Raw genomic sequence first — 144,179 nt, forward strand, 5'->3', positions numbered from 1 at the left:
GCGAGAGCAGGGAAGACGACCCTTCAGAGCACGGGCCAGATTTCCGGCACCCTCCTCCCGTCTCGCCCGCACGGCCAGCAGGGCGCGCGGCGGGGACCTGCTCTCCCTGTCGCCGCGATCCGCAGCGGCGCCCGGGCGCTCGCTCCCCCGCCCGCCTCCTACCCTCCGAGAGCTCCAGCTCCAGCTCCGCCAGCTGCGCCCGCACTTCGGGCGGCAGCGCCGCCACCGCGGCCGGCGCGGGCTCCAGGCCTCGCTCCGCCATCCGGGCTCCGCCAGCCACACTCCGGAAGACACGAGAGGGGGCCGAAAGAGGGACGGACTGACGCGGGCCCACACCCCGGCTACAGGATCCGGCTCCGGCCGCCGAGCGCCGCCGCTGCCGCCGCCGCCGCCGCCATGAGCGAAAGTCACGTGAGCACGGCGGCCCCGCCTCCGGGCCGCGGACGCACCGCCTCCGCGGCCAAGTCAGCCTGAGGACTCGCGAGCTTACGGCGCCCTCTACTGGGCATCTCCTGAGACGACGAGCCCAACCCCGCCGCCCCGAGCTCTCCTAAGCGAAATGAGCTCGAGGTGTTGAGGGCTTGGACACAGGTAGAGTGTACCTCTTACGAGCTCCCGGGAGCGAGGAGTTTTCAGGGGAGCCAAGCCTCACTTTTTCCAGTTCTCTTAGTGTGTTTGCCTTTGTCTTCTCCCCTCCTCCATTTTCCCAGAATTGACATCTATCCATTTATGAGGACCTGAACTCAGGCCCCTTTTTTTTTGACCGATTAATGATTTTTTTTTTTTTTTGTATTATTATATCACAGACCACTTCTTTCACGGGGGCTTCCTAGTCCCACTTGCCAGGAGCTCTTTGTTTCTATTTCAGCTCTAGCATTTAAGGCAACAGACGGAGAATCTCCTTCCTCCTACCTGGAATGCTACTACTTGCAAGTGGGGAACTTAGTCTTCTTTATCTTTTTATCCTCTTCAATGTCTGATTTAATAGATGTTCCAAAAATATTAATATTTTAATTCAATATAATGAGGATCCAAACATTTGTGTATTTTTACCAGGAACTACTGGGGCAGAAGCTTTAAATAGTCGTTCATATTCTATCTTTTTTTTTTTTTTAAGATTTTATTTATTTATTTGACAGAGAGAGACACAGTGAGAGAGGGAACACAAGCAGGAGGAGTGGGAGAGGGAGAAGCAGGCCTCCCGCTGAGCAGGGAGCCCAATGCGGGGCTCGATCCCAGGACCCTGGGATCATGACCTGAGCCAAAGGCAGACGCTCAACGACTGAGCCACCCAGGCGCCCCCTCTTTTTTTTTTTTTTTTTGAATGCCAAAGCTCCCCTTCACAATTTGAGAGATTTCAGTGCTTTCACTTCCCTTCTGTGCTGATCCAAAATTGGTCCTGTAAGAGATAAGGCCTCAATATCTATTCACTAGTAGGAGTTTCTAGACAGTAGTATACCAGTTAGGGGCTGAAAGGAAAATTATTTTTTATTTTTTTAAAAAGATTTTATCTATTCATTTTGACAGAGAGAGACACAGCAAGAGAGGAAACACAAGCAGGGGGAGTGGGAGAGGGAGAAGCAGGCTTCCCGCTGAGCAGGGAGCCCGATGTGGGGCTCGATCCCAGGACCCTGGGATCATGACCTGAGCCGAAAGCAGACACTCAACAACTGAGCCACCCAGGCGCCCCAGGAAAATTATTTTTTAGTTGAGAAAAGAATTTCAGCTTGAAAAAAAGAAATGTGACATCATGGTTGATTGAGGGATAGACTGAAATTTCCTTTTAACTGCAACAATGTAAGGAGAATCTTGGGAATATATGTATGTATGTCCTCCGGTTTACATGAGGACTGTTGAAGGTTTGTTTGTTTGTTTTTAAGGCTGCAAATTTGTTGACATTCCTCCCCTCAAAAAGTGAGGTCCACGACCCCTCCCCTGAATCTGGATGGGCTTCTCATTGCTTTGACCAATAAAATATGGCACAAGTGATGTCCTAGAAGGCCATTCAGCTTCCCTAGTTCTCGGTGTTCTCCTTCTCCAGAGAACCCCTCAGAGGATCCTCCCTCCCAGGGCACTCTGAGAACCCAGCAGCCATACCAGGAGCTGACCACATGGAAGACCACGTAAGGTGCTCTGCCCAACCACCCCAGCTCAGCCCGGCCTTTTAGTCATCCAAGCCCAAGAAGCCTCCAGATGACTCCAGCCCCCAGACATTTGAGTCTTCCCAGCTGAGGTCCCAAACAATGTGGAGCAAAGACAGCCCATCCTTGTGCCCTGTCCAAATTCCTGTGAACATAATAAAATGGCTATCCTTTTGTGCCTCTAATCTTGGGGTGGTCTGTTACACAACAGTAGACTCCCATAAGAAGGATCTTAGCAGGTGTTCTTGTTTACCCTCCCAGTAGCCCTGACTCCCTTTTTTCCTTGTCACTAGACTACACCAACCCTGTTGAGGCTGAATATGCCAAATATACACTTTTCTGACCTCCTTGGCATGTATGTGACCCACTGGGGGAACTACTCTAGAGGGAATATCTGTGGAGGATTTTCCTTTCTGATGAGAGAGATGCACGAGTAGAAAATGCCCCTTCACTTCCTTCCTGTCTTTGGATGTTGTCCAGTTTAGGGCATCAGTAGTCATCCTGCAACCACAGGGGAAAGCTAAGAGAAGTGCAGAGATGTCACCTAGAACTTGACTGAATTGTTCTGCTAAAAGAAATTCCGGAACCACCTATACTTGGGCTTGTCCTTCTTATATGAGAAAATAGGTTTAAACTTATTTTAGTTGAATATTCTGCTATTTACTGCTCACAGCTTCCCATCTGATGCTCAGTTTATTACCAAAAAATGGAGTATTACAAGTGAGCAAAAATGTGAAATGACTGAGTGCAGTTACAAAATGTCTAGTAAACTATTATGACACAGATCACATGTAGACTGGGGCTGTTTTGCTAGGGAAATAATTGGAAAAATTCGAGATTTAAGGAGTAAGTGGACCACTTGGTATGGCTTTCAGTAAATTCACACAAGAGATAAATAGTCTGGAGATGTCTCAACGGAGGACAGGGGGAAAAGTTTGGCTTTACTAAGAAGCTCTTCTGGCTGCAATCCAAATTGACAGGGATGACAGGGTGGAGCTTTGTTGACTTGGGGAAGCCAAGGTCTCCCAGGTTAAAGCGAGGTAAACAGAAGCAAGAGATTTCACAGTGATAAAATTGAAAAGACTGAGGCTCCAGATCTCTGAAGGATCTCAAGACCTTTCATTAAACAGTTTTTGTCAGATGAAGGAGGTCAATTTAGTAATGAATACAATAAGCCTAGCAGGAAAGATTACATTAAGGGTGGTATTCCTCCCCCTGAGGTCATTAATTTCAAACTGTCTTAAGGAACAGACCTTTAAACTAAAGGAGAAGGGGGTATTTGCAGAGTATAGAGATAAGAGCTATGAGGCAGAAATTCTCAGGCTTAATGACTGATCAGCGCTGTCTAATAGAAAACACAACATGAGCCACTTGTGTCATGTTAAATTCTACTACATTAAAAAGTAAAAAGAAACAGCACATCTCAATCCAGACTAGCTATATTTCGAGTGTTCAATAATTACATGTGACTAGTGTGGCTACCGTGTTGCTCAGCGAAGGTCTAGGTCTTTACCTGCTTTATTAGCATATGGAATTACAGGATTAAACAGTCCAGAGCCCCACTAAGTTTTTGCAGCATATGTATTGCCAAAGATATTCCAAACTTGGTTTTAGCTGCAGCTAATTATTCAAGACTAAAAGCAGTCCTTAAACTTCCAACTCCCACCAATAGGAAAATGGCTGCCAAAGTTCTGCCCAGAAGGGCATATACCCAATGCCCATATTAGGTACGCCCGTGAAGGACAATGGATAACTAAGGCACTTCCAGAGATCAGAACCAGAGGCTGCCAGACTAGCTAACACATTCATTCTATTTGCCAGGGTCAGGCATCCTCACTAGTCCTGTCAGGCAGCATGGTAGATTATTTGCAAAAAGGGCTGCACTGTATTCGCTATCCTTAGGTAAATCCCTCCAATATAATGGGTTTGATCATATGACTTGCTTTGGCTAATGAGACAATAGTAAGCATGACCTACAGACTTGGAAAGTGCTTGTGCATTGGGCTTGCCCCCTCTCTTTCTGCTTTTGAGACCACTGCCTTGTGCATGAGCAGGAGCTGGGCTGCTAGATGACAGACATGGCCCAGCTGCCCTTACTGCTCTAGGCAAAACCCAACCTGCCGCGAGGTATATGAGTGAGGCCATAGACTGCCGGTTGATTGCACGTCCTTGCTGAGCCCGGCTCAAGTGGCCAATGCAGGGAGAAAAAAACGGTTGCCATTTTAAGCTACTAAGCTTTGTTGGTTTGTTACACAGCAAAAATTGATAGAAACAGGTATGACATGTGCTCAGGAACAGTGTCTGCTGCCTATTTCCTTTCCTGAGCGAAGGTACTATTGTACTTAACAATTCCTTGTCTGGCATTGTTTGTTGCAATCGTTCTCAAACTTTAGCATACCTCAGAATCACGGGGATGGCTTATAAAACACCAGTTGTGCCGTCCAACCCAGAGTTTCTGATTTCATAGGTTGGGGATGTGGCCCAATGACGGACATTTCTACCACCTTCTATGATGACACCGCTGCTTGCGTGAGCACCACACTTGGAGAACCAGCGGTCTCTTGGATGTGTCGGAGACAGTTATGACTCCAGCTGCTGGTCCATGAGGAGTCGTCTCCAGGAATGAAGGAGATGACGTAGTCCCAGAGGTCTGGACTTGGAGCTGGAAGAGGTAGCTGCATGACACTGAGATTGTCTGCCTTAGAGGAAGGGAATGAAGTTTCACATGAACGAATTATATACATTTTTCGTCTAATGTGTCATCCAAAGACACCGTTTCCTTACTGATTTTCTGCCTGGATGAGATCTCCATTAACGTAAGTGAGGTATTCGAGTCCCCTACTATTATTGTATTATCATCAGTTTCTCTCTTTATGTCAATTAATACTTGCGCTATGTACTTAGATGCTCCAATGTTGGGTGCATATTTACAATTGTTCTATTCTTTTGTTAGATTGAACTACACCCATTTTTAATTGTGTATAATGGAATAAAAGTGCCATAAGTGAGTGGGCTCTGGCAGAGGCTGTGAGCCGATTACCCAAAGTTCATTTCCCCTCCTTTCTACTTTGTCTGGAGAGCCCACCTACCACCATAGGTGCTGAAAATGCCAGATACTCAAGCTTCCTTAGTGCTAGGTTATTAACAAATCACCCTATCCTGGCCAAGGGACCTGGAGGGAAGTCAGCTAGGGGTCAGGGGACAGAATTCTGGGAAAGATATCCCTCCCTGGTAAGGGAGACATCTGAGAGAATCCTGACTGAGAACTCTGCTAGGTTCTTGGATAATTATACCCTCAGAAGAGAGTGGCAGTGGCAAGGCTGGCAAACAAAAGCTTGGAACAGAGGGACAGCCACCGAGTCCTGAAGGTGGTGGCAGAAAGCAGCAACCTGGAATGACTTGTGATCTACCTCCTGGGAATACCCAAAGGTCCCTGAGTTGGGCAAAGAACCAGAAAAGGATCCTGTCAGGGAGTCTCTCACCTGTAGGCAGAAGCAACAAAATTTTTGCGTTCATGTTAATAAGCTCTCCCTTGTACCCCTAAACTGAATACTGGGAACATTTAGGTGACATAAAACCTACCTATAATTGAAACTACAAAATAAAGCCCTGCCTGCAGAAACTGGAAGGCATTCCATGAAGGAACAGGTTCTGTGAGATGAACCAACATCTCATGATTAACATGGAGATTTTTATGTTCTTAAGTCCGTATGAAACCACTGGAAAAACAGCAGAAACATACAGTAGACCGTCTTCAACTTAGGAGGGTTTAGAAAAATATTAGGAAAAAGATTCTCTTCCTGTGTTGTGACATGTCACTGGGGAAGACTGACGTAGCATCTTGGGGCACCTGTCAGTCAGTTAAGCGTCTACTCAGGTCATGATCCCAGGGTCCTGGGATTGGGTCCTGAACTCCCTGCTCAGCGGGGAGTCTGCTTCTCCCTTTTTCTCTGCCCCTCCCCCTGCTTCTCTCTCTCTCTCTCTCTCATTCTCTCAAATAAATAAATAAAATCTTAAAAAAAAAAAGAAAGAAAGAAAGAAAAGGCATCTTTCCTCACTATGATCTTAAGTGAAATCCTGGCAGGCAGAGGAAACATGGAATAAACTAGCTGAGCCCTTTATTAAACTCTGCTAGTGAATTACTTTGCATGACCCATCCCCATTACACCATAGCTGCTGCAACTACAGCTGTAGACTCTGAGAGAAAGGACTAGAATACTGTCCTAGATGAGGCCAGGTCATTTACACTTGCTATTTCTAGCTTTATCCAGCATGCAATGAGTGCATAACAAGGGGTAAAACCAACAACAACAAAAAGTCTATTTGGATGAATATACCCTGTAGGAAATAACATAATGGCAAACAGTAACCTATACAAAATTATATAGAAATGTATTAATTTAATTCCATCTCATTCAACTCCTCCCTTCTATGAGGTAGAGCTTAACTCCTCCCCACTTGAGTATGGGCCATATCTGGTGACTTGATTCCAAAGCGTAGAGTATGGAAAGAGGAAACAAAAAATAACTTTCCAGTGGAAAAACCTGGTAAGCACAACCTCAGCCAGGTGATCCAAGTTAGCATCATCAGTGATAAGTCATGTTTTAAGTATGGACTCTTGATATGATGGGATAAAAACGGCATGTCACTTCTGTGGTCTTGCCCTCAAAACTCATAACTCTAGTCTAATAATGAGAAAACCCAAATTGAGAGACAATCTACAGAGTCTCTGACCAACAGTCCTTAGCACTGTCAAGGTCATCAAAAACAAAACAAAACAAAAAGTCTGAGAAACTGTCACTGCCCAGAAGAGCATAAGAAGACATGACAACTACAAAGAATGTGGCGTCTGGATGGGATCCTAGAACAGAAAAGGGATATTAGAGAAAAACTAATGAAATCTAAATAAACTGTGGAGTTAAATTAATATAGTACGTACCAATGCTGGTTCCTTAGTAGTGACAAATATACCATAGTAATGTAAGATGTTAGCAAGAGTGGAAACCAGATGCGAGGTACATAAGAATATTCTGTACTATCCTTGCAACTCTTCAGTAAATTTCAAACTATTCTAAAAATGTTTATTATTTAAAATAAGGAAGGAAGGACCAGCAGGAAAATTACAAAATATTCCCAACATACAATTAAGTGTAAAGAGTAATATAACAAACATATGGCTACCTATTAATACTGCTTTAAGAAATATTAGTATTTACCATGTCTTATTTTTTACAAGAATGTATTATGAAGAGTTTGAGTCCTTGTGAACCCTTACATCCCCTGCAAGATTTTATACTTTGACTACATGTGCATGTTGTAAATAATGTAGTTATACAAGTGTACATTATCTTCTGCATATTTATGAGCATATTTATGTACACTTCCTTGTGCAGCTACATGTAGCTCCATATGATTCATTTTAACTGCTGACTGATATTCCATTGTAAGAATATGGTATAATTTATCCTTGTTAGACATTTAAGATTTGGGGTTTTGTTTTGTTTTGTTTTTGTCGTTTGCTATTTGAAGTTGCAAGAATATTCTTTTTTTTTTATTATGTTATGTTAGTCACCATACAGTACGTCACCCATTTAGCCCATCCCCACCCATCTCCCTCCATCAACCCTCAGTTTGTTCTCTATTGCTAAGAGTCTCTTATGGTTTGCTTCCCTCTTTCTTTTTTCCCCTCTTCCTATATATTTGTCTGTTTTTTCCCCTAAATTCCACATGTGAGTGTGAAATCATGTATTTATCTTTCTCTGACTGACTTACTTCACTTAGCATAATAACTCTAGCTCTATCCACGTCATTGTAAATGACAAAATTTCATTCTTTTTGATGGCTGAGTAATATTCCATTGTATATATACCAATCTTTATCCATTCATCAGTCATTGGACGCTTGGGCTCTTTCCATAGTTTGGCTATTGTTGATAATGCTGCAATAAACATTGGGATGCATGTACCCCTTTGAATCACTATTTTTGTATCCTTTGGATAAATACCCAGTAGTGCAATTGCTGGGTCGTAGGGTGGCTCTATTTTCAACTTCTTGAGGAACCTCCATACTGTTTTCCACAGTGGCTACACCAATATACATTCCCACCACCAGTGCAAGACAGTTCATTTTCTCCACATCCCCACCAATACCTGTTGTTTCTTGAGTTGTTGATATTAGCCATTCTGACAAGTGTGAGGTGCTATCTCATTGTAGGTTTCTCTTTTTTGTATTTTTTTTTTAATTGTAGTTTTGATTTGCATTTCCCTGGTGGTAAGTGATGATGAACATCTTCTCGTGTGTCTCTTGGCCATCTGGTTGTCTTCTTTGGAGAAATGTCTGTTTATGTCTTCTGCTCATTTTTTTTTTTAAATTTTTTTTTAAAGATTTTATTTTATTTTATTTTGACAGAGAGAGACACAGCGAGAGAGGGAACACAAGCAGGGGGAGTGGGAGAGGCTGAAGCAGGCTTCCCACGGAGCAGGGAGCCCAATACGGGGCTCCATCCCAGGACCCTGGGATCATGACCTGAGCCAAAGGCAGACACTTAATGACTGAGCCACCCAGGCGCCCCAACTTATGTTTGTTTTGCTTAGATCTCTGGCTGTGGTAGTGTCCTGTTCTTTCATTTGGGACAAATTCCTCTGTCTTCTCATTTTGTCTAAGTCTCTGTGCCTGTTTCTGTGCACTTGAAAAGTCAGCTTTGTCTCCTATTCTTGAGGGGAATGGCTTTATGAAGAAGAGGTCTTGTAGTGCTCTGACGTATAGTGTCCCCTGTTCTTGAGAGCCTGGTGCTTCTAGGAGTGGCTGCAATGTGTACTGCGTGCACTCTGATGTTGTGTCTTTGTCACTTTATCCTTTAGTCTAGTTGTCTGCAGAGGCTGTTTTCACCTGTTATGGGCAGTGTTTGGTCTCTGGCCTGAATTTGGCACTTTTTTTTTTAAGATTTTCTTTATTTTATTATTTTAATTAATTTTTTAAGGACTTATTTATTTGAGAGACAGAGAGTGTGGGGGGGGAGGGGCAGAGGGAGAGGGAGAGGAAGAGAATCCCATGTACACGCCCCACTGAGCAGGGAGCCTGGATAAAGGGCTGGATCCCACTACCCAGAGATCATGACCTGAGCAGAAACCAAGAGTTGGATGCTTAACTGACTGAGCCACCCAGGCACCCTTATTTATTTTGAGGGGGGGGAGCATGGCGGGGGAGAGGGAGAGAGAATCTCAAGCAGATTCCATGCTGATCACAGAGCCTGACACAGGGCTCTATCTCACCACCTTATCTTAACCTGAGCTGAAACCAAGATTTGGACACTTAACCCACTGAGCCACCCAGGCATCCCTGAATGTGGAATGTTTTAACTAGGTGTGCTCTGGTCTGCTTATGAAATGAGACCTGTTGCCACAACCAACAGAACTGAGGTCTCACAAGATTCCCGTGTTGGGAGGGGCAGCGTGGACAGGGGTTTGGGCTGGTCTTCTGGGAGAGGGGCCCCACTGCACTGGGACTGAGGCAAGTGTGATTGGGAAGGGACGTTCCACCAGAGCATGAGGCGATGTGGTTTGGTGTAAGTTAGGGAGTGTCAGTGCTGTGCTGATTCTGGCCGGTGGCCCTGTGCTTTTGCTGAGGGGTCAGGGAAGAAAATGGTCCTGGCCAGTTCCTTTGTTCCCGGAGGGGTCTCTCCATGAATGCTGCCTTTCTTTTTTTTTCTTTTTTTCTTTTTTTTAAGATTTTATATATTTATTTGACAGAGACACAGCGAGAGAGGGAACACAACCAGGGGGAGTGGGAGAGGGAGAAGCTGGCTTTGCAGGGAGCCCAATATGGGGCTTGATCCCAGGACCCTGGGATCATGACCTGAGCCGAAGGCAGATGTTTAATGAAGGCACCCGAATGCTGCCTTTCTGAGACACACTCCGAAAGGAGCAACTAACCTCTCCACTGTGTGCCCCAGGCATTCTTCAGATCACTGTCTCCACATTGTATGTCTGTGGGCTGTTTGCCCTGACTTCTCTCCAAGAATAGCCCCAGTGTCCTCTGAACTCTCCCAAAGCCCAGCACGCTGACCTTTACAACTCCAGGCTTTAAGTCCTGTTGGTTGCAAGAACTAATGAAATTTCGGCCCTCTCATTTTCTAAGCCAGTTGCTATGGGGATTCATTTTCCCCGTGTGCTCCCATGTGCTAGTTTGCCTCTCACCCTTCTCCATGACTGGGGATCCCTCCCCACTGTAGTGGCCACAATCCGTTTCTCTCCCACACTTCCTACCTTCTTCAATGTGGCCTCTTCTCTATCTTTAGTTGTGGAGTTTGTCCTGACAGTCTTCAGGTCAATTTCTGGAGTATTTAGATGATTTGATAATTATCTAGTTGTATTCATGGGATGAGGTGAGCTTAGGATCTTCCTACTCCACCACTATCTTCCCCTATAGACTTTTTTTTTCTTTTTAGTATTGAACTCATAGGTCTCAGTATAGAGATATAGGAATAAATACAGATACGTATGTGTGTGCAAGTGCACGAATGTGTGTGTTTGTGGCAATGAGCACACCTGGTGATCAGATCTTGGTTTTTATTTTTAAAGCTTTTTTTTTCTTTTTTAAAAATTTTAATTCCAGTATAATTAACATACAGTGTTATATCAGTTTTAGAGAAGAGATTTTTTAAAACAGAAAAAATTTGAGGACCAGGAAAATTCTAACACTAGATATTAAGGAATGTTTTATATTTTTACATATGGCAATGACATTGTGATCATGTAACTAAAAGACTACTTTTTAAGGGGAAAATATACTCAAATATTTACGGGTGAAATGGTATGCCTGAGAGTTGCTTCATAAAAACCCATTGGAAGGTGGTGTGGGAAGAAAGTAGAGGTATATATGAAATAATATTGGCTAAGATCATAATGGCAGTCGAGTGATGAGAATATGCAGGTTGATTATACTATTCTATTTTTGTATATATTAAAAAATTTCTCATAACCAAACATTTTTAAGCACAGAGAAATACTATTTCTGCATAAGGCCATTGCTTTGTAATTTTATCTTGTTCTATTTTATCTAATATTGATGCACAGGTACGAGAAAGGATACTTCAAAACATGAACCTGCAGAACAGTCTTTACTAATGATTGAACAATCTTTACTAATGATTACAATCTTTACTCATAATTATAATGGCTGAAAAATTAGAAATATTGTCTACCCAGAAGTCCAAGAGAATCAACTAAAATACCATCATTCATTTGTTCATTCATGCATTCAAACATACTGAGTTAATGTCACATGTAGGCACTGTCTAGGTGGTAGGGAATACAGTGTTTGCATAAGGTCTATCCTCTCATAAAGCTTATAGTGTAGTGTTATCAGACTTATTATGACAAATTTTTAAAGTGGCTTAACATTAAGGTCAACATATAAAAATAATAACTTTTCTGTATTAGAGCAACAGTGAATTGAAAAAAAAATCCATTCACAGTTACAGCAAAACATAAATAGGCACAAACCCAACAAGAAATGTACAAGACTTAGATGAAGAAAAAGCTAACTGAATGTTCTAAAAGAAGACCTAAATGGAAAAAAATATATATCAGTGCTCCAAAAACTAATCTATAAAAATCAATGCAATTTTTACCAAAATCCTATTGTAATTTTCTAAATTGTAACTGAGAAGCTAATTCTAAAGTTTCAGTAGAAGATAAAATGCTCAAGGAAAGTCAAGAAAAACTAAAACTAAAATATTTAAGAGGAGGATCAAAGCATACTAAAAAGCTACAAGCCTTAAAACCAAAAAGTCACTTCTCCCAAAATTTCCTGTAAGTGCAATATAATATCCATAGAAACCCCAATAGAATTTTAAAACAAAATTTGTTAGTGAATTCTAAAATTCTAGTTACAGGAAAAAAAAGTCACAAGAATAGCCAGACTTTTAACAAAAACAACCATGGAAGCAATTTGCCCTTTCAAACAACAAAATATACTAAAAAGCTACAGGCCTTAAAATGGGGTGTTATTAATGCAGGAATAGGATAAAAGGAATTTGATAAATTTTGAAGAAACAGATTTATGCATAACTGTTAATTTCCTTTTTGATAAAGGTAGCATCTCAAATAAGGGAGAAAAGATCAAGTATTTAGTAAATAGTTTTTGAACCAATGACTATTCAGAAAAAAGAAGTTAAACACTTCCATAATGCACCAAAATAAACTGAATGTGTTTAAAAGCTAAAATTTAAAAAGCAAAATTATTAAGTATTAGAAGAAAATAGAACAAAAAATATTTAAAACTTCACGATAAGGAAGGCCTTTCTAAGCAAGTCATATGGGGAAAGATTGACAGGTAGGGCTTCAAAGACAATTAAAAATACAAGAGACCATATAGAAGTTAAAATCTTAAATATTACCGGTAAGAATACAATGTATTTAACAATGAAATATCAAGAATGTGAAGAAGAGCCCCACTAGTAAACAAAAAATGACAAACTAATGAAAAAATAAGCAATAAATAATACATGGTTAATAAACATATGAAAAAATTTTAACTCGCCAGAAATCAAGGAAACATAGTTTTAGCAATAACAGATAAGAGATAACTAAATGTGGGATGCCTGGGTGGCTCAGTCCGTTAAGCCTCTGCCTTCGGCTCAGATCATGATCCCAGGGTCCTGGGATCGAGTCCCACATCGGGCTCCTTGCTCAGCAAGGAGCCTGCTTCTCCCTTTGCCTGCCTCTGTCTCTCTCTCTCTCTGATAAATAAATAAAAATCTTTAAAAAAAAAAAAAGATAACTAAATGATACATAGATGCTGGGAGTATCATGTCTCTTGATCTCTGGAGATCTAAGCTATGAGATCATAAAAACCTAGAACTACTGAGGGTGATTTGTCCTGTTGTGTAAAAGATTTGCTATATGGACACTGGGGGAGAGAATTCTTTCTTTATCTGCAAGTTGCAGCAAGGACCATGTAAATATATAACTGCTACTGTTCAACATTTCCTGTCACATGGAGAAAGCCCACTTGAGAAAGAAGCCAACACACAGCTGGTAGACTGGGCATGGGAGAGAAAAGTGAGGGAGAAAAGGAAGAAATGGAGAGATAGGGGCTAGAGTGAGATTATGCACTTGGATCCAGCTCCACCACTGGACATTTAAAATAGGCAACTGGCTTCCCTCTATCTACTTTCCAACCTCTTTTCAACCCTGTATTATCCTGGTTCGCATTCATAGTCTATTAAATTAGTCTGATAATGTTTACCAGTAACTACCCAATTGTCAAAGCCAATGGACTCTTCAGTCATCTCATTTATGTGGCATTTATCTTGAACACTCTACATGTTGACATTTTCTCCTTTAATTTCTTTAACATCCCTTTCTCCTACTTCTCTTGTTGGAATGTTTAATGCTAGTAGCATTTGAAAACTCCTTTTCCTCTATATTTTTAAAAATTGTTTTTATTTGAAAACATTTCTAAGTGTAAAGAATTATTATACCTGTGTACCCATCTCACCACCTACTTCTGCTTCAGAACTTTAAAGACATTATAGATACACCCTATACACCCATCCCTGTTATCCACCTGCCTCCTCCCTCCTTCCCCAAAGCTGGTTATTTAAAAGGTATCACCATCTTGCAGGTGGTATCATTTCCAAGCATATTAGTACACTTTTATAACTTTTATTAGATGTATCATAATATAAACTTAGGACTATAAAAAAGGTATCAAACTCTATATGCCAATCTAACTTGCTCTTTTGACACATAAGAGCTGTTCCAGTTCATTTTATTTTTTAAAAAGATTTTGACAGAGAGAGACACAGTGAGAGAGGGAACACAAGCAGGGAGAGTGGGAGAGGGGGAAGCAGGCCTCCCGCTGAGCAGGGAGCCTGATGTGAGGCTCGATCCCAGGACCCTGGGATCATGACCTGAGCCGAAGGCAGATGCTTAATGACTGAGCCACCCAGGCGCCCCAGTTCATTCATTTTAAATGATGTATAGTATACCATCATAAGACACAGTATAATTGGACATTATATTGATGGACATTATTTTTAGCTTCTCATTGTTTGGAAAAAGAAAAAAAAGCTGCAACATTCTTGCAGTGCCCATGAATAAAGTCCAGTAGTTGTCCCAGGGAATATAATCCAGAAGTGGAATCGTGATTTTGCCAGGTGTGCTTGTCACTTCCTCTAAATACAGCCAAACTGCTCTCCAAAATAGTTTTGTAAATCTATACTCTCATAGCAGTATATAAAAACTTGAGTATTGATTATAAATATACACACACACGTTTGTTGTGTGTGCCAATTTTAACATTTTTCAGGATTCTGTAACCTATTTCTAAACTTAGTCACTCATGACATATCAGGTTATTTAACAGGCATCCTAAAATTTTCCCCATTCTCACATCCAACCAGATACCAAATCCTGTTCATTCTATTTCCTTAAAATCGTGGATATCCGTCTCTTTCTCTCCATTTGATTAGTTTCCTATTGCTGCCATAACAAATTACCATCAATTTAGTGGTTTAGAACAACACATTTATTCTCATACAGTTCTGGAGGTCAGAAATCTGACTTTTATGAGGGCAAAAATCAAGGTGTTGCCTGGGCTAGTTCCTTCTGGAGGATCCAGGAGAGAATCTTTTCCTTGCACCTCTTCCAACTTCTGGAGGCTGCTGGTGTTTCTTGGCTCATGGGTGCATCACTTTACTCTTCTTCCATCATATCTATTAGCTGATCTGTCTCCCTCTTATGAATATTTCTGGATTATATTGTGCTCACCTGGATAATCCAGGATAATCACCCCATTTCAAGATCCTTAATCACAGCTGCAAAATCCCTTTTGTTATATAAAGTAACTTCCATAGGTTCTGGGGATTAGGATGTGGACATCTATGTGGGAGAGAATTATTCATCCTATCACATTATTCTAATTGCTGATCTCTTAATCCCAAACATCCTGCTCACCTGGACAATCCCAAACAATTTACATAGCCACCAGAATTCTCAATTTCAAACCTACCCATAATTCTCTGCTTAAAGACTTTTAGTGATTCTCTATTCCCTGCAGAATCAGTGAAAACTCATTTTCTTAGCATAGGATTGGTCATGATTTAACTACAGATGAAATTCTTCAGCTTTTCTCTTGCTATATTCTATTGAAATCTACGCTCCACCCATTCCAAACTATTATGCTGAATTTGCCTTTTTCACTTGAACCCTTTGCTGGTATGCTGCCCATCCCCTTGCCTACCTAGCCAACTCCTACTGATCACGAGTCAATTTGAAATTTAATGCCTTCCCCTACCAGGAGGGCTGACCATAATATTCGTAATACTATGAAAGCATTTTAAACACTTTATAGCAATATGTTGGCTTATGATGCTTGACTCACGTTATGAGGGTAAGAATTTTGTAATTTTAGCATCCTATGCACATCGTATCTTGTCTTATAGTAGATATAGAATATCAAAGTGTTCGTAAGTAGAATAATTAAGGTCATAGAGAGTTTGTGGGTGTTTTCTGAAGGTTTAAATACTGATGAAAAATGGCATGCTACACAAATAGCCATACATCCACAGGAAAATAAGATAGTGGTTAAGACAACACATTTTTAGGAAAATTTTAATAAGTTTACATTTGGAAACTTTGAAGAGTATTTACTATTACTCCACAATTTAACAGATGAGTAAACAAGCAGAGAAAATTCAATCATTTGCCTAAATACACCAAGATTTAGTAGCACAGATGGCTATACAGCTATGAGAAGCCTTTAAGAAAGGGGGAAAGTTTGATAGGTATTTAAATTCTACAACCTTCAAGCCATGTTTATGGCTATTACATGATTTCTAGGGCACAACTGGTTTTGCTGAAGCAGATATGAATTATGTCTTTTAGGAATCTACACATAGAGGAATGGTACATTGATTGTGAGGAAAATGTTTAGCGGTAAAGTTATGACAAGCTTAATGCTTTTTATTCCTCTCCAATACATGACAGACCTTATTGGTGAGGAGAGAGAACATTAAGTCTTGAATGAAATCATATATTAAGTAGTTAGCACGATAGTTGGTAGCCTGGAAACTGTCCAGGTGGGACAAGGGATGATTGGGATTAAGGTACCAATAATTAAGACCAAACATTTTTTATTTAGCCTTGTCCCTAATGGTCACATTTTATGATAGCTGAAAGAGGAGTGGAGGTGGGGCAGGTTGCCCGGGGAAAAAAATTAGCTGAAAGAAAATATAATCTAATGAAAACCACTTTATGCTGGAGACGAACTATTGTCTTTTGGACTTAAAAGGGATTTTAGTTTAGTATTATTTTTGTTCCCCCATCTCTCCATTGTTAAGATTATCAGAAATCCTGCAAAATGAACAAGCCTAACTATTTCAAAACTGTACTCATATTTCCCTCTCCACAAAATGTTCTTTGCCAACGTATCCCTCCAATCATGGTGAATGGCACAAACTTCCATCCAGTTCCAAAGCGACAAATTCATGAGTCATTTTTGATGCCTTCTTCACCCTTCCTCCCTCCATTTATCTCATCAAGTCCTGTTCCCAGAAGTTCCTCAAATCTTTCACTTTGTTCCAACCTATCACCATGAGGTATAATCTAACCAGTCTCCCATCTATTCTCCATAGTGCACAAATTTCAAATCCCAGGAGTCTGGCTCTTCCCTTCTTCAGCCTCAGCTTGAAAGATGAAATAATGTCGCCCCTGCTGTACGTGCAGGACCCTATAATTCTTCAAAGCATGGTAAAGTGCTAAATGCACAAGTTGTTCCTCATCTGAACACCCTCCTGCTCACCTAACTTACTTTTACTCCTTCAGATACGTCCCCTTTCTCAGAGAAAGATCTATCCCCACACCATCCCTCACTCCCAATCACAGATTCTGATTCCTGCTTTCATATTTACTACTGGTCTCATTTTGCAATTACTTAGGACTATTTGATGCTAGGCACAATAAGGGCAGGAATCCTATTTTTGCTGCCTAGCACACTGTCTGGAACATAGCATGCAATAAATACTGGCTGACATAATATATATTAATAAATACTCCACCCAATACCTTTAGTTGTGATAAATCAATGTCAGTTACTTGTACAGGCAGAATTGGGAATGCAAAACTAGAACTTTAGATGCATCATTCAAAACACAAGTGTGTAAGGATAAAAGCAGCATACATATTTAGGAAGGCTGGAGTCCTACTATGGTTCGTTAAGTCTGATACAGTAAACATACAAAAGAAACGGGAAAGAACGCACTTTCAAAGATCTGCAGAGCAGCTACCAAAAACGAATTTTAAAAAATGTTTAGGGGTGCCTGGCTGACTCAGTCAGAAGAGCATGTGACTCTTGATCTCAGTCATGAGTTCGAGTCCCACGTTGGGTGTAGAAAGTAAACAAACATAAAAAAAAAAAGATAATGTTTAGGTAGCTTGTTCCTTTGTTTCCTACAACACCAGAAGAAAATGAAGGTCCGTATGTGGGAGCATTATGAAGAAAGTGAAAACATCCCAGTTCCTTTAAGCCTTCACACAAACTAAGAACACCCTTGATAGTTTTGTCAGACTTTTAAGGAAATTCACCATCCTTTAGCAGTAACTGTTAAACTTTGCAAAAAACTTCCAGGAATATAAAACTGAAAACTTAAACTTGGGAGACATATATTTAATATTTTCTAAAAGGCATAGTTAGAAAATAAAATAAAGGGCATAAATATATGTTACCTCAGTCATAAGACTCTTGACAAATCCATTCATTTTAACTACAACTCAAAGCCTACATAACTAAGTTTACCAAGTTGGTTATTAGTCCACTAAAAAGAATACACAATTACACCGTGTCCTGATATGATAAAAAAGAAATTTAGGTTACACAACCCCCTCTCTTGGCCAAATAAACTTTATTAATACACTGATTTAAGGCCTTAAGCCTTTGTTAATGTACAATTCTGTAAACCTGTTATTACTGGGACCATTTTACTCACTGATATTAACTATCTTCATTAAAATAACTATTATCAAATTAAAGGTTTTAGCTGTTTAAAGGGCAATGCTACTGAGCTAAGTAATTATCAAAGTGAATGTTCACATTCAGTGCTACCTTCATGTATATTTTTTACAAACATACTCCTATCACATAAATTGGTAGAATAGTAAGACATTTCTGAATATTTTTGATTAGCGAATCTAATTTGAAATTAGTCCACCATATTTGAAAGACCTAGATTTCTACTATAAAAAAGTTCACCTTAACTGGGCAACTGAAGAATAAACTGTGGTATAATAACTATGAAACACTTCATTTTCCCCTTTTACCCATTTTTGCCTTAACACAGTTTTAAAAAGAAAAAGATTAAAAGATTCATTTAAATTTCCCAGTAAACTTTCCCTTTAAAAAGCTCCCCAAACCCTTTAGCTTTAGATACAACAGAACAAAGATGTGGTGAACACTAAAAATAACCTAATGGTTTTCTCTTGGAAATAGAAGTTTAAAAGCCTAGAATTTACATACTCAGGTCAGGCCATAATCTGCCCCAGAAAAGCAAAATCCTTAAGTTGCACATTGCCCTATGGTTTTTTTCCCCCCATCACCACTGCTTCCAACACTAAAAGAATTTAAGAAAACCCTGAGACAATAAAGCTGAATCTTCCGGCTCTCTTCCCTCACTTTACAGATGAAATATCACACATCCTGTACCCCACTCCCCCAAACCAAACCAAAAAAAGAGCTGAGACCATAATAATGATAGAACTCAGAGAACAGGCAACATAAAAGATTGTGGAAAAATAAATACAAGTAGTCATTAGACATAAACCACCTGGAGAAAAGGAAACCAGTTCTGCTTTTAAATAATTTTATTTTTTCTAATTTTGTGTTACTTTCATTTCCCATAGCACCTTGGTAATGTTGAAAACAGAAATACAAATACAAGATGTACTCATTTTAACATAATATGCATGAGCATATGTCACACCATCTTTTTTGGGGGGGAGGGGGCAGTTTGGACAACAGGAACAAACCTAAGCAATGGACAAAATAGAAGCTGGGTAACTGGTTCTGATCCCTGACCCCGAACATTTAACAGGGGTCACTCAAAAGACCTGTAAATCAGGCCAAAAAAAAAAAAAATCAACATTGATGTAGATGTTTCTTTATCTATACTAATCAGTGTTTTGTGCTACAAAACTGAAAATAAAGCCATTTTATTTTATACACAGCCTGTTGACATCTGAGTTGTACTTTTAGGAACTGTCTACTCAACAATTCATAAAAAGTTGTTAGTTTTAAAAAATAAACTTAAATTATTTAATAATCAGGTGATTTTGAAAGAGAATTTACTTTCAACTTGAACACAAATTCTCTTTCAACTTCTTAAAATGTCTCATTCAGTTAATAAAAACTGAAATGTCTATGTATCTTCTTGGAAGCTCAGACTAGCTAAGTTAGCATACACCAGAAAAGCCTAAAGTTAAATTAATGGCCACCAAATTGTAAGGAAATATAAAAATTAGGAAAAAACCTCATCATATAGTTAATAATTTATAAAAACCCTCAAAAGGAATACACTGTCCTCTTGCATTTTATCTTTTCTGTAAAAACAAACAAAATGGGTACTTTTAAAATATGGTTAATATACATGCCCAACACAAATATCAAGAGACTTAACCCCAGTGCTGTTCAACTGTGTCAAAGTAAAACCAGTGGACATTTAAGCCAAAAGACTAAATATTAAGGCCATAACTAATAAAGCTAAAGAAAGCGTTCAGTAACTTTTCAATACTATTTTCTGCTCCAGCAGATGCAAATACTCCATCATTAAGCCTTTTGCAAAGCCAACCTGGTTACTTAAAAAGGAATGTAAAACAATATTCAAGCTACCTTAATTTTAGGAACCAAAAATAAATTAAAAATCACATGTAATTTGAGATCACATGGAAATGGAGCACAAAAGATGACAACAATAAATCCTGATTACTGAAAGATCTTCTCTTCTTCCAAAATCCAAGTGAATAAAATTTAGATGGATCACTCTTTTGAATGCCAATGTCTATATCTGTAAAAATGAAATCACTGAGTAGAGACAGGCCCTAGATATTATGAAAACTTCAATTATCAGGACAGAAAATGGAGACAGGTTTTGCAGTATCTCCAAATACCTTCTCTATGAAGTGCTAAGTGATGAACTTGTGTGACTCTTGTTCTCTTCATGCAATAAGAACTATGACAGAAAACCACCATACTATACACTATCACTTGTATCTACTTTGAGCCTCCAATAACCCAAGGAAATGTTAAGTCATAAGGATGAAGAGAAAAATCTGACATTTAAATTCCTCCCTCTACAGAACCAAATAAATAGCTGAACTACAATAAACGCCCAACCTGCATCAGTTACAGAGAACTGCTGGAAGAAAAAACCCACTTTCACACAACTCACAGGCATCATTTAGATACAAACCTTAAATCTGCTGTAATAAAATAAATGCTAAATACATACTGTGAATATATATAATTACACACACACACTCATTCTTCCCTATACATCCCACCAAACTGGGAACTATTAGCTGTAATGAGGCAAATTAAATTAAAAACACTATATATTTTATAAGAAATTTAAAAATGATCACATCTTCAAATTTCTACTTTCAATAACATTTTGGGTAAAGAAGCAAGAACACAGTTGCTTTCTTCAAAAGAACCCTCTTCTTGTGTTTCAATTAGAACATTTAGCTTTTAGAAGTTGGGTGAACTAACAGTAAGTCCCACAAGCATACAACACAATGTGACACACATTGTAAAAAAGTAATGTTTCATTTTAAGTGCAATAATTAAGTTTATAATCCTTACCAAGTGATTTTTATAAAATGTTTATTCTCTTAAATCCAATGCATTCACAGAGTGTTAACACTTTAAATGTTTATCATTTCCACCAACTGCAGCATTATCTAAGTAAACCAAAATAAGCACTTTTATCATAGATGTAGTCAATGATTATTAATACTTTTTTTTAAAGGACCTAAACTTCCCCCAAATTTCAGCACAGGTAGTTTTATTGTATGTTTCATCTAGCAGATTTTTAAAAATAGTGTGTAGAAATGAATAGTTTCAAACTGCTTAAATATATTATACCATGTTATCAATCCACCAAATCAAAAGCAATTGCCAAGCTGAATAATAAGTTACAAAGAAATGATAATCCTGGCTTGTACAGAAATGTGCAGTGTTTAGTTAGCTACTAATACAAATCTCTAAAGCTTAACTTAGAGTTGGAAGATGAGTTTCACAGTAATGTAATTTTAACCTCCATTTACATTCATTTTAATATATTACTAAGATGTTTACTCTATGTCACAATGGTGCTTTCCAGTGTTCACAATTTACAGTTTCAATTTGTACATATGTAATTCACTAACATAAGGGACAGTTATGACTATTACAAACTATCCCTAAAAAGAAAACAAAACCCCACCTTACATGGAACTCTGAAAATGGCATGACTTAACACAGATTAATGCAACATGGTTTTTAATATTTTAGCCATTTTCTAAACACCAGCATGTAAACTTGCCTACTTAATATGACAGCTACAACTTTATTCACTGAGAAAGTATGTATTAATTTTCTTCAACTATCTTTTTCACCTTAAGTAAAAAAATCTCATGACTTGCTGGTTCTGTTTCTGTGAATTCCAAACTGTATTTTTTTGGTGGGGGGGGGCGGGGAGAAAAGGAAGGAAGATGATAAAACACATTGTAAACAAAAAAGTCACCCCCAAATTAAGCCTTTAATTTTTTTTTTTTTTTACTTCTACACTATACACTTTAAGAAATCAGTTACAATGTTTCATCTTTAACACAAATACAAATAAATTACTGTAGGGTCAGTCTGACCTACCATTCTGGGATCTAAAGTTCTAAATACATGAACAGAAGAGTAAACTACTTCAATGTTCAATCGGAGATTTAGAACAGTTATATGATTTGACTAGACTGGTCAAGGCAATTAGAAACATACAATTCCGTAGGATGTTGATTATTTTGCTTTTGGGGGGTGGGTAGTCAAAGAACAGAGAATAACAATGAAGTAACAAAAAAACCTGTCTCCTATTTGGGGGGGGGGGCAGGAAATCACAAAGCAGTTTAAATCTCTGAAGTCCATTTGACCTATCCACTCAGATCTAAGACAAATTTTTGATTTTTTGAATAACCCCCTTTCTTTCCTTGAGTATCAAACTGATTGATAGTCACATCTCTAGGTACAATCAGAGCTTAACAGTTTGTTGAATGAAATATTAAGGTCAAAAAGACAATTTCAAAATGGAAAAAAAAAATCTACTCAAGTATTACATTCAGTTTTCAAATTGTTTTCTAACATGACAACAGATTTGGCTTCAATCACTCTTGCACACACTCACACAACAGGCACCCCAGCCACTGATCTGCTTTGCAACACAAGGCCATATAGGCAGAAATGGCATTCTCCAAGCCAAACTTTAAATAGATTAAAAAAAGTAATTTCTAATTTTACAGAAATGCTTCTTCAAAAAATATTTTCTCTCACTCCCTCATCTCCTGTACTGAAGGATGTGTAATATGTTTTTTTCTCAAGCTAAATCTGAACCCTCAAAATTGATTCTAGGCAGAAAATCTCTGCAAATTAAAATCAAAAACAAAAATAGAAAAATTATATTTTTATATATGTATACATATATATATATATATATTTATACTGATTGGAATCCTCCAGCATTTTAAAATCACTTTAGAGATGAATTTTGGGATTCTACTGCTCACAACTCCAAAATCCATAATGATTTAAGGACATATGCTTTTCTCCTGTTTCCTTCCTGGCTACCCCCTCCCCTCCAGAACAGTTCAATATAGCCACGGCTCAAGTTTAATGGGAAGAGAGAGAAGTTTTTGAATAGTTTGTTTGTTTTACTTTGGTGATCTGGGTGGCACATACTGCTCTTTGCCATTACGTCGAGTCACTCCCTGAGGTATAGCCCTATGGCCAAACTGGCGTCTCTGTTCCCTGATTTTTCCAGCTGCTCCCCTGGGAATGGTATTGCCTCGGAAGCTAGAATACTCCTTACTAGCCCTTGCTTCTGGCTTCTCATGTGATTTCTCAACGGACTTCTCAGGAGCTCCATTCTCTTCATTTTTGGTGGGAGACACTACATTGGAGCGAAGTTCTCGTAGTGGCTGCACAAGAACCGGAGCTGGCTCTTTAGGGGGCTTCTGGCACACTTCAGCATAACTTAGCTTTCGGGGTTCCTTTGAGTGAAGATAAGAAAACACATTTATGGAACATTCTCTAAGTACAAAAAGGATAATGTGACCCACAAGAAAATCAGTAAGCTATCTTCTAGGAGAGGGCAACAGGCATTCTCATATACACTGCTATTAAAGTGTATTGGTACAACCTTAAAAAAAAAATTTTTGTTGAAATAATAAAAAGCCTTGGCAATTTATAAATGATACAATATTTTCACTTGAGGAATTTATGTGAAAGATGTTCATGTCAGCATTGTTTGTAACAGGTGATGAAAAAAATTGGAAATAACCTAAATGTCTAACAAAGAAGGACAGATTAAGTTAATAATGTACTTTCAGGTTAAGTTAATAATGTACATCCGTATGATGAATGTACATCTGTTCTCTCTTCCAAGGCTACAAAGAACCCTGAGATGGATTCCACAAGAATCTCAACAGAGCAGCTGGGAACCAAGAATATATTAATAGAAGACTAATTAAAGGTCTTAATTACCTCATCTGGAAAAAAAGGAAACAGGGATGTTATGAGAATGGGATAAAGCATGTGAGAAGTATTTAGCACTGGTCTTAGCATATAGCAGGCATTCAGTAATCGGTAGCTGCCATTGTACTATTATTAAATAACAAAATAAAATGTCCTTAACCTAGAAGGAACTATACCAAAATGCAACTAGTTATATTAATGAATGAAAAGATTATTAAATTCTGTGTTTTTGCTCTGCTTTTCTGTATTTCCCTAATTATAAAAATGATTTCTGGAAACTGAATAAAAATGGAAGTGGCCCTCCTAAGACTTGTTAAACATTCCCCCCCCCCAAAAAAAAGAATTTCAAGGGGGCTCAAAGCCTCTTTAGCCCCAAAATACATTCATCATAACTTGAATAAGAAAGAAGTGTCATTTAACTAGAAGGCGATCAGGAAAAAAGCCATTAAAAAACAAAAAACAAACAAACAAAAAATCCAAAACCCAGAATGGGGGCAACCTGGGTGGCTCAGCTGGTTGAGCATCTGCCTCTGGCTCAGGTCTTGATCCCAGAGTCCTGGGATCAAGCCCCGTATGGGCTCTCCCTCTCCCCTATTCATGCTCTCTTGCTCAAATAAATCTTAAAAAACAAAAACAAAAACAAAAAAACCCAACAAAAACCAAAACTTCTCAGAATGAATAATTATTCTTCACTATCTCAACATGGCTAAAATTTCCCATTTCTTTGCAGTGACTTTAAACTCCTTGAGCTTCATTTGAGGCAGGTAGCCTCAGTTTGGGCTATTTCCAAATGACTCTGCTCTAGCAAAGACTTATGTGGAAAAAAAAATCTCATTATTTAACCTATTATTTTTTTTGTCCCCACATACTAAATTCATCAAGTTACCTGTAGGGCCACAGCTACAGCTGCATTTATGTTATTATTACATGGTGAAGCACTATTTGCCCTTGATGGCTTTGCAGTACTTGGGGAAGAAACTGGTATAGCTGTCTGGTTGAGAACATCCTTCTGAACAGAGGAATCCTCTACTAGATCCTTTTCTTGCTGAGTTGTGCTAAGGAAAAGAGAGCTTGACATTAGACTTAGTACAGCACATAGAAACAGCTGAGCAAATGATCAGAAGAGAAAGTAATCTTAATGTGGAAGACCTTCTATACTGAAACTGTACCTTAATGCAGGAAGCTCAGCTGTACATGGAGGACTGGTACTCATATTGAGTTGCTGGGCAGAGGTGCAGTCTGTCTGTTCATCCTCTGCAGGTACTGGGCAACTAACTCTTAACTCTTCATTATCCTTAAAGTAAAAATATATTTCAAAATTAACTCATATAGACACTTCTCCAAAGAAGATATCCAAATTGCCAATAAGCACTTGTAAAGAGGCTCAATCATTATCTGTCAATTAGGGAAATGCAAATCAAAACCACAATGAGAAATCACTTTGCACTCACCAGGGTGGCTATAATCAGTAAGTAACAAATGTTTGTGATGATAATGGAGACACTGGAACTCTCATACACTGAGTGGTAATGCAAAATGGTGCATTTTGGAAAATAGTCTGGCAGTTCCACAAAAAGTTAAACACAGTCACCATAAGACCCAGCAGAATATACCCAAGAGAAAATATGTCTACACACAAATTTCTATGAATAATTTGCATTATTCATAGTAGCCAAAAAACTGTGAACAACCTAAATATTCATCAACTGGTGAATGTATAAACAAAATGTGGTATATATCCATATAATGTAATATTACTGGGCAATAAAAGGAATGAAGTACTGGTACACACTACCACAATGGATGAACCTTGAGAAAATCATGCTAAGTGAAATAAGCCAGTCACAAAAAGGCAAATATTATATGATTCCATTTACACGAGATACCCAGAGTACTCACATTTATATAGATAAAGTAGAATGGTGGCTGCCAGGGGCTGAGGGAAGGGGGAATGGGTAATGGGAGTCACTGCGTAATGGGTATAGCATTTTATTATTACTTTTAAAAGATTTTGTGTTTTAAGGAATCTCTATACCCAACGTGGGGCTTGAACTCACAACCCAGAGACCAAGAGTTGCATGCTCTACCAAATGAGCCAGCCAGGTGTCCCCTACAACATTTTATATTTACAAGATTGAGAGTTCTGGAGATTAGATGCACAACAATGTGAATGTACTTAACACAACTGAACTGCATACACTGAACAATGCTTAAGATGGTAAATTTTCTAAGGATTTTTTTTTTTTAAAGGTATTATTTATTTATTTATTTGACAGAGAGATAGCACAAGTAGGCAGAGTGGCAGGCAGAGGGAGAGGGAGAAGCAGGCTCTCCGCTAAGCAGGGAGCCCGATGCGGGGCTCGATCCCAGGACCCTGGGATCATGACCTGAGCCGAAGGCAGCTGCTTAACCAACTAAGCCACCCAGGTGCCCCGATGGTAGATTTTTTAGAGGGGGAGAGGGAGAGAATCTCAAGCAGACACCACGCTGAGCATGGAGCCTATGTGGGGTTTGATTTCACCACCCTGAGATCAGGACCAAAGCTGAAATCAAGAGTCGGATGCTTAATTGACTAAACCACTCAGGCACCCCTTAAGATGGTAAAATTTATATTATGTGCAATTTACCGCAATTTTTTTTTTTTTAGAGATTTTTATTTATTTATTTGAGATAGAGTGAGAGAGAGAGCATAAGGGTGGGAGAGCAGCAGAGGGGAGAGGGAGAAGCAGGCTCATCACTGAGCAGGGAGTCCAATGTGGGGCTTGATCCCAGGACCCCAGGATCATAACCTGAGTTGAAAACAGATGCTTAACTGCCTGAGCCACCCAGGCGCCCCTTACCACAATTTTAAAAAGTAAAATAAAAACAATAGCAAGGGACGCCTGGGTGGCTCAGTCGGTTAAACATCTGCCTTCGGATTGGGTCATGATCCCAGGGTCCTGGGATTGAGTCCCGCATTGGGATCCTTGCTCAGTGGAAGCCTGTTTCTCCCTCTGCCCCTCCCCCTGCTCGTGCTCTCTAAAATAAATAAATCTTAAAAACAAACAAACAAACAAAAAAACCCCACAAAAAAATCTAATAGCGAGCCCTGGATATTAAATCGATTGATAAAGTACAAATTTCAGTAGGTTTATTTTTTTAAAGATTTTATTTATTTATTTGTGAGAAAGCGAGCATGAGTTGGGGGGGCTGCGCGGAAGGGCAGTAGGAGAGGGAGCAGCAGATGCCCCACTGAGCAGGGAGCCTGGTGGGGCTTGATCCCAAGACCCCGGGATCATGACCTGGGCCAAAGGCAGATGCTTAACCAACAAGCCACCAGGCACCCCCAAATTTCAGTCGGTTCAGAGGTAACATTTAGAAAAACTTTGTAGAAAATATAGACAAGTACAAAAATAAAAATTAGGAAAGCCGAAACAAAATCTGACGTTCCACCTACAAGGTGCAATATCAAATGAAGAGTTAAAGAAAGAGAAGAAAAGAGAAGTGAAGAATTTATCAAAGAGATAATACAGGAAAATTTTCTAGCATGTAAGGACAAGTTTACAGACTGAAAAGGTCTACCAAGTATCCGGTGCAATGAATTAAAAAGGAGCCATAGGAAGATACACCTTCATAACTTCACAGAACACCAGAGATAAATAAAAGATCCTAAAGGCCTCCAGAGGGGAGGAAAAGGTCACAGGAGGATCAGAACGATAGGTTTCTGAAAAGGATCTCGGGAAGCCAGATCATTTCCTAAGCAAGATATAAAAAAGAACAAACCATAAAAGAATGACTGATAAATATGACCATACTAAAATAAGAACCTGTTTTCATTCACAAATACTAAACTCTGAAAACAAACCATAATTAGTAATATCCATTACTGACAAAGGATTAGTATCCAAAATAAATTTAAAAATTCCATGAATCTGGGGCGCCTGGGTGGCTCAGTCGGTTAAGCGACTGCTTTCAGCTCAGGTCATGATCCTGGAGTCCCGGGATCGAGTCCCGCATTGGGCTCCCTGCTCGGCAGGGAGTCTGCTTCTCCCTCTGACCCTCCTCCCTCTCATTCTCTCTGTCTCAAATAAATAAATAAAATCTTAAAAAAAAAAAAAAATTCCATGAATCTGTAAGATAAAGAGATAACCCAATAGAAAAAAAAAGTGCCAAATACTTGGCACTTTATAAAGAGAAACTCAAATGGCCAATAAAAACATGAAAAAGTAACTTAACCTCAACAGTAAATTTTAAAAGATGCCCTATCACTCAGCAATTCCACTATGTATATACCCTAAAAACAGGGTGTGTAGTTCGAACATTCACAGCAGAATTGCTTATAATGTCAAACAGACAAAAAAACAGCTCAAGTGTCTATCAACAGTTGAATAATATTCTTACAAAATACAACAGTGCAAAATGAACTAGTTGTTTCAACACCAATGAATTTTACACAATATAGAATGAAAGAAATTGTTAACAGAAGATTACACATTCCATTTATGTTGTGTTCAAAAACAGGCACACTGAACGTATACTCTCTAGGTTAGGGGTTGACAAACCAAGGCCTGCTGGCCAAATCCAGCCTCTGAGTTTGGCTGGTATGGCCTATGAGCTAAAAGTGGTTTTTACGTTTTTAGCATGTGGCCCACAAGCCTAAAATATTTACTTTCTGGCCCTATTCTACAGAAAAAGTTTCCCAACCTGGAATGGTAAAATTATAAAAAAAGCAACGAAATTGTTATTGCAGTCAGGATGTTTCCTCTGACGGGGAGGAATAGGAGGAATCTTAAAAAGGGAGGGGAGACACATGGCATTGCTAAGATGTTGGTGATGTTCACTGTCCACAACTGTGGGTTGGGATTACAAGGGGAAATACACTTTATTATTCTTCTTTAAAAACGTATGTTATGTGTGAATCACACCTCACCAAATGGGAGAAGCCATCAACTGTAAAATGCACCATTATATTATGTATTACTAAGAAAAACACTACTACTTAACCTACGGTAATGTTTAATTACAGCTTTTCAAAGGTGGAAAAAATGTCTATCTTAAGGCTGATGAAATAACTATAATATTGCACAATTTTTTAAACAAGGGAAGACAAATACCTTCAAAATTCCATGGGAACATGATTTCTAAAACAGAACTCTACAGAAATAAGCTACTGATCCTATGTAAAAACAAAAACATTTTTGGAACACAAGATCTCAAGAAATTTATACTAAAAACCACTAATTCAGGAAGCTCAGGAAGATGTGACCCACCATAATAAAGAAAAGTAAAGTAAGAGTGAGGATCCAACAAAAGAAAGTAAGGAAAATTCTCAGGATGATGGTAAAGTCAAGTCCCAGCTACACAATTGTGCAGTAGGCCACTGAGAGTATTAAGAAAGGAGAAATAATAGCAGTATACTATGAGGTTCAGTTATGGAAAAAAATGGTAATATCAAGATGTGACTTACAAATGATGGCATATCCTAATCTAACTGGCAGTGCTTTTTACTTTCTTTTTTTTTAAGACTTTATTTATTTGAGAGAGAGAGTACAAGCAAGGGGGAGGGACAGAGGGACAAGTAGACTCCCTGTTAAGCAGGGAGCCTGACATGGGGGAGGGGCGTGTGGCTGATCTCAGGATTCTGAGATCATGACCTGAGCTGAAGGCTTAACCAAACTGAGCCATCCAGCTGCCCCTGCTTTTTACCTTTTTAGTGATACTAAATTAATAGGGCATCTTATAATTGATGGTATCCTAGATATGATGCAGTACAATATACAGGGAGGATAAGAAAAGTATGTTGGCTTAAGAGAGCTAAATCCTTAGGTTCTAAATGGAAAGTTAATAGACAACATCAAAAATTGGAAAGTCAAGAAATAAAGTATATTGGGAGCACGCAACTCTTGATCTTGGGGTCCTGAGTTCAACCCCACATTGGGTGTAGAGATGAAAAAAAAAGAAAAGAGAAAAGAAAAGTAGTAGCATAACCATGTTAGTTAGAAATACAGGGGGAAAACAGGAGAAAAAACTAGTTGAAATGGTTGCACAGGAATACTATTTTTCACTATAAGCCTAGATGTATACTACGTGTATGTACTATAAAAATAAAAACTAACTTAAGAAAAAAAGGGAAGAAAATGAGAAAAATATGCGGGTGTAAAGATTTAGCACAGGAAGAGGTCTACACTCAAAAATATTTTAGGAGGGGCACCTGGGTGGCTCAGTTGCTAAGTGTCTGCCTTCAGCTCAGGTCATGATCCCAGGGTCCTGGGATCGAGCCCCGCATCGGGCTCCCTGCTCCACGGGAAGCCTGCTTCTCCCTCTCCCACTCCCTCTGCTTGTGTTCCCTCTCTCGCTGTGTCTCTGTCAAATAAATAAATAAAATCTTAAAAAAAAAAAAATTTTAGGATGGGGTACCTATCCTAAAGGTTGATGTCCTAACTCTTTGATATCAAGTCTCCATTATTTGAAAGCCTGAATTTACCAAACTTAGAATTCATTTATATCATTGACTAATTACAGGCACTTAAGTGGAAACAACACTTTCCACCAGCTTGCATTAATTGGTTCTACCAAACTGAGTTGGCTGACACCAAAGACATGCAAAAATGAAGAAACATTTTATTTTTTTAATTGGTTTAATTTTTATTTTATTTATTTCTTTTTAATTAACATATAATGTATTATTTGTTTCAAGGGTACAGGTCTGTGATTCATTAGTCTTACACAACACCCAGCACTTTATTGGCCTGTGTAGCTTTATCATAAATCTTTTTATAATACTCAAAGCAAGTTGACAATCCCATGAGTAAAAACTATGATAGAAATACATATTAAGTGCAAATAAAATTTCAAATTATAACTCTGCAAACAAAGGCTATGGTCCCATAAGTAAAAGATTGATGCCTCAGTGTTTACCTTTTCTTTGTAGACACCTTTAACAACATCAGACATCCTACTCTCCAAAACAAGTTCACCTGGAGTTCTTGATGAACTTCCAGGTAAAGGAGGAAAATTTGAGGCTAGTAAGTCAAACTTTGGTGTTGGAGCCTTTGCTTCAGCTGATGAAGACTGCAGTCTCTAAAAGACACAAATCATAAAACAGGTCACATGCCAATCTCATTCCCTAATCCTGTACCACAGAAGCTGAAAGCTGTAAGGAAACAAACAAAACTCTACACTAATGCAAGAATTGTTTGTTCTTCTATAAATTCCTGGCTTCTCATCTCAGTTGAGCTCTCATTTTTTTATCAATCCTACTTACCTTTTGTCAACTTCCTCACCTGTTTCTTTTGCAAACTTTGCCACACTCCTTAAGCCTGCTAACCAAATCTCCACTATTTGCTAAATTTGTAATACTCCCTTCCAGAACAAAAATAAAAACCCCTATGTGACCTAAATTTGCCATGAGCTTTTCTCCTTTCATATAGTCTCAAGAGAACAGTATCTTTCCTTGAAAAATCTCCTGATCTGCCTTTCTGCCCACCACCCTCTACAAGCCTCACCTCTGTATTCATCACCACTAAAATTGCTTTGACAAGTCACCAGTGCCTTCCACAATGCAAAATCTGACAGACTTTTTTTCCTAACCTCGTATAGCACCTGGCATGGTAAACATTCTTTCCTTTTGAGAGCACATTCCTCCCTTAGCTTCTGTGATACCTCTTTCTCTTGATTTTCAGATCTCACAATCAGGTGCTTGTGTCTCTACCTATTCCCTTTGACAGTTTTATAGTTTCTATGTGTTTCTATAGTTTCTACTCTTTTCACTTCCATACTCTCCCTGTGTGATAGTCACTATTCATGGCTTCAACTACTACCTATACGCAAACAACCTTTACAACAATCTTTTTCACTTTTGGTGACTGGCTACACACCACTGGAAATTTACCAAAACTCACTGAATTGTACACTTTCAATATTCTCAGCCCAGACCTTTACCTGAAACCTAGACATCCATTTGTCTGTCAGCCTTCTCTGCTCAGATTTTGCTTGGATACTTCAAACAATATAATAAGTAATCTCATTCTTTAGCCCAAAGCTACTATGTTGCCAAAGTTCCATTCTTGACCACTCTAAATCACTTACTCTACAGAGTCCCCTGAATGATTTCATCTACTTTTATGATTTCAATTACTTTGTGTAAGCTCACAAATCCTAAATTTTATCTCTAGCTAACATCTTCTTCCTGCACAAAGGCACTTCCATTCTGCCTTTCCTACTGGAAAGCATGTTTGTCTCCTTTTTCTTCACCCCTTCAGTCCTCAATCCTCAAAATATTTTCAACATATTAAATGGACTTCAAAACTAATCTCTTCTCTCCTCAGTTGTTCAGGGCCACTTGAGGATTCATATGGACTGTTGCAATGGTATCATTCTAAAAAACCTGTTGCTATGTCATGGCTGCCCATGGTACAGAAAGCTATAAATAAAAAAACAATACTATTTTAAAAGGTTCACAGTTTGCCCTAAGGACCATTCTGTGTGTTATAATGCAATATGTTTTCTTCTTTGGAAATGCTTATCTTTTCACTACTTATATATGTAATATTTGTATATATATTATATGTAGCCTACATGCTGTATGTATAGTACACTTATATGTGTATACAATTCACTACTTATACACATAAAGTAAGTATTATACTATAATTTATGATTTATCTGTTAATTCTAGGCAGGGCTTTCTTGAGACCTCTGTGGGTTCCTACATCATTCTGATTTCTCAACTCCTTTTGCTCTCAGTTAAGACAGGGCAAACATTCACCATGAACAAACCACAAAAAAATAAAAACATGATTAATTTGAAGCTAAATAAGTCAAAATTCAAATAAAAACATGTCTAGAACTATAAAACTTTAATTTATAAGCAGTTTTGTAAGATTAGTGGATAGAAGAATAAGTAGTAGCTAGAAAACTGCCCGCCCCCTCAAGTAATGAGTTTCCAACACCATCCAGAGAGCTTTGTAAGTGAATGATAAACTTTATCAAGTTGGCAAAAAGTCATATATTTATTGGGCTATTGATAAATAGGAACTTTTGTTCAATGTCTGTCAGAGTGTAAATTGGCACAACCCCTACAGAAAGATGCAAGCTGGCAGCAACTTACTGAATTGTGACCTAGAAATCCCATTTCTAAGAATTCTCCTTCAGGTGTTATTACACACATAGGAAAGAAGTTACCATAGCTACAAGACTGAAAGATTGAAACTACTTAAATGTCCATTAACAACATAATAAACTTTTCATTGAATATTTTCATTTTTTGATTTTTAAACTATGTGAATATATTAGGTATTCAAGTAATTTTTAAAAAACACAAGCAACACAGATCAAATCCCTAACTATACATATGCTTTAAGGGTGGGGCATAGTGGTAGCATTAGATATTTTAGGGTCAAAGCACAGGTTCTATTTACCTTTGTCTAATACTATAATCAGTAAGACAAAAACCTGGAAAGACCGACCACAAGCCAATGCCATACTAAATCACAAAAGAAAAAAATAAATAAATAGATGTAATAAAACTATGTAAAAAAACTTACCTGGACTCTCTCATCTTCTCGTCGTCTTCGACCTCTGAAAAGAGTTCTCCTTTTAACAACGATAAAAAAGGTGGGGATGATGGGAGGGACAACTCATAAGTTTCTTCAAATATATAATACACTCTATCAAAGATGGGTGAATTTCTAGTTTAACTAACTATATTTTCTATATCTCCACTATTAAGAGATGAATATATATTCTTCTGAAGGGATCCTAAACTAATCTACCAAAAACTTCATCTACAACACCACCACCACCACTAAATAAGTTGGGCCATTTTTATTAAGCAGTGTTCCTTCCACACCAGAAGTATATCAGGGTTTTTTGTTTCATTCGAGCAGAGGAGGCAATAAGGTATAACCCCATTTCCATAGTTAAGAAGTTGTAAGAAATTAAACTAGAATGCAGATAGGATCTTATCTTTCTAAGCTATTCTTTCCTCAGTGAACCATAAAGAACTTCAGAGTAACTTTATGAACCTCTGACTCAGAGCTATATTCTATATGGGCACTATAAATTTCTAAATAATTATGACAACTATTAACCCATATTATGTGAACACTGTATTCAATTAGTAAAACCAAACACCAATAGTTAAAACAAAAAATAATCACTAGGTCTTCAAATATTCACATTACGAGCAAAGAATTTTCATATACCTTATCCATATTTATTACCCTATTTCCTTACCTGCCCCTACCATAGTCCCCATTCTGTTCCATCTGTATAGTAGGAGTTTCTTTTGGAAGGTAGCTTTGCTCCTGATGCCCTGTTACTGTAGGATTATGCCGTTCAGTTGGAAAGGTCCTTGAACCAGATCTGTTTAATGGTCCATCCCCCAATGACACAGAGCCCTCTGTCGAGTGTTCTGAACCACTCGATGACCTAAAATGAGGCTTCACACTATAAGAAATATAAGATCACATACATGAGAGGATAAATCAAGACAGACAAAATCTTTCCCCTTAATGGTAAAAACTCTATTTAATGGGACAAGTTAAAAATTGCCTTCTACTGTATTCTGATTTTCCACAAATTAAGTTACACATAAAAGTGTCACATTATAAAAATGTAAACTCTTTTATGTCTCAGATTTTTACATTTAAAAAAGTTGTTTGGGGGCGCCTGGGTGGCTCAGCTGTTAAGCGTCTGCCTTCAGCTCAGGTCATGGTCCCAGGGTCCTGGGATCGAGCCCCGCATCGGGCTCCCTGCTCTGCAGGAAGCCTGCTTCTCCCTCTCCCACTCCCCCTGCTTGTGTTCCCTCTCTCGCTGTGTCCCTGTCAAGTAAATAAATAAAATCTTTAAAAAAATAAAAAAGTTGTTTGGAGAGATTTGGGGTAAAATCCAAAGTTCTTCAAGATAAAGCTACTTCTATTTCAATACTCAAAATACAACTAGGATTTTAGCTAATTTAACACCAGTTGCAGTCTTGACACGCCTGAATCAGCCAGGCTTTAAGCTTATTAATGAATTTATGCCATACATTCTCAATGGGGCAACATCACCCCCAGTGGGAGTAAAAAAGGTTCAAGGCAGGGGTGGGGTGGGGTGGGGCCAAGAAGGAACAAAAAAAATCCCAATCTTAGAGCACAGATATACATACATTACATAAATACATATACAATATCTCCAGTACTAAATTTTCATAGGGAAAAATTGGCGGGGGATGTCTAAAAAGGCTCTCTAGGGGAGTGACAATGAAAACCAGAGAAACAGTGCAATATATTAAAATCCCAGCTTCTTTTTAAATTAATTGTTCAAAGATCCTATGTGAAAAAAAGCTAGGAAAATATAATGCAACTAATAGCCTGGCATGGCTTCATGAATTAGGTATAGAATCTAGTAAAAACAAACAAAAAACCCCAGGAAGTACGAACAAGGGTAGCTTTTATCTTGGATGATGGGTATAAGCACCCAACTCTCTAACAATGTATAAGCAGATGAAGCTAGGGTAGGGGTAAAGGAGAGGCTACAGTTTAATCAACAGTGAAAACAAAGTAAGCCCAACCAACTAAGGATCTTGGTTCTATAACAGATTATACAAGTATGAGATTTATATTTGGCCCCTTATTTGTAGTTTAAAAATTCCATTTTTACAGCCTGTTTTCATGGTTACAAATTTATATCAATAAACACATTGCCAATTCCTGGTTCTCTGAATTTGGATTTAAAACTTCAAAATAATTATAAAGCCCAACAATTTAACATTAATTCCAACATCTCCGGCTACCCTATTCTTTATAGAAAACAAAAAAATGAGGTTACTGCCATTAAAACTTAAATATAAAAACCAGGTGACAAAGTTGTGTTGAGTTTCATTAAGATTATATGAAATAATTACTTTACGTCACAAAGTAGATTTTTTATTTTATTTTTTTGCTTGTTTGTTTTAAGATTTTTATTTATTTGACAGAAAGAGCCAGAGAGCTCAAGCGGGGGAGGGGGGAATGGCAGAGGGAGAGGGAGAAGCAGGCTCCCCCATGAGCAGGGAGCCTAACGTGAGGCTTGATCCCAGGATCCCGGGCTCACGACCTGAGCTGAAGGCAGACACTTAATCAACTGAGCCACCCAGGCACCCCACAAAATAGATTTTTAATAGCAATGAAAATTATAGAATGTCAACACAAAGCATTTTCAAAATATTTTTATTAGCCATCATATCTGAAAATGACCTCATGAGGTAGATACGCTGTTTATCTGTTCAGAAATTATCATTCGCCTAAATTTTCTCATTGCATTTCAATATACCTAACAGGTAAGTTACTAGGTTTAAACAGCCCTCAGATCTCATAATCTTACCCTTCAATGAGAGGGACTTACGATCTCAGTCCAGGCAAAAGAGAAAAAAAAAAAAAAAGCTAAGAGAGATAAGTGATAAAAGATGGAAAGGAAGAAGTAAAGTGACAGAAAGAGAAAGTATGAAAGGTAGAAAAATGCCCAGATTTCTGAAAGTTAGTCCTAGTCTCTCTAAGTAGGTCTAGTGATCATCACTGGGCTGTTACAAGGTTCATATAATAAACTACAAAAGTACTTCCTAAAAGTTACTTTCTCCTTGACTAATAACTTCAAATAAATAAATAAATAAAAATAAAGGTCTGGAAGTGGTCACTTTTTAGAAGAAAAGAAACAAGGATTAGGGTCTGTCAAAAAGCTCCCAGTTTCATCTGTAATATTTGCATTTTATAAGAAGAAAAAACTCATGTATAATTTTTGTAACTAAAATTAAAAACTTGCACTGGTCAAACATATGAAAAAGGATTGTACATGAATGGTTTTGAATAACAAGCAAAATTATACTAAACCTGCCTTGTACCTTCAAAAGCATAGGCACACCTCCTTATAAGTAAGGATGACTGGACTGTCATTCTTGGCTTTCTTATTGTGATTTCAACCTTTTCACCAAGAAAGCACAGCAAACAAAAACAAGTGACAATAAAGGAACACCATGAACCCATTTAATACATTTTTTAGTCAAGAATCTGCAAACCACCAATACTTTTACTTACTAAAAACTGCTTTTAGTCTACCTTATAAGAAAGATGTATATTCTACTTAACTGTTTAAAGCAAAATTCACTCTTTAAAAAAAAAAAAAAAAAGGTGAAATCAATACGTATTATATATATTTCTACAAAGCTACTATTTCTAATCAGGGAAATCTGTATTTTCTAACAAGGGAAGTTGCAAGCTGTCATTTACTCTAATTAAATTGTTTTTAAGAGAAAACTTCACCAGCTATGGTAGAGGAAAGGAAACGTTCTAATCTCAGGTCTGCTGATAATAACTAGCCATGTAACCCTAGCAAGACTTTTGTCCTCTTTGGCTTTCACTTTCTTCAGCTGTAAAATGAGTTAAAACTACACCATAATAAAGGTCTTTCCAGATTTAAACACCATTCTATGTGCTCATGGAAATTAATCTTTTTGAACAACAGGACTGGGATTAAAGGACAATGTGTGAGGCTCCCTGTAACTTCTACTCATATGTCCTAGCAATACCTGAATTGTGCAGTTGCTACTTTATTACCAAACTAAGAATCATCTACAAGAGCAAAATAATCCTTTCATTTATGAAGAATCCTTCATCCTTGTAATATGAAGAGATCACATTTGAAACTTCATAAAGCAGTAAGAATGTATATGTAGTAAAATGTTTGTAACACTTAAAAATGATCTTCAAATGTTTTAACCAATTTTGTCAGTTAAATAAGTACAAAAAATTGTGACAACAGAGGATGGTACACATGAATGCTTCCAGAATCCACTGAGAAGAATATTTAATACCATGAGGCTTCTTTCTCCAGTGAAGCATGTTTCAGGTAAACCTTACAAAAAAGAATTAAGTTCCTAGAAGTCATTTTAGAAGAACATACCCCATGTGGTCTTCTTGCCAAAAAGAACCAACTGGGAGAATGAACTATGGCAAGGGAAAATCACTGAAGAAATCATTTAAAAAGCCAAAAACCCAAACCTAGGAGACTCACAAAATAAGCAAACAAAAAACAATAAATGTGAAACTCTTAAATAAATCTAAGCCACTATATAAGCCCTTTTTTCTTTGGATACTCATACTTTCAAAAGCCATAATATATGCCAAATTATTGAGATTATCAATTGATGTTTACATAAAAAGAGTTAACACTTAAGAGACTTACCTTTTTATATGATAGCAAATAGTTTCCAGAGTTCTCAATAATTTATTTAGAACACCGTTTTTTAAGTATAGGCTTTGAGTCAAACTGGGCTCAGATTTTGGCTCTCCCAGTTACTAGCTACATGCTCTTAGACACGATATTTAACCTTTTATGTTTCAATTTCCTCATCTTAAATAGATATAACTATCTTATAGGGTTATGAAAACTGATAAAATATGTAAAGCCCTTAAAACAAAGCTTTGGACATTAATGTTCAATAAATGGTAGCTATTGTCTAAACACTATAGTTCACGGAAATCATTTCAAAAGTCAATTTTCAAAAATCCTAAGCAACTCATTTCTCCAGCATTCAATACTCAAATCAGCTAACCTATCTATCCTCAAAAAAACTCTCATTCTCTAAAATGTTACCTATTTAACACACTAAATGGTATTTAAACACCAGATCTTATGTTACTATCATAAAATATTTTTCTATTATCTTTATTATTAAAAAGTCAGTATGTACAATCTTAGTTCTAAATCTTTTTTATACAAATTATCCACTATAGGTCAAAGTGTGCTTATTAATTCTAGAGTAAATGACTTAAGCTTTTTACTAAGATTTATAAATAAGCATTGTGACTACCACAGTAATTCTTCAAGAACTACTAGGAATTGTGTACAATAAATTCCACTGTTTTGTTTTTTGTTTTTGTTTTTATGTAGGCTCCATGCTGGGCATGGAGCACAATGCCTGGGCTTGAATTCATGACCCGAGGATCAAGACCTGAGCCGAAATCAAGAGGTGGATGCTTAACTGACTGAGCCATCCTGGCACCCCTATTCCACTATGATTGTTATCTTACCGATTTTTTTGGAATGGTCGAGGCATATTCACAGCAGCAGCATTTGTTTTATAAGATCCTGGTGCATTAAAGCCATTCACAAAACTACCATTGGGAAAGGGAGCCTACAAGAAAATGTGATGTTTAAAAACAATTAGTGAAAAGGGCAAAACCTAGTGTGAAGGCTGTAAGAAACTCCTGATGAACTAACCTAGCATCAAATTTTTTTAAAGATTTTTTATTTTTAAGTAATCTCTACACTCAACATGAGGCTTGAACTCACGACCCCAAGCTCAAGAGTCGCATGCTCCACTCAGGATCCCCCTCAATTTCTTTTATAAGGCAAAAATAATTTTAAGCATTTTACTTACTCACTTTTGTAATACTCACTTCAAATATCACTTCATTTACAGAAGGAATCATTAGGTCATTACTTAATAAAGTACATTTCTCTCTGAAAAAGTTGAACTGAAAACATTTTAAACTAATCAGGACTTACCCACTCTCTTATTTTAATTCATTCAGCAAAATCTAAAGAATAAAATTATAGGAACCAATAGCTCAACTCTTAGTCACATGGGGATTAGGTATCTTTATCACTACTTAAAAGCCCGAAAGAAACCAGTATCAACACAAAACAAAATAAAGAAATAAACTACTCTAGCTGATTTCTTCAAATTTCAGCTTGAGTGAAAAATTTTATAATTCTGTAAGGATCTCACTTACCAGTGGTGTTTCAAAGTAAGGTGCAGGATTTGGTGACCAAGACTGAGGCACAATACTATAGACCGAGTACTGTTGGTGAGGATTATATACAGGCTGCATAAAAACTGGTGAGGCATACTGTGCTTGAGTTTGAATAGGCTGACTATACATACTAGAATCCATTAATCGATAACCATTCTTAGCAAAAAATGTATTGATGGCTTTTATCCTTGCCTAGAAGAAAGAGGAACAAATTATAATGAAGGACTGTGTATCTTCACAAATATATTTAATTTACATTTTAAACATATTTTACATGACTATGTTATTTCTGCCTACTATACAGTCAGTAGAGCAAAAGGAAATGACTGATAGCTTTAAATTATTTTAAAACTTCTGCATGGCTAATACAACAATGAACAAAGTAAAACCACAAAAGTCAAAATAGTAAAACTAACTGCAACTTATCACAGACAAGGGAGCAAATATTCCTAATATACAAATTCTAAAAAAAAAAAGATAAAAAAATGTGTTAGAGAAATGAACAGAGTTCACAGAGAAAAGAAAGGCAAATGGCTCTTAAATGTGAAAAGATGCTAAACCTTGCTTATAGGAGAAATGAGATTAAAAATGGGATTAACATTTCTCACTTACAGGATTGGCAAAAAATCCCAAAATTTGACAACATACTTTGTTGATAAGGTTGTGGCAAAATACACTGATGATGGGAATGTAAAACAGCACAACCCTTATAAACAAAAACTTAGCAATATCTTCCAAAAATCATATATGCATTTATCACATTCTCATCAATCCCACTTCAAGGAATCTTTTCCAAATACACACTGAACAAAAAGAAGTTTTAAAAAAAAGGATGCACGTGGCTGTTCACTGACACTAACTATAATAGGAAGGGGGAAAAAGCTATCCACAACACACACACACACACACACACACACACACTGAACAGTCCATCAATGGTTGAATACACTGTATTACATCCACACAATTGAGTATCATGCAGATGTAAACTGAGGAACTGCTCTAAGTACTACTATGGAGTGATTTCCAGAATACATTATTGTTTAAAAAAAAAAGAGGTAAAGCAAGGAGGGTAAGAATAGGTATAAGTAAGCTACTGTTTAGCTAAGTCAGATAACGATATAAGATATACTTGCATTCACACATATATATGTGTATGTATTTAATATACTGTTGTATTTTTTTTCAAAGATTTTATTTATTTATTTGACAGACAGAGACACAGTGAGTGTGGGAACACAAGCAGGGGGAGTGGGAGAGGGAGAAGCAGGCTTCCTGTGGAGCAGGGAGCCCAACCTGGGGCTAGATCCCAGGACTCTGGGATCACGATCTGATCCGAAGGCAAATGCTTAACCAACTGAGCCACCTAGGCGCCCCTCATATACTGTTTTACTTTTAAACCATACACATATTGAAAATAAAATTTAAAAAATCAATTGTAAAAGTTAAAAGCAAAATTAACCTAAATGTGCATCTGTGTTATATTAGTAATGTAACAGAGAAATCCTAAGTGATTTTGAGCCATAATAAAATCAACTGTTATGAATGTTCCTTAGGAATAAACTACAAGGCAAAGTACAGCAAAAAATTTCTTAGTTTGTTTCCAGAGTTATATTCCTATTGGTATTGTTATTCTGATACTTTTGCATGTGATTATGGGATACAGCAAACCAGTAATTATACTGGGGTCACTGAGATCTGAGATTTTCACATGAGAGAAAGAAGACACAGATGTGAGATCGAAGAAGTGAAAAGCATGTAGCCTGAATTTAAATTGGAAGCCTCAGTATAAACTCATGATATATTTTTGTTAAAAACAAACAAACACACACCTATTTCATAGCTCTGACCAATGAATGGCTTTTAAACAATGACCACACACAAGAACTCCTGTGCCTAGCCAGTGGGCTGCAAAATATCACCTCCCCATAAAAAGCAAAGTGGGAATTCTGGAGACTTGACTGACCCCAGGCCTCTGACACAAAATGTACAAAACACTGGAACATCTTATCACACGAGGGAGCAAGCAAACCACTGAAAATTACTAAGGCTGTGACAAAAGGCCTCATAAGTTAACTCAAAAGAGCCCACAATGCATTAATAAGGACAACAAACACACCAATATGTTTAAATACCCAACAACAAAAAATACTGAAATGGTCATTTTTGCAGGTTCCTAGGGAACCAACACATTATTTTCAAAAACTGGTAATAAAAGCTAGAACCAAGCATTTCTCATGCATTCCATATATGAGCTGTACCTCAGGGTAATAAAGATGATGGCAAGCTTCCCTTTATAGAAGCCCTTCAACTAATAAATGGAAAAAAAGAAAGCCTGAAAATAGCACCTCTTTGCAACCTTTAATTAATAGATTTAGTCAATGATCAGTAGCACCTAGCATAAAAGAGAGACAGACATAAAAACATACAGGCTTTTTGTTCTCTCTCTGCTGCTCCCAAATCAAACCAAATTTTGATCAAGCCTCTAAATCTAGCTACCAATTTGCATGAAGTACAGGAGACAGAGGATCATGCTAAACTACACTAAAAAATATAATTAGCCAATTCAAAACTGGGCAAAGGACTTGAATAGACATTTCTCCAAAGATGATATATAAGGAAGGAAATTCTGCAATATGCTACATGGATAAACCTTGAAGACATTGTTAAGTGACATAAACCAGTCACAAAGAAACAAATACTGTATGATTTCATTTATATGAAGTAATGAGAGTAGTCAAAAATCATAGACTAGGAAGAATAATGGTGGTTGTCAGGGGCTAGAAGGAGGGGAGAATGGGGAGTTATTGTTTAATAGGTACAGAATTTCAGTTTTATAAGATGAAGAAAGTTAACGTGAATGGATGGTGGTGAATGTGTTTAGTACAACTGCATTATATACTTAAAAGATGGTAAGTTTTATATATGTGTATTTTAACACAATAAAAAATATAACTAGAAAATGAGAAACTGTAAAACAAATAACTTAGTTATTTCAACAACATATTTTCAAAAGAAAAAATAAGTAAAGGATGAAACTACAGATATAAACAAAGAAAAAAGACAAAAAAATAAGAATCAGGAAAATGTGATATTACAGCTATGATTTTTAAAAAATCCCTCTTTCAGAGCTACTAAAACTAGTTTATTTACAGATAAAATTAAGTTTCAAATTTGCTTCAAAATAACTGGGGGCATGGAGAAATGGGTGGGAATATGGATGAAGCAAGACCGGCCATGCTCTACAAACTAAACTGGCTGATGGGATTCTCAGTGATGATTATACTATTTTCTCCACTTTCATATATATCTGAAATTTCCTATACTAAGTTTAAAAAAAAAAGGGAAAGAAAGCAATGCTCTAAAACTTAATAAGTCAGACCATTTGTTTACATATTACCTGTGGCTGCTTTTGTACCATAATGGCAAGAGTTGAGTAGTTACAACAGATTTCATGATTGGTAAAATCTACAACGTTAACTTTCTGGTCCTTTAAAGAAAAAGTTTACTGACCTTTGTAAAAGAACTACATAGAAGAGCAGCTCTTTCTGCTCAAGGGTCCTGTCCCTGTGCTATAATAAAACCACCTATTTGCAAACAAACAAAAAACCCTAAAACAGATGTAAGAGGGTTAGATTAGGAATCATCAGCCTCACTAACTTGTTAGGAATATCAAGTGAAATAATGCATTTTAAAGCATAAAAACATGACTTTAACAAATGAATGAAAGGTATATTTTATGGTCCTTATAAGTCAGGAATTCTCCTTCCCTCAAATTGTAACCAATCAAACAATAAGAAATCCATAACGGCCAATCTTGAAAAATCCTTAAAATATCAAATTGACTTTAATATGACCTAAAAAATTTTTAGCTGTTGCTTTTACTAAAGTAATGTCATACGCTGTAGTTTACCTAAATCTTAATATATCCCATAAGAAACTGAAAATGAACATTATTTTTTGAATGTGGTTCATTATCAAGAAAATAGTAGCCCAAAGAAACAGACTCCAAGATAACCCGGTACTGGAAACAGCAGACTAAGATTTTAATCCGGCCATTACGAATATATACAGATTAAGAGGAAACTGTGTTCTTAAGGAGTTGAACAAAAAGGGGAATCTCAGCAGAGGGGAAATATTTTTAAAACTGGAAGTTCCATGGGCACCTGGGTGGCTCAGTTGGTTAAGCAATTGCCTTCGGCTCAGGTCATGATCCTGGAGTCCCGGGATCGAGTCCCGCATCGGGCTCCCTAATCAGCAGGGAGTCTGCTTCTCCCTCTCTCGCTCCCCCCTCTTGTGCTCTCTCTCTCTCAAATAAATAATAAAATCTTTAAAAAACAAAACAAAACAAAAAAACCTGGAAGTTCCAGAATACAACCTGAAGATGAATAGAAATTATCCATAGAAATTATCCAATCCAAAGAAGAAAAAAAGAGATTGAAGAAAAATGAACAAAATCTCTGACACCAAGCAGTCCAATGTATGTGTAATTGTGGAGTCTCAAAAGGAGGGGAGAGAAGTCAGGCAGAAATTCTTTTTGAAGAACTGGTAGTTGAAAATCCCCCCAATCCAGCAGACAAACACCAATGTGCAAAGCCAAGAAGTTCAGCACATACCAAGCAGGATATAAAAAACCCGTACCTTGAAACACAATAGTCAATCTACTGAAAACCAAACATAAAACAAAAAAATATCTTGATAGCAGGCAAAAAAGACCACATTATATAAAGAGAGTAACAATAATGCCTCGCCAGAAACAATAGAGGCCAGGAGACAACAGAGTATCTTTTTTATTTTATTTTATTTTATTTTATTTATTTGACACAGAGAGAGACACAGCGGAAGAGGGAACACAAGCAGGGGGAGTGGGAGAGGGAGAAGCAGGATTCCCGCAGAGCAGGCAGCCCAATGTGGGGCTTGATCCCAGGACCCTGGGATCATGACCTGAGCCGAAGGCAGACGCTTAACGACTGAGCCAGCCAGGCGCCCCGACAACAGAATATCTTAAAAGGAAAGAAAAAATTAGAACTATCAATCTAAAATTCCATATCCATGGAAAATACCCATCAAAAATGAGTATGAAATATAGGACAGTTTTAAGGTAAGTAGAAACTAAGAAAATTCATCACTGGTAGGCACTGTAAGAAACATCAAATGAAATTCTTTAGGCTGAAAGAACTAATACCAGACAGACCTCATCTACAGGAGGAAGAGCAATAAAAAAAGCTTTCCTGCTTAATTACAAGAGAAAAAAGATGATGAAATGGAAGCAGTTTACCTCAGCTCATATAATAAAAGCTCTACGGGACTCTTCCAGAAGCATATCTTTAGGCCAAAGTCTGCAAGGACTCTTGACCTTGGATAGCCATTGCACAAGAGTCTAAATTCTCCCAAATTATCATGGGTAATTTTAGAATCATGGCCATTATAAATAATTTGCCAATTAATTGTGCACAAAGATATTTTAATAAAATATAGCATTATGGTTTCCTTTAATAAGTTTGTAAGTATTAAAATTTTTGCGAAAAATTTAGATAACTGATTCAGAAGAAAACAGTAACACAGCAGATTCCTTATACACAACAGACAAAACCTAAGAGAGAAAAGTTTAAGGTCTAAATAGGAGTTTATTATTTAAAGGCATTTAAAAAAAATCAATTTAATTTCACATATTTTAAAAAAACAACTTTAAAATAAAAGTAACTCTACATTAAAAGATCACTTTTCTTAGGTTAAGAACAGAATTACTAATATTTCCATTTTGTATTTGTATATATTGTACCTATAAAGCAGAAATCAATATATAGTAAATTAATTTACCTCATCAAAGAATAATAAGTAGTAAATAAGTCATGTTAACATGCTGCAAGAAGTGTTTTTTGTTTTTTTGTTTTTTTACTTTTAATACAATATGCTTTATAGATTCAGGAAAAGAATTACAAACAGATCCTGTATTAGATAAGGTGGACTAAATTAATCAACAAATACACAAAAAATTTAAAAGGCCCAAACACACAAAAATGGTATTTCTCTTAATAATAAATCTGACAAAATAGGCAAAGACTTATACACTGAAAACTAGAAGGCAATGCTCAGAAACCAAAGCCTAAATAAATGGCGAGAGATACCACGTTAGAAGATTAAATATTATGAAGGTGGCAATTCTCCCCAACTAGAGTCGATGAAATCCCAATCAAAATCCCAACAAGTGTTTCTGTAAAACTGACACACTCATTTGAAAATTTATATGGAAATGTTAAGGACCTGGAATACCTAATTCTGGAAAGTCAAAACAAATTTGAGAACTTAGACATTACCCAATCTTATAACTTTTTATAAAGCTACAGGAATCAAGACATTAGGGAACTGATTTAAAGATAAACATACAGATCAATGGAACAGAACAGAGTCCACAAATACACCAAAGCATATATGATCAACAAATAGTCAACAAAGTAACCAAGAGTCTTTTCAACAGATAATGTTGGAACAAATGTACATATATTTTAAAAAAGAACCCTGACTCTTCACAACACACAGAAGAAACTTGAAGTAGATCATAAAATCTAAATGTGAGTATAATCTTAATGTTAAAATATAATACTTCCAGAAGAAATCATAAAAGAAAATATTCATGAACCTAGAAGACACTGATTTCAGATAAGACAAAAATAATGAACCCTAAAAGAAAAGTGAGATAAAAACAGCCTTTATTAGGGGCACCTGGGTGGCTCAGTCAGTTAAGCAACTGCCTTTGGCTCAGGTCATGATCTCAGGGTCCTAGGATTGAGCCCCGCATCGAGCCCTGCATCGGGTCCCCTGCTCGTGCTTGCTCTCTAAATAAATAAATAAAATCTTAAAAACAGACTTTATTAAAATTAAAAAACTTCTAAAATTTTTTTAAAACTTCTGCTCTTTGGTCAATTAATTTTTGACAAAGGAGGCAAGAATATACAGTGGGGAAAAGACAGTCTCTTCAATAAACAGTGTTGGGAAAACTAACTACATGCAAAAGCATGAAACTGGACCACTTTTTAATTTTTAATTTTAATTTTTTTAAGATTTTATTTATTTGACAGAGAGAGACACAGCGAGAGAGGGAACACAAGCAGGAAGAGTGGGAGGGGGAGAAGCAGGCTTCCCGTGGAGCAGGGAGCCTGATGTGGGGCTCGATCCCAGGACCCTGGGATCATGACCTGTGCCGAAGGCAGACGCTTAACGACTGAGACACCCAGGGGTCCCTGGACCACTTTTTATACCCTATACAAAAATAAACTCAAAATAGATTAAAGACTCAAATATAAGACCAGAAACCATAAAACTCCTAGAAGAAAACAAAGGCAATTAGCTCTTTAACATCAGTATTAGCAATATTTTTTTGGATGTGTCTCCTCAGGAAACAAAAGCAAAAATAAACAAATGGGACTATTTCAAACTACAAAGCTTTTGCACAGTAAAGGAAACCTTATCAACCAAATGGAAAGGCAACCTACTGAATGGGAGAAGGTATCTGCAAATGATAAAAACAATAAGGGATTAATATCCAAATTATATAAATAACTCACACAACTCAAAACCCAAACAATCCAATTTAAAACATGGGCAGAGGACCTGAAGAGACATTTCTCCAAAGAAGACATACAGATGGCCAAAAGACACATGAAAAGATGCTCAACATCACTAACCATCAGGTAAATGCAAATCAAAATCACAAAGAGGTATCTCCTCACACTTGTCACCAGGCTATATTTTAAAAAAAAGAAAAGAAAAAAGGAAGTAACAAATGTTGGTGAGAATATGGGAAAAAGGGCACCCTCTGTGCACTGCTGGTGGGAATACAAAATGATGCAGCCACTATGGAAAAAATATGAAGGTTTCTTGGGACACCTGGGTGGCTCAGTCAAGTGTCTGCTTTCGGCTCAGGTTATGATCCCAGAGTCCTGGGATTGAGTTCCGCATCAGGCTCCCTGCTCAGTGGAGAGCCTGCTTCTCCCTCTGCCTGCCACTCCCCCTGCTTGTGCTCTCTCTCTGACAAATAAATAAATAAAATCTAAAAAAAGTATGAAAAAAAGTATCAAAAAATTAAAAATACATCTACCATGACCCAGCAATTCCACTTCTGGGTACTTATTCAAAGAAAACAAAAATGCTAACTTGAAAAAACACACACATCTCTATGTCCACTGTAGCCTTACTTACAACAGCCAAGATATGAAAGCAACCTAAGTGTCCATCGATAGACGAATGGATAATGATGTGGTACACACACAAACATACACAAATATCAGCAATAAAAAAGAACGAAATCTTGCCATTTGCCACATCGATATTATGCTAAGTGAAATAAGTCAGACAGGAAAAAACAAATACTGGTTGATTTTACTTACATGTGGAATCTAAAAAACAATACAAATGAAACAGAAACAAACTCATGTAGTCAGAGAAAAATCTGGTGGTTGCCAAGGGGCAGGGGTGACCGGGTGGAAGGATGGACAAAAGGGGAAAATTAAAAGGTTCAAATTTCGTTATAAAATAAGTCGTGGGGATGTAATGTATACATAGAGAATATAGTTAATAATATTGTAACAACTTTGTATGGTGACATATGGTAGCTTGGTTTATGATGGTGATCAATTCCTATGTATATAAATGTTGAATCACTATGTAGGACACCTGAAACTAATATAATATTGTACATCAACTACATTTCCATTAAAACAACAATAACAAAAACCTCTAAAACTTCTGCTCTTCCAATATGCACTGTTGAGAAAACAAGAAGGCAAATCACAGGCTAGGGGAAACAGATTTGAAATACAAACATACCTGACAAAGAACTTACATCCAGAATATATAAAGAACTCTTGTAATTCAATAATAAGACCAACACATTTTTTTAAATAGAAAGAAGATTCAAAAAGTGACTAGATAATCAAACTAAGTACATTTCTACTATTTGGCAATAAAAAAGAATGTACTACCAATACATGCAACAATATGGTTCACTAAAAATAATGGTGAGTGAAAGAAGTCCAGCACAAAAGAGAATATACTGTATGGTTTCATTCATATGAAAACTCCAGAAAAGACAAATCTATAGCTGCAGAAAGCAGATCAGTGATTGCCTAGATTGGTGGTTGGGGATGGTGGGAGAGACTGAGAAAAAACCAATGCACAAGGTTCCCAAAACTAGTAAAAATGTATGCCTTAAAACAAATATACCCTATTGTATGCAAAAGTTGCATAAAAACTAAAGTTTTTATGTTGTGAAGTTGATTAAAAAACTAAAATATTTTTTTCTGAGAGGACCTTAGCTAAACTAGACTCAAAATCCAAAGGCATAAAGAAAAAGATTCATCAATCTTATAATCTTGCTATCAAAAATAAATTTCCACAGAAGTACCACTAACACAATAGTCATATCTGATAAGACTAATCACCTCTAAAAACTTATATAATCACAAATCATTAAGGAAATCTTAATAGAAAAACAGGCAGAAACATAAGTAGAAAAACCAGAGAATCAACCACAAGAAATTTCAAAGAAATCAAAAATACTAATATGAATTTAAGTTAGTTCTATGTATTAAGTAAAGGCATACACTACTCTTCAACACAGCAATTTCATTTCTAGGAATTTACCCTAAAATTATATTTGCATATACAGACCAAAAAAAAGTATAAAAATTGCAGAATAGTGTCTAATACTTAGAATATCTAGTTCTCAACAAAAAATTACAGAACACACAGAGAAATAGAGAACTATGGCCCATTCACAGGAAGAACAGAATTTGATAGAAACCATCCTAAGTAAGCCCAGACATTGGAATTACTGGTCAAAGATGTTAAATCGGGCGCCTGGGTGGCTCAGTTGGTTAAGCAACTGCCTTAGGCTCAGGTCATGATCCTGGAGTCCCCGGATCGAGTCCCGCATCGGGCTCCCTGCTCGGCAGGGAGCCTGCTTCTGCCTCTGACCCTCCCCCTTCTCATGTGCTCTCTCTCTCTCTCGTTCTCTCTGTCTCAAATAAATAAATAAATAAATAAAAAGAAAAAAAAAAAAGATGTTAAATCAACTATCTTAAATATGCTTAATGAGCTAATGGAAAGCATGGACAAACCTAGGAGTAATCAGGAAAAAGACATATGAACAAAACAATGTAAAGGAAATCAGTAGGCCTATCCTAGGAGAAATATTACTGGGAGTTATTCAGGGTGAAATAAAGATAGCAGAGAGTAACTAAAAGCCGTAAGAAGAAATAACACTGATAAAGATAATTACATAAATACAAAAGAAAGTATTATTATACTTTTGGTATACAATTCCTCTTTTTCCTTATCAGATTTAAAAGAGAAGTGAATAAAACAGAGAAGTATAGAAGCAGAGTATTTGTATACTACTGGAACTAAGCTAGTATTATTCACATGAGGTTGTTATAAATTTAATCCTCACCAAGACAACCGTACACACACACACACACACACACACTTTATATATTTAAAAATACATAGAACAGGAAAGAAGGAAATCAAAATTGGAAATCAAAAAGGCAACAATAGAAAAAATTTGAGGTGGGGGGCACTTGGGTGGCACAGTCCTTCAAGCGTCTGCCTTCAGCTCAGGTCATCATCTCAGGTCATGATCCCGGTGTTGTGCTCCCTACTCAGCAGAGTCTGCTTCTCCCTCTCCCTCTGCCTCCCCTCCCCCTCCTCGTGCTCTCTCTCTCTCTCAAATAATCTTAAAGAAAAAAAAAAGAAAAGAAAAATTGAGGGGAAGAAAGAAAACCCATGAAAGACATACAGAAAACAAAAACAAATACCAAAAGTGGAAGAAGTATCTTTCATTATCAGTAATTATTTTAATGTAAATGAATTAAACTCTCCTATTCAAAGGCAGAGACTGGCAGATTGAATTAAAAAGCAGGGTCCATCTATATGCTATTTATAACAGATTCATTTTAAATTCAAAGACACTGAAAGTAACAGGATGGAAAAGGACATTCCAAGCAAATAGTAACCAAAATACATCTAAGACGGCTATACAGTTGACCCTTTCAACACAGGTTTGAACAGCATGTGTCTACTTATATGCAGATGTTTTCAATAAATACAGTATAGTACTGTAAATGTACTTTTCCTTTATTTTTTTTAAAGATTTTTATTTATGTATTTATTTTTTTGAAGATTTTTTTTTTGAAGATTTATTTATATGACAGAGAGAAAGCACAAGCAGGGGGAACAGCAGGCAGAGGGAGAGGGAGAAGCAGACTCCCCACGGAGAATGGAGCACGATGCAGGGCTCAATCCCAGGACCCCAGGATCAGGACCTGAGCCGAAGGCAGATGCTTAACCGATTGAGCCACCCAGGCGCCCCAAGATTTTTGTTTATTTATTTTAGAGAGCGCGAATCCATGCCTGCGTATGAGTTGGGGGAGGGGTAGAGGGAGAAAGAGAGAATCTCAAGTAAACTCCTTGCTGAGCACAGAGCCTGACCTGAGCTGAAATCAAGAGTTGGATGCTTAACCAACTGAGACTCTAAGGCATCTTCCTTTATTTTAATAACACATTCTTTTCTTTAGCTTACTTTATTCTAAGAATGCAGTATACAATACATACAATATATAACATACATCTGTTAATCGACTGTTTATGTTATTGGTAGGGCTTCCCATCAAGAGGAGGCTATTAGTTCTAAATTTTTGGGAGTCAAAAGTTTATGTGGAGGTGCCTGAGTGGCTCAGTTGGTTAAAGTGTCTGCCTTTGGCTTGGGTCATGATCCCGGGGTCCTGGGTTTGAGCCTCACATCGGGCTCCCTGCTCAGCAGAGAGCCTGCTTCTCCTTCTTCCTCTGCTGCTCCCCCGCTTGAGCTCGCTCTCTCTCATACATAAATAAAATCTTAAAAGTTATATGTGGATTTTCAACTGCCTGGGAAAGGACAGGTCAGCACCGCCACGCCTCTTGGTTGTTCAAGGGTCAACTGACTTTTTATTATTAGGCAAAACAGACTTTAAGTTACAAAAGGTTACAAGAAACAAAGGACATTATATACTAATAAAAGGTTCAATCCAGCAAAAAGATAAAATATAAATATATGTATCTGCCATCAGAGCCTGAAGACATATAAAGTAAACACAAGAGCTGGATGCTTAAACTACTGAGCCACCCAGGTGCCCTAGGATTCTATTTTAGATGGTAGCTCTGGTAGCAACTGGAGAATGGAAAAGTGGGGGGAAAGCTGAAGGCATAACAGTTAAAAGGCTACTCTAATTGTTGAAGCCTAAACAATGGCAGTAATAATTGAAACAAGTTTTAAAGGCAGATTCCATGGGATCTGAGAAAAGATAAGACCTATAAAGACAGTGAGCAAGTGTCATCAATGATAATTCCCAGATTCCCAAACAGATGAACATAAATGTGGTGATGCAATTAATTTTGAGATGAGGATGACAGTATTGAGAATGTTTTCCACCTTTGTTACTAAAAAATTATTCCTGCTCATTTTGATTATCTTACAAGTTGTCAATCAGAATCTAACTAAAATTTCATGCTGTCTAAAGGTAGGCCTTTGGAAAGAATTGCTACCCTGTCAACTAATTTTCTAGCACATTATATGAAATTTCTTTAAAATCATTACAGGTTTTATAAAATATTATCCATACATGTTTTAAATTCTCAAACAGACAAGCAACAAAAATTTTCTGGTTCACACTAGCTCACTTACAAACATTTTCTTACCATGATTGGCTTGCCCTGAAATGTTTTAACTTCTTCTCTTAAGTATTTAAAAGCCTGTTAACAAAGCAGAAAGAACTTTTATTAGCATTCAAACATTTCACTAAAGCCATCTTTATTCTATCAAGAGTTGGTATTAGCAACTATCTCCAAACTAAACAATAAAAAATTCTGAAGTCAATTCCATTATGCAGGTGATAAGGAATGAAAAAGTAAAAACACTCCAGCTGAAGTTCACACTTACTATAGATTAATGCAGAAAAAAAAAAATGCACAAAAAACAGACCCCAAATTTCTCTACATATTTACAGTCTTCTAAGATGAAAAATTAAAAAAAAAATCAGTGGGGTGCCTGGCTGGCTCAGTTGGTGGACTATGCAACTCTTGATCTCGGGGTCGTGACTTCGAGCCCCACACTGGGGTAGAGTTTACTTTAAAAATCAATCAATCAATTGGGGCGCCTGGGTGGCTCAGTCATTACGCGTCTGCCTTCGGCTCAAGTCATGATCCCAGGGTCCTGGGATCGAGCCCCACATCGGGCTCCCTGCTCAGTGGGAAGCCTTCTTCTCCCTCTCCCACTCCCCCTGCTTGTGTTCCTGCTCTTGCTATCTCTCTGTCCAATAAATAAATAAAATCTTAAAAAAAAAATCAATCAGCGAGTGGTTTTAAAATGCTATTAGATATATTTTTGTTTTTATGTTTCAATGGATTATTATATTTCTCTTTAAGTTGGACATGACAACAAGAGTAATATCATTAATGTCAAAATTCCAATAATCAGAAAGGAAGTTATATATTTATTGTGGGCCTAGTGTGTATATACTAGAAATACCAACTACTGAGTACATGGTTCCCAATCTTTAAATTAATTTTAAAATTGTGTGTTAATTTTTTTATTGATAGGAAACAAACTTTTTTTTTTTAAAGATTTTATTCATTTGACAGAGAGACACACAGTGAGAGAGGGAACACAAGCAGGGGGAGTGGGAGAGGGAGAAGCAGGCTTCCCGCAGAGCAGGGAGCCCGATGCAGAGCAGGGAGCCCGATGCAGAGCAGGGAGCCCGATGCGGGGCTCGATCCCAGGACCCTGGGACCATGACCTGAGCTGAAGGCAGACGCTTAACAACTGAGCCACCCAGGTGCCCCAGGAAACAAACTTCTTAAATTGAAACTGAAAAAGCTTTAGGAAAATGATCAAAAAGGAAACCAATTAAGAAGCACAACCAAGAAGTTGAATAAGGTGCTCAATAGCTCAACAGTCTTTACAAATATTGCTGTGAGCACATATTTTCTCTGTTAAAATATACCACTACTTCTTTTATCACCAGGACTTCAAATCAGAAGAAAAGTTTTTCTCACCTGTTGTGCATCTGTGTCTGACTGGAAAGTGATATACCAGTTGCTATTGTGTGCAAACTCACAGCTTATCACCTTGGGGCAGTTTTCATTCTTGAACAAAGCTTTAACTTCCTAAAAAAGAAAAACTTTAGTGTAAATTTTGAATATGATTTAGAGATAGAATCTTATTTTAATATCAGCAAAACTGAAGCATTTCACTCTTAGTGGCAAGCTAAATTTTCCTTAACAGTAAAATCTCTCTAGAACTGCCATTATCCAAAAAAAGGAAAAGTATGTCCTCCATTAACATTTTCTAGTGCTTATTTATTTTCATGCATTCTCATTCAATCCAGATGCTCTTGTCTACATCAGTCACAGATACGAACTCTGTGCAAAGACAGTTTTGCTTTTCCATAATTGAAACTGAAATTTCAATAACTGAAACCTAAAACAAATATATGCATTTCAAAAAAGATGATAATCAAAACTCAGAACTGTGTAGAAATTTATAAAAAGAAAAGAAAGAAAACAACTGGAAGTCAACATTAAGTATCTCTAAACGGTTATAGAAAGAAAGGAAACATTTACTGAAATCCCATGCAGGGTAGACACAGATTTAACCTGAAAACAACCCTGTTTTAAAGATTTTATCATATCCATTTTACAGCTGAGTAAATGGTAGCTCAAACTGTTTAACTTACTCACACTATGACAAAGAACTGAAATCCAGATTTGTATGCCTCCAAACTCCATTTTGTCTAATACCTACCTGAGTTCAAGGAGAAATTCAATAATAACCATTAATTCCCAAATATTGAAGAATCTTATCAGGTTAAAGTGCCCACAAAATACCAAAATATCACAAGGTATCCATTTTTAAAAAGGTAATTACTAAGCTGATGGGACAATCAACATGATAACAGTGAAGTCTAACCTGTATTCTAATTCCCTCAAATTTTTGCTACACTGAATTAAAAAAAATTACATCTCTACTTATGATGAAATTTGCTTGGGTCAAATACTACTCGAAATAAATAGTGTGCAACCAGCTGAGTTTTGTGACATTTGTGAAAGTGGTGAAATATCACCAAATTCAGTTAATAAAATTCTCATCCAGTCCAGAATTACATTTCTGTAATCACAGAACTATCTGTGGAACTGTTAGACTGCCACCCACTGATCTCTACCTTCAAAAATCCAGATATTCTCCAAATATTTCTAATTCTCTTAAATGTATAATGAATTGATTCATTTATTTAAATCTTTTCATTTTCAGCCTTTATTATTCTTTAGGAAGAGTTATGCTCATAGATTTACTTTCCCAAGTATAAAAAAAGAAGTCTGGATCTAAAGTAATTTGTTCCACCTGACAGGAACCTTTAAGGTCACCACCCCAAATCCCTTATGTTAATTTGAATTTCAGTGATTACTGCCTAGGCTGACTTTCTCTGGCTATCTTAGTCATCTGCACTTCTTTTACTTTTTTTTAATGAACGGTATGTTGCTGCCTTGTTCCTTTTTATTTATTGCTTTTCGTGTGTGATCTATGTATTCAGAATATAAATTACAATAATTATAAAAATAATAATACTGGCTAATCTTAGATTTGTTTTACATGCCAAGTACTGCTCTAAGTTCTTTATATACTAACTCACTTATGTCTCACAATTTTATGAGTTACTTATTACTATTATCCCATTTAACAGATGGAAAAAAACAAAGCAAAAGAGGTTAAGTAACTTATGCAAGGTCACAGCGTTATCAAGTAAAAAGTTGGAATTTAAATCCAGGCAGCTTGGCTCTAGAGTGCAGGCTCATATATCCTACACTGTTTCTTAATAATGCAAATATTCTTCCCATTCTGCAATTTTCCTTTCAATCTGTTACTTTTGACATATAGTTCATAATTTTTAAAAAGAAGATCTATCTAGTGACAGTTTCTTTTCTAATTTCTCTCACTGTTTCTAAGTTTAGGAAATCTTTATTCTGGAGAGTTAATACTGAATGAATCTGGGCAAAAAGATTAACTACTAATGTGCCACATTTGTTAGGTGGCAAGAATCTAAAAATTCTTTTTTAAATGGCTAACCAATTGCCATATATCAGTTACTAATTAATCCTCCCCATCTTTAACTTATTATCATTAACATGGCAACTTAGTGTGAAGTCCTGTGGTTTACTGGTTAAGAAACATAGGCTTTGGAATCAGAGAGAGCGAGTTCAAATCAGATTCTGTCATTTAAACCGCCCATGTGTCTTTAGGCAAGTTATTTAGCCATACAAAGGCTCAGTTACTTATCTGTAAAACAAGAGATAACAAAACCTTAGGCTTTAAATTACCATAAAGTACACGGCACAATACTTGGTAGAACCTAATTACTAAATAAATGTTATCATACATACATTACTATATAAAAGGGTCTATTCCAGGATTATACTGTTTCATTCAAATACTATTTTATTCCTTTACCTGCACCACACCATCGTTATGACTGCAACTCTGCTTTATATTTGCTAGCTAGTAGAATTAGTCTCGAATCTTATTTTTCTTCTTCATTCCTAAGTTTATTCTTTCAGATTAATCCTCAAGTTCCCAAAAGAGCCTATTTATATTTTAATTGCCAGTCAAATCAATAAATTGAGAACTAGTAACACTGCAATACTCAGTCCACCATTCTAAGAACAGGGAATTATATCTTCCTCCTCCCTCTGTACCATTCTTCCAGTGTTTCAGAATTTACAAAACAAAATTTAACCTAGTCACATAATTGATATGAGGGCACTGACTTATACTTTGTTTACCTTCAATTTAAACAGTTAAAGAACACTTAGCTTAATGAGATACCACCTCACACCCCTCAGAATAGCTAAAAGAGAAAGGGGCACCCTCCTACATTGTTGGTGGGAATGCAAGCTGGTGCAGCCACTCTGGAAAACAGTATGGAGGATCCTCAAATAGAGCTACCATATGACCCAGCAATTGCACTACTGGGTATTTACCCCAAAGATACAAATGTAGGGATCTGAAGGGGTACAAGAACCCCGATGTTTATACCAGCAATGTCCACAATAGCCAAACTATGGAAAGAGCCAAGATGTCCATCAACAGATGAATGGATAAAGAAGATGTGGTATATATATACAATGGAATATTATGCAGCCATCAAAAGGAATGAAATCTTGCCATTTGCAATGACGTGGATGGAACTGGAGGGTATTATACTGAGCGAAATAAGTCAATCAGAGAAAGACATGTATCATATGACCTCACTGATAGGAGGAATTCTTAATCTCAGGAAACAAACTGAGGGTTGCTGGAGTGGTGGGGGGTGGGAGGGATGGGGCAGCTGGGTGATAGACATTGGGGAGGGTATGTGCTATGGTGAGCGTTGTGAATTGTGTAAGACTGTTGAACCACAGACCTGTACCTCTGAAAGAAATAATATATTGTATGTTAAAAAAAAAAAAAAAAAGATAGGAGGAAGGGAAAAACAAAGGGGGGGAAATCGGAGGGGGAGATGATTGGACTATGAGACTGTGGACTCTGAGAAACAAACTGAGGGCTCTAGAGGGGAGGGGGGTGGGGGGATGGGTTAGTCTGGTGATGGGTATTAAAGAGGGCACGTACTGAATGGAGCACTGGGTGTTATAGCCAACAATGAATCATGGAACACTACATCAAAAACTAATGATGTAATGTACGGTGATTAACATAACATAATAACATAAAATAAAAAAAAAACCACTTAGCTTTAACAATGCTTAATAATTTACCTCTATAGGCGTCGTTTCAGGAATCTCTCTAAGAATCACAATACAACGCTTATGACTTGGTCTCACTTTCTCGCCCTTCTCATCAACTTGTACCATAGGAGAAGCTGAAATTTAAAAAAGTTTCATTCAAAAGTGACAAAGAGAGATATTAATATTGCCATTAAAAACTATTAATTTCTATTTCCAAGTGAATAAATTAGCAGAGAAATTAAATTGTAGAACCAAAGATTACAGTTGTAACAAAATATTTTTAGATTAATATACAAGAAACACTGTCAAGTGTTATTCTTTGAACAAATATACAGAGTACCTACTTTGTGTCTTGGCACTGTGTTGGGGTTGAAAAACTTTCAGGAGTATACAATACATATCTAACAAGGTAAAATTACCCTGTGTATAATTACTGAATTCTGGATTTCTGGAGATAATAAAAATCAGTGTACTTGCATTCTACTCTTGTAACTGGATGACAGTATTGCATTCTGACATGCGAAGAAATTCTTAAAATTCAAGTCTAAGAAGCACTTAAACCAAGAATTAAACTCAAATGATTATAACTTTCCCTTGATTTTAACATATTTATTCTTACATACTATTACAGACACTGAGAAGCCATCTTTTAGATGCTGATTTTGAGGAAATATTTAATGAAGATAGTACAATCTAACCAAAACTTTTATTCCTAGTCCCTTCAGAGAGATAATATGCCACACCTCTCTGAACAGGTAAGAAGTGAGAATAAAAGAAAAAGGGAAGAAGAGTTGGGCTTAAGTAAGTACGAGATTCTAGCCCTTAGTGGAGGATTCTGCTGGTGTCTTGGCTGATTTTTTTCTGATTACAAGACTGGGTTGTTTTAAGAAACCACTGCACAAACCAATCAGAGATTTCATAAATGTTTTTAGCCCTCTGAGAATGGAAATTTACTCTCATATAAGCCTATTATTGTACTTGGTATATTTAAATTTAAACATTTTCAACAACACATTTCATATAAAAATGAAGAGTGCCTTTATTCAGTCAAGTAGTTAAAACTTTGGTAAGGTTTTGCTAAGAAAGGTTAGCAAGAAATACTGATATAAGACATAAAGACCATTAAAAATGCTTAGAACCTCAAATTCTTTACCAAACTTTAGAGTTTGGTAAAGTCAAACTACAGACTGCAATTCTTTAACAGGTTGCGAAATCAATTTAGGGGAAAAAAAAGTTAATTCCAAACATTTAGTATTAATCTGAATAATTAACATTTCAGTTGTGTGTGGGTATGTGGTGTATGTACTGGGCTATAGTGTAAAATGTACTTCTTACTTGGGTTCAAAAGTTTGAAACAATGCTTTAGAAGATGTGATAATGATACATGTAACTTTCTAATAGCCTAGAAAACAGATTTAATTGCTTATACTTGGAGTAAGTGGGTGATGAACAAACAAGGTACAGAAGTGATATAGAAGCTATATACCAAGTCAGTAAAAATAAAGATAAATTACTGGAACAGAATAACAAAAAATAGGGAGTTAACAATTCCCTGCCTGAGAAGCATAGCTTAATGTATAGAATTGTGGAATCGGGGCACCTGGGTGGCTCAGTCGTTGGGCGTCTGCCTTCGGCTCAGGTCGTGATCCCAGGGTCCTGGGATCGAACCCCGCATCGGGCTCCCTGCTTGGCGGGAAGCCTACTTCTCCCTCTCCCACTCCCCCTGCCTGTGTTCCCTCTCTCGCTGTGTCTCTCTCAAATAAATAAATAAAATCTTAAAAAAAGAAAAAAGAATTGTGGAATCACTATGTTGTATACTTGAAAAAATACATTATATGTCAACTACAATTTAAAAAAATAAAAATAAAATGGCCAACAAAACCAAAAAATTCCCTGTATGATCAGAAATCAGAAGAATATTTAGCTTTTTGACTTAAAAAAATAGCTAAAAGGTATGATTTACATACATCTCAACACTTCAAGAATTAGATCAGGGTCTGTGGTCAGCTTTTTTATTTCTTCCATGTTGGCAACTGTCCAAATTGGGATGAACTGATCACTGTCCATTTGAGATATCAGGTAAAGATCCTTTGACAAATTTTCTCTGAAAGGAATAAACAAAAGCAAGAGTCCCATAAAACAAAGAATTCTTAAAAAAGCAGCTAAAGAAGTGTCTTATTCACTTGACACTTAAACAAAATTATGCTACCAGAAATAACACAGTGAACTATGAAAATACATAATACACAACAAATATACTCTAACAACTTTCAGAAAGTTTCTGAATCACCAAATACATCATGCCCAAAATTCTGAACAAGGGAACTTTATGGAATTATATTGATATGGAAAGAGGCTTAATAAAGTATTATATACAGTGTAGTTCCATCTTATAAACAGTTTATCACTGATGTTAGAATATGCATATGGGGAAAATTATAGCTTCAACCATGAGTTTAACTGTAAAGGATTTAAAATTTCTAAATGTTTGTGGGGCGCCTGGGTGGCTCAGTCATTAAGCGTCTGCCTTCGGCTCAGGTCATGATCCCGGGGTCCTGGGATCGAGCCCCGCATCAGGCTCCCTGCTCGGCGGGAAGCCTGCTTCTCCCTCTCCCGCTACCCCTGCTTATGTTCCCTCTCTCGCTGTGTCTTTCTCTGTCAAATAAATAAATAAAACCTTTAAAAATAAAAAATAGAAATTTCTCAATGTTTGTATTTTTAAAGTATGTTTGACTTTTTATTTAAATTTAATAAATTTAAAACTAAATTTAAAACATTTAAAAGATTCTTTAAGATACATTTCTTAAAAAGATAGAAACACTTCTATCTTACATATAAAATCTCATGTAACAAATTGAAGTAAAATCATACTCATGTTGTCTTATTCACATCAGATCTTTGAAGCAGTCTAGTTATAAACAGCTGGAAGTCTTTGCTTAAAAGCCCCCTTTTCTCAATGACCCTATTTAAAACTGAAACCACCCAAGCACTCTTGATTCCCCTTCTCTTAATTACAGTGTTCTAAATTTTTTTCCAGTGCTTATCACTTAGCACACTTCTAAGTTTATTATGCTTTTTAAAAAAATTATTTTTGTCTCCTCCAGCCAGAATACAGGTTCCATGAAGAATCTTTGTTGTTCAAAATGTATTTCTTTTTTTTTTTTTTAAAGATTTTATTTATTTATTTGAGAGAGCGAGAATGAGAGAGAGTACATGAGAGGGGGGAGGGTCAGAGAGAGAAGCAGGCTCCCCGCCGAGCAGGGAGCCCGATGCGGGACTCGATCCCGGGACTCCAGGATCATGACCCGAGCCGAAGGCAGTCGCCCAACCAACTGAGCCACCCAGGCGCCCCAAAATGTATTTCAAGGCCCTAGTGCCTGGCAAAGGGTAGGGCCAAAGGCCTCTACATTCAAGTTTTATTAAAATAAAGTAGTAATTACTTTTTTAAAATTACAATTACCAACAGGTTGTTTTGGGGGCAAAAAATAATAGAGAAGATACCAGCAAAGGTTAAACTCACTTTAGCATAAATGGAGGAACATGGTAATAACATCTTCATCAAGATATTCTTTTTTTGCTGTTTATTAGAGAGGGAGGGGTAGAGGGAGAGGAAAAGACAGAATCTTAGGCAGACTCTATGCCCAGAGCAGACCCCAACATGGGCTCAATCTCACAACCCTGAGATCATGACCTGAGCTGAAATCAAGAGTCGGACGCTAAACTGACTAAGCCACCCAGGCGCCCCTGTACATATATTTACACAACTAAAAAGTTGTAGCCTAAATCAACTCTGACTTTCAGCATGTCTGTTCTTATAAAACCTTAGTCAAACTTTTTTTTTTTTAAGATTTTATTTATTTATTTGTCAGAGAGACAGAGAGAGAGCATGCACAAGCAGGGGGAATGGCAGGCAGAGGGAGAAGAGCAGTCTCCCCGCTGAGCCAGGAGCCCGATGTGGGGCTCGATCCCAGGACCCTGGGATCATGACCTGAGCTGAAGGCAGACGTTTAACGACTGAACCACCTAGGCGCCCCAAACCTTTTTTTTAAAGATTTTATTTATTTATTTGAGAGAGAGTGAGAGAGTGTGCATGTGTGTGATCGTGCATGAGGAGGGGTAGGGTCAGAGGGAGAGGGAGCAGCAGACTCCATGCTCAGCATGGAGCCTGACGTGGGGCTCGATCCCATGATTCTGAGGTCATGACCTGAGCTGAAGTCAGATGCTTAACCAACTGACACACCGAGATGCCCCAACCTTGGTTAAATTCTTAAAGAAACCGTATCTCATCAGAAGTCAAAATAATGGGTATAAATCACATCTATTCACATCTATGATTTGACTATTCATGATTAATTCCTGATATGTGCTAATAACAATTTTGCTGAGCCACAAGCGTCAATCATATAGTTTCTTTAAACTGTATCAAAGTTCTGAGTAGGATGTGGTAGATCATGACAAACCAGTGCTCCTATTGCAACAACTAAAAAAGCCTGGCTAAATTACAAAAATCACGTTCTGGAGATGAAGGAAAGAAGCTACAAGAACAAAATGGAATTCCAGAAAGATGGTCTTTTTTTCCTGAGGGGGTCTGCAGATACGGGACCAGGGGGAAACCAGCAGAGTTTTAGGCAGTTGCACAGGACTGGCACTGTGAATTGGAAACTAAAGGAGCTCCTAACATACAGCAGAGATCCCCCCATATAACATTTCCTGAGTTCTAAGGAGGAAGGTGGGAGACTGGGAGCCAGGCTAAAAAGGCAGAGTAACATCTCTGTGGTTTTGTGGAAGTTCCAGTGGAAGGAAGAAACTCTCATCAAACACAAGAGAGGTCTCCCCCACAAAACATTTGCCAGATTTTGAAGCTTACAGGGTAAGAGACTAAAGAGCTAATCTCAACCCTCTCAAGAACAGGACTAAATCTCCCTTGGTGTTTCAGAACTGAAGTAACAGAAAACAGACAACTTCCAAATCAAGACTGAAAAGGTCACGACTAAGGAACAGAGATAAATCAGAGGTAGACTGAGTCTAATTACAGTGGCTGCTCAGTCCTAACCCAGCTCAATTCCTGACTGGACTGACAATCAATCTGCTTCTGCCTACCAGAAGAAAGCTCAAATCTTGTCTAGAGGGAAAGATCTTATCACTTGCAGCTCCTAGCTGCTTTTACATGTAATGTTCAGCATATAATCAAAATTTCTAAGACATTCAAAAAGGCAGGAAATTATGAGAGAACCGAGAGAAAAAACTCAAATATAAGCAGACACACAAATGATCCAGCTAGTAGGCAAAGATTTTTAAATAACTATTACAAATATATTACAGAAAATGAATTGTATTGCAGGAACAAATGACTAAAGACAGACAGAAACTCCCGCTTTTATCATTTTATCCTGTAGTAGACTATAAAGGCAAAGAATAAAAAGGAGGGAAAAAAGGAGGAACTATTTAGGATAAAGAATCAATTAAACCTGAGTCAAGAGCATATTATGTGTAAAGAAATAAAGAAGTCTAGGGGCACCTGGTTGGCTCAGTCGGTAGAACACATGACTCTTGATTTCAGGGTCATGAGTTCAAGTCCTATGCTAGGAATTGACCTTACTTAAAAAGTAAATAAATTAAAAAAAGAGGGGCGCCTGGGTGGCTCAGTCATTAAGTGTCTGCCTTCGGCTCAGGTCACGGTCCCGAGGTCCTGGGATGGAGCCCCGCATCAGGCTTCCTGCTCTGCGGGAAGCCTGCTTCTCCCTCTCCCACCCACCCCGCTTGTGTTCCCTCTCTCACTGTGTATCTCTCTGTCAAATAAATAAATAAAATCTTTTAAAAAAATAAAATAAAATAAAAAAGAAATAAAGAAGTCTGTGATAAAATCCAGGTTTCTAGCTTGAAAAATTGGTTTACCGGTCCTACCTCTCACCACGTATAAGAAAAACAGAAGGCATTACCTTTGCATGCATATCCAAACTTCTCTTTATTTTGGAAGGGGCAGTTTTACAATACTGAAGTTTTATGACATCTAAACTATAAATATAACTACATAATTGTTATCTGTAAATAAGACATCTGGAGGGGCGCCTGGGTGGCTCAGCTAGTTAAGTGTCTGACTCCTGGTTTTAGCTCAGGTCATAATCTCAGAGACGGGAGATTGAGGCCCATGTCAGGCTTGTGCTCAGCAGAGTTGGCTTGAGATTTCCTCCCTCCGCCTCTGTCCCTCCCCTTGCCCCATGCACGCACTCTCCCTAAAATAAATAAATAAATAAAATCTTAAAAAAAAAAAAAAAAAAGGGACGCCTGGGTGGCTCAGTCAGTTAAGCATCTGCCTTCAGCTCAGGTCATGATCCCAGGGTCCTGGGATTCAGTCCCACATCAGGCTCCCTGCTCAGCGGGGAATCCGCTTCTCCCTCTGCCTGCCACTCCCCCTGCTTATGCACGTGCTCTCTCTGACAAATAAATAAAACCTTAAAAAAAAAAAAAAAAGATATCTTGAAACGTTTGCCTGAAAGAACTCCTTATTTAATAGAAGACACTAGTAACATAAATTCTATGCCCATCATAACTCCATGATCAAAGGTTACACAAGCTAGCTACTAAAAAGATATATTGAGATAACCACTGTTTTGAGAACCCTAAACCTGAGTATGTTTCTAGGAAAAGTATCCAATACCCAATCCAAAAGTAATCCAATCCAATATTTCATTATCTTTTCTACTAAGACTAGATCCTTTGCATATCCAATTAGAGACTACATCTTTAAATTTAGTTCACTGAAGGAAATTAAAACCACCATTCTTCCACTCTATTTCACAGGTATTTCACATCTACTAACCAAACAATTCAAAAAATGAGAAATCTCAATAAAAAAATATGAATAACATACCGGGAGAAACAGAATTCCAATTGTTTCTTCAGACATTCTTTTAGGTCTTCTGTAGAAATTGCTGAATTACTTTCCCCTGAAGGTAGAAAACAGAGGAAAAAAGTTAATACCAAATTACCATAGGTAGTAAACACTGCATAAAGTTGTACTCAGAATACATCACAAAGTATGCACAAATTAAAATTCACAACAAAACTATTATTTTTAAGTTCAACTGAATTCTAACAAAGTCTAATTTCAACCTATCTATTCTTTCTTTAGATAGAGTTCAGACCGTTTAAAATTATTTTTTTTAAAGATTTATTTATTCATAAGAGACAGAGAGAGGCAGAGGGAGAAGCAGGCTCCCCACTGAGCAGGGAGCCCAATGCAGGACTCAATCCCAGGACCCTGGGATCATGACCTGAGCCGAAGGCAGACACTTAACCATCTGAGCCACCCAGGTGCCCAGTGTGAAATTATTTTATCAAGTAATGAACAAAGCACCATTAATACTAAAGGTACTTGGCTACCCTACATAAAACACTACCCTAAAATCTTTAAAATTGTGATAACTACTGGGGCGCCTGGGTGGCTCAGTCATTAAGTGTCTGCCTTCGGCTCAGGTCATGATCCCAGGGTTCTGGGATCAAGCCCCATGTGGGGCTCCCTGCTCAGCGGGAAGCCTGCTTCTTCCTCTCCCACTCCCCCTGCTTGTGTTCCCTCTCTCGCTGTGTCTCTGTCAAATAAATAAATAAAATCTTAAAAAAAAAAAATGTGATAACTACTTATTCCTTTAATGAAAGCTCAAAGAACAAAAGTAATAGTAATCTAAATTTGAACGAACTAGCTAAACAAATTGGGATTATATATATCTTTATAACTGGTACTAAATCTGATGTTAGTCATACTTCTTCAACTGTTATCTCTTAATACTGTTTTCTTTTCATTCCTTGATTATAGAGCTCTTTACCTTCCAAGGAATATTTAAAACAAACATCCAAAGGATCAAATCAACTCTTAACAACCTTCTATGCCTTCAATCATTTAAACCCAGAACACGAGACTTTTTTTTTGGAACTCAAGCCTGGAAAACCATCACTCTTTTATTAGAATCTTACACAAAACATTATAGACTCAAAGCATGAAATTTGTCCTCTTCTTAAGAAAAGCATTAGTGATTACGTAGGCTAATTTCCTTTAAATACAAACAATAGAATGCATATAAAGATAAATAAATTTTGTGCATGATTTTAACACTACCTTGTCTTAGTACTCAAGATTCAAAGTGATAGTAAATATTAACTTCATTAAAAATGAATATAAGAAGCATTCTATTTCTATGTATATGCAATCGTTCTAATACAAAATCCAACCACCCAAATGTGCTACCTAAAAATGAGCAATAACTTCATTTAACTTTTCAATGTCATTACAGGAAACTTATTAAAATACCAACTGGTTGCTACATTACTAAAACCAACTCTATGTTTAAAGTACCCAGTGGTGGGGCGCCTGGGTGGCTCAGAGGGTTAAGCCTCTGCCTTCAGCTCATGTCATCATCCCAGGGTCCTGGGATCAAGTCCCACATCAGGCTCCCTGCTCAGCAGAGAGCCTGTTTCTCCCTCTCCCTCTGCACCTCCCCCCTGCTCATGCTCTCTATCTCTCTGTCTCAAATGAATAAATAAAAAATAAAATAAAATAAAAAATAAAGTACCCAGTGGTTAGGTATATTATGACCATAGTAGGGAGAAGAACCTGGCACCTTAAATTATTATATGGAAATATCACCCATGCCACTTCAGAAATCAACTTATAAGCTGACAAAACATAGAAATCTAGTCCAAATATTTATAATAAATAAGGAAACTGAGGACAAAGGTTTATGTATCTTGACTGAAAGTCACAGAACAGAACTAAGCAGCAATAGAAAAGAGTATTCCCTATTACATTTATTTTCCAAAGAGATCCTTTAAATCAGAAAAGTTAAGTTAGGTGGTTGGGGTTGGGGTCTTTGGTCCATTTTTAGTTTCTTTTAAATCTCATCCATTTTAAATTCAAGCCAACTACTAACCCATGCTAATGAAATAAATGTGAAAAAAAATATTTCACAAGTTGAACTGTAGTAGAACCATGTTTTTAATACAGCCATTTTCTCAAAATTAATCCCTGCAACTTCACATTTATAAATGCATTTCACACTAACAAAAATAATGGGAAATTGACAGAACTTGCATTGATCTGCAACTAAAAGACCAAGAAACTTGGGCACTCTGAAAAATTATAATTTACGTCTCTTTTAACTATATTGACTATTTTTTCTTTTTATATTTAATTTCATACTCTCTTTTAAAAGGATCTTTAAACATTCTTTTAAATCACAAGTTTCATGTTTGTCCACTTGAACACAGTATTTATAAAAATTATGTAGCATTTCATTAACATACAGTTCTTTTCAAATAAGAAAACAGATTGATCATTGCCAAAGTTTTATTAGAACAATGATAGAATGTAAGGGGAAAAACATTAGTGTACAATATGCTCGTTTTACCAATAAAAGCATAAAGTTTACCAGAAACATCATATATGTGGTAACTCAGATCTTCTGGCCCTAAAATCATTCCATCGGTTGATTCTTCAATGCCTATAGTATTTCTGGTGGTTTCACAAGATGAATACATTACTTCATATTCCTTACACATATCATCTGAAAGCTCTGTATTACCTGTATTAAAGAAAACATACTGAAAGTAAACAGGAATTCTTTAAATCCTATCTTTAGGAACTCTGGGCACTAGGTCTTCTATAATAAGATTTTAAGGAATTCTACCAGTTGGGATAATGTCCACATGGTTGTAATAAGAGTTCTCTTCCTGAGGCAGGTAAGTTTACCATTATGGACAAGCTAAAATGATTATCAATAGTTTAAACTCATATAGCACTATCTATGTACTACCTATGTGCAGCTTCTTTATTCACTTGATTCTCAGAAAATCCTATGCCAAAAGTAATTATTATTGTTTTACAGATGAAAGAAACAAGCACAGAGAAGTTAGGTCACTTACCCAAAGTCAAACAGTGAGTAAACAGCACTGCCAATGATGCTAGACCCAAAGATACAGCTACTATTTGAAATTAGTGACCATCCATTCATACTAAAAATAAGAACTGTGTACAAACTACATGTTAAACATTTATAAATATATTTAATCAAATAATCAAAAGATATACCCCAAAGTTCTATAAACTAATTTGGCCATATGTTTAACCAAAATATGATTTGTACTGATGAAGTATTTAGGACATACCCTCAGGATGAGACCCTGATGTGGCTGCTGTTTCATGCCAAGAGCTTTCAGTTCCATGAGTTACTTGAGTGGCTTCAGTATTTCCAGGAGGAATTTCTTGCCATACTTTGGCATTAGGATTTAAACCAGTTCCTTTAGATGTTACCTGCTAAATAATCAAACGATCTATTTGTAAATTTTAAAAGTCAGTGCATTAAAATTACAAATTTAGATAACAGACTTTTATTTTACTTAAACATGAAGAAAACCCCAATAATATTAAGTAATTTAATAACAAATATTAAATAATATTTTAAAGTTTTGGGCTCATCTTGAAAATAAATCTTTTTAAGGAGATAGACTTGAAATGTACATGTATAAAATTTAGCTACCTATACAATAAGAAACATATCTCTATAAACGATTAACACAGAAATGCTGCTTTACCCTAATATACTTGCAAATGTCATAAAATGTATTCAAACTATTCACTGATCTTTGGCATTATTTTTTTGTGTATTTACATCAAATTATCTGGAATGATTTTCCAGGGAATGTAATTTTTATTGCCATCTATGCTGTTGACAGACCTTTGAGTCTGAATGATTCTATCACTGGAAATTTTTCCCAAGTCAAAAACAGCAATCTGGGGTGTCTTGCTGACTCAGTTGGTAGATAGAGCATGCAACTCGTGATCTTGGGGTCATGAATTCAAGCCTCACGTTAGGTGTATAGATTACTTAAAAATACAATCTTAGGGCACCTGGGTGGCTCAGTTGGTTAAGCGACTGCCTTCGGCTCAGGTCATGATCCTGGAGTCCCGGGATTGAGTCCCGCATCAGGCTCCCTGCTCGGCAGGGAGTCTGCTTCTCCCTCTGACCCTCCTCCCTCTCATGCTCTCTGTCTCTCATTCTCTCTCAAATAAATAAATAAAATCTTAAAAAAAAAAAAATACAATCTTAAAAAAAAAAACCAACAAAACAGCAATCTGCCTTATATTAGATTGTACTTTTCCATTTGTCCTGAAAGTGTATAGTCTTAATGTCCACAACATAACTAATTGACATTTAAAGTAATCTTCTGCATACATCATTTAATCACAGACATGTAGAGGTGAAAAGCAGAAACGGATCAGGTTGTGGGGAGTGGAGAAGAGTATTCAAAAAGTAAAAGCAGGGGAAGAAAGCAGGATGCACAAATACACTTTTACCTCATTCAACCAAACAACAGGACTTGATCCTTCTCAAGTACATTAATGACCTTTCAAAAAGTTTACACTGTGTCTAGAAAATTACTTTTAACTGTCCTCTCAGCCTTAGGCCTCTCCCCTGGATGGCAGGCACCAGAAGGTTGATTCAAAGGGCAAAGAAGTAATTATTCAAGTTTATGACCTGCAGATACTGGGAATTCAGCTTTCATGAAAAATAACTGGCACACACTGAATTTATCATTTAAATTTGTCAGAAATTCTGTCTACCTGGAGGGCTCATGGGGTGACTAAAAAAAAAAAAAAAAAGCCTTTAAGGTATCACCAACACTAAACATGGCAACCAAAGCAGGACTCTGGGTAGGCAGAACTGCAGAGCTCCCAGATAGAATTGCTGAGAAGACAGTTTTTGAGAGGCCTGACTGTACTTCTGCAATTAATTATGTCCATGAAATTCCCCTGCAATCTTTTAATCTAATAAACCATTATTTTACATGAGTTTTGAGTTTCCATACTGTGCAATAGGACCAACATGACTTACATGTATGAACCAATGAAACATTGTTTCCTTGTTACAGCTTGACATATATTTTTTGATTGCTTCCTTTTATCAACTGAAACATAATCTGGGAAAAAGGAGAAAGCTCAAACACAGTGTCCTTTTCCTTTTTTTTTTTTTTTAAAGATTTTATTTATTTATTTTTTTAATTTAATTTTTTTTAATTTTCTTTTAAAGATTTTATTTATTTATCTGAGACAGAGAGAATGAGAGAGACAGAGAGCACATGAGAGGGGGGAGGGTCAGAGGCAGAAGCAGGCTCCCCGCCAAGCAGGGAGCCCGATGCGGGACTCGATCCCGGGACTCCAGGATCATGACCTGAGCCGAAGGCAGTCGCTTAACCAACTGAGCCACCCAGGCGCCCTTAAAGATTTTATTTATTTATTTAACAGAGAGAGACAGCGAGAGAGGCAACACAAGCAGGGAGAGTGTGAGAGGGAGAAGCAGGCTTCCCGCTGAGCAGGGAGCCCGATGTGAGGATCAATCCCAGGACCCTGGGATCATGACCTGAGCCAAAGGCAGACGCTTAACGAATGAACCACACAGGCGCCCCCAGAGTGTCCCTTTCCATGTCAAGGTTCATTCATCTCTTGGGAGCAAGAGGTGAGCCTTAAAATGGTGGTGGCAGTGGGTAGTATTTTATTGTTGACACTGTTTAGAATGGTCAGTTATAGGATAATAACAAGCATAGCCCTTTTAGTCAATTTCATTATTGTTTTAAAAATTCTCTATAGATAATATACCCCCTTTCTGCCTTTACTACGGCAATACCCTCCCAGAACTTTGCCTCTGGAGCTAAGCTGATTTTGATTTAGTAATTTAAGTATATAGCTTAATGGCAGGAAAGAACTGTGAAGAGCTTGTGATAGCTTAGCCTTCCTGTTAGTGAACAGCATTTAATTGTATATTAAGCACTTTAATAGAATAAAATGTATTTACAAACTTACCCTCCATCATTTTCCTCAATTCTGAGAATACCAGTTATGTCTCTACCCAAGGAAATGGCAATTAACAAAGACTACAGCTTTCAGAAAGAGAAATCAAATTTCTGAGTCTTGATAAATTCAATGAAAGAATTAAAAAAATTCATTTAATAAGATTTGTACATGAAGAAGATAAAGCAAATGAGGCAAATACTAGAAATACCCCTCATTTATAGAACTGTTATGCAGAGTAGCATGTGGCTTTAATAAAGCAAAAGAGAATTATTTCAAGGTAGTTAATAATTACTACCTAAACATACAATGGTTAAGGCTCTACAGTCATACCTGAATTCAAAACCCAGCTCTGACATTAACAATTTTTTAAAAATATTTTATTTATTTGACAGAGAGAGAGAATGAGAGAGCACAAGCACAGGGAACAGCATAGGCAGAGGGAGAAGCAGGCTCCCCACTGAGCAGGGAGCCCGATACGGGGGTTTGATCCCAGGACCCTGGGATCATGACCTGAGCTGAAGGCAGACGTGTAACTGACTGAGCCACCCAGGCAAGCCTGCAAACTCATTCTTTTTTTTTTAAATGTTTTATTTATTTATTCATGAGAGTCAGAGAGAGAGAGAGGCAGAGGCAGAGGGAGAAGCAGGCTCCCCGCCCAGCAGGGAGCCCGATGCGGGACTCGATCCCAGGACCCCAGGATCACGACCTGAGCCGAAGGCAGACGCTTAACCATCTGAGCCACCCAGGCGCCCCTGCAAACTCATTCTTTAACAGAGACCGTATAAAATGGTGCGCCTCATATTCTCACATACTAGCATTATTTGTAAGAGCCAACAAATGGAAATAACCCAAACAAACAAGGAATAAGGGAAATCATGACACATTCACTAGGTAAAGTATGACACAGCCATTCAAAATTATAAAGATACATCACCATATTTTATAAAATCTAAAGGGGTACTACTATATCAAAGAAAAAATTGCTGTTTATTAAACTATAACATCAAATATTGTAAGATGTATCCCAGTTTCCAGAGAAATTACAATGTGCAACAACGTGCATGGTAGGGTTGATGAAATATGAAAACATCAAAATGGAAAATGCTTTCACAAAATGAAGTGGAAAAAAACATAACCACCACAGTAACAAAAGCAAATATGTTAAGCAAATCTGTGGGTTGGGAATTAGTACTTATATTACTATCTCCCTTTTCCAGATTATCCTATATGTGAAATAATATATCCAACTAAAGACAAACAGAGATTAAGTATGAAGTTAGTATTAACCACAAATGATTACAGCTCACAGATTATTACAATTGCAAAAAAATACATAAGCATGGATATGGGCTAGAGGGGAACATGATCTGCTGCAATACTCAGATCAGGGATTTTTTTTCTCTAATAAAGCATTCTATTGAAATATTACCTTAAATCCTGAGTCATAAAAAAATATAAAACTTAAAAAACCTTTTTTTCAAATGATAGCATGAATGTTACACTGTGTAGTACATTAACATCAAAGATTATTTTATGTATTTTGTGCCTGTATATATATAATATATACTGTTTTAGTTTTATACCACTCAATATTTTATTAAATTTACAAAAATGTTGATGATTTTCTTTGAACATCATTCTTTCTCACATTTCACACCTTTCTTCTGGAATCATGTCCCTTCTTCCGCAAGGACATCATTCACATTTTTTTTAGTCAATTCTTAAGTTGTGGCTTCTCTGAAAATGCCTTTATTTTTACCTTCTACCTCTGCTGTATAAAGACTTTTTTTTTTTGTATAAAGAATTATGAGGCACATATTCCCTTTCAGCATATTAAAGATATCCCCACTGCCTTCTGTTTTGTATAGAAGTTGCTGATCACTCTAGCGGTCATTCTTAATCTCTTTCCTTAAATTTTGTCAATGGTGATTTGCAGTTTTACAATCACCAGTTTAAGTGTGAAATTCTTCTTTAATCCACTTGGGATTCACTGAGATCTGAAATCTGATGCATCAATTCTGTAAAATTCTCAGTCATTAAGCTCTTCAAACTCTGCCTTTTCATCAACTAACTAGCTCTATGGTTTCCTTCTGGAATACCAATAAAATATTCATACCTTCTCATACTATGTTCCAGCTCTCTTTGTATTAATCTCTCCTGTTTTCCATTTCTCTAGGAAATTACATCCCAAGCGATTTCTTAAGTTCTTTCTTCCAGTTTATCAATTCTCTCTTCATCTGTTTCTAAGATGAATTTAATTTGTCCACTAAGTTTCTAAGTTCTTTTTAAATAATTTTCATTTCTTAAAATTCTTTTTGGTTCTTTTATCAAATCTATCCGACCACTGCTTTGTTTCTTTCCTTTACTTTTTTTTTTAAGAGAGGGAGAGAGAATCTTAAGCAGTCTCCACACCCAGCATGGAGCCTGATGTGGAGCTGGATCTCATGACCCTGAGATCATGACCTGAGCTGAAATCAAGAGTCAGATACTTAACCTACTGAGCCACCCAGGCACCCCTGTTTTGTTTCTTGATCATCTTTTCAGTAACTTCCTTCAAGCATATTAAATATTCTTATTTTATAGTCTGTATTTGATAATTACAATATCTGCAATCTTTGAGGGTTTGCTTTTGTGATCTGTTGTTTCTGCTAAACCATGCTCATGATGACTTACCTGCTTTATGATTTTATATTGTAAGCCCGTTTTCCTTGGAACTTTATTTGTGGGAATTCTGAAGACTATATTTAAAATAAGCTCTTTAGGAGAGGATTTGTTTTCCCTCTGCTAGATGACTGTATACTAAAACTACCCATCTGATATTCCTTTAATTTTCAACATGTTTTTTGGATGTTTTTTTTTTTTGTAATAACACATAGTGTGAATTTTCACTCTACTTTGGCAAAAAGAGCATCTGTGGTTAGAATTATTAGGGAAGATCTCTGCCTCACCAATCCAGACCCAAAGCGAAACTGACAAGTTGCCTTTTCTCTGGGAAAGTTTGCTTTTTTCCCCCTAGTTTACCTTGTGTCCTGTCTCTAAGCATTGCCCGTTAAAACCAAAGCTCTGGGCCACTAAGAACCAACAGATACATTAAGAGTAGCCCCTGCATTTATGACCTGCTTACCTCTTGGATGAGTAATTTTTTTTTATTAATTTTGGTCTGAAGATTTCATTTGCTTTCTTAACAGCTTAAAGCTCTGCTTAAAAAAAAAAAAAAACTTTTTAAAAAAATATTTTAACCGACATTTTCAGTCGTTTTCCAGATCATTTAATTCATATTTCCTAAAAAAAGAAGTATTAATTGTCTCAATGAAGCTAAATTTAGAGTAATTCCAACAACTGAAAGACAAGTATAGTATAACAACAACAAAAAACTAACTTTATTCTGCCACTCAATAATTATGCAATTACTGGCCCCAGTCTCTTCATTTTTAAAGACATAATGCCTACTCTACCAAAATTCCTTATAGTTTTTACATACCTTGGGCACCTAACGTTATTTATTTTGGTCATTACTTCCTCTCTCTCTCTTATTATTTGTACATACCTCTATTTTACTAAACACTGTAATAGTTTATTTAAATATGTGCTCTGAATCTAGGCAGTGGGCTCAAGGAAGGCAGAAACTAGGTCTTCCTATTCTATTTCAGCTATTAATACAAACCAGGCTGAGAGTAGATCAACTGTCTACTTGAATGAAATAGCACAGGCATATGTGCAAAAAAAGAATTTTTAGCACTTTACTCTTCAGAGGTGCTACAAGATGACAGTTGATACAATCTCTTTTTTTTCCATGTGGACTGAGTTTAAAATGAAGTCTAATGTTGAAGTGCTTCCTGGTTTTTGGTTTCAGAACTGCTAAGGCTTTTATAATAATATCAAAATCAGTAACAGAATGCCAAACCATGCAGAGGAGCAAAAGCATCTCTGAAAGTAGTGGCATTTGAATAATCACAGCAGTATCTTAGTTTAGAGGTATTAATTCACAATACCATGTTATACCATAATTAATTAGCTCAGGGAGGAAACCAACTAGTTTTCTTATAGTACCAGGTAGCCACCCTCCCACCCCAGGTACCAAGGTATTATTTAAAAAATCTGAAGTTGCAATTTTAGAAAGCAACTCATCTTTACATTTGCCACTATGCAGACACGTGAACAATGCCTGCTGTACGAAAAGTATCTTACCAAGGATTTTTAGCAGTCAATATTCAGAATCCACTCTAGGTAAATTAACAGAAAGGTAATTTATTAAAGGATAGTGTCACTGCCACTATGTCACTGAAAGGGCTGAAAATGGGTGCAAAGATAACATCACTCAAAATAATGAAGTGGCTTAATGAGGAAATCACTATCCCTGCCACCACCAAGCGCTAAATGCCAAAATTCAAATCCATTACCACTGCAAGGATCAAAACCACTTCCTCTTTAGGAACTTAACCTTGAAACCTCCACTTAAAGCTGCCACTCCTTCCTGCAAAATCGAAAGTTATGAATAGAACCCTCATTTCCTTACATTGTGTATTTTCAAGCAAAAGTGATCTGTGGGTGTGTCTGACTTAGTGGCTCTTAATGTTATTTAAGATGCATCCATCTAGATACAAGAGCATCTGGGAATTTGAGTTTTGACTAGTACATACACTGGAGAGGCCTGTCTCACAATATGGGCATTTCTGCAAATATAGAAAGCTACTCAAAAATTGGGGCTCCAAATATGACAAATATTCACTGTAAGAGATTAAGGTTAATATTTAAGATACAAAATGTATTATGTCATATATACTTAATTTGTAAATAATTACCCAAATATTGTGGGATTACTATGAAAAATTTACCTTTTACTGATGGGATGCACTATTTCTTTTTTTTTTTTTTTTTAATTTTATTATTTTTTAAAGATTTTATTTGAGAGAGAGAGAGAGAGAGAGCGTGTGCAAGCGAAGTGCACACGAGTGGGGGCAGGTGGAGAATCTTGAGCACAATCCATGCTGAGTGTGAGCCCAACACAGGGCTCAATCTCATGACCCTGAGATCATGACCTGAGCTGAAACCAAGAGTCAGCCACTTAACCAACTGAGCCACCCAGGCGCCCTGAATTTTTATTTTCATTCCAGTTTAGTTAACATACAGTGTTGTATTAGTTTCGGGTGTACAATATAGTGATTCAATAATCCTATATTCTCAGTGCTCATCATGATAAGTATCTCCATCACCTATTTCACCCAACCTCCCCCACCCCCATCTTTGTTAACTTATCAGTTTCTTCTCTATATTTATTTTTTTTGTTCTCTATATTTAGATTAAATAATGAGAACAGATTTTGTGACCATGAAGTTTCAATGTTTCATTACATTTTTACAATCAGAAGTGTTTAAAAATATTCAAACTCCTCATTCCTAGGTGAGAGCAGAAACTGACAAAATCAAGGAATAAAAAATGACAGACTGTCTTATAAGTGATTTTAGATGTTGCTATATTTTGTGTCAGAAATCAGTTACTCCTTTGGAGATCACACATAATTACTCAAAGCTCAACCTCTGGTAGGCTTCCCAATTTAGCCAAACAAATTATTATAATCTCCATATAGCTAAAGATATAAAGAGTGATGTCCCTATGTGTTTAATGCAATTCAAAGAAATATGCTCCAAAGAATCAGTTTAGATTTTAAACAGAGTAGAGAATATAAAAACCAAATGCGTTTCAGTGCAGGTGGTGATGGGAAAGAGCCCATCTCACTTCAGGGGCAAGAAGAGACTGAGATCAGGGGCCAGAGTCAGGAGTGAAGGGGCTGTTGCTCAGACAGTGCCAAGAAATTCCTGGTAAGCTCAGGTGTTATCCTACCACACAGCAAAATTAATTTGTGATACTGAGAAAGAAAGCTTGTCCTTCTTTTACTGAGAACTAAGTGCTTGGCAGGACTGTGTTGGCACAATGGCTGTTATGTGCTTTTCCACCCACCTCCTGGAATGCCTGATCTTCCTACCTTCTGAGGCACTAATGGTTTGCCCATGCGAAGTCCATACCCTAAGCATGTGAGGATAGAAAAAAATCAACTCAATAACTGAAGGACCAGAGCCCATTTCTGCAAACTTGGGGGGTCAGCCAGGAGTAAGACAGAGCCCCCAAATTACCACTACCTCTACCACTGAAGTAAAGATACAGAAAATCTGTGACAGCCTGATGCCTTCCTGCACTGTCTGAAGTCAGGATCAGTGCTCCCAAGTATTGCTAATGGATGTTCCCCTTTGACTCAGCCCACTGATATTTCTTACTCCAAGAATACCAAGCTTGCCCAAGGAAAAGGGGATACACTATTTCATTAAGTATTTAATAATAAATCAAGATAATTAATTAGATACCTTTCAGCAGCATACTATCCATAAATCTGATGTGTCCCTTGCTAATGGTACCAAGAATAATCAAAGTGTAAAGTCTATAGCATATAGACAAGCAGTACTCCTGGGAATATTTGTATTTTTCACCAGACTAGTTAAGAGCATACACTTTAAAAGCCATTAATGTACACAAAAACACACATATAAGGATGTATATATTCCTTAAGTGAAAGGCTAAAAACAAATATAAATTTCTATCTATAGGTAAATGGTTAAATAAAATGTAGTATACTTTGTAACAGGAATACTATAAAAGGGAAAAAAAAGGATAGGCCTATATTTACTAACTGAAAAAAATCAAGTTGCAAAACAAGCACTTTATCATTTATGTTAAACATAAAATCACTGTCAGATATACATATAAGTATGTAAAAACAGAAAAAGTCTGAAAGGTTACAACACCAATCTTATTAACAACAGAGCTATAAATTACTAAGATATTTACCAAAGAGGGAAAATGTACAAAGAACAAGCAGGAATAGTTAACTACCAAATATCATTTTTACCTATTGAACTACTTAATGTCATTTTGACAAGTATAAAGGAAAACTATCAGTTCATTGCTGTAATTCATATAATTTTTCTAAGAGTTAACAATGTTTATCAATAGCCTTAAAAAGACTCATTCTTTTAAAATCAGAATTACCAGGAATGCCTGGGTGGCTCAGTCAAGTGTCTGCCTTTGGCTCAGGTCCTGTTTTCCTGGGATTACTGCGCATCTCAGCAGGGAGTCTGCTTCTGGCTCTGCCCCTCCCCCAGCCCGTGCACACATGCTCGCGCGCGTGCTCTCTCTCTCTCAAATAAACTCTTAAAAAAATAAATAATAAAAAATAGAATTACCATATGATCCAGTAATTCCACTACTGGGTATCTACCCAAAGAAAAAACACTAATTTGAAAGATGTACTCCTATGTTTATTGCAGCATTACTTGCAACAGCCAAGATATGGAAGCAACCCAAGTGTCTATCCATAAATGAATGTATAAAGAAGATGTGATATATATACACAACGGAATATTACTCGGCCATAAAAAAGAATATTTCTGTGACAACATGGATGGACCTAGAGAGTTGCTAAGTGAAATAAGCCAGACAGAGAAAGACGAATACCGTATAATTTCACTTATACATGGAACTGAAGAAACAAAACAAACAGAGAGACAAAAGAACAGATTCTTAAATACAGAGAACTAGTAGTTACCAGAGGGGAGGAAGGTGGGAGGACAGGTGAACTAAAGGGGACTAAGAGTACATTTAATGTGATAAGCACTAAGTAATGTTAGAATCGCTAAATCATATCATACACCTGAAACTAAAAGAACACTGTATGTTAACAATACTTCAATACAGAAAAAATAAACATTCTTTATCTAGAAATGTACTTGTGAGATCTACTCAAAAGAAAGAGATACGGAAAACTATGTAAGTACAAGGATGTTCACCACACTGATTTCCTAACAGTGAAAAATTAGGAACATCTAACTGCTATCTACAGTCTAAATGTCTGTGTACCCCCCAAATTCATATGTTGAAATCCTAATGCCCAATGTGATGGATTTGGAAGGTGGGGCTTTGGGTTAGTGCTAAGTCAGAAGACCAAAGCCCTCATGAATGGATCAGTGCTTTTTTTTTTTTTTTTAAGATTTTATTTATTCATTCAAGACACAGAGAGAGAGAGAGAGAGCACGAGCAGGGGAAGAGGCAGAGGGAGAAGCAGGCTCCCTGTTGAGCCAGGAGCCTGACGTGGGGCTCGATCCCAGGACCCTGGGATCATGACCCGAGCCAAAGGCAGACACTTAAGCATCGGAGTCACCCAGGAACCCCAGATCAGTGCTCTTCTAAAAGAGATCCCATACCCTAGCCCTTTCCACCATGTGAAGACACTGGCAAAAAGGCACTATGAGCCAGAAAGCCCTTACCAAGTACCAAATCTGCTGACTCCATGATCCTGGACTTCCCAGAATTAAATTTCTGAGTTTACAAGCTACCCAGTCTGTGTAGACTAAGGCACCAACCACAGAGGATTTATTCAGTAACTATAGTCCAGCCATATAAAGATTATCTCAGAGCCTTAAAATCAGATTGTATATAAAACTGGTGAAATCTGAATAAGTTCTGTGGATTGTACCAATATCAATCTGCTAGTTTTATACAACATACTATAGTTATGGCAAGATGTTACTACTGGGGGAAACTGGGCATAAAAGTACATGACACCACCCTGTGTTTTTTTGGCAACTTGTGAATCTGTAATTATTTCAAAATAAAATTTTTATAAATGGGGGAAAATACTGTAGAAGCATTGAAAGCATTCATGGAAACTTGGAAAAAAGGCAAGCTGCTACCTTATTACAGAAATTTTGAATTTTGTGAAATAACGCACATGCGCAGAAAAGACTGGAGAGACAAAATCAGTGTTATGACTGGTTATCTCTGAGCAGTAGCATTTTTTATTTTCATTTTTGTACTTTTCTGTATTTTCATATAATTAACATCAATTGCTTTCACAATCAGTAAATATATAATGAAACATTTAAGATCCAAATTAAGAGACACATCAACTGGGAAAATCATTCTAGGCAAGTGATATAAGACTTGCCTTCAAAGAAGATAAGAAAAGCACAAACAAAAAGCCAATTCACAATTAATAAACATGGAAAACCGTTCAATCACCTTAGTCACTGAAGAAATGCAAAATAAATCAATTATTTCATTTTAACCTATATGGTGAACTTTTATAAATTAGAATGCCGGATGATGACAAAGATGCAGTAAAATGGGCAACAATACTGTCCTAAACACTTCTGAAAGCAATCTGTCAATAGACATGTTGGTATGAAAAACTTTTAAAATGTTCACTCTTTGACCTACTGCAGTAAAATTTAACCTAAAAGCTTTCTACAAGAGTGTCCTGTATCGAATTACTCCACATAAAGAAAAATTGGAAACGAAAACATCCAACAAAAAAGTTGTGTTTTTCTATGATAAAGAGTCTTTAAAATGACACAATAATGAATCTGACAAGACAGTTTAACTACAACAAAGGCTTATTTTTCTCATTTAAATTCTCAATAACCATGTTTGATTAATTTTGTTTAGGATTTAATAATGAATTCCATCAAAATCCTTATCTCTTCCACAGAACTAGAAGTAAGCCCCTGAGGCTATACAGTTACATAAAACACCTGTTAAAGGATGTAAACTGTCCAAGTGCACTCTGAAACCAGCTGCCAAAACCACCACAAAAATATCCAAATTGTCAGTCCATAAAACAGATCAATCACCACCTCTGTATCTAAGCAATATATGTCATCACCAAATAAGCCAAAAGCAGTCTTCATTATTGGTCCATTTTATGCCAGTTCCTATGTGGGGAGTGATATAAATGAAAGGAAAAAAGAGAGATATCAAGTTCCTGGCAAAACGATACCCTCTGGTCACAAAAGACAACACTTTTAAGGTAAAATAACCAAGTCAGGAAAAAGTCATCATGAATATGGTGAAACTATCTCTTTGGTCATATCTAACCATTTGTTTTACTTACCTATTTACTATCAGAAACAGAAATCCCAAGCCACTTAACCCTACAAATGCTGAAAAACAAAGTGTATAAATTAATTAAAGTTATTTGCCTCATGGCAAATCAATCATCCAGGTTTAATTTTTACATCTCCAATATTGAGAGGAACACCAAATCACAAGTACTTATAAAAAAAAAAAAGACAGACACAAAACAAACACCTGTCATTTCATCTAGGATAAAACTTCAGGATTCTACTAGAAGATGCTTAGGGGTATTTCATGAAAACAAAAATGAAAATTAAACTGGGAATTTTTCACCCATTCTGACAGGGAAGAATAACAACTAACATTTATGGAACACTTAATTTCACCTTCATAACAACTTCAGTTAAATACTACTATCATCCACATTTTGCAGATAAGAAAAATGTTACTGGTGGAGCGTGTGACTCTTGATCTTGGGATTGTTGAGTTCCAGCCCCACAAGGGGTGTAGAGATTACTTAAAAATAAAATCTTAAAAAAAATTTTAAAAAGTTACTTTACCCAAAGGTAATGTGCCCAATATTGCAAAGCTAATAAGGCAGAGGCAGAATTTGAATCTAGGCAGTTGGGAGTCTGCCAATACAATTTTACAGTGGTTCTTAACCACTACACTACAGTTACCTTAAAGTTTTAAGACAACCAGTTATTAAAAAAAAAAAAAGATAACCAGTTACATACCATTTAAGGAATATTATAAATCTCCTCACCAAGCCAAATGGTCCCTGGCTCAGTTCTGCCTAGAGTGGTTAACAATCCAGAAAAAACTGGGTATGCCACCAGATAACTAGGGTCCTCAGAGCAGGTCAATTCAGCTCTGCACTGATTTCTATCTCAGGGCCAAGGTACTTTTCTATCCTAGGGCCATAGCTAATTTTCAATTAAATAAAAAAGATAATATTCATGGCAGTTTATGCAATAAAATTTACCCTCTATCACAAGCACTTATCTTTATCTGAATTATTTTGTCAGCAAGCTCCACAATGGCAATGACCTTATGTATGGTTTACTGCTAAGCACCCTGAACAGTGACTAGCACACAGGAGGCCAACAAATAACATTTTTTAAATGAATCGATGGATGAACAAATGCTATATGAGTGTTTCTCAAACTTTACTGTGCATAGGGAGAAAAAAAAAGAATCATCTAGGGATCTTGCTAAAATGCAGATTCTGATTCAGCAGTTCAAGGACAGAGGCTAAGAGTATTCTAAGAAGCCCCTGGGTAACTAAGTTTGCTGCTGGTCTACGGCTCACACTGAATAGCAAGGTAACTGGACCACCCGAAGTCATTTCCCCCAAACTCTTCAAGTAATCAAGAATCAGGATTCACTTACTCTCCACTGTGGAAGAAAATCTGAAGTTTATTCATCAATAAAGCTATTACTGCTGATCCTCTGGTATCAGAAGGAAAGACTTATATCCCCAAATTCCCACCACACCTCAGTTAGATGGCATCTATTGACTGTTTAAAAACAAAAAAACAAAACAAAACAGGCTTCCATAGATTAATGGCTTAGCTTTTCGGGGGGGTGGGGGCATCAAGGATTACTCTGAAAATATAATCAGAACTACAGACTTCTCCCTAAAAAGTTCTAGAGGAGATTCATGAACTCCCTTATTAAAATTAAGAACTCTATTGGTATTTAGCATTTAAGTAATTTAAATAGTCCTCAACATACTGAGTCATTTTACTCCAAACTGTCATCTGATAAAGCCAATGGCTAACTATACAAATGAAATTAAAAAAAATTCCAACTTCAGATCGGTATTAAATATGAAAATAATCCTTTTCAGAAATGTGTATAGTCAAGTCAGCAAACTGTTATTTTTAAATAAAAATGACCAGAAAACTAAGATGAGATTGTCTTTCCTAAGTGTATATGAAAGCAGCAGCTCACATGTAGTATTTATTACGCACCAGATACTATTTGAAGTACTTTATGTTAACTATCTTCTTAACAATCTTATGTAAGACAAATTAATATTATCCTCATATGTTATTAGTATTATCCTCAATTTATACATAAGAAAACTGAGAAGCAGAGGTGAAACAACTTGCTCAAGGTCATAACAAATAGAAAGGGGCTGAACCTGCCCCCAGTTCTTAACCACTCTTTTGTGCAACCCTGTATATAAATGTATCTTATCATTATTACTCAATCACTGCCCCATTTTTTTCCTTTCCTAACTCAAAAGGCTAGAATAATCCTATATTTCTCTTACCTTGCTTGACTGCAAATTTTTGTAAATTCCAGAAATTTAATTTTTAATAGCTAATTCAACAACAAATATTTTAGCACCAACTTATGTGCACTGTTAGTGATACGGGGAAAAATACTGCCAATAAGCATACAGTCTCTTCTGAAAAATTGAAAGTTATACAAATCAGGACATTTTTGAGCATGAAACAAGATGGGACATCTGTTCCAGAAAAGAGGTGTACACTATAACTATCTGGGACAAAATGGGATGTATGATCACACTAACCTATTTCGTAGTTTGCAATATGTAGTGGTATGAAGTACTGGCCACCTATGTACAACACAAACCCTGGATTACTCCTTTCTGTTTTGACACACAAAATGCTTTTCTCTTCCCTCAATAATACATAAACCAAACAAAACTTAACTCCTCATCCTTGGAGTCTGGCTTTAAGTCTACACTTCATATTCTACCCCTAGAAATATTCATCTAAAGTACTCCTCTGAAAAAAGAAAAAGAAAGAAAAAGAACTCCGCTGTCTTTGGTTTAGAGTCAGTCATTTATAAATACAGAGATATTTTCTGAACCAAAGTTTGGCTCAAAAGTTTGGCTCTATTCCAAGAAACAGACAAGAGAAGACACATGAGTAAGTGATACTCAAAAGTTTTTTTCTTACATTTACCTATAGGTGCACATTAGAAAAAATTTTCTTCGTAAAAGAGGAAATATAAATCTATTTGCATTTTATCATTTGTATTCCTTTAAATCTTGCATATAAATGAGTCTGTATTTTAACATACTGAAATCTTCCTTCTTGTTTTATAAGTTTTATTTGCCCAATTAAAAGTATACTCTTAAGTTACAAAAAATTTAAAAAAAGGTAATTAACCCGTTTGGCTTACCCAGAATCAGGGTAAATTAGTAACAAGGCTCAGATTAGAACTCAAAAAGGTATACATATCTCTCTCTCTTCTTTTTTTAAGGTATATATGTCTTAAATCAGTGCTATCTCACAGTAGTTTTTGCAATTACCAGTGCCATTATGATGTAGTTTTAATAAATTTTCCAAAAGGGGCGCCTGGGTGGCTCAGTCGTTAAGCGTCTGCCTTCGGCTCAGGTCATGATCCCGGGGTCCTGGGATCGAGCCCCGCATCGGGCTCCCTGCTCTGCGGGAGGCCTGCTTCTCCCTCTCCCACTCCCCCTGCTTGTGTTCCCTCTCTCGCTGTGTCTCTCTCTCTCTGTCAAAATAAATAAATTTTCCAAAAATGTTCAACAAATCAGGCACAAATTACAGTCATTTTGGAAGGCTACTATTTATATACTGGACAATTTACACCACAACAGAGTTGCCATGATGATCAAATGATAGTTGTCGGTTAAGCTCTTCTCTAGACTGTGTTAAAAGGCTTAATACATAAACATCATAAACAGCATAAACATCTAGAACACAAACTAACTTTGTCAGAAGAAATTATTATTCCCAAATTACAGATAGGAACTTGAGGTTCCAAAAAGCTGTCACTTGTCTAAGGTCATACAACTAACATTTGAACCCAGGATTCCAAAGTCCTTACAGAAAATCACAGTGCATAATGCAAAAGTTTATAATGTTTTCAAGACTGGAAACCTGCCTCAAGAACTAAACATTAAAGAAAAAATTTAAGCAAAATACAGAATATAGAAACAATAAAAGAAAATGCTGTGAACACCAGCAGAGCTAAAGAGTCATTTTCCATTTTCACTTAAGGATCTTCAAAGAGGTTAAAAATCTTTAATGACTTCACAATGATAGCTGTATTATAGTTTCTCAACTTTCTCTGCTTTCCGCTCCTCTGCAATATAGACTCAGACCCCATTTCAACTACAGGGTCAAAATCTTTTCTTAAGCTCCTAGGTAGTGGGGCGCCCGGGTGGCTCAGCCGTTAAGCGTCTGCCTTCGGCTCAGGGTCATGATCTCAGGGTCCTGGGATGGAGCCCCGCATCGGGCTCCCTGCTCAGTGGGAAGCCTGCTTCTCCCTCTCCCACTCCCCCTGCTTGTGTTCCCTCTCTCGCTGTCTCTCTCTCTGCCAAATAAATAAAATCTTAAAAAAAAAAAAAAAGCTCCTAGGTAGAAAATCAAAATTACAGATTTGAAATATTCATGACTACTATCAAGGATCATTTCCATTACCTGGGAAGTAATATGGAAGTAATACGGATATGCCTGATAGCCCAAACAAACCCAAATTGATACGAAATAGTTGAATATCAATATTCCTGGCTTCTGGTTTTTCAGAAAACTGTAAACCAGTTCACTATAATTTGAAGCACCAAAAGGTACTTTTACATCTCTATGTTCATTTCTAAGCATTTTAGTCTACTTTTCACATTTCAAAGATAATTCCTACTTCATTCTCAGTCCATCGTATCTGAAAATATTTCTACTTGAAAATATTTTATTCATTTTTAAATTCTGCATCTACCTCCAATAAATATTACAAAATCAAATTGTTCAGAAACTGCTATTCACTTATTTATAATTTCTCTTGGCAATTATTTCACAATTTGTTTAGGCACTTTCTTCTTCTAAGTCATTTTTTATTTTCTTAATTTATTTTTTAAAGATTTTATTTATTTGACAGAGAGAGCACAAGCAGAGGGAGAGAGAAGGAGAAGCAGGCTCCCTGCTGAGCAAGGAGCCCGATGTGGGACTAGATCCCAGGACCTTGGGATCATGACCCAGGCCGAAGGCAGCTGCTTAACTGAATGAGCCACCCAGGCGTCCCTCTAAGTCATTTTTTAAAAAAATCATTTTCACTCAGTGACATTTATTAACATCTTACAAATAAATTATTTAAGAGTCTCATGCTCTACCGACTGAGCTAGCCAGGCACCTTACAAATAAATTATTTAAATGGGAAAAACCAGTACTATATTTGGGGTGAAAGGCACAATGTTATGATTACTATAATATAAATGATTTCAGATTCTAAGGTTAATCTAAAATTTAAAATATTACCTAAAAAAGCAGAAAACTTTAGAAGTCAAATAAATTATTTAAAAAATTATGTAAGAGCTGGGGGAAGAAGGGAATGGGCAGTTATTGTTTAATGCACACAGTTTCAGTTTTGCAAGATGAAGAGTTCTGGATGTGGATAGTGGTGATGTTGCACAACAATGTAAAAGTACTTAATAACCCTGAACTATACACTTAAAAATGTTTAAGATCATTAAATTTTGTTATCTGTATTTTAAATAATTAAGAAGAATTTTAAAAGTTATCTAAGAGTTATTAAAGCATCCTAGAGTGCATAAAAGTCATTATTACCTAAATAAGTGGTTATAAGTATTCATTTTCAGGGAAAAACTCAAATTGAGACAGAAACCCAATTAAAACATGGCCAAACAACTAAAGCAGACGTAACTGCTAAAAATATTAGAGGGGGGGGGAAATGATCTGAAAAACAAAAATGTTAGCAACCATAAAAATCATTAAAAAAAAAGTGTAACCTGTCATTTAAGTAATTTGATAGAAGGAAGCATGATGCTGTTTTGAACTTACAGAATGTGTTTTAAGGGAATTTATGTCGGTACATCTCTGAAAATTCTATGAATTATCCAAACATTTTTACCTCTTCTCAGAGAGCCAGACATTGTAGATGTCTCCTTCAGAACAGAGTGAGGAAAAAACCCAATAAACTACTAAAATCAATATAGCCCTTTGTCAGCAAGACTAAGTTAAAAAAGTTACCTCTAAGTATTACTTAAAACAGGATTCCCGGTCTCCCTGTAGATTTCTATTGCAGTATAGCTAGATAGCAGAGTTCTAATTCCAGCTTCAATATTCACTAGCTGTGTAATTTTGGGCAACTTTCTTAAATTCTGTGGCGTAGTTTATCTCTAAAATCCTCGTAGGTAGGATTGAGTAGATGCATACGTATGTTCACATGCAAAAACACTTAACAGGCCTCATGCACAGTTAAGTACAATATATGTGTATATCACTATTACTATAGTGCCATTATCATTACTATTATCTATCCCACTGATTCCAGTTATAAACTAAAAGCTGGGGTCTTTCCAGAAAAATGCACACAGGTAAAAGATTTTGAACACAACTGCAAAGGGCCCAGATTCCATATTAGAGAAGCCCTACCAAAGATAATCCACAAGCAACTTGGTTTACAGCAAAGTGGTTCTTAACCTCTCTTGTGCCATGGACCGCTTTAGCAGTCTAATTATTAATCTATAGATCTCTTCTCAGAATGTTTATTTTTTATTTAGATTTTTTAAATTTATTTGACAGAGAGAGAGAGACAGCGAGAGAGGGAACACAAAAAGGGGAAGTGGGAGAGGGAGAAGCAGGCTTGCCGCTGAGCAGGGAGCCCGAGGCGGGGCTCGATCCCAGGACCCTGAGATCATGACCTGAGCCAAAGGTCTTAGGCGGCTTAACAACTGAGCCACCCAGGCGCCCCTCAGAATGTTTTTAAATTTTGAAATGCACAGGATCACAAAATAAACCAATTATAATTATCAAAATATTTTTAAATTTCTACTTTAGTAATAAATGTGCTTTTCTAATGCATTAAATAACAAGATTTTTAAACATATAACAAGGTGTAATGAACATTAACAGTATTTCAAGATACCTGCAAAAACTGTAATATATGAAAATATTTCTCTTGTTGAATCCATTGCAATTTCAAGAATTTTCAATTCTCGGGCGCCTGGGTGGCTCAGTTGGTTGAGCGATTGCCTTCGGCTCAGGTCATGATCCTGGAGTCCCAGGATCGAGTCCTGCGTCGGGCTCCCTGCTCAGCGGGGAGTCTGCTTCTCCCTCTGACCCTCCCCCCTCTCATGCTCTATCTCATTCTCTCTCTCAAATAAATAAATAAAAAATCTTTAAAAAAAAAAAGAATTTTCAATTCTCTTCAATTCTAGATTTTAATTAGAAGCTAGTCAGAATAAAGAGGCAATTTTTCTTCCCCTCAATGAAGTTCACAGACTTCGTCAATTCTAACCAGAGACCCAGATTAAGAATTCTTAGATTAAGGGAAAGTGCAAAAATAAGTTCTGGAGCCAGAGACTTGTGTTCTACACGCCAGACTTCAGACTTTAGTCCCCACATTATTTGCACCTGAATGACCTCAGGCATCAAACCATGAGCTTTGGTTCACTCATTTAGAATAATTTCTAAATCCTATAGGTTAGAGGCGCCTGGGTGGCTCAGTTGTTAAGCGTCTGCCTTCAGCTCAGGTCATGGTCCCAGGGTCCTGGGATCCAGCCCCACACTGGGCACTGTGCTAGGGGGGAAGCCTGCTTCTCCCTCTCCCACTCCCCCTGCTTGTGTTCCCTCTCTTGCGGTGTCTCTGTCAAATAAATAAAATCTTAAAAAAATAAAATAAATCCTATAGGTTATTCCTATAGTTCTAAGAATCAAACATTAGCTAACAAAATGCCACATAGGGGCGCCTGGGTGGCTCAGTCGTTAAGCGTCTGCCTTCGGCTCAGGTCATGATCCCAGGGTCCTGGGATCGAGCCCCGCATCGGGCTCCCTGCTCCGCGGGAAGCCTGTTTCTCCCTCTCCCTCTCCCCCTGCTTGTGATCCTGCTCTCACTGTGTCTCTCTCTGTCAAATAAATAAATAAAATCTTTAAAAAAAAAAAAACATTAAAAAAAAAATGCCACATAACCAGTGTGTTACTTTTTTTTTTTTTTTTACTGATTTTAATACCATATATTCAGGCCCAAATGTTTAGTGACATTGTTAATTTTCAGTCATTATAGGAGAAAAGTTAAAAACCACATACTGGTTCACAAAGAAAATGATTAGTGGAAATATTAATTAACAGTTTAATAAAAGCCATGATTTGGCACTAGAATGACCTATATCCAAATACCAATTCCACTACTTTACTTCTAAGTTAACCTCTCCACCTCAGTGTTTCTCATCGGTAAAACACTGCAATGTTGTTTTAGACACAAGAGAGGATCTAGCTTAAACACTCAATAAATGGAGCGATTATTAAAGTTCACATTTTAACAAAGCCAAACGAATCAATTTGGAACTCAAAAGTGTATTTTGGAATTCATGTTAATATGAATAAAACTGCGCATTCTCTTGCCCAGCAAAACACATCACACTTAAAATCTGAAGCATTTGCATGGCATAACGTTCCTAATACAAACTGGCACTGTGTAAAATCATATCTGATTTCTTATCCTGCCGAAAAAAACCCACAATGAGGATAAAAAACGGTAAACAGAATGGGGTCAGTAATCTCAAATCTTTTCAAGATTCACTTGGCAGTGTTCCAATGAATGTTTATTACCAATGTCGGACATACTCTAAGGTAGCTGGGTCTCTTTAAAACCCAATTTAAAGATCTCAAATTTATCAGCTACACATTGTCGGTTAGATTAAAAAAAAAAAAATTAAAGCATGTATTTACTTTATGCCGGAATATTACGGAGTAAAATCCATCCCTCCCTCCTAGAGAGAGGGGGGGGGAAAAAACCTGCCATAGACTGGCCCTGGCTTCTCGATCCATTATACAACCTGTACATTCCTTCCCTCATTGAAAAGATTCTTTTTATGGGCATAGTTAACAAGTGCCAAGTTGCGAAGTTGCAGCTTTGCTGGTTTGACGTTTTCACAATTCAAGAACAATATGATCTGGAATCTACTCAAAGCATTAGCCAGGCAGTCAGCTGATGCTCACTGCACACAAGAGAAACAAGTAAGAGCAACTAAACCTCGTATTTGTGTAAGGTAGGTATCCACTACCTTTAAAACTAAAATAGGCCAGCAGCACACGTTCCAGTTAAAATAAAAGTACTTCTGCTAAGTAATATTTTAAAAAACCCAACAAACCCGGCTTTCCTCGGACTAGGTTTCTCTCATTCTTGGAATTTTCCTCGTATAAGGGCTTTTATCCGTCCATAAAGCCAAACCCTCATCACGGAGCCACTGCCTGAGTAACTTTTACAAAAGGTCAAAGCGGTGCCTTTCAAGGCTTCCAAAGCCTATTGGCGTCTCCTCCGTTCACAGTAATTCGCTTTCCACCCACAGAACGTTCCAGAGACTTAGGGACGGGGACCAAACAAAATTTGGTGGGGGTTGCTAAAATGCAGCTTTCAACTTTCTCTTCAACACACTTATACCGAATTTCACCTTCCTTCCTCCGCGGCCCCACATGTTGCTTGCTTCCCTCCCAGAGGGCCCCGCGAGACCTCGTTTCTCCACCACCCCCCCCGCCCAACGCGCCCACCTGATTACCCTTTTCTCTGCAGACTCCGCCCCCGCCCCGCCCCCCCCCCACCCCCCCCGCCTGTGTGCCTCCTCTAGGAGGTCCATATGGGACACTTTCCCCTTCCTCTGATTCGCACCTCACACCAGACAAGCCTGGATTCTCCACCTTCAATTCTCCCCCACTACGGCCCTCACTTCCCACAGGTTCTTAAAGTGTTGTGAGAGCGCAGAGTGGAGCCGCAGGCCTGCACGGCCCAGGTGCTGTGTCAGCCTATCTGCCGGTTCCGCGGCGTGTACGGCCTGGAAAGTCACATGGTGGTGGGACCGGCCGGCGCCTCCACTCCTGCTCTCCTCACAGCAGGACGACATTACCAAGTCCACTCACCTCCACGAAGAGCAACATGTCTTCCTCCGCTCAGCCCAATCGTTCTCGCCGCCGCGACTCCAACGGGCTTACAGGCCCGAGCCCCAATTGCTAGGATAAGGACACTCGCCTGGCCCCTCCACCCGGCAGTGGACCCGGCTCCTCCCCCGCCGTCAGCCGCTGCGGCCTGACCCGCCCAGTCCCACCTCCCTTGAAAGAGCAACTGCTTCCGGTTCTAGAGAACAATTGCTTCCGGGAGAAGAGAAACCCCTCGTCGCGCTCAACTTTTGCGCTACCTTTTCCAGCGGCAGCATTGGGAGGTACTATCAACAGTCCTGGGGGGAGGAGGGAAGCGATCAGAGGAAAGCACCATTCCGTACCACGGGGGTGTGTAAAAATCTTATTGACGCATTTTATCCCTCGCCAAACGGCGGGCTACCACTGCTATAATTACGCAGTTTTCATAGTTCAAAATCTAGATCTGATGAAAAGCCGAGCTTGTGTGAAGTGTACTGGACAGACGCCCAATCCTTCCGAAAATTTGGCGGCTCGGAGAAGGAAAGTAGAGAAGAAAAAAAGCGAGTAGCAGTTACAGTAAATATATTAATAGCAGCTGCTGTATATTGAATGCTTACTATGTGCCTGGCATTATTCTAAGTATTTTATGAGAATTAATCTTTTAAAAACCGCATGCAATAGATATTATCCCCATTTTACAGTTGAAGGAGCCCTCTAGAAGTGCGGGTTTCCCTTAAAAACGCCTTTAAAGAACTTTGCCCTGTGTTCGCTTAAATCAGGTACCCACATCTAAGCCACTTAATATGGTGATGTTCTGTCACTGTCACTTCAAATGAAGTACAATAAAAACAAAATTTTAAAAATGGTCTTTATACTTTTCTGTTAGATGATCCAAATTTCTTATTATCTTCAGCAATACCTAGTAAGCTTTATCCTTCCCTATCACTCCCACTTCTATATCCTAGTTCAGACACTTATCTTTTGAAATAATTATGTCTTGATCTTTTCCACTGATTTTTCCCATTCTATTATTTCAAAAATCTTTCTAAATTAAAGGTTTCATTTTCACCAAACTGTTACTTGCTTTCAAGACCTTACCATTCTGATCCCATGTAATCTCCCTTACTTTATCTCTAATGAATCTACTCACTTGTTTACTTGAATACCAAATTAATTTCTCCATCAAATTCCTGGTATTTGTGTTCCATCCTCTCCCTAATCTGATCTACAGTAGACTCAACATTACTTCATCTCAGTTAAACCAGTCTCCTCACCTTTCCCCTGAAAGACAAAACTCAACACTCACCTCCAAAGCCATGGCTCAAGGTGTCTTCACTATCTGGAACGCCTTCATTTGTCAATCAACTTTCTCTCTCCATAGGGTTTTCCCAAAGACACTGCTCCCCACAGATTTCTTCTTCATGTCCCTTATTAGCACTTGAATAGTCTATCTTAAATTATTTTCTTTTTTTCGTTTTTTAGTTTCTTCACTGGTGCCCTATAGTATATTCTTCACATTCTAAGATAATGCTGGCCACATAGTAGTAGTATCACTCAACAAATGCTTGCCAAACTGAAAGGTAAGGAGGGAGCTTTTAAATTTTGCTTTAAAAAAGCCTTCATTTCCAGTTGCTGATGAATCCCATGCTGCATAAAAAATATGAGAGAGGGAGAGAGCACAATAATGCTAAATTAGTTTAGTTGACAAGCATGCAGGCTGCTTTGTGAATGCCTACTGGGATAAGCAATGTAAAAAAAAATCAAGAGAAATGAAAGTTATTTAAGGATCTCACAATCTAATATTATCAAAAAAGTACTTAAACAGATTAATTGATAAGTTCAAGAAATGCTGGATAATGATGGATATTTTAATCAAACTTAACATTTACCAAAATAATTCTTAATTGCGGTCCTTTCAGAAAACATTTTTAACTTCCTTGAATGGACTTAATTGTGATTTGTAGAAAAGGAGGGAGTAATTTTTATGACTGGGTGTGAGGGGACGCAATTAACAATAAAAAAGTATTCTGGGGCTTAGAACTAAGTTTCCATAGGAATTGAGTCTGAAACGATAATGAATATCCAAATTTTGGAAAATTTCTGAGGAGGAACTGAGGAAGAATATGTCAAAGGTTTAAAACAAACAAAACCCCTAAAACACAGCCTCTGGTTTTGAGAAGTTCACCAACTAATGGACAGAGACAAATAATAGTTACATTCCAGTGAGATAAGTACTATAATAGGAAGTTTACAAAGTGTTTTGGGAACACAGAGGAGGGGTTAACTTAGACAATGAGATATTAGAAGGGAGAATATTTAATTTGCTCTCTCTATATTGATTCATTTCTCAAAGGCAACTACTTTATGTTCCCCTGTCTCCCATTCTCTGAAGGACTGAAATACATAAATTGTTTAACTTCACAAGTTAGCAAGGACTCAACATAGGACTAAGTTTACAATAAGAACTCAACATAGGAAGTTGTATAAAGTCAAAAACCTAAAAGATGATACTATGTAGTTTGTGAATACATGCACCTGTAGTAAAACTATATAAACAGAGACTAGACATAAATACATCAAATTCATGACTGTCATTGTCTCTGTAAAGGGACAGAGGGGAAGGAAGGAGTCTAGGGAGAACACTAAAAGGGATCTCTAATGCTTTATTTTATTTAAAAATTTCTGAAGCAGGGGCGCCTGGATGGCTCAGTCAGTTAAGCCACTGCCTTCGGCTCAGGTCATCATCTTGGGATCCTGGGATTGAGCCCTGCATGGGGCTTCCCTGCTCAGTAGGGAGTCTGTTCCTCCCTCTCCCTCTGACCCTTCCCTCTGCTCATGCTCATGCTTTCACGCATGCTCTCTCTCTCTCAAATGAATAAATTTTTTTAAAATCTTAAAAAAAAATTTCTGAAGCAAATATGACAAAATGTTAATATTTGTTCATTCTATGTGATAGGCACATGGCTATTTGTTATATTACTTTCTGTACCGTTTCATATTTTTTTTTTTTTAAAGATTTTATTTATTTATTTGACAGAGAGAGAGACACAGCGAGAGAGGGAACACAAGCAGGGGGAGTGGGAGAGGGAGAAGCAGGCTTCCCGTGGAGCAGGGAGCCCGATGTGGGGCTCGATCCCAGGACCTGGAATCATGACCTGAGCCGAAGGCAGACGCCCAACGACTGAGCCACCCAGGCGCCCCTGGTTTCATATTTTTTAATAAATAAAAAAGCTACACAGCTAACAAAACTACCCTATCCTTTAATTGCTCCAGTGTCTTAAATCCTTTCACCTCCTCTGCAATCAAAGGAGCTGCCCAGAGTAGTCCTCTCAGTAACAAAGCAGCATCCAGTTTTCCCTTCAATTTCTCCAGCCAGCTATGGAATTTCAAAACCTTCTTCGGTCACGTTCCTTGGAAAAATGAATAACTAGGCAGTGCAAAGAGTGTGATCTTCATCCAAATAATAGTTTCCAAATTATTACATGTCTAGGACAAGTTGAGGGGCAGCTGAGGACGTTGTAACACAACTAGTCAATTACAGGTTTAAAATTCTTAAGCAAAACCTCAGGAAGAGAGAAGAATCAGGAGTTACATTTGATATACTGGATCTTGAATTCTAACACCTAGATTATAAGCTTATTTAAGCAAGGCTATATCTTCTATTTCTTTTAGCGTTCCTGTTGTCTATTTCCTACCCTCCCTTCCCCCTACCATCACAGCATATAGATAGAATGCCTAGTTCTCTGCATATAGTAAGCACTCTAGAGATGTTTGAGTCACTGATGTCACAATGGATCTACTATGACATCACCAGGACTGGAATACCATGGTTAGCAACAAATTAGGGTAAGCCACAACCTCTGGGAGCAGAAAGACCTCTTCTAGCTTCCTTGTGGACACCTTTATTAGCATTTGCCTATATTCCGTGAAAAAAGAAGAAATAAAAGAAAATCACTCAGCTTTTCAAAGGATTTATCAAAATGCAAAGTGGGATAGACGGCGAATCTGAATCAGAAAAAGAAGTTGAGGATTCCATCATGTCCAGAAAAGCCCTTTATAAATCAGGGGTCCCTCAGCTGGAGATCCCATTTGCAGTACAGAATGTCATCTCTAGGATCGAGCAAGCACAGCTTTATCGAGCCAGAGAGGTAGGTCGTCAATGCGAAGTTTACAGATTACAACTGTTTTTTAACCTTCAATGATAAGCTACATTTTTTGAACTCATTTTATTTTCATGATCTTTGACTGTGTTTGAGGTAACTTTAATTTCAAATGACAATTTCACCTGACTCTGTGGATAACATGCTCCAATTTTGTTAGTCTCTTTTACTTTCCTATCAGAATTAATTAAGCCTTTTAAGAAATAAATCACATGTGCTACTGAGTGATTGGGATAGAAAGAAAAATAAAAATCTATAGCTAATATTGATATCTAATTTCAGTCAATAGTTTTCATTTGTTCTCAACTAAACTTTTATCAAATAGCTTTAACATGAAGAAATATAGTTTGGTTTGAATTCCAGCTCTGGAAAGTGGATTTGTTGGCCAGTAGAAACCCGAGGACAATGAACAAAAGCTTGAATAATACAACAATCCAATAAACTCCAAACAATTAAGGGTATACTGCGTTCTGTTCTCTCAGAATACAACAAAATCAGGTTAAAAGAAATTAATTCAAGTAAGTTTTTTCCTATGTTTAAGGAGTGCTAAATATTTGTACTTTCTCATTCTCCAAATAAACTTACTCCTGCTCCAACTCCCCACAACTAACAACAGTAACCTGGTGTTTGCTTTTAACACCTTTATTGAGGTATAACTGACACATAATAAGCTGTATATATTTTTAAGTATACAAGTTTTGATATATATAAACACCTGTGAAAACCTCATCACAATCAACATAATGAACTTACCCGTCACCCCAAAAAGTTTCCTTACGCTTAGTTACAATTCTTCCCACATACCCTTCACAACCCCCCACCCCAATCTCTAGGCAACTGCCAATCTGCTTTTTCTGTCCCTATAGATTATTTTGCATTTTAAAATAATTTTATATAAGTGGAATCATACAGCATCTACTTTCTCTCAAATAAATAAAATCTTTAAAAAAAGATTCTTATTCCCTCACCCTCTGCCCCCAAAAATGAAATTGGCTATGAATATTTGTATATTTATTCATGACTTATTTTATAGACATATTTATATAAACATTTCATTTCTTTGGGATAAATACTTAGGTTGGAATGGCTGGGTCACACAGTATATAAATGTTCAATTTTTTAAAAACTACCAAACTTTTGGGGCGCCTGGATGGCTCAGTCGTTAAGCGTCTGCCTTCGGCTCAGGTCATGATCTCAGGGTCCTGGGATTGAGCCCCACATCGGGCTCCCTGCTCAGCGGGAAGCCTGCTTCTCCCTCTCCCACTCCCCCTGCTTGTGTTCCCTCTCTCGCTGTGTATCTCTCTGTCAAATAAATAAAATCTTTAAAAAAAAACAAAACTACCAAACTTCTAAAAAGTGGTTATACATCTGTTGGCCATCTGGATGTCTTCTTTGGAAAAATGTCTATTCATGTCTTTGCCCATTTTTAAACTGGATTATTTATTTTTGGGTGTTGAGTTTTATAAGTTCTTTATATATTTTGGATACTAATCCTTTATCAGATATGTCATTTGCAAATATCTTCTCCCATTCTGTAGGTTGCCTTTAAGTTTTTTGATTGTTTCCTTTGCTGTGCAGAGCTTTTTATTTTGGGGCGCTTGGGTAGCTCAGGTGTTAAGCGTCTGCCTTCGGCTCAGGTCATGATCCCAGGGTCCTGAGATCGAGCCCCACATCGGGCTCCCTGCTCAGTGGGGAGCCTGCTTCTCCCTCTCCCACTCCCCCTACTTGTGTTCCCTCTCTCGCTGTCTCTCTCTCTGTCAAATAAATAAATAAAATCTTAAAAAAAAAGCTTTTTATTTTGATAAAGCCCCAATACCTTATTTTTGCTTTTGTTTCCCTTAGCTCAGGAGACCTATGTCAAAGAGGTTACTACCTGTGTTCTCCTCTAGGATTTTAATGGATTCCTGTCTCACATTGAGGTCTTTAGATCCATTTTGAATATATTTTTGTATATGGTATATGAAAGGGGTCCAGTTTCATTCTTATGCATGTTGCTGTCCAGTTTTCCCAACACCATTTATTGAAGAGACTATCTTTTCTCCATTGGATATTCTTTCCTGCTTTGTCGAAGATTAATTGACCATATAGTTGTGGGTTCATTTCTGGGTTTTCTATTTTGTTCTATTGAATTATGTGTCTATTTTTGTGCCAATACCATCATCAGGGAAATACAAATCAAAACTACAATGAGATATCACCTCACACCTGTCAGAATGGCTAAAATTAAGAACACAGGAAATAACAGGTGTTGGCAAGGATGCCAAGAAAGAGAAAAACTCTTACACTGTTGGTGGGAATGCAAACTGGTGCAGCCACTCCGGAAAATAGTATGGAGGTTCCTCAAAAAGTTAAAAATTGAACTATCCTACGACCCGGCAACTGCACTACTAGGTATTTACCCAAAGGATACAAAAATACTGATTTGAAGGGATACATGCACCCCTATATTTACAGCAGCATTATCAACAATAGCCAAATTATGGAAAAAGCCCAAATGTCCATCAACTGATGAATGGATAAAGAAGATGTGGTATACACATACAATGGAATATTACTCAGCCATAAAAAGAATGAAATCTTGCATTTGCAACGATGTGGATGGAGCCAGAGAGTAGTATGCTAAGTGATATAAGTCAGTCAGAGAAAGACGAATACCATTTGATTTCACTCATATGTGGAATTTAAGAAACAAAACAAATGAACATGGTTGGGAGTGGGGAAGAGAGGCAAACAAGTAACTAACTCTTAACTATAGACAACAAACTGATGGTTACCAGAGGGGAGGTGGGTGGGAGGATGGGTTAAATAGAGAAAGGGAATAAGGAGTGCACTTGTGAGGAGCACCGGGTGTTTTGTGGGAGCGTGGAATAATATTGTACACCTGAAAATAATATTACACTGTATGTTAACTAACTGGAATTTAAATTAAAACTTTTAAAAAAGTGGTTATACTATTTTATATTCCCACAAGCAGTATATGAGATTTGCAGTTGCTCCACATCTTTATCAACACCTGATGTTGTCGGTCTTTTTAATTTTAACCATTCCAAAAGGTATACAATAGTATCTCATTGTGGTTTTAATTTGCAGTTTCATAATGACTAATGATTTTGAGCAACTTTCCACAAGTTTATTTGCACTCAGTATGTCTTCTTTGGTAGTTCAAATATTTTGACCATATTTTAAAAGCTTGTAAGTCTAGGTTCTTATTATTGAGTTTTGAGTATTTTTATGTATTTTGATTGCAACTTTTAGCAGATAAGTGATTTGCAAATATTTTTTCCCATTCCATGGCTTGTCTTTTTCTACTAATTGTGTCTTTCAAAGAACAAAATTCCTTAGTCCAATTTATCAATGTTTTCTTTCTTTCGAAGCAAACTTTGACTAACCCAAGGTCACAAACATTTTCTCCTATGTATTCTAGGAATTTTACATTTAGGTCTATGGTTCATTTTGTCTTAATCTTTGTATATGATATCAGATATTGATTGAGATATTGTGGGTTTTTTTTAGACAATTATTCTAGATCCATTTGTTTAAAAGACTATCCCTTCTCCATTGCATTGCACCTTTATTGAAAATTAATTAACCATATATGTATGAATTTATGGACTCTCTAGTCCGTTCTCTTGATCTATTTATCTATGTTTATGCTAATACTACAATGTCTTGATTACTGAGGGTTTTTGGTCTTTTGTTTGTTTTTTGATTACTGAGGTTTTATGATAATTCTTGAAATCATAAACTTTTAGTTCTCCAACTTTGTTGTTTTTCAATTATGCCCAACTTCTCTCACATCTTCCTTTTACCCTCATTTCCTCTTCTTGGGCTTCTTTCTCTGGCGTGACACACTCAAACACTCATAACCTAAAAACTGTCTCTATCTACACTGCTTTCTCCCTTTGCATTTCCATATAAAATTTAGAATCAGGCTGTCAAATTCTACTGGGGGAAAAAGCCTACTGCTATAGATCAATTCGGGGAGAATTGAGAACTTAATTTTGAGTCTTCTGACCTGTGAAAACAGCATATCTCTGTTTTTATTTAGGTCTAATTTTTTCTCAGAAGTGCTAGGCCTTGCATATCTTTTGTTAGATTTGTCCCTAAGTATTTCATATTTTTTTACTATTGCGAATAGTATTGCTTTTTAATTTCCATTCTCAATTGTTCACAACTAATATATAGAAATACAATAGATTTTTGTGTGTTCATCTTGTATAATAAAACCTAGTTATGAGTCCTCATAGATTTTCTTTATACTTTCTTTGGGATTTTCTATATAGACAACCCTGTTATATGCTAAAAGAGGCAGTTTGATTCCCCTTTTCATATCTGTGTGCATTTCAAATTTGTTTTTGGGGGGAGGGAGGAAAATAAATAAACTTCCTTTTTAATTTACTGAGTAGTCAAGGAACTCCAGTATAAAGTTGAATAGAAGTGGTGAAACATCCTTGCTTTCTTCTTGATGTTAAGGAAAAGCATTCAGTCTTCCCCCATTGAGTATGATAGTAGCAGTATATTTTTTTATGGCATTCTTTATCAAGTTGGGGAAATTCTCTTCTTTTCCCACCTTGCTGATATTTTTAATCAGGAATAGATACTGGGTTTTATCAAAAGGTTTTCCTGCATCTATTGGGATAGTCATGTTTGTTTGTTTTGTCTTTTAGAATCTGTTAAAATAGGGAATTACATTGATTTATGACTGATAAACCAACCTTGCATTTTTTGGATAAATTACATTTACTCATAATGTAGCGTTCTTTTTATTATCTTGTATTCAATTTGCTAAAATTTTGTTAATTTTGTGTCTATGTTTATAAAACATATTAGTCTGTAGTTTTCTTTTAATACCTTGGTTTTGGCATCAGACTAATGCTAGCTTTATAGACTCAGAATTATTCTTTTCAATTTTCTGTAAGACTTTTTGAGAATTGGCATTTCCTTTTATGTTTGATAGAAACCCACTAAGTGTTTGGGTGGGGTAGGAGAAATAATCAATGGAACCATCTAGACTTGTGGTTTAACTCATAGGAAAGTTTTAAACTAGAAATTCAATTCTAAAAAATTGTACAGCTATTCAGGTTATCTGTCTTCTTTTTTTAAAAAAATTTTATTTATTTGTGTGAAAGAAAGACAGAGAGAGCACAAGCAGAGGGAGGGGCAAAGGGAGAGGGACAAGCAGACTACCCACTGGGCGGGGAGCCTGATGCAGGGCTTGATCCCAGGACCCCAAGATTGAGACTTGAGCCGAAGTCAGACACTTAATGAACTGAGCCACCCAGGCACCCCTCAGGTTATCCGTCTTCTTGAGTGAGCTTTCACAGTTTGTGTCTTGTAATTTGTCCATTTTATCTTACATCATTTTACTGGCCCAAAGTTGTTCATAATAATCCCTTATTATCCCTTTATTATCTGTAGAATCTGTAATAATATCACTTTTCATTTCTGATATTAGCAATTTGTCTTCTCTCTCTCTTATCTATCTGGCTAGAGGTTTATCAATTTTATTGTTATTTTCAAAGAACCAACTTTTTTTTAAAGATTTTACTTTTGGGGGTCAACTGGGTGGCTCAGCCGGTACGTGTCTGCCTCTTAGGGTCCTGGGATTGAGCCTGGTATCAGGCTACCTGCTCACCGGGGGTCTGCTACTCCCTCTCCCTCTGCCTCTGCCCCCAACTCGTGTTCGATCTCTCTTTCTCTCAAACAAATAAGTAAAATCTTAAAAAAAAAAAAAAGATTAAAAAAAAAAAAAAAGATTTTACTTTTTTAAAGATTTATTTATTTATTTTAGAGAGCGAGTGAGCAAGACACAAAATTAACAAAATTTTAGCAAATTGAATACAAGATAATAAAAAATCTTCAAGCAGATTCCCAGCTGAGCGCAGAGCCTGATGCAGGGCTTGATCCCACCAGGACCCTGAGATCATGACTTGAGCCAAAATCAAGAGTCAGCCGCTCAACTGACTGAGCCACCCAGGTGCCCCTAAAGATTTCATTTTTAAGTAATCTCTACACCTAAGTTGGGGCTTGACCTCACAGCCCCAAAATCAAGAGTCACATGCTCTACCGACTGAGCCCCAAAGAACTAGCTTTTGATTTCACAGATTTTAATTCTGTGTTCTATTTTACTGATTTCCACACTGACCTTTATTATTTCATTTACACTATTTACTTAGAGGAGTAGAATTTCTGGCTCATATAGTAATTCTATTTTTCATTTTTTGAGAAACTGCCTTACTTTTTTTGTAGTGGCTACAGTATTTTATGTTCCCATCAGCAGTGCACAAGGGTTCCAGTTTCTCCACATCCTCACCAACACTTGTTATTTTTTTTCCTTTCTGATAACAGCCATCTTAATGGGTGTGAAGTATCTCATTGTGGCTTTGATTTGCATTTCCCTAATGACTAGTGATGTTGAGCATCTTCTCATGTGCTTGTTGGCCATGTATATACACTCTTTGGGGAAATGTCTATTCAAATCCTTTGCCCATTTTGGGACTGGGTTTGTTCTTGTTGAGTTCTAGAAGTCTTTATATATTCTGGATATTAACCATTTATCAGATATATGATTTGCAAATATTTTCCTCCATTCTGTGTATTGGCTTTTTGCTGTGTTGATAGTTGTGATAGTTAATTTTATGTGTCAACTTGAGTGGGCTACAGCGTGCCCAGACATTTAGTCAAAATTCTGAGTAAGTCTGTGAAGATGTCTCTGGATGACATTAAACTTGAATCGGACTAAGTAAAGCAGAATGTCTTCTCTAATGTGGGTGGGTCTCATCCAATCAATTAAAAACCTAAATAGAACAAAAAGGGAGCTCTACCTCCCTGCCTTCCTTGAGCTGGGACATTAGTCTTTTCCTGCCTTCAAATATGAACTGAAACATTAGCATTTTTTGAGTCTTGAGCCTGCTGACTTTTGGACTGGACCTATACCATAGGCTCTACTGGGTTTCCAGCTTGGCAACTGAAAATCGTGAGACTGCTTAGCCTCCATAATCATGTGAACCAATTCTTTATAATAAATCTCTATACATATATATATATGTATAGAGATATATATATGTGTGTATGTGTATACACACATACACACATATATATGTATTTTTAAAATAGATCTTCATATATATTTATCTACCTGTGTACATATATATCCCATTGTTTCTGTTTCTCTGGAGAAACCTGACTAATACTACTAACACAGATTCTGGTATAGAGAGAGTGGTTCTGGAGAAACAGAATCTTAAGGATAAGTTTTCTGAATTGGGTTTAGGATTTCTAGAATTGGCTTTCTAATCTGATTAGACTTAAAGATATGAATGACTCCATTTCCAGTATTAAAAAGAGCATTGATAGTCCTTGGCATGGTCTGTCAATTAAGATATGTAAAATATCACTATTGGATACTCCTAATCAACTGCTTATAAGAAGCAGGAATCTGGGTAACTGTGTATATGATACTTTCAAACATTTTTGGCAAACTAATAAATACAATGAGACTGGTTGGTTGCTCCTAATGTCACTGGATAAAGTGGGGGAATAAAAGGTTGAGCTCAGGGGTTTGACTTTCTAGCTCAAGCACCACATGAATGACCTGAAAGCTCCCGTGTGTGTTCTGAAGGAGACCCTTATTTCACCAGATCTGAAATGCACAGATAGAATAGACCTAGTCAGCAGCTGGCAGAATCCTCACATTGATTCCTTGACCTGTGGAGTAAAGGTTATTATGGTGGGAAATGCCAAGTGGAAGCCACTAGAACTTCCTTTACTTAAGAAAATAGTAAACCGGGGCGCCTGGGTGGCTCAGTTGGTTAAGCGACTGCCTTCGGCTCAGGTCATGGTCCTGGAGTCCCGGGATCGAGTCCCGCATCGGGCTCCCTGCTCGGCAGGGAGTCTGCTTCTCCCTCTGACCCTCCTCCCTCTCATGCTCTCTGTCTTTCATTCTCTCTCTCGCAAATAAATAAATAAAATCTTTTAAAAAAAGAAAGAAAGAAAATAGTAAACCAATAGCAATACTGCATCTCTAGAGAGATTGCAGAAATAAGTCCCACCATCAAGGAAAGATGCAAGAGTGTAGATTCCTATCATCTCTTCATTCAACTTGCCTCTTTGGCCTGTGCAGAAGACAGATGGATCTTGGAGACTAAAAGTGGATTATTGTAAAATTAACTAACCAAGTGGTAACTCCAATTGCAGCTGTGTCCCAGATGTTTCATTGCTTGAGTAAATTAACACATCCTCTGGTATCTGGTATGTAGCTACTGATCTGACAAATGGTTTTACTTCATACCTGTCAATAAGGACCACCAGAAGCAGTTTCAATACACTTTCACTGGCCTATCAGGGACGTATCTACTCTCTAGTTTGGTAGAATCCACTAGTGAAGTCATCTGGCCTAGGGTTTTTCTTTATTGGAAGGTTTTTTGTTACTGATTTGTTTTCCTTTATAGTTAGAAGTCTTTTCAGATACTATATTTCTTTGTATTTCAGTCTTCATATGTTTTGTGCTTTTAGGAATCTTTCCATTTCATCTAGGCTATCCAGTTGGGTGGCATGTGACATACAACTATTCATATCACCCTCTAATAATCCTGTTTATTTCTGTAGAATCAGTAGTAATATCCCCATGTTGGTTTCTAATTTTAGTAATTTAAGTCTTCTCTCTCTTTTTTTTTTTTAGTCAGTCTAGCTAAAGGTTTGTCAATGTTGGTTCTTTTTAGAAGAAGCAACTTTTGTTTCATTGTTTTTCTCTACTCTTTTATTATGTCTGCTCTAATGTTTACTAATTCCTTCCTTCTGCTAGCTTTGGGTTTTTAATTATTTTTTTCTAGTTCCTTAACATGTAAAGTTAGGTTATTGACTTGAGATATTTTTCATGTAAACTTCCTAGAAATTTTTTTCCTACAAATTTCCTTTTTAGCACTGCTTTTGCTACATCCCATAAATTTTGGTATGTTATGTTTTCATTTTCATCCATATGTATTTTCTAATGTTCCTTGTGATTTTCTTTGACCCACTTACTGCTTAAGAATGTGTCCATTTCCACACACGTGAATTTTCTAGTTTTTTTTTTCTGTGATTGGATTCTAACTTTTTCTCATTGTGATTGGAAAAAAATGCTTTGTATGATATATTTTTTAATATATTGAAATTTATTTTGTGGCCTAACATATGGTCTCTCCTGGAGAATGTCCCACATGCACTTGAGAAAATTGTGTATTCTGTTGTTTGATGAAGTGTTCTGTATACATCTGTTATATCTAGATGGTTTACTGTGTTGTTTTAGTCCTTTATTTCCTAACTTATCTTCTGTCTAGTTGTTCTGTTATTGAAAGTGAAGTACTGAAGTCTCCCACCATTGTAGAACTGCTTCTCCCTTCAATTCTGTCAGTTTTCACTTCTTAAATTTTGACAGTCTGTTATTTAGGTGCATAAATGTTTTTAACTGTTTTTTCTTGCTGTATTGAACCTATTATTACTATCTCTTGTAATATTTTTTTAGAGGAGGAAGGGTCCGAGGGAGAGGGAGAGAGAATCTTAAGCAGGTTCCATGCCTAGCACAGAGCTTGATCTCACGACCCTGAGATCATGACCTAAGCCAAAGTCAAGAGTCAGACGCTTAAAGTGACTGAGCCACCCAGGTAACCTTCTTGTGATCTTTTTTTATTTAAAGTCTGTTTGAGGGGCGCCTGGGTGGCTCAGTTGGTTAAGCGACTGCCTTCGGCTCAGGTCATGATCCTGGAGTCCCGGGATCGAGTCCCGCATCGGGCTCCCTGCTCGGCGAGGAGCCTCCTTCTCTCTCTGACCCTCCCCCCTCTCATGTACTCTCTCTCATTCTCGCTCTCTCAAATAAATAAATAAAATCTTTAAAAAATAATAAAAATAAAAAAATAAAGTCTGTTTGGTCTGATATATTTAATATAGACACTCAGATCTCTTTTTGTTATTATTTGTATGGAATATCTTTTCCCATTCTTTCATTTTCAACCCCTTTGGATCTTTGGATTTAAAACAAGTCTCTTAGGGGCGCCTGGGTGGCTCAGTCGTTAAACGTCTGCCTTCAGCTCAGGGTCCTGGGATTGAGCCCCACATTGGGCCTCCCTGCTCAGTGGGGAGCCTGCTTCTCTCTCTCCCACTCCCCCTGCTTGTGTTCCCTCTCTCGCTGTGTCTCTGTGTCAAATAAATAAATAAAAATATTTAAAATGAGTCTTTTATAAACAGCATATAGATGAACCATAGCTAAAAATCTAGTCTGCCAATTGTTATGTTTTGATAAGATGGTTTAATCCATAAAATTTAAAGTAATTACTAATAACAAGGGACTCAATTTTTGCCATTTTGTTATTTGTTTTCTCTTTGCATTATATCTTTTCCCCACTCATTTTTTGCATTATTGTCATCTTTTGTGTTTAGATGATTTTTTTTTTTTAGTGAAATGTTTTTATTTTATTTTATTTATTTAAGTAATCTCTACATGGGGCTTGAACTCATGACCACAAGACCAAGAGTCACACACTCTTCTGACTGAGCCAGACATGTGCCCCTTTAGTGAAATGTTTTGATTCCCTTCTCATTTCCTTTTGTGTATATTCTATACATATTTTCTTTGTGGTTACAAATAATATTGTAAAGTTATACACTCTTAGTTTGAATTTATACTAGCTTAACTTTAATCACATAAAACAACTTTGCCCCTATACCGTTCTGTCCCCACTCCTTTCAGTTACTGATGTCACAAATTACATCTGTACATTGTGTGCCCCCAAACAGACTAATAATTGTTTTTTATGCATTTGTATTTTACAATTTTTTTAAAAGATTTTATTTATTTATTTGACAGAGAGAGACACAGCAAGAGAGGGAACACAAGCAGGAGGAGTGGGAGAGGGAGAAGCAAGCTTCCCGCCGAGCAGGGAGCCCGATGTGGGGCTCGATCCCAGGACCCTGGGATCATGACCCAAGCCCAAGGCAGACGCTTAACGACTGAGCCACCCAGGCGCCCCTGCATTTGTATTTTAAATAATGTAGAAAATAAGAAATGGAGTTATAAATCAAAATTACAATACTACTAGCTTTTGTAATTGCCTGTGTATTTGCCTTTATCAGAGATCTTTATTTCTCCACAGAATTTTGAATACTTTCATTTCAACCTGAAGGACTCTTTTTAGCATACCTTATAGGACAGGTCCAGTGGTGATGTACTTTCTCAGCTTTTGTTTGTCTGGTAATGTCTTAATTCCTTTTTTTTTTTTTTTTAAAGATTTTATTTATTTATTTGAGAGAGAGAGAATGAGAGAGAGAGAACACATGAGAGGGGATAGGGTCAGAGGACGAAGCAGACTCCCTGCCGAGCAGGGAGCCCGATGCGGGACTCGATCCAGGGTCTCCAGAATCATGACCTGAGCCGAAGGCAGTCGCTTAACCAACTGAGCCACCCAGGCGCCCCTTAATTCCTTATTTTTGAAAGACAATTTTGCCAGATATAGAATTTTTGGTTCACATTTTCTTCCTCTCAGCACTTTGAAAACATCAACCCACTGACTTCTGGTCTCCAAAGTTTCTGATGAAAATTCTACTAATAATAATCTTAATGGGAATCCTTTGTATGTGATGAGTTGTGTCTCTGTTGCTATTTTCAACATTTTCTCTTTGGCTTTCAACAGTTTATTATTTGTCTCAGCATGGGTCTCTTTGAGTTTAGCCCACTTGGATTCATTGAGCTTCTTAAATTTGTAGATTCATGTATTTCCTTAAGTTTGGGAAGCTTTCAGCCATTAATTCTTTAAATAATCTGTTGCTTTCTCTTGTCTTCTTTATGGACTCCCACAATGTGTATATTGCTTTCTTAATGGTGTCCCCCAGATCCCCCAGGTTCTGTTCACTTTTATCTTTCTGTTCCTCAGACTTTATCATTTCAATTGTCTTATCTTCAAGTTTGCTGATTCTTTCTTCTGCATGCTTAAAAATGCTTTTGAATCCTTCTAGTAGAGACTTCTTTCTTTCTTTCTTTCTTTCTTTTTCTTTCTTTCTTTCTTTCAGTTTCAGATATACTTCTCAACTCCAGAATTTCCTCTTGTATCCTTTTTATGTTTTTTTTATCTCTTTACTGATATTTCTGTTGTGTTCATACGTAATTTTTCTGACCTGTCCATGTCTTCCTTTAACTCTTTAAGTATCTTCAAGTCAGTTGTTTTATTTTATTTAAAAATTTATTTTATTTTATAATTTTTTTTATTTTATTAAAGTTTTTGTCTAGGAAGACTGCAATCTGTTCTTCCTTGGTGATGGTTTTTGTAATTTTTTTCCCTTTGAATAGAACATATTTTCCTATTTCTCTGTATCTCTTGTGATTTTTTGGTTGTTATTGAAAATTGAACTTTTGAATCTTATAATTTGGTAAGTCTGAAAATCAGATTCTCCTTCTCCCCCACCCCCAGGATTGTTTTTTGTTTGTTTGTTTGGTTGGTTTTTGGCTTTTGTTTGGTTTTTCTTTTCTTTTCTTCTCTTTTCCTTTCTTTTCTTTTCTGTTTTGTTTTGTTGTTGTTTATCTCTATGTGCCAGGAGTCAGCCTGCATCTTTTTCTGGGCATGCATAATGACTTTCTAAATTCCTCTGAATATACAATTGCTTTTGGATGTCCTAATCTTTAAATGTCTGGTTCCCAAAGGGGAGAAAAAGGAAAACTGAAAGGAAAAGGACAGAAGCTATCTCTTCAAATGCCCTGAAAGCTGCTTCACCCATTGGAGACTGCAATAATGGTAGCCTGCCTTTGTATCTGCACCTCTGTGATCTGAAACAGTAGTTCACAATCAGGAGACAGATCTCTTACTTGGAAGACAAGATTCTTATTGCCCACCCAGGCTCTTGTAAGCTGTTCTAGGAATGTTTCCCGTAACAGGGGTGGAGGGTGGGGAATGGATACCTGCTACTATTGTAAAGGCTGAAATTACACTTTACTGGTCAAGCCTTCCCTTAAAAGTTGTAAGCCATTGAATAAACATCAGAATCCCAAATTAATTAAATCACATATACTGCCATTATAGTTTTTTTTTTTTTAAAGATTTTATTTATTTATATGACAGAGAGACACAGCGAGAGAGGGAACACAAGCAGGGGGAGTGGGAGAGGGAGAAGCAGGCCTCCCGCGGAGCAGGGAGCCCGATGCGGGGCCCGATCCCAGGACCCCGGGACCATGACCTGAGCCGAAGGCAGACGCGCAACGACTGAGCCACCCAGGCGCCCCTATAGTTGTTGTTTAGTTGGAGAGATGGATTCCTTGTGCTTCCTACTCAGCCATCTTCCCTGATGTCACACCTTTTCCCTGATATTTTTTATTGGATGTCAGATATTGTGAACTTTATCTTATTAGATGCTGGGTATTTTCCTAATCCTATAAATATTTTCAAACTTTTAGGATATGGTTATGTAGTAGTAGTTTGATCCTTTTGAGTTTTACTTTTGTATATTGTTAGGTGAGACTATAGGAGCATTTGCTGTATGGCTAATTTTGCCCCCACTATGAGGCAAAAACCTTTCTGAGTACTCTATCAGATGTCACATGAACAAAGCTTTTTACTCCATCTGGGAACAGAAAATATTTCTCCTCCCTGTCTGAGCTCTGGGGTTTATTTCTATTAATCATTTTAGGTGGCCCTCTTTTCATTGTTTTAGATAAGAGGATGAATCTTGTCCCTGTAACTTCATCTTGGATGGAAACATAGGCTGAATTCTTCTTTTAAAAACTTAGAAAAAATTATAATAAACATAAGCAAAAACTCACAATTGGAAAAATTTCATGAATCATCACGAAATGTACAAACCCAGAAATTATATATATAATCTGCACTACAGAAACCTCCCTATTTTCCCCAAAGACAACTATTACCCTCATCTTTAACGCTGTAGATTGATTTTGCCTGATAAATGGAATCATGCAGTATATATTCTTCAACGTTTGGCTTCTTTTGCTTAATACTATGTTCATGCGATTCTTTGTATAAAGCTATAGTTCATTAATTTTCATTACTATCATTCCATTTTATGATTTTATCTATTCTGTTGTTGTCTACTAGAAATAATATCACTATAAAATTTTTGTGAATATGTTTTGAGCACATATGCATGCATTTCGCCTATGAATGGAATTGCTGGTCAATCAGGTATGCCTAGATTCAGCTGTAGTAAATAATTCAAAATAGTTTTTTTCTTTAAACTTTTTATTTCATATTAATTTTAGACTTAAAGAAAAGCCACAATACCAGTTTCCATATATTTTTAACCCAGCTTCCCCTAATATTAACATATTACATAACCATAGTACACTGCCAGGATCAGGAAATTAAAATTGATACAATACTATTAACTGAAGATCTCATTTGATTTCACCAGTTTTCCCACTAATGTGTTTTTCTGTCCCAGGATTCTATCCAACGTCTCATATAACACCTACTTGTTTCTTAGTCTTCTGCAGTCTATATCATTTCCTTAGTCATTCATTGTTTTCATGATCTTGAAATTTTCAAAGAATTTTATTTTTTAAATGTCTCTTAATTTTGGTTTCTCTAATATTTTTCATTATTGGATTGAGGTTATGCATTCTGGGGGCAAAAATACCCCATAAATAGGGCGCCTGGGTGGCTCAGTTGGTTAAGCGACTGCCTTCGGCTCAGGTCATGATCCTGGAGTCCCTGGATCGAGTCCCGCATCGGGCTCCCTGCTCGGCGGGGAGCCTGCTTCTGCCTCTGACCCTCCCACCTCTCATGTGCTCTCTCTCTCTCATTCTCTCTGTCTCAAATAAATAAATTTTAAAAATCTTAAAAAAAAAAATAAAAAAAAAATACCCCATAAATAATCTGCGTCCTCAGTACATCCTATTACAGGGGTTTGTGTTATGACATAATGTTAACATTGATCACTTGGTTAAAATGGTTTGTTTGCTGTGAAGTTACTGTTTTTCCCTCTGTAGTTAATAAATATCTTGGGGAAGATACTTTGAGACTATGCACGTTCTGTCTTCTCCAACTTTTGTCCACTAATTTTGGAATTCGTTGATAAATATTGCCTGCAACAATCATTACTATAATGTTACCTAATAGTAATTTTCTATTTCCTTATTCCTCGTTTATTAATTGGAACTCTACTGCAAAGAAGAGCTACCTCTTCCCTTTATTAACTTATATTGATAGAGACTCGTAGATATTTATTCTACCCTGTGGGTTATAGTTGTTTATTATTATTATCATTATTATTATTATTAGCTTCAATTGATCCAGATTTGGCCATTAGGAGCTCCTTCAGGTTGACTCCTGTGTTCTTTCAACAAATGGCTAACTATCTATCTATCTATCTATCTATCTAGAACCATAAGATGTTCCAGGATCATTTTATATATTCCCTGCCCAACCCTGAAATCAATGACTTTTCCAAAAGCCATGGTTCCTTTTATTAGAGATTGATGTTTAGAAACCAAGATCTGGGGCTAGGTGTGTTCAACTACTGGGATGTCATTTCTTCTGGGCCCTCTTACAAAGAGAGCTAGGAAGTATATGTACATGTATTAGCCCACATATATATACACATCTATATTCATTTATCTTTCTGTGTATATATTTAAAACATGACTTAATACTGATAGGTCAAATTCCAATCCTATACCATAGGGTTCATTTTAGTCTTTTCCTGTTCCTTATTTGTAACTTCTTTCACAAGAGTGAGAAATTCAGTTCTTATTATCTACAATATATTTATTCATTCATTTCTAGTGTACACATAAAGTAGTTTCAGAGTTGTTAACTCATTTCCCTGCAAGAAACACATTTTGTGACTAGTACAGCATTTATGTACCATTCTTTTGTATTTAACCTTATATTATTCGGTGAGGATATTGTTTTCCAAAGTTACTAGCTAGTTCTTTTCTTCCCAATGTGATTATGTTATTCATTTGTATATAATTAACTTCAGTTGTTAATATTTGCATCCATTTCTTGTCACTGTATATACTGGTTGATTTTAACAGTTTATTTATTGAGTATGTGAAGGGTATGTAAAACATTACTATAGTGGTAAATCAGATTGTATAAAAACATATACTGAGGGAGAGATTGCTAGAAAGATAGCAGAGTAGGAGGACGCTAAGCTCACCTTGTCCCATGAATACAACTAGGTAACACACATATCAGAACCCAGAAAATGACCTGAAGACTGGCAGAACAAACTCCACAACTAAATGTAGAGAAAAGGCCATATTGAAGAGGGTAGGAAGGGTGGAGACACAGTGGGAAGCTAAACGGATTCACAGGACTGTCCCCTGGAGGAAGGGGACTATTATACCAGGGAGGCTGCACAGGGAAGATCCACCCCCACTAATACCTCTTGACTAGAAAACCAAATTTCGTGAGTTCTTCTAACCAGTGGGACTTAAAGCCTGGAATATTTTATTCTATTTTAACTTTTATATTTTAATTTTTATTTTATTATTTTTAAAATTTTATTTTATATTCTATTTTATATATTTTTACCAAGCTGCAGGGACACAGCCAAAGCCTGGAATTTAAAAAATCAGTGGGCTCACTCTGGGAGATCCAGGAGGGCTAGAGGAAACTGAATCCCCACCCTTAAAGCGATAGAACAACAAATAGCCCATGGAGATACAGCACAGAAGCAGCAGTTTGAAAGATGCCTGGGGTGTATGGAAGAGATTTGTTTACTAAGAGTATGTCCTGGAGGGGCAGGGTGCACTGGGAGACTTCTCCAGGAACAAAGGAGCTGGCAGGGACTATTTCCCTCCCCCACCCCCCACAGCCCCCATAAACACATGGCTGCCTGTGGGAACCAGCACTGCCCTGATATTCACTACCTAACTTGCTTACTCCAAGCCCCACCCCACCCCACCTCCATGCTTTGGGGACCTGCCCTCTCCAGCTGGGCTTGACTCAGTACTGGTGCTTCAGGTCCCCTCCCCCAGAAGACTAGCACAAACCTTGTCAACAGTGTCTCCTGAAACTGTGTGCTTTGTGGAGTCTTGGTCCTGGCAGTAGCCATGGCAAGTTCCCTCTCTGGGACCAATGGTGTGCAAATCTTGCTAAAACTGTGCAGTCTGCCCTGTGAACTTTGTGGATCCACCCCCACTAATACCTCTTGACTAGAGCATATTCAAACTGGGGTCACATGCTTGGCAGTGTGCAAGTAGCCCCAACAGAGTCCAGCACCACTCTGATGTGACTCCTGCCCTGGAAAGAGGGAAAAACAGCCACACACACCAATCAGACTTTGGCCCCAGCAGTGGGCTGGGGGCAGACAGCTGGTCTGATTGCACATCCCACCCACAAATGAAAGCTTCTCAGGGGACAACACAGGGAAGGCACCCTGAAGTCTGGTGCTACTGCATCTATGACAAACACCTGGTCTGACTAAACTCAAGCCCAAGGCAGCCCTCAATTGGTCCACTAGCACCACAGGGACCAAACACTGCCCACAACAGGCAAAGAGAGCCACTGCAGACTACTGGACTTAAAGAAAAAGTGGCTCAGCCACACAGCAAGGTGCATGCAATACACAGAGGAGACAGTCCCTGAAGCACCAGGTTCTGGTAAAGAGGGGACACTGCATTACAGGGCACTACAGGACCTCATCTTCATAAGGACACCCCTTTCAAGAGCTGGAGACATGGCTTACTTTCCTAACAGAGAAACAGACATGGAGAGTTAGACAAAATGGGGAGACAAAGGAATATTTCCTAAGTGAAAGAACAGGACAAAATCACAGCAAGAGACCTAAGCAAAACAGAGATAAATATGCCTGATAGAGAATTTAAAGTAATGATCACAAAATACTCACTGGACTTGAGAAAAGAGTGAAGGACATCAGTGAGACCCCTAATAAAGAGATTAAAAAAAGAACTGGGGTGCCTGAGTGGCTCATTCATTAAGCATCTGCCTTCTGCTCAGGTCATGATCCCGGGGTCCTGGGATCGAGCCCCGCATTGGGCTCCCTGCTAGGTGGGAAGCCTCCTTCTCCCTCTCCCACTCCCCCTGCTTGTGTTCCCTCTCTCGCTTTGTCTCTCTCTTGCAAAAAAAAAAAAAATCTTAAAAAAAAAAAAAATAAAAAGAACCAATCAGAGGTGAACACAACAGATGAAATTAAAAATACAGTAGATGAAAAATTAGCAGACTAGAGGAAGTGGAAGAATGAGTCAGCAACCTGGAGGACAAAGTAATGGAAAATAATCAAGCTGAACAGGTGAGAGGAAAAAAATTAAGCAAAATGAGAATAGACTTCGGGAACTCCGTGACTCCATCAAGGGTAATAACATCCATATTATAAAGATCCCAGAAGGATGGGATGCCTGGGTGGCTCAGTTGGTTAAGAGTCTGCCTTTGGGGCGCCTGGGTGGCTCAGTTGGTTAAGCGACTGCCTTCGGCTCAGGTCATGATCCTGGAGTCCCGGGATCGAGTCCCACATCGGGCTCCCTGCTCGGCAGGGAGTCTGCTTCTCCCTCTGACCCTCCCCCCTCTCATGTGCTTTCTCTCATTCTCCCTCTCTCAAATAAATAAATAAAATCTTTAAAAAAAAAAAAAAGAGTCTGCCTTTGGCTCAGGTCATGATCCCAGGGTCCCGGGATCGAGGCTGCATTGGGCTCGTTGCTCAGCAGGGAGCCTGCTTCTCCCTCTGCCTCCTGCTCCCCCTGCTTGTGTGCTCTCTCTCTCTCTAACAAATAAATAAAAATAATAATAATAATAATAATAATAAAAGATCCCAGAAGGAGAAGAGAGAAAAAAGGGGGAGAAATTTTATCTGAAGAACTAATAACTGAAAACTTCCCAAATTTGGGGAAGGAAAAATTGAGATCCAGGAGGCATAGAAATCCCCCAACAAAATCAACTCAAGGAGGTCCACACCAAGACACATAGTAATTAAAATGGATAAAAAGTAGTGATAAAGATTTTTATATGCAGCAAGAGAACAGAAGACAGTTACATACAAGGGGAACCCCATTAGGCTCTCAGCTTGTTTTTCAGCAGAAACTTTGAAGGCCAGAAGAAGGTGTCATGATACATTCAAAGTGCTGAAAGGGAAGAATCTGCAGGCAAGGATACTCTATCCGACAAGGCTATCATTCAGGATACAAGGAGAGATAAAGAGTTCCCCACACAAACAAAAGTTAAAAAATTATGACCACTAAAACAGCCCTACAAGAAATGTTAAAGGGGACTCTTTGCATGAAAAGACCATATAAGTGTAAGAAAAGTAGGAAGGGCAAAAGTATTAAAAAAAAAAGTATATGTGTAAAAATCAGTCAAGAGACTCACAAAATAAAAGGATATAAAGTATGACACCATATACCTAAAACATTGGGGGGAGAGGAATAAAGAATGGGTTCAAACTTAAATGACTATCAATTTAATATAGACTGCTATATGAAGAAGATGTTGTATATAAACCTAATGGTAACCACATGCAAAAAATAAAGAGAAAGGAATCCACATATATCAATAAAGAAAGCCAACTTATCATGAGAGATAAGACCAAAGGAAGGAAGGAACAGAGAACTAAAAATACAACCATAAAAAAAGTAAGAAAATGGCAATAAGCACATATCAATAATTACTTTGAACATAAATGGACGAAATGCTCTGGGGCGCCTGGGTGGCTCAGTTGCTTAAGCGTCTGCCTTCGGTTCAGGTCATGATCTCAAGAGTCCTGGGATCGAGTCCGTGTCGGGCTCCCTGCTCAACAGAAGCCTACTTCTCCCTCTCCCACTCCCCCTGTTTGTGTTCCCTCTCTTGCTGTCTCTCTCTCTGTCAAATAAATAAATAAAAATCTTTTTAAAAAGTGGACTAAATGCTCCAATCAAAAAATATAGGGTGACAGAGTGGATTAAAAAAACAGGCACTTTTATAGCTGCCTACAAGAGACTTATTTCAGACCTAAAGACGCCTGCAGATTGAAAGTGCGGGGATGGAGAAACATTTATCATGCAAATGGATGTCAAAAGAAAGCCTGAGTAGCAATACTTATATTGGACAAAATGGACTTAAAAACACAGACTGTAACAAGAGGCAAAGAAGTACACAATATAATCATAAGGGGACAATCCAACAAGAAGATATAACTATTATAAATATATATGCACCCAACATGGAAGCACCCAAATACAAAAAACAGTTAATAACAAACATAAAGGAACTAATTTACAGTAATACAGTAATAATAGGGGACTTTAACACATACTTATATCAATGGACCAATCATCCAAACAGAAAATCAACAGGGAAACAGTGGCTTTGAATGACACACTGCACCAGATGGACTTAACAGAACATTCCATCCTAAAACAGAATACACATTCTTTTCAAGTGCCCACAGAACATTCTCCAGAAGAGATCACATATTAGGCCACAAAACAAACCTCAACAAATTCAAAAAGGTTGAAGTAACACCGTGCATCTTTCCTGAACACAATGCTCTAAAACTAGAAATCAACCACAAGAAAAAATCTGGAAAGAGCAAAATTCATGGAGGTTAAATAACATGCTACTAAACAATTAATGGATCCACCTAGAAACAAAGAGGAAATAAAAAATACATGGAGACAAATGAAAATGAAAACACAATAGTCCAAAACCTTTGGGATGCAGCAAAAGCAGTTCCAAGAGGAAAGTTTATAGCAATACAGGATTACCTCAAGAAGCAAGAAAAATCTCAAATAAACAACCTAATCCTACACCTAAAGGAGCTAGAAAAAGAACAACAAACAAAATCCAAAACCAGTAGAAGGAAGGAAATAATAAGGTTTGGAGCAGAAATAAATGAAATAGAAACTAAAAAACAGTAGAACAGGTTAATGAAACCGGGAGCTGGTTCTTTGAAAAGATCAACAAAATTGATAAACCTCTAACCAGATTCATAGAAAAGAAAATAAAAAAGACACAAATAAACAAAATCAGATATAGAAGAGAAATAACAACCAATACCACAGAGATGCAAAGGATTGTAAGAGAATATTATGAAAAATTATATGCCAAAAAATTGGACAACCCATGAATATAGGTGCAAAAACTCTGAGTAAAATATTAGCAAACAAAGTGTGATAGGCAAAATTGTGTGCCCTGTACCCTACCAAAAAAAAAAAAAGATATCAGGGCCTAAACCTTGGGAACCTGTAACTGTTACCTTATATAGAAAAAAAGTCTTTGCAGATATGATTAAATTAATGATCTTAAGGTAGACACATTATCCTGGATTTTCCAGATTGGTCTTAAATGCAATCACAATTGCCCTTATAAGAGGCAGAGGGAGATATGATACATACAGAGGAGAAGACAATATGAAGACAGAGCAGAGAGTTTTGACAATACTCAATTTAAAAATTGGAGTGATGAGGCCACAGTCAAGTAATGCCAGCAGCCACCAGAAGCTGCAAGAGACAAGGGGTTGATTGTACCCAAGGGCATCCAGAAGGAGTGTGGCCTTGTTGACACCTTGATCACAGCCCAGTGACACAGACTTTAGATGTCTGGCCTGCAGAACTGTGAGACAATAAATTTCAGTTTCTTTATATTACCAATTTTGTGGAAATTTGTTAGAGCAGCCATAGGAAACTAACAAAGTGAAGCCATTAAGGAGGATAATACATTATGTTGAAATAAGGTTCATTCCATCGGGGGAAATCGGAGGGGTAGACGAACCATGAGAGACGATGGACTCTGAAAAACAAACTGAGGGTTCTAGAGGGGAGGGGGGTGGGAGGATGGGTTAGCCTGGTGGTGGGTACTGAGGAGGGCACGTTCTGCATGGAGCACTGGGTGTTATGCACAAACAATGAATCATGGAACACTTCATCTAAAACTAATGATGTAATGTACGGGGATTAACATAAGAATAAAAAAAAATTAAAACTCAAAAAAAAAAAAAAAAGAAATAAGGTTCATTCCAGGAAATTTATTAATGTGTTATTCACCATGTTAACAAACTAAAGGAAAAAATCATAAGATCAACTCAATAGTTGTAATAATTTTTTTTTTGCTAAACTCAATTCATGCATGATATCTTTTAGCAAACTAGGAATAAAAAGAAATATCCTTAATTTGATAAACTGTAACTATAAAACACTTATAAGAAACATCATACTTGGGGCACCTGGGTGGCTCAGTTGGTTAAGCATCTGACTCTTGATCTCAGCTCAGGTCTTGATCTCAGGGTTGTGAGTTCAAGCCCCATGTTGTGAGTTCAAGCCCAGCACAGAGCCTACTTAAAAAAAAAAAAAAAGAAAGAAAGAAAAGAAACATCATACTTCATGGTATAATATTAAAATTATACCCTGTAAAACGTGGATGAAGACAAGGACTCCCACCATTATGACTTGTAGTCTCATACTTCTGGAAATTCTAGCCAACACATTGAGATAAAAAGACACAAAAAGAAGGGCACCTGGGTGGCTCAGTCAGTTAAGTACTCAACTCTTGATTTCAGCTCAGGTCATGATCTTAGGGTGGTGGGACTGAGCCCTCTGCTGGACTCCACTCTTAGCACAGAGTCTGCTTGTCCCTCTCCCTCCCCCTCTGCACTTTCCCCTACTTGTGCACACTCTCTCTAAAATAAATAAATGAGGGGCGCCTGGGTGGCTCAGTCGTTAAGCGTCTGCCTTCGGCTTGGGTCATGATCTCAGGGTCCTGGGATCGAGCCCCACATCGGGCTCCCTGCTCGGCGGGAAGCCTGCTTCTCCCTCTCCCACTCCCCCTGCTTGTGTTCCCTCTCTCGCTGTGCCTCTCTCTGTCAAATAAATAAATAAAATCTTAAAATAAATAAATACATAAATAAATAAATAAATGAATGAATCTTTTAAAAAAAGATGCAAAATTACTTCTCAGTCTTTTGGCTAAGATCAAGTGTAAAAAAAGATGCAAAAAGAATGAGGATTGGGAAGATCTAACATATAATTATTTGTCAAAGAAATGATTATCACACACACACGCACTGGAAGAATGTACAAAATATTACAATTACCAAAAAGCCCAAAAGGTTCCTGAATATAAGATCAATATCATAGATCAATTGCATTTCTATATACTTTTAAGAAAATATACCATTTATAATCTCAATAGAAATATAAGTACTATCTCAATCAGTTTGGGCTGCTATAACAAAATACCATAGACAAGGTGGCTTATAAACAAGAGAAAATTATTTCTCACAGTTCTGGAGCTGTGAAGTCCAAGATCAGGGTGCCAGAATTGTCAAGTTCTTTTGACAGCCCTCTCCCAGGTTGCAGACTGTTGATATTCTACTGTGTCCTCACATGGTGGAAAGAAGAGAGTTCTCTATAATCTCTTTTATAATCCCATTCATTAGGGCTCCACTCTCAAGACCTAATCACCTACCAAAGGCCCCACCATCCTAGTACCTTCATATTGGGGGTTATGATTTCAATAGATGAATTTTGAGGGTATACAAACATTTAGGAAACTAGAAATAGCAAAAAGTAATGTGCAAGATATTTATGTAGAAATTATAAAACTTTGACAAAAAATTACAAAACCTTATTGAAAGACTAATGTACATATGAAGCTAATATAACATTGTATGTCAACTATACTTAAAAAAAAACAGAAGAAAAAATGAAAGACTATAAATTGTGAGACAAACCATGTTCATGGGTAGGAAGACTCAAATATGTCAATGATCCCCAAACCAAAGTAGAGATTTAAAGCAAATCCAATCAGAATCCCAGAAAGGTAACTCATGAGGCATGACAAGGTGATTCTAAAATTTAATAGAGGAGCTAAATTCCAAGAATAGCCAAGACAATGCTAAAGAAGTACAACAAGGTATGGTACTATTCTTAAGGGAGATAAAGATTTATTATAAAGCTATTCTAGTTAAAACATTAAAACATTGGCACAGGGTTAGATAAATAAGGACTTGAAACAGAGAGCTCAGGAATAGACTGTCAAGCAATGTAATAAATGACAGAGCTGGCATTGAGTATCTGAGAGGGAAGTGGATAATACTTAATATATGATGTTGGGACAACTGGTTAAGTTTATTGAAAAATGATTTTAGTTCCTTATCTCACACTTAAATGTGAGGGAGAGTATTTTTATGACTCTAGAGTAGAGAAAGACTGATGACTTCCTCTACATTAAAAAGAAGATCTTCACAGGGCGCCTGGGTGGCTCAGTCGGTTAAGCGGCTGCCTTCAGCTCAGGTTGTGATCCCAGAGTCCTGGGATCGAGCCCCGCAACAGGCTCCCTGCTCGGCAGGAAACCTGCTTCTCCCTCTCCCACTCCCCCGGCTTGTGTTCCCTCTCTCGCTCTCTCTCTGTCAAAAAAAAAAAAAAGAAGATCTTCGGGGTGCCTAGGTGGCTCAGTCATTAAGCATCTGCTTCGGCTCAGGTCATGATCCCAGGGTCCTGGGATGGAGTCCCTCATTGGGCTCCCTGCTCCGCGGGAAGCCTGCTTCTCCCTCTCCCACACTGCTTGTATTCCCTCTCTCGCTGTCTCTCTCTCTCTGTCAAATAAATAAATATCTTAAAAAAAAAACTTTAAAATAAAAATAAATAAATCTTCTATTTATAAAATAAATATATTTATAAAAATAAATAGATCTTCTATTGATCAAAACACTATAGACAGGGGCGCCTGGGTGGCTCAGTTGGTTAAGCGACTGCCTTCGGCTCAGGTCATGATCCTGGAGTCCTGGGATTGAGTCCAGCATTGGGCTCCCTGCTCAGCAGGGAGTCTGCTTCTCCCTCTGACCCTCCTCCCTCTCATGATCTCTGTCTCTCATTCTCTCTCTCTCAAATAAATAAATAAAATCTTTAAAAGAAAAACAAAACAAAACACTATAGACAGGAAGAAACAAACCACAAACTGAGAGAAGATATTTAACACCATACAACAAATTAAAAAATAGTATTCAGAATATATAAAGAATTCCTATGAACCAATAAGAAAAAATAACCCAACAGAAAAATTAACAAAAGACATAAAGTCATTTCATAGAATAGGAATTAGTCATTTCATAAACACTTAAAAAGATGATCAAGTTCATTGATTATCATGGAAATTCAAATGAAACCCATAATTGATACCATTTCACACCCACCAGATTGGCAAAAATATTTTAAAGTTTAATAATACTACATGTTGGCAGGTATGTGAAGCAATAGATATACCTTGCCATAGAAGAATAAATTGGTATGATTATTTTGTAAAACCACTCTGGCATAATCTAGGAAAGTTGAAGATGCACACATTTATAATCCTACCTTTTTTTTATAATCCTACTTTTTTAATATTAGTTATATATCCTAACGGCACTATTGAGTAGAAATTTGTTTTATTTTTATTTTTACTGATTTATTTTTTAAAGTAAGCTCTACACCCAATGTGGGGCTTGAACTCACAACCCGGAGATCAAGAGTCACACGCTCTACCCACTGAGCCAGCCAGGCACCCCTTAAAGTGAACTACATATGTAGCTTTAAATTTCCTAAAAACGGGGAGGCAAGGGAAAGATTTCAGAGTATGAGGACCCTAAGCTTACCCTGTCACACGTTTACAACTAGATATCACTTACATCCAAGTCATTAAACTGGAGAGTGATCTGAAGACTGGCAGAACAAACTTCACAGCTAAATGTAGAGAAGAAGCTGCATCAGTAGAGTTTAGGAAGGGCTGCCTACAAGGGGAGGGAGCTGTGCTCATGGAGAGGGGAAAGCACCAGAGAGCCCACACAGAAAAAATGAATCCCTGTAATGTCTGGCCTTGAAAATCAAAGGGGTTGAATTCCAACAGTTTGTATAACCAGGGGGACTTAGAGCCTGGAACTTTAAAAGTCAGCTGAGTCAGCACTGAGTGAGCCAGGAGGGCCAGTAATGGCTACGTCCCCACCCTTAAAGAAACAATAGCCTGAGGAGAGGCAACATAGAAACTACAGCTTGCACGACAGGAGGGAGATCTGTTGATACTGATTTTGGAGCTTGTTGGGGAGGCTTCTCTGGGAACAAGGAGCTGGCAGGCACCATTCCTCCTCCCCCCAGCATAAATACAGAGTCACCTGCAGGATGCAGCACAGCACAGATGCTTGCAACCTAGCCTGCTAGCAGTGCACCCCACCCAGGAGTTCTCCTGAGGCCCACCCACTAGAAGTCCACTGGCCTGGGCAGTGGCCTCAGCACAATTTTTGTTAATGCTGCATGTGCCTTGCCCAGCTCTCTCATGCACAGACATCACCCACCCCACACACAGATGCTGCTGTACTTTGGGGAAGCCAGTCCAGGACTAGTGGCTCAGTGCAAATTTCATAATGCTGCGCACATGCCCTGCCCAGCTACTGCACACACAGACGCCTGTCACCCCAGGCTGCCACAACTATCCCTGTGCACTGTGCCCCAAGCAATCACCCAACTGTGGGGGATCCAGCTTAGGACTAGCCTCAGTGCAAATTTTGCTAACACCACTGCCCCACCCTCAAGACTTTTTGCTGTCACATCCCCTCAGAGCCAGCCTGCCTGCATCTCACTAACATCACAGAGAGCAAGCACAGCCCACAACAAAGAGTCAGTGCAGTCACGTGGACTGCAAGGAAAAGTAACTCAGACACAATAGCAGGACACAAACAACACACATAGGAGACTCTGCTTAGGTGCCAGATTCTGGTGAACAGGGCACTGCACTGCAGGGCACTCCAGGACCACCTCTTCATAAAAATCACTACCTTCAAGAGCAGAAGACATAGCTGATTTTCTTAACAGAGAGAAACAAACAGAGAGGAAACAGAGAAATATGTCCCAAATGAAAGAACAAGACAAAAATCACAGCAAGCAATCTATGTGAAAGAGAAATAAGTAATATACCTGATACAGAATTTGAAGTAATGATCGTAAAGACACTCACTGGACTTTAGGAAAGGGTGAGGGACATCACTGAGACCCTTGACAAAGAGATAAAAACATATCAGAGACAAAGAAATCAGTAAATGAAATTAAAAATACAATAGATGGAATAAATAGTAGGCTACAGGAAGTAGAGGAACAAATCAGTGACCTGGATGATAGAATAATGGAAAGCAATAGAACTGAACAGGTGAAAGACGAACAAATACTACATAGAGATAGAGAACTCAGTGACTCCATCAAACTAATAACATTTGCATTGTAGGGACCCCATAAGGAGGAGAGAGAGAAAGGGGGACAGAAAATGTATTTGAAGAAATAATATCTGAAAACTTCTTGAATCTGAGGAGGGAAAGAGAGATCCAGATTCAGGAAGCACAGAGATCCCCCCAAAAATTCAACTCAAGGAGGTCCATACCAAGACACAGTATTATAATGGCAAAAAAATGTGAAAACGAATTTTAGAGGTTGCAAGAGGAAAGAAGACAGTTACATACAAAGGGAAACCCCATAAGACTAACAGCTGATTTTTTCCCGAGAATCTTTGCAGACGAGAAGGGAGTGGCATGATGTGTTCAAAGTGCTGGAAGGGACTTTACCCAACAAAGCTATCATTCAGAATAGAAGGAGAGAAAGAGTTTCCCAGACAAACAAACGTTAAAAGAATTCATGACCACTAGGGGTGCCTGGGTGCCTCAGTCGGTTAAGTAGCTGCCTTCAGCTCAGGTCATGATCCCAGGGTTCTGGGATAGAGCCCCAGGTCGGGCTTCAGGGAGCCTGCTTCTCTCTCTCCCCCTGCCACTCCCTCTGCTTATGTGTTCTCTCTCTCTCTCTGTCAAATAAATAAATAAAATCTTAAAAAAAAAAAAAAGCCTAACACCAGCAGATGGAAGGAAATAATAAAGATTTTAGCAGAAATAAATGATATAGAAACTAAAAAAACCCCACAAAAACAACAACAACAAAGAACAGCTCAATGAAACCAGGAGCTGGTTCTTGGAAAAGATCAACAAAAATGATAAACCTCTAGCCAGGCTCCTCTAAAAAAAAAGGACCCCAAATCACCAGTGAAATAGGAGAAATAACAACCAACGCCAGAGAAATACAAACAATTGTGAGAGAATATTATTAAAAACTATATGCCAACAAATTAAACAACCTAGAAGAAATGGATAAATTCCTAGAAACATATAACCTCCCAAAACTGAAGCAGGAAGAAATAGAAAATGTGAACAGACCAACAGCAAGGAGATTGAATCAGTATTTAAAAAAACTCCCAACAAACAAAAGTCCAGGACTAGACATTTTCACAGGCAAATTCTATCAAACATTTAAAGAAAAGGTAATACCTATTCTTCTCAAATAACTCCAAAAAATAGGGAAAAGAAAACTTCCAAATTCATTCTATGAGGCAAGTATCACCCTGATACCAAAACCAGATAAGACACCATAAAAAAGGAGAACTATAGGCCAATATCTCTGATGAATATAGTTGCAAAAATCCTCAACAAAATACTAGCCAACAGAATCCAAGAATACGTTAAAAAAAAATCATTCACCACAATCAAGTGGGATTTATTCCCAGGATGCAAGGGTGGTCAATATTTGCAAATCAATCAATATAATATATCACATCAATAAGAGAAAGGATAAAAACCATATGATCACCTCAATAAATGCAGAAAAAGCATTTGACAAAGTACAACACCCATTCATGATAAAAGCCCTCAACAAAGTAGGGCTACAGGGGATATATCTCAACATAATAAAGGCCATATATGAAAGACCCACAGCTAACATCATACTCAATGGTGAAAAACTGAGAGCTTTTCCCCTAAGGTCAGGAACAAGACAAGGATGTCCACTCTTACCACTTTTATTCAACATAGTACTGGAAGTTTTAGATATAGCAACCAGACAAGAAAAAGAAATGAGGCATTCATATTGGTAAGGAAGAAATTAGACTGTCACTATTTGCAGATGACATGATACTATATATAGAAAACCTTAAAGAGGGATGCCTGGTGGCTCAGTCAGTTGAGCATCTGCCTTTGGCTCAGGTCATGATCCCAGGGTCCTGGGATCAAGCCCTGCATCAGGCTCCCTGCTCAGCGGGGAGCCTGCCTCTCCCTCTGCCAGCTCCTCCCCCTGCTTGTGCTCTCTCTCTGTCAAATAAGTAAAATCTTAAAAAGAAAAGAAAACCTTAAAGACTCCACCAAAAAACTGCTAGAACTGATAATTTATCAGAATTCAGTAAGGTTGAAGGATACAAAATCAATGTGTGGAAATCTGTTGTATTTCTATACACAAATAATGAAGCAGCAGAAAGAGAAATTAAGACAATGATTCCATTTACAATTGCACCAAAAATAATAAGATACCTAGGAATAAACCTAACCAAAGAGGTGAAAGACCTGTACTCTGAAAACTATAAAACACTGATGAAAGAAATGGAAGATGACACAAAGAAATGGAAAGACATTCCTTGCTCATGGGTTGGAAGAATAAATACTGTTAAAATGTTTGTATTATTCAAAGTAATCCACACATTTAATGCAATCCCTATCAAAATACCAAGAGCATTTTTCTTTCTTTTTTTTTTTAAAAGATTTTATTTATTTATTTGACAGAGAGAGACAGCGAGAGAGGGAACACAAGCACGGGGAGTGGGAGAGGGAGAAGCAGGCTTCCCGCAGAGCAGGGAGCCCGATGCGGGGCTTGATCCCAGGACCCTGGGATCATGACCTGAGCCGAAGGCAGACGCTTAATGACTGAGCCACCCAGGCACCCCACCAAGAGCATTTTTCATAGAACTAGAAGGAAAAATCCTAAAATTTATATGGAACCACAAAAAACCCTGAATAGACAAGGCAATCATGGGAAGAAAAAAAAAAAAGAGCAAAGCTGGAGGTATCCAATTCCAGATTTCAAGTTATACTACAAATCTGTAGTAATCAAAAGAGCAAAGAGCATGGCACTGGCACAAAAAGACACAAAGATCAATGGAACAGTATAGAAAGCTGAGAAACAAACCCACAATTATATGGTCAATTAATCTTTGACAAAAGAGGCAAGAATATGTAATGGGAAGAAAGATAGTCTCTTCAACAAATGGTATTAGGAAAACTGGACAGCTATAGGCAACAGAATGATCCTGGACTACTTTCTTACACCATACACAAAAATAAACTCAAAATGGATTAAAGACCTAAATGTGAGACCTGAAACCATAAACATTTAGAAGAGAGCACAGGCAGTAATTTCTCTGACATCAGCTGGAGCAACATTTTTCTAGATATATGGCAAAGGAAATAAAATAAAAAGCCATTGGGATTACATCAAAATAAAGAGCTTGTGTACAGCGAAGGAAACAATCAACAAAACTAAAGGGCAACCTACTGAATGGGAGAAGATATTTGCAAATGACATATCCAATAAAGGGTTTGAATAAAAAATATAGAAAGAACTGATACAACTCAATTCCCAAAAACCAAATAATCCGATTACCAAATAGGCAGAAGACATGAACAGACATTTCTCCAAAGACATCCACATGGCCAACAGACACAAGATGCTCAATCTCACCCATCATCAGGGAAATACAAATCAGAACTACAATAAGCTATCACCTCACACCTGTCAGAATGGCTAAAATCAAAAACACAGGAAATAACAAATGTTGGTGAGGCTGTGGAGAAAAAGGAACCCTCCTGCACTATTGATGGGAATGCAAGCTGGTGCAGCCACTGTGGAAAACAGTATGGAGGTTCCTCAAAAAACTAAAAATAGAACTACCCTAGGATCCAGGAATTGCACTGCTGGGTATTTGCCCCCAATACAAAACACTAATTCAAAGGGATACAAGCACCCCTATTTTTATAGCAGCATTATTTACAATAGCCAAACTATGGAAGCAGCCCAAGTGTCCATCAACCGATGAATGGATAAAAAGATGTGATACACACACACACACACACACACATATTATTCAGCCATAAAAAATGAAAACTTGCCATTTGCAACAACATGGAGCTAGAGAGTATAATGCTAAGTGAAATAAGTCAGTCAGAGAAAGACAAATACCATATGATTTCACTCATACACGGAATTTAAGAAACAAACAAAAAAACAAGCAACGGAGAAAAAAAAGGAGAGAGAGAGATGAACCAAGAAACAGACTCATAGCTATAGAGAACAAACAGATGGTTACCAGAGGGGGAGGGGGATGGTAGGTAAAATAGGCTATGGGGATTAAGGAGTATACTTGTCACGATGAGCAGTGGGTGATGTATGGAATTGTTGAATCACTATATTGTACACCTGAAACTAACATAACAGTGTATGTTATTTATACTGGAATTTAAAACAAAATATTTTAAACATTTCCTAGAAACCACAATATAAAAACTAAGGAGATAAAGGTAAGATTAATAATTTATTTTATCCCAAATACTATCATTTCAACATTTATTTTATTTTTATTTTTATTTTTTTAAAGATTTTATTTATTTATTTGACAGAGAGAGCACAAGCAGAGGGAGAGAGAGGGAGAAGCAGGTTCCCTGCTGAGCAAGGAGCCCGATGTGGGACTTGATCCCAGGACCCTGGGATCATGACCTGGGCCGAAGGCAGCCGCTTAACCGACTGAGCCACCCAGGCGTCCCTCATTTCGACATTTAATTAATGTAAAAATTAGTAATGAGATATACGTTGTTTTCATTACTAAGTCTTTGAAATCTAGCATGTATTTTGTACTTATAGTACATCTCAAATTGCATGGTAAATTTTCATTAGAAATAGTTGGTCTATATATTAGATTTCGTAAGATTTATAGTTGAAAAAGTAGATCCACATATCAAGTTCTTCCAAACCTAAAATTTTTCCAATAAATGTATAACATGTTAGTTTTTAAATTTAAATTTGTTTAATTTAATTTAAAATGTATTTCCTGTCACACTTGCCTTGTTACAGTTGCTCAGTAGCTCCATATAGCACAGCTCTAGAAAAACTCTGGCATATATGCACCAGGAGGAATGTTCAGAAATGTCTGTATCATCATTTATAAAAGCAAAATACTGGTAACAAATCAATACAGGAATGGATAAGTAAATAAGTGTATTTGCACAATAAAAAAACAGAATCAGTGAGGGGCGCCTGGGTGGCTCAGTCGTTAAGTGCCTGCCTTCGGCTCAGGTCATGATCCCAGGGTCCTGGGATCTAGCCCCACATTGGGCTCCCTGCTCAGCTGGAAGCCCGCTTCTCCCTCTCCCACTCCCCCTGCTTGTGTCCCCTCTCTTGCTCTCTCTTTCTCTCTCTGTCAAATAAATAAGTAAAATATTTAAAAAACCCAGAATCAGTGAAATTTAATGAACTATAGATATACACTTCAACATAGATAAACTTGAAAACACAATGTTGAGGGAAAAAAGCAAGTTACAGAAATATATAGAGAATGATTCAAAAGAACAGGCAAAACTACACTCTATTGTCTAGAGATTTGTGCGTGTGTGTCTGCTGTAGGGGAGGCAAAACTTTATCCATTTTAGGTTTTCAGCTAGGACTCTTGAAAAGACAGATTAACAAAAGAATAACAGTTTATTAACAAGTGTAGTACACAGCATATAGAAGAAACCTAAACAAAGAGTAACTCAAAGTGGCTTATAATAGCATCTTCAACAAAGAATAACAAATTTGTGGAGAAATGACAAGACAAAGGAAAGCAATGGCAGCGAACTATGGGAAGGTATGGGAGAAAACTAATGGAGTCAGGCTTATTTGCAGATTCCTTTGGTGTTGATAAATCTGTCTTCAATACAAAGAGTTTAATCCTGCCATTAGGCAGAAAAGAAGTAGGGTAGAGTGAGGTTTTCCTGCATTTGCTGCTTCTTATTTGCCTTCGGTTCAATAGTTTTTATGTCAAAGAGGTGTATTTTGGGGTAACATACTCTGGTTTCTCTCTGCTAAAACAAATTTCTACAACCAGGGTGGTATAAAACAACAGACCTTCATTCTCTCACTGTACTAGAAGATCAGATGTCTGAAATGTGGGTCACTGGGCTGAAATCAAGATGTCAGCAGGGTTGCATTCTCTATGGACTCTCCCTCAGACAGAATCCATTCCTTGCTTCTTTTAGCTTCTGGTGGCTGCCAGCATTCCCTGGCTGTGGCTGCATCACTCCAGTCTTCAAGGCCGGCAGCTTCACATCTCTCTCTGCCCCATCTTCACATTGAGCCTTCTCTGTATGTGTCTGTATAGTCTCAACTTCTGCCTCCCTCTTAGAAGGACACTTGTGATTGCAATAGAGCTCACTGGGACAATTAAAAAACAATCTCTCCACCTCAAGATCATTAATTTAATCACATCTGCAATGGCTGTTTTTCCATGTGAAGTAACATTTTGCACATTCCAGGGACTATGACCTGATACCTTTGGGGGAGGGTCATCATTAAGTCTATTACAGTATTAAAAGTATAGATAAAATTCGGGATAGTAGTTATCTCTGGGCATTAGGAAAGGGTATATACTGTTGATACAGGGGGCACAGGAGCCTTTAAAAATATTGTTTCTTCAGCTGGACAATGGATACATAAGTGTTCATTTGGCTTTCACCTGCATCTCAGGTTCTATCCTGCTTTAGATAAGATGCTCAAATTACAGTGATTCCTCTACCCACTCTCTTACTTTGAATCTTTGACCCCTGTGGCACATAGTAAGTACTTAATAACCAGTAATATTTATAATGTTTACCATGTTACCTATGGTAAAATTTTATCTATAGATCATCTCATTTAATCCCCATGATAATCCAATATGAATAGGTATTATTCTTAATCCTATTTCACAGATGAGAAAAAGGAGATTTTTGAGGCTTGCCTTAAAGTCATAGTTGTTATATGGAATCAAATCCAGATAGTCTGATTTTACTTCTTGTACATTTTTTTTAATTGGATAATTTTTTAAAATTAAGATAAAATTCATGTATAATAAAATTCACCCTTTTGGTGTCTTGTTCTGGGAGTTTTGACAAAGGCATACAGATGTGTAATCACCAAAATCCGTATTTAAAATCTCCTCAAAAAATTCTCCTATGCCCTTTTGTTGTCAACCCCTCCCCCACCCCTGACAGCCATTAGTTTTCTGTGCCTATAGTTTTCCCTTTCTTGAATGCCTTATAAATCGAATCACCCTATGTAGTCATCTGAATCTGTTTTAGCATAAAATATTCATTTAGCAGTTGAAGGATATTTGGGTTGTTTCCAGTTTGGAGCAATTATGAATAAAGTCACTACAAACATTCATGCATTAATTCTTGTATAAACATAAGTTTTCATTTCTCTTGAGTGAATACCTAGCAATGGTATAGCTAGGTCATATGGAACCATACATTTACAAGAAATTGCCAAACTGTTATCTTAAGTGGCTTAACTATTATTTTGTTAGATTTATACCTACATATTTCATGTTTTTAGTGTAATTGCAAATGGTAGTTTTACTAAATTTCAATTTCCAATTTATTGCTACCTTATAGAAATACAGTTTCGATTTTTTTTTAAGATTTATTTATTTTAGGGCGCCTGGGTGGCTCAGTTGGTTAAGCGACTGCCTTCGGCTCAGGTCATGATCCTGGAGTCCCTGGATCGAGTCCCGCATCGGGCTCCCTGCTCGGCGGGGAGTCTGCTTCTCCCTCTCCCACTCCCCCTGCTTGTGTTCCCTCTCTCGCTGTGTCTTTCTCTGTCAAATAAATAAATAAAATCTTTAAAAAAAAAAAAAGATTTATTTATTTTAAAGAGAGAGAGCACCAGCAGGAGGGGTAGAGGAAGAGGGACAGAGAGAATCTCAAGCAGACTCCCTGCTGAGTACAGAGCCCAACTCAGTCAGGGCTTGATCCCACAACCCATGAGATCACGACCTGAGCCAAAACCAAGAGTCAGATTCTCAACCAACTGCACCACCCAGTTTTGATTTTTGTATACTGGTCTCCTATCCTGTGAACATGTTAATGATAGCTTTTTTGTAGATTCTTTGGGAGTTTTTACATAAACAATATTTTTGTCTGTAAATAAAAACCATTTTATTTCTCCCTTTCCAATCTTTATTCTTTTATTTCCTTTTCTTTCCTTATTGCAATAGGTAGGACCTTTTATAATGTTGAATAAAAGTGATTAGAGCAGAATCCTTAGAGCACTTTAGACTTTCACCATTAAGTATGATGCTAACTATACATTTTTTGTAAATTCTCTTTATCATTGTGTGTATATATCATATTTTGTTTATCCATTCATTAATCACTGGGCCCTTGGGTTGCTTCCACCTCTGTGCTACTGTGAGTAATGCTGCGATGAACACAGGAGGACAAACATTTGTTCAAATCCCTGCTTTAAATTCTTTATATACCTAGAGTGGAATTGTTGGATCATATGGTAATTTAATTTTTAATTTTTTGAGGAACCACCATACTGTTTTCCATAGTAGCTGCACCATTTTATATTCCCACCAACAGTACACAAGAGTTCCAATTTTTTACATCCTCATCAACCTTTATTATTTTCTCTATTATTATTTTTTTAATAGTAGCCATCCTAACGGGTATGATGTGATATCTCATTGTAGTTTTGATTTGCATTTCCTTAAAGATTATGATGTTAAGCTTCTTTTCATATGCTCGTCAGCCATTTGTATATCATTTCTGAATGTTTATTTACATCCTTTGCCCATTTTTGGGATGCCTGAGTGGCACAGTTGGTTAAACATCCAACACTTGGTTTCAGCTCAGGTTGTGATTTCAGGATTGAGCCATGTGTTGGGCTCTGGACTCAGTAGAGTCTGCTTGAGACTCTTTCTGACCGTTCCCCCCCTCTCTAAAATAAATCGTTAAATCCTTCGCCCATTTTCAAATTGAGTCATTATTTTTTTTAATGTTGAGTTGTAGGAGTTCCTTATGTATTATGGATATTAACCCCTTATCAGAGATATGACTTGCAAATATTTTCTTCCATTCCATAGGTTGCCTTTTCAATCTGTTGACTGTGTCCTTTGATGCACAAAAGCTTTACATTTGATTTAGCGCAATTTATTTTTACTTTTGTTGCCTGTAGTTTTGGTGTCAAATCCAAGAAGTCATTGCCAAATCCAATATCATGAAGATTTTCCCTCTACATTTTCTTCTGCTTTATAACTTTAGGTCTTATGCTTAGTTTTTTTTACCCACTCTGAGTTAATTTTTGTATATGCTGTAAGGTAATGGCCCAACTTCATCCTTTTGCATGGATCTCCAGTTTTCCCGACACTATTTGTTGAGAGACTGCTTTTTCCCCATTGAATGGTCTTGGCACCCTTATCAAAAATCATTTGAGGGGCACATGGTCGCTTAGTCAGTTGAGCATCCAACTCTTGATTTTGGCTCAGGTCATGATCTTGGGGTGGTGGGATCGAGCTCTGTGTCAGGCTCTGAGCTCAGCAGGGAGTCTGCTTGGGATTCTCTCTCTCCATTTCCCTCTGCCACTCCCCCTGCTCTCTTTCTCTCTCTCTCAAATAGATAAATAAATATTTTTTAAAAAAACATTTGACCATATATGCAGAAGTTTATTTCTGGGCACTCTACTCTGTTCTTTTGGTCTATATATCTGTCTTTCTGTCAGTATTCTGTTTTAATTACCATTGCTTTTGTACTAGGATTTAAAAATGAGAAGTGTGTGCTTTCCAATTTTATTCTTCTTTCTCAAGACTATTTTGGGTATTCAGGGTACCTTGAGACTCCATATGAATTTTAGAATGGATTTTTCTACTTTTGCAAAAAATACTATTGGAATTTTAATAGGGATTGCATTAAATCTGTAGATCAGTTTTGGTAGTATTGATGTCTTAACAATATTAAGTCTTCCATTCCATGAACATGGAATGTCTTTCCACTTATTTGTGTTTAATTTCTTCTGAACATTTTGTAGTGAAAATTATAAGTGTACAAGTCTTCCACCTCCTTGGTTAAGTTTATTCCTAGTATTTTATTCTTTTGATACTATTGTAAATGGATTTGTTTTCTTTTTTTTTTTTAAGATTTATTTATTTGAGACAGAGAATGAGATAGAGCATGAGAGGGTCAGAGGGAGAAGCAGACTCCCTGCCGAGCAGGGAGCCCGATGTGGGACTCGATCCCGGGACTCTAGGATCATGACCTGAGCCGAAGGCAGTTGCTTAACCAACTGAGCCACCCAGGCGCCCGGATTTGTTTTCTTAATTTCCTTTTCAGATTGTTCATTTTTGGTGTATAACAACACAATTGATTTTTGGGTGTGATTTCATGTCCCACAACTTTAGCTGAATTCATTTACTAGTTCTAACAGTTTTTTCCCCCTCTAGATAATTTGCATTTTATTTATTTTTTAATTTTACTTTACTTAAATTCAATTAATTAACATATAGTGTATTATTAGTTTCAGAAGTAGAGTTCAGTGATTCATCATTTGCATGTAACACCCAGTGCTCATTACATCACATGCCTTCCTTAATGCCCATCACCCAGTTACCCCATACCCCCCAACCACCTCCCCTCCAGCAACCCTCAGTTTGTTTCCTATAGTTAAGAGTCTCTTATGGTTTGTCTCCCTCCCTGATTTCATCTTATTTTATTTTTCCCTCCCTTCCCCTGTGATTCTGTTCTGTTTCTTAAATTCCACATATGAGTGAAATCATATAATTGTCTTTCTCTGATTAACTTATTTCACTTAGCATAATACCCTCTAGTTCCATCCACATCATTGTAAATGGTAAGATTTTTTTTCCCAAGATTTTATTTATTTATTTGACAGAGAGAAAGAGCACAAGCAGGGAGAAGCAGGCTCCCCGCCGAGCAGGGAGCCCGATGCGGGGCTCGATCCCAGGACCCTGGGATCATGACCTGAGCCAAAGGCAGATGCTTAACTGACTGAGCCACCCAGGTGCCCCAAGATTTCATTTTTTCTGATGGCTGATTAATATTCCATTATATATATATATATATCACATCTTTATCCATTCATCTGTTGATGGACATTTGAAAAAATACAGCATCCTTTCTCTATTAAAACTCTCTGCAGTGTAGGGTTAGAGGGAACATACCTCAATATCATAAAAGCCATATACAGGGGCACCTGGGTGGCTCAGATGGTTAGGCATCTGTGTTCGGCTCAGGTCATGATCCCAGGGCCCTGGGATCGAGCCCCGCATCGGGCTCCCTGCTCAGCGGGAAGCCTGCTTCTCCCTCTCCCCCCCTTCTTGTGTTCCTGCTCTCGCTATCTCTCTCTGTGTCAAATAAATAAATAAAACTTTAAAATAAAATAAAATAAAATAAAAGCCATATACAAAAAGCACACAGCAAAAATCATTCTCAATGGGGAAAAACTGAGAGCTTTTCTGCTGTCAGGAACATGACAGGGATGTCCACTCTCACCACTGCTATTCAACATAGTACTCAGCAGTCAGACAACAAAAAGAAATAAAAGGCATCCAAATTGGCAAAGAAGTAGTCAAACTCTCAATCTTCACAGATGACATGATACTCTATGTGGAAAACCCAAAAGACTCCACCCAAAAATTGCTAGATCTCATACAGGAATTCAGCAAAGTGGCAGGATATAAAATCAATGCATAGAAATCAGTTGCATTTCTATACACTGAGACAGGAGAAAGAGAAATTAAGGTATCAATCCCATTTACAATTGCACCAAAAACCATAAGATACCCAGGAATAAACCTAACCAAAGAGGTAAGGGATCTGTACTCTGAAAACTATAGAACACTTATGAAAGAAGTTGAGAGTGACACAAAGAAATGGAAAAACATTCTATGCTTCATGGATTGGAAGAACAAATATTGTTAAAATGTCTATGTTACCCAGAGCAACCTACACATTCAATGCACTCCCTAACAGTTTTTTCATGTGTGTAATCTTTAGGGTTTTCTACATATAAGATTATATCATCTGAAAACAGATACAATTTTATTTCCTCCTTTCCAATTTGGATGTTTTTTATTATTTCTTTTTCTTGCCTAATTGTTCTTCGCTAAAACTTAGAGTAATATGTTGACTAGAAGTGGTGAAAGTGGGCATTCTTGCCTTGTTCCTGACTTTAGAGGAAAACCTTTCAGTCTTTCACTATCGAGAATATTACCTCTGGATTTTTCTTTGGCTTTTAAAAAATATATATATATTTATTTGAGTATGGGGAGGGGCAGAGAGAGAGGGAGACAAGCAGACTCCCCACTGAGCAGGGAGCCCAACATGGGGCTCAATCCTAGGACCCTGAGATCATGACCCGAGCCAAAACCAAGAGTCAGGCACTTAACCGACTAAGCCACCCAGGTGCCCCTCTAGATTTTTTATATATATTTTTTATCATGTTCAGGAAGTTTCTATCTATTCCATGTTTTTTGTATGCTTTTATCATGAAAAGGTGTTAAATTTTGTCAAATGCTTTTTCTGCATCAATTGAAATGATCATGTGGTGTTTTTCCTAGGATTCTGTTAATTTGGTATATTTCATTGATTGGCTTTCATATGTTGAACCATTCTTACATTCCGGGAAAAAAATCCCACTTACCCATAATGTATAATCCTTTTAATGTGCTGTTGAATTCTGTTTGAGAGTATTTTGTTGAGGATTTTTGCGTCAATATTCACCAGGGATGTTGGTCTATAGTTTTCTTTCTTCCTCTCTCTCTTTCTTTCTTCCCTTCCTTTTCTTTCTTTCTTTCTTTCCTTTTCTTCTTTCTTTCTTTCCTTTCGTTTGTTCATTCGTTCTTTTTGTAGTGTCTTTATCTGGCCTTGGTATCAGGGTAATGGCCTCAAAGAATGAATTAGGAACTGCTACTGCCTCTTTAGTTTTCTGGAAGAATTTATGAGGACTTGGTATTGTTTTTTTCCTTCACCACTGTGCTATGGGTTAGCTTGTAGTGTTAGTTTTTCATCACTTGGCTTATCAAACTTTGTCTCCACTCTCCTGTGTTCCTGACTTAAATTATTTGCTGCAATTGCATCTCCCTCCTTCCCTCCCTCTCTCCCTTCCTTTCGTTCTTTTGCATCATCTGTTGCAATATTTCCAGCACCTAAATATCTGATTATTCCTTTTCCATGATGGGTTTGCAAAAATCCAAATCTTACTCTTATTGTAAGGAGTATAGAAAGAGCTGTTTGTCTGAAACCAAATTGAAAGAGTAATAAAGTTGGAAAAGGTGGAGTGGTGGTTCATTATCTATCATATTCACTGTGCCCTTTTAAAATATTTTAACATCCCTTTCATTCCTGGGATGAAATTCAAAGATAAAATATCTATACTCATACTTTAAATAATTAATACAAGTGTGAGGGTAAATAAAGGGAAAGTAATTTCTTTTTTTTTTTAGGAAAGTAATTTCTAATAACAAGTATTTCAATTTGTAAATTCTAGGTCAAACTTCACTAGAAGACATAATAAAAGAGTAGACAGAGGCTTACACCTACATGTAGAATTAAAATAAGAGTGAAAGCTACAAATGTAGGTTGATACAAATCCATTTGTTGAAGAGACTGTCTTTTCCCATTGCATATTCTTTCTCACTGTGTCAAAGATAATTGACCATATATTTGTGGGTTTATTTCTGGGCTCTCTATACTGTCCCATTGACCCATGTGTCTATTTTTGTTCCAGCACCATACCATTATGATTACTACAGCTTTATTTTTTTTTAATATTTATTTATTTGAGGGGCGCCTGGGTGGCTCAGTCATTAGGCATCTGCCTTCAGCTTAGGTCATGATCCCAGGGTCCTGGGATCCAGTCCCACATGAGGCTCCCTGCTCGGCAGGAAGCCTGCTTCTCCCTCTCCCACTCCTTATGCTCATGCTCTCGCTATCTCTCTCTCTGTCAAATAAATAAATAAATAAATAAATAAATAAATAAAATCTTTTTTTTTTAAGATTTTATTTATTTATTTGACACAGAGAGAGAAAGCACAAGTAGGCAGGGAGGCAGGCAGAGAGGGAGAAGCAGGCTCTCTGCTGAGCAGGGAGCCGGACATGGGGCTCAATCCCAGGACCCAGGGATCATGACCTGAGCCGAAGGCAGCCACTTAACCGAGTGAGCCACCCAGGCGCCCCAATAAATAAAATCTTTTTAAAATTTTTATTTATTTGAGAGAGAGAGACAGCGAGAGAGCACAAGCAGGGGGAGCAGTAGAGGGAGAGGGAGAAGAGGGCTCCATGCTCAGTGGGGAGCCCGATGCGGGGCTCAATCCCAGGACCCTGGGATCATGACCTGAGCCGAAGGCAGACACTTAACTGACTGAGCCACCCAGATGCCCCACTACAGCTTTATAGTATAATTTAAAATCTGAAAATTTACCCCCTGCTTTGTTCTTCCTTCTCAAGATTGCTTTGGTTATGTAGGGTCTTTTGTGGTTGCATACAAATTTTAGTATTATTTGTTCTGGTTCTGTGAAAAATGCTATTGGTATTTTGATAGGGATTGAATTGAATCTGTAGATTGCTTGTGTAGTATGGACATTTTAACAATATTAATTCTTCCTATACATGAACATGGAATATCTTTCCATTTATTTGTGCCATCAATTTATTTCATGAATGTTTTAAAGTTTTCGGAGTACAGGTCTTTCACCTCTTTGGTTAAGTTTAGTCACAGGTGTTTTATTCTTTTTGGTACAATTGTAAATGGGATTATTTTCTTAATCTCTCTTTCTGCTACTTCATTATTAGTCTATAGAAATGCTACCATTTTCTGGGTATTAATTTTGTATCCTGCAACTTTACTCAATTCATTTAGTACTTCTAATAGTTTTTTTTTTTTTGGTGGAGTCTTAAGGTTTTCTATATATAGTATCATGTCATCTGCAAATACTGACAGTCTAATTTCTTCCTGACCAATATAGATGCGTCATTTCTTTTTCTTGTCTGACTGCTGTGGCTAGGACTTCCAGAACTTTGTTGAATAAAAGCGGTGAGAGTGGACATCTTTGTTTTATTCCCGATCTTAAAGGAAAAGCTCTCAGTTTTTCACTATGGAGTATAATGTTAGCTGTGGGGTTTTTTTTCAAGATTTTATTTATTTATTTGAGAGAGAGGATGAGAGACAGAGAGCATGAGAGGGAGGAGGGTCAGAGGGAGAAGCAGACTCCCCACTGAGCAGGGAGCCTGATGTGGTACTCGATCCCAGGATTCCAGGATCATGACCTGAGCTGAAGGCAGTCGCCTAACCAACTGAGCCACCCAGGCGCCCCAGCTGTGGGTTTTTCATATATGGCTTTTATTATGTTGAGATATGTTCCCTCTAAACCCACTTTGTTGAGAGTTTTTATGAACAGATGTTTAATTATGTCAACAAACTGAGAATTTATTAATATATCCCCCTTCTTATTCTTACAGGACATTAACATGCAGCAGACTGACATAATGCTCAATGTGCAGCGGATAATAAATCGCTACACTCTTGATGAGAACGTGCACTCTGGAAGAAAAATATCCCTTACAGAATATAAGAAACGGAGAGGAAATTTCCTGGAGAAAATAGTTACTTATGCTAAGAATGCTGAAATTAGAGAAAAGACTCTTGTGTACATCCTGGCCTGGTTGGAAGAATGGAGTAAGTTTCCAGAGGTGGTTCAAAGGAAAACCATTAGGTTAATGAAAAAGCTAGAAAATAGGATCTATAAATTTTAAAGGATTAATCAGATTAAAGAAGACTAATGAGGTTATTGAGAAAACAGTTATCCACTGTTTCAGTAAGAATAAAATAAGAAAAATATAGTCCTGCTCACTTAATGCCAGCTCTTCTGGGCTCCTTGCTTTTCTTCAAGCAAGCCAGCATGCCCCTGCCCAGTATCTTTGTGCTTGCTGTCCCTTTGCCTGGAACATTGTCCACAAGTAGCCACGTGGCTCATTCTCTGCTTATATCTCACTTTAAAATGATGTGTTCTCTGACTATCTCCATTCCCTACTCCTAGGCACTGTCCATTACTCTTTACTCTTTATTTTTGTCTGTAGCATTTCTTACCATCTGACATACTACATAACTAATTTTTGTCTGTCTCCTTTCACTAGAATGCAAGCAGTATGAAGTCAGGGAATTTGTTTTATTTAGTGCTGTATCCTCAGTATCTAGAACAATACATGACAAAGGAGACATTGGTTAAATGAAAGAATGAATAAGCTTAGAATACAAAAAGGGGATGTCATTAAGTTGCAAGAAATAACATGTAATGAGGGTTTTAAAATACTAGATAACTTATGAAAGGAGTTAATTGGGTTTAGTTCCTCAATATTAAAACACATGCTCACATTTTTAGATACCAGAGTATTTTCATGTCCAAGATTTATTGTTCAGCTTTCTATTCCAAGTCTCTTCCTTTTTCATTTCTTCATAGAGAAAAGCTTCAGAATAGCAATAAGTGTGAGATATCTACATTCCCCAATACTACAATATGGAGTAGTTGGCCAATATTATAAGCCTATATGGTTATAATTATTTTTCTGCACAGAAATATTTTTTTACTCTCTTCAAGATGCCATTTTGTCTGAGATGACTGCAGTTGATATTGAGGAACACCACCACTGGATAGCACAAATGGAGTTTTTAACAGAAACATTCAAAGCTATTGAGAACAATGTCAAGATACTGAGTAGAATTAGTGTATCTTTGCTTGAAGAAAAGAAGAGACAAAAGAAAAAAATAAGTAAGGGTGCTTTAAGACATTGGAAGCAGATTTGACTTTTTCTAAATAATGGCTTTATTAAGGTACAATTTACATACCATAAAACTCATATATGTTAAGTGTACAATTCAATGACTTTTAATAAATTTAGAGTTGTGTAACTCACCACAATTCAATTTTAGAACATTTCCTTCATTATGCCCATTTGCAGTCAATCCTCTTTCCCACCCCAGTCCCAGACATGCACCAATCTATTTTCTGTTTCAATAGGTTTGCCTTTTTTGGATGTTTCATAAGATGGAATCATATTATATGTGTTTTTTTTAAAAAATATCTGGTTTCTTTTATTTAACATAATGATTTTGAGATTCAGCCATGTTATAGGATGTATTAGTAGTTTCTTTCTTTTTTTTTATTTTTTTTTAAAGATTTTATTTATTTATTTGACAGAGAGAGACACAGCGAGAGAGGGAACACAAGCAGGGGGAGTGGGAGAGGGAGAAGCAGGCTCCCCGCAGAGCAGGGAGCCCGATGCGGGACTTGATCCCAGGACCCTGGGATCATGACCTGAGCTGAAGGCAGTCGCTTAACCAACTGAGCCACCCAGGCGCCCCAGTAGTTTCTTTCTATTACCAATTGTATCTCACTGTTTGCATATACCACATTTTGTTTACCTACTCACCAGTTCATGGACATTGGAATGTTTCTACATTTGACTTTTATGAATAATGCTGATATGAACACACATGTATAAGTCTTTGTGTGGACATATGTTTTCATTTCTTTCGGGTAGATACCCAGGAGTAGAATTTCTGGGTCATTTATCAATTGCTGGTAAGTTTATGCTTAACTTTTTAAGAAATTGTTAACTTATTGCCCAAGTGACAGCGCTATTTTACATTCCCATCAGCAATGTATTAAGGTTCCAGTTTCTCCACATTCTCAGCAATACTTGTTATGGTCTTTTTTAGTATAACCTTACTAAGATGTGTGAAGTGGTATCCCACTGTGGTTTTAAATGGCATTTCCCTAAAGACTAATGATGTCGAGCATCTTTTCAGGTGCTTATTAGCCATTCTTATATTTATTTTGATGAAATGATTATTCAAATATTTACCCATTTTATTATTGAGTTTAAAGAGTCCTTTATGTATTCTGGATACAAGTCCTTTATCAGAAATGTGATTTTCAGGGTGCCTGGGTGGCTCAGTTTGTTAAGCATCTGCCTTAGGCTTGGGTCGTGATCCCAGGATCCTGCGATTGAGCCCTGCATCTGGCTCCCTGCTCAATGGGTAGCCTGTTTCTCCCTCCCCCTCTGCTCCTCCCACTGCTTGTGTTCTCACTCTCTTGCTCATTCTCCCTCTCTCTCAAATAAATAAAATCTTTTTTTTTAAAGATTTTATTTATTTATTTGACAGAGAGACACAGCAAGAGAAGGAACACAAGCAGAGGGAGGCACCCCAAATAGATAAAATCTTAAGAAAAAAAGAAATGTGATTTTCAAATATTTTCTCTCAATCTGTGGTTTGTCTTTTCACTTTCTTAATGGGGTCTTTGAAGCTCAATGGTGTTGGATTTTGATGAAGTCAAATCAATTTATCAATGTTTTCTTTTACGGATCATGGTTTTAGTGTTGTATTAAAAACTTGTATCAGTCAGCGTTGAACCAGAGAAGCAGAACCACTAGGAAATTATATATTATCTAACTACCCATTACAAAGTATTTTGGGGAATGTACTTTATATTCTTTCAATCCTTTTAAATTCATTGTGACTTGCTTTATAGCTTACCATATGGTCTATCCTGGAGAATGTTCCGTGTGTGCTTGAAAAGAATATATATTTAGCTGTTGTTGGGTGGAGTGTTCTATAATTGATTTATATTGTTGTTTTAGTCTTCTATATATATCCTTACTGATTTTCTGTCTAGTTGTTCTATTATTGAGAGTGGGATATTGAACTTTCCAACTATTATTATTGAGTTGTCTATTTCTCTCTTTAATTCTGTCAGATTTTGCTTCCTGTATTTTAAGTCTCTGTTATTAGGTGCATATATGTTTACAATTGTGATAGCTTCCGGATGAACTGACCTTCTTCTTATTATAAAATGTCCCTCATTGTCTCTAGAAACATTTTTTGTCTTAAAGTCTATTATGTTTGATATATTATCTCCAGCTCCCCTGCGGTTACTGTTTGCAAGGTTGAATCAAAGATGTGTTGCTTATAGTTGGATCTTGTCAGCTTTTAAATATATATATATATATACACACACACACACAACACCTACACACACATAAAATTTGGCAATCTTTGACTTATGATTGGAGTGCTTGATTCATTAATATTTAATGTAATTATTAATATGGTTGGATTTATACCTGCCACGTTTTTGTTTGTTTCTCATGTCTCATCTCTTTTGTTCCCCTGTTCTTCTTCTACTACCTTCTGTGTTAAACAAATATTTTTTAGTGTCCAATTTCAATTCCATTTTCCCCCTATATTTTTGGAGTAACTTCCTTAGTAGCTGCTCTAAAGGATTGCAGTATACATTATAAATTATCATAATCTATTTAAGATTAGTACTAACTTAATACCAGCAAAATATAGAATCTTTGCTTCAATAGCTCCATTCTCTTCCCCTCCTTTGTGCTTTGTCATATATATTACATTTTTATGTTTCATAAGCCCAACAATATAGTTTCATAATTATTGTTTTATAGATTGTCTTTTTAATCAGTTAAGAGAGGAAAAAGAAAAAATATTTTTACTTTCTTTTATTTTTACCTACATATACTGGTGTTCTTTATTTCTTTGTGTGAATTTGAGTTATCCTCTGGTATCATTTCCTTTCAGTCTGAAGGACTTCTTTATATTCCTTGTAAGGCAGTCTACTAGAAGCATTCTTTCCCTCTTAGCTTATCTGGGAATGTCTTTATTTCACTTTCATTTTTTTTAAGGCAGTTTTAGATTTAGAGTAAAATTGAGAAAATAATACAGAGAATTCCCTATATCTCTTCAGAGTTTCTCTTATTATTAATATATTACATTAGTATGATTCATTTGTTACAATCAACAAACCAGTATTGACACATTATTAACTAAAGTCCATAATTTTGGACTGAAGTCATAATTCCTCGTTTTTACCTAATGTCCTTGTGTTGTTTCAGGATCCCATCCGGGTACCTGATTACACTGTTGTCATGTCTCCTTAGGCTTTCTTGGCTGTGACAGTTTCTCAGACTTTTCCTCCTGTTTGATGTTCCTGACAGGCTTGAGGAGTACCAGTCAGATATATTATAAGAGGCTCCCCTGTTGGAATTTGTCTGATGTTTTTTCTCATGTTACCCTGGGGTTATGGGTTCTGAGAGGAAAGATCACAGAGGTAAAGTACCATTGTCATCATATAATTTCAAGGGCACATACTATCAAATGATTGATGACTTAATGTTGACCTTGATTACCTAGCTAAAGTAGTGCTTGTCAGGTTTCTCCACTGTAAACTTACTCTTTTTCCTCATTTTCCATGCTGTGCTTTTTAAAAGTAAGTCTGTATGTGCAGCCCACACGTAAGGAATGGGGAGTTATGCTCCCTTTCGTTTAGGATGAACATCTACATAAATTATTTGGAGTTTTTATGCACTAGAGTTTATCTCTTCTTCCTTGTTTATTAATTTACTCAATTATTTATATCAAAATGAACTCAACAGATATTTTGTACTTTGAGTTATAATCCAATTCTACTTTATTTTCTTGCTCAAGCTGTTCTAGTTTTGGCCATTGGGACCTCTTTCACTTGGTTCCTGTGCCCCTTTAACATAACCCCATCAGTGCAGTTTTTCTTTTTTATTTTTTTGGCACTTCCCTACTTTCTGGCACTACAAGATGCTTCAGGTTCATCTCAGATATGTCCTGCCCCAATCCTAGAATCTGCCATTTCTCCAAGGATTTCTGGTTCCTTTTAGTGGAGAATAGTATTAAAAAGCAAAGTCTGGTTGCTAGGAGTGCTCATTGCTACTGGGGTATCATTTCTGTTCAGTTCTCTCATCTGACAGAGCAAAAAAAAATGTTTGTGTATAGAACCAATGTGTATACCCATATCTATAAATCAATCAATCAATCAAATCTAACACTTTAAACATAAGTTCATACTGATTTCTCTAACTCTAATTCATTATCACACACATGGATCATTTTAGTTTCTTCCCCTTGCTTATCTATAAATTACAACTCAGTGAGAAACTTCCTCCTACCATCTGTTTTACTTAATTGTTCAATTCCAGTATACATGCATAGCAGTATCAGAATTATTAACCCATACACCAGTGAGGAATAACTTATCAACTAGGGTACAGTACTTACACGCAGTTCCCTTTGCCTGCAGTCTTACAAACTCCATTTCCAGTTACTTAGGTGAGCACTCTCCCCTCCCCCTCATTCCTTTCAGTGAGGTTGTGTCATACATTTCTTATACAGTTAGACTCTCTTATCACAATCTACATTCTTTCCTGGGATCCCCTGACCTCCTAAATGGGTATTTAAAAATTTTTGCATTCAGGGCACCTGGGTGGCTCAGTCAGTTAAGCATCTGCCTTCAGCTCAGGTCATGATCCTGGGGTCCTCAGATCGAGTCCCACATCAGGCTCCTTGCTCTGCAGGGAGCCTGCTTCTCCCTCTCCTCCCCACTTCTGCTCTCTCTCACTAGCTCTGTCTCTCTCTCTCAAATAAATAAATTAAAACCTAAAAAAAAAAAATTTTGCATTCATGAAGTTTCACTCTTTGAGCTATAGAGTTCTATGGGATTTGACAAATGTATATTGTCATGTATCCACCATTACAGTATCATATGGAATAGTTTCTCCATCCTAAAAATCCCCTGTGTTTCACCTATTAATCCTTCCCCTTTCTCCCCAAACTCCTGATAACTACTGATTTTTTTAATGTCTCCATACTTTTGACTTTTCAAGAATGCCCTATAATTGGAATCATGCAGTATGTAGCTTTTTCACACTGGCTTCTATCACTTAGCAATACACATTTAAGGTTCCTCCCTATCTTTGTGTGGCTTAATAGCTTATTTCTTTTTACTGCTGAATAATATTCCATTGTATAGATTCACCAGTTTGTTTATCTACCTACTGAAGGATACTTGACTGCTTCCAAGTTTTGGTGATTAAGAATAAAGCTGCTATATATAAACATTCTCATAGACATAAGTTTTCAAACTAATTAGGTAAATGTCTAGGAGCATGATTGCTAGATCATACGATAAGACTACATTACTTCATAAGTAACTTTGTAAAAAACTGCCAAACTGTCTTCCCAAGTAGCTATGTCATTTTTCATTCCCACCAGCAACAAACAAGATTTCCTGTCACTCCATGTCCTTGTTAGCATTTGGCATTATCAGTTTTTTGGATTCTAGCCATTTTCATATATGTGTAACAGTATCTCGTAATTTGCAATTCTCTCTCTCTTTTTTTTGTTTCAAGTTTTTAATTAAATTCTAGTTAGTTAACCCACAGTGTAATATTGGTTTCAGAAGTAGAATTTAGTGATTTGGGCGCCTGGGTGGCTCAGTCGTTAAGCGTCTGCCTTCGGCTCAGGTCATGATCCCAGGGTCCTGGGATCGAGTCCCACATCGGGCTCCCTGCTCTGCGGGAAGTCTGCTTCTCCCTCTCCCACTCCCCCTGCTTGTGTTCCTGCTCTCGCTATGTCTCTCTCTGTCAAATAAATAAATAAAATCCTTTAAAAAAAAAAAATCTTAAAAAAATTAAAAAAAAAAAAGTAGAGGGGCGCCTGGGTGGCTCAGATGGTTAAGCATCTGCCTTCGGCTCAGGTCATGATCCCGGAGTCCCAGGATCGAGTCCCGCATCGGGCTCCCTGCTCTGCGGGAAGTCTGCTTCTCCCTCTGCCTCTCTCTCTCTCTCTCTCATGAATAAATAAATAAAATCTTTAAAAAAAAAAAAGTAGAATTTAGTGATTCACCACTAAATATAACATATAGCACCCAAGTGATCATCACAAAAAGTGCCCTCCTTAATCCCCATCACCTGTTTAGCCCATCCCCTGCCCACCTCCCCTCCAGCAACTCTCAGTTTGTTCTCCATAGTTAATAGTCTCTTATGGGTTTGCCTCCCTCTCTTTTTCTTTTCTTCCTTTCCCTATGTTCATCTGTTTTATTTCCTAAATTCCACATATAAGTGAAATCATATGGTACTTTTCTTTCTCTGACTAACTTATTTCGCTTAGCATAATACATTTTGGCTCCATCCACATCATTGCAAATGGCAAGATTTCATTCTTTTTGATGGCTGAGTAATATTCCATTGTATACATATATATATATATACATACA

General features: G+C 37.3%; 3 protein-coding genes across 3 annotated transcripts in view; 1 reads left to right on the forward strand and 2 right to left on the reverse strand.

The window, feature by feature from the left end:
* The window catches only part of DIP2B (disco interacting protein 2 homolog B), a 224,352-nt gene extending 223,992 nt beyond the window's left edge, over positions 1 to 360 (reverse strand). Inside the window, exon 1 of the mRNA XM_044915421.1 lies at positions 163 to 360. Coding sequence (XP_044771356.1) covers positions 163 to 262 — 100 coding nt within the window. The 5' untranslated portion in view covers positions 263 to 360. The remainder of the gene's footprint in view (positions 1 to 162) is intronic.
* Positions 361 to 20,594: 20,234 nt separating this feature from the next.
* On the reverse strand, positions 20,595 to 90,248 carry LARP4 (La ribonucleoprotein 4). The gene is made up of 16 exons (XM_021704762.2): positions 90,095 to 90,248; positions 67,634 to 67,781; positions 66,898 to 67,050; positions 64,347 to 64,422; positions 59,443 to 59,579; positions 57,506 to 57,609; positions 53,753 to 53,863; positions 52,397 to 52,450; positions 39,644 to 39,856; positions 38,939 to 39,042; positions 34,128 to 34,340; positions 33,437 to 33,485; positions 30,810 to 30,971; positions 25,082 to 25,206; positions 24,799 to 24,967; positions 20,595 to 23,428 (listed from the first exon to the last, which is right to left on the reverse strand). Exons 1-16 carry the CDS (start codon positions 90,110 to 90,112, stop codon positions 23,090 to 23,092), a joined length of 2,175 nt encoding a protein of 724 aa, XP_021560437.2. The 5' UTR covers positions 90,113 to 90,248; the 3' UTR covers positions 20,595 to 23,089.
* A 3,799-nt stretch (positions 90,249 to 94,047) lies between these two features.
* The window catches only part of FAM186A (family with sequence similarity 186 member A), a 74,167-nt gene continuing 24,035 nt past the window's right edge, over positions 94,048 to 144,179 (forward strand). The window contains 3 exon segments of the mRNA XM_044915203.1: positions 94,048 to 94,239; positions 136,540 to 136,756; positions 137,676 to 137,846. Of these exon segments, the coding sequence (XP_044771138.1) occupies positions 94,072 to 94,239; positions 136,540 to 136,756; positions 137,676 to 137,846 (556 nt within the window). The 5' untranslated portion in view covers positions 94,048 to 94,071.

The sequence above is a fragment of the Neomonachus schauinslandi genome, chromosome 5 (assembly GCF_002201575.2).
Source record: "Neomonachus schauinslandi chromosome 5, ASM220157v2, whole genome shotgun sequence".
Taxonomy (NCBI): Eukaryota; Metazoa; Chordata; class Mammalia; order Carnivora; family Phocidae; genus Neomonachus; species Neomonachus schauinslandi.

Bases quoted from the DNA above. Each gene is read 5' to 3' on its own strand.
- LARP4 (XM_021704762.2), bottom strand. The intron at 67,051-67,633 runs GTATGTCCTAAA...TCTTTAATACAG, and splicing joins ATCAGGGTCTCATCCTGAGG to GTAATACAGAGCTTTCAGAT. The intron at 53,864-57,505 runs GTAAATTATTAA...TTTCTTTTTTAG, and splicing joins CTGAAACGACGCCTATAGAG to GAAGTTAAAGCTTTGTTCAA.